The sequence below is a fragment of the Pseudopodoces humilis genome, chromosome 1, assembly GCF_049639895.1.
Source record: "Pseudopodoces humilis isolate 2021_Gansu_Grassland_sample_001 chromosome 1, ASM4963989v1, whole genome shotgun sequence".
Lineage (NCBI taxonomy): Eukaryota > Metazoa > Chordata > Aves > Passeriformes > Paridae > Pseudopodoces > Pseudopodoces humilis.
In genome coordinates, this window is record NC_142200.1 from 126705688 (window position 1) to 126849866 (window position 144179).

General features: G+C 38.6%; 4 protein-coding genes across 8 annotated transcripts; 2 read left to right on the plus strand and 2 right to left on the minus strand.

The window, feature by feature from the left end:
- The first annotated feature begins 246 nt into the window (after positions 1 to 246).
- COL28A1 (collagen type XXVIII alpha 1 chain) lies at positions 247 to 60890 on the plus strand. Its single transcript, XM_014248780.2, has 36 exons — positions 247 to 503; positions 1199 to 1351; positions 1820 to 2379; positions 3021 to 3041; positions 3679 to 3735; positions 5271 to 5324; positions 5837 to 5878; positions 6561 to 6587; positions 7656 to 7700; positions 10269 to 10313; positions 10586 to 10639; positions 18823 to 18891; positions 20369 to 20437; positions 21522 to 21590; positions 22525 to 22593; positions 23364 to 23432; positions 23958 to 24026; positions 25343 to 25411; positions 26364 to 26435; positions 28438 to 28506; positions 29081 to 29152; positions 29760 to 29828; positions 31688 to 31756; positions 35155 to 35226; positions 36692 to 36760; positions 43817 to 43885; positions 45868 to 45936; positions 50742 to 50810; positions 52725 to 52805; positions 52896 to 52931; positions 53112 to 53148; positions 53449 to 54003; positions 55245 to 55432; positions 57467 to 57683; positions 58120 to 58296; positions 58958 to 60890. Exons 2-35 carry the CDS (start codon positions 1219 to 1221, stop codon positions 58287 to 58289), a joined length of 3504 nt encoding a protein of 1167 aa, XP_014104255.2. The 5' UTR covers positions 247 to 503; positions 1199 to 1218; the 3' UTR covers positions 58290 to 58296; positions 58958 to 60890.
- Positions 60891 to 71780: 10890 nt separating this feature from the next.
- C1GALT1 (core 1 synthase, glycoprotein-N-acetylgalactosamine 3-beta-galactosyltransferase 1) lies at positions 71781 to 85713 on the minus strand. The gene is made up of 4 exons (XM_005518824.3): positions 85640 to 85713; positions 79761 to 80000; positions 77426 to 78093; positions 71781 to 76221 (listed from the first exon to the last, which is right to left on the minus strand). The coding sequence occupies exons 2-4, from the start codon at positions 79981 to 79983 to the stop codon at positions 76012 to 76014; spliced, it is 1101 nt and encodes a 366-aa protein (XP_005518881.1). The 5' UTR covers positions 79984 to 80000; positions 85640 to 85713; the 3' UTR covers positions 71781 to 76011.
- An 11804-nt stretch (positions 85714 to 97517) lies between these two features.
- On the plus strand, positions 97518 to 115197 carry ASNS (asparagine synthetase (glutamine-hydrolyzing)). The gene is made up of 12 exons (XM_005518823.3): positions 97518 to 97644; positions 99165 to 99447; positions 102669 to 102906; positions 104555 to 104740; positions 105048 to 105149; positions 107187 to 107314; positions 108078 to 108204; positions 109557 to 109663; positions 109996 to 110096; positions 111884 to 111965; positions 112229 to 112384; positions 113703 to 115197. The coding sequence occupies exons 2-12, from the start codon at positions 99199 to 99201 to the stop codon at positions 113910 to 113912; spliced, it is 1686 nt and encodes a 561-aa protein (XP_005518880.1). The 5' UTR covers positions 97518 to 97644; positions 99165 to 99198; the 3' UTR covers positions 113913 to 115197.
- Positions 115198 to 125280: 10083 nt separating this feature from the next.
- On the minus strand, positions 125281 to 131578 carry TAC1 (tachykinin precursor 1). 5 transcript variants are annotated; one of them, XM_088056358.1, is made up of 6 exons: positions 131563 to 131578; positions 130661 to 130798; positions 130455 to 130551; positions 129814 to 129837; positions 128101 to 128154; positions 125281 to 125904 (listed from the first exon to the last, which is right to left on the minus strand). In XM_088056358.1, exons 2-6 carry the CDS (start codon positions 130781 to 130783, stop codon positions 125855 to 125857), a joined length of 348 nt encoding a protein of 115 aa, XP_087912484.1. In that variant the 5' UTR covers positions 130784 to 130798; positions 131563 to 131578; the 3' UTR covers positions 125281 to 125854. The 5 variants fall into 5 exon arrangements, with proteins under 5 accessions (XP_087912484.1, XP_005518877.2, XP_087912471.1 ...); XM_005518820.3 differs by having other exon boundaries at positions 131487 to 131576; XM_088056345.1 differs by lacking the exon at positions 131563 to 131578 and adding an exon at positions 131392 to 131534.
- Between the last annotated feature and the right edge of the window lie 12601 nt (positions 131579 to 144179).

Sequence of the window (144179 nt, forward strand, 5' to 3'; positions counted from 1 at the left end):
TGTAATTGCTAATATAGTTACCACCTTTGAGTCCTGCAGTCCTGGCAGACTCTCAAACCATCAGGTCAGACTTCAGTTCTAGCCTGCAAGTGATGTTGTACTGCTCTCACGTTTCTGATCTAGCCAGTGCTGCAACATTAACACAGACAGATGTAGGTTGTATAAAAGCAGGTTTTTTAAAAGCAAAAGTGCAGTTACTTAATGTGGAAAAGCACTTGTGCTCCCAGCCTGACACTGTCCCTTTAATATAATGGCTTGGTCTCTCACTCAGCCCTGGCCAAGTGCCCAGCTATCTTAGTTTAAACTGTAGCCAACTAAACAGCAGCAATAAAAGATAAAATATCTATATGCAAGGTAGAGCCATTTACAAGTGGATAGGCTACTTATTTGTAGATTGTTTTATTTTGGTAAAAAATCCATATTTTCCAGCATGACCTACAGGACATATTTTCTACACTGAAATCTTTCTAAATCCACAGTTTGCTTTCTGGATGCCTTCAAAGGTAAGAGACTTTGTTATTTCCTCTCTGGTTTTAGAGGACTGCACTTACAGTTTCTATATATATATGTATGTATATATTTTCTGCTTGATGGACTTGAAAAGAAGATTTAGGAAGGATTTTTACATTTAACATATTTTCTTCATTATTGATGATATTTAAAATTAACTTGTAAATCACAGACTTTTTTTGTGTAAAGCAGTTTTAATTCAGTATTTAATTTAGTTCAGTATTCTCTAAAAATATGTTGAATTGCCCATTTAAACATTCTCATTTTCATTTTAACAGTATATTGTCATTATAATAGAATATTATCTTTATGAAAAATACTGCACAGATTCTGTAACATCCATGTAATATTAATATTTCATTATTAACTACTAATTTCATTAGTAAGCCACTGTTTCTTAGAAGAATAAATTATTCATACTGATGCTCCAGACTTTTTGTTAAGAAAGAAAAGGCAGTGTTACACCCATTTTCTTCTGTAATAAACAGGTTCAACTCTCCATGTGAGCTACAGTTGAAATAGTGCTGGTAACTGTGCTTCAATTACCTACACAGTGACTTTTTATAATTGTTTTCTATATATTTTTCTCTGGAACTATTCTTCCCATGAATATGCATTTAAAGTATATGTATTTGTTTATTTGCTTCTGTTAATGAGGTATTCACAGCTGGCTTTTTACTTTTAACAGGAAGGAAAGGTCTATTTGGGATGAAAGTTATTATGAGAAAAAAATGTTTTTTCTTTTGCTTTATACTTCTGGCTATGATAACAAACCAGATAGTACATGGACAAAACAGAAAAAAAGGAAAGAATATTTACTCTCCTATGCCAAAAGATGAAGGTAAAACCATTTTCTTAAAATTTCTGATTGACTGTGTTGCATGTATCCATGCATTTTAGCATAATTATGTAGTAATTGATAAATTTAATGTAAATATATAAAATATTATTTATTTTTATTATAAAGGCTAGAAAATATTTGACAACTTGGACATGGATTCCAGTTTGACCAATGATTTTCATTGACATGTATATCTCTTAAGAGAAATTATAGGAGACCTGATTTTTTGTTTGAAATTGCATGTGCATTTTCTATACAAAATTTACTAAAATACTAAAACATATCAAAACCCTAACTTGACTATTTTCATTAGAATTCCTTGGATTTTTACAGTGAAATTTATTGTTAAAATTTTTACTGAGAAGAGAGAGGAATCTTTGTGAAAACTATTTTTGCTGAGAATTATCTGAAATCTGTTGTACAGGTATTCTCATCATTCATAGATTTCACTTTCTTGTTCCCTTACAGGTGATATGTGTCTTGTTGATATAGTCTTTATCTTGGACAGTTCAGAAAGTGCCAAAAATCAGTTGTTTGATTTACAGAAGAATTTTGTTCAAAATATAACTGACAGCATTTTCCAGATGAAGCCAGTTAAGTCTCACATGTATAATGTCAAACTAGCAAGCATGCAGTTCAGCAGCACAGTTAGCATTGATCATCCCTTTACAGCCTGGAAAAATGTCCAGAATTTTAAGGAGAAAATCAGTTCTCTGGGCTTTATTGGCCATGGCACTTATTCCTATTATGCAGTTTCAAATGCCACTCAGCTGTTTAAAACTGAAAGTCGTAAGACAAGTGTGAAAGTGGCTTTTTTGATGACTGATGGTGTGGATCATCCAAACAGCCCTAATGTCCAAGGGACAGCCGCAACAGCTAGAAGTATTGGAATACATTTTATTACCATTGGCCTTTCTAAGAAAACAGTCCAAGAAGAAAAATTGCGCTCGATATCTGGTGATTCGTCCTCTAAACATGTTCTATGCCTGGATGATCAGAACCTGGTAGTTGATGTAGCATTGCAACTGGTAAGTTGTCCTGATGTTAATATTGTCGTGTGTCTATCCTTGGCAGATTTCATCTAATTTTGATTAGGTAAGCCCTGAAGACAGTGCAGGGTTTTGTGGTTTCTTCTCTGCTACAGCAGGAGTCAGGGCAGATGGAACTTCCTTTTCTCAGCCACTCTTCAAGGAGTTGTGTGTTTGGACAATAGTAGCTCAGCTGTCCTGATCACATTTCCCAGCACACAGAGTTGTCTCTCAGCATATGAAAATACTTTAGACGGTAGCTTGATCTCATGCATAATCACTGAGTCCCTCCCCTATGTATTGTTTGTAGGGCCTTTCAAAGGAAGTCTCTGATTAGGAAGTCTTTTCACAGTCCCTGTTGTTAGCACTGTGCCTTGCTTAGCTATGCTGTTAATTCTCATGTGTTGTCTGATCACGGAGTTTCACATGGAATAGCCCTCTCTTCCTACCAAGAACTCCTTTCTGTATGAGTAATTCCGCAGACTGGTTCTTGCTCATTTGAGGAAGGAATGAAGGATGAGGGTATTTACCAACTCTACCATTCTTCTTGGATTCTATAAACTAGAGAGGAAAACTTAATACTCTGTTAAATTAAATAATATCTATATGAAAATATTATTTTTATTTTCTTTTCTTTTCAGGAATCCTTGCTCCAGAAGCAGGTAGGGTTTTTGACCTTTGTGTGTGATTGCTCTTATTGACACTAGACTTCCCAAAGTCTGCTTCTTCTATAATGCAACAATATTTGAGAATTAATCAATCTTCCATCTCTTGTTAAATTTTCCGACCATGATTACTTTTATTTTAACTTTCCTGAATTTCTTCTGTCCTTTCTCTTGAGAAATCTACAGTGTTAGCTCATTAGTGAGTAGTATCAATAGTAAGACATAAAGAATTCTTCCTACAAGAGTGGAATAGGTCTAATGTAAGATATGCAAATTCATTTGTGGTCTCATTAGAAAACAATAACAATGTTAAAATGGTTCAAAATTTGTGTAAGGTTTCCCAGTACTGTGTACTATGTATATGCTATGTTAAATATTTGTAATTATTACAGTGACTACAGTCTCTACAGTAAGAGGGTTTTTTTTGTTATAAATAAATCAAGTAACACATTTTGGTTGCTTTGTATGGAAGTTTAATGTTGATTTTATGAGAAATAAATATATTGGAACATCATTTATTCCTATGATTCCATTATTACGTTATCTGTGGCTAGGCAAAACCATATTTTTTTTTCTTTAAAAATTTGAAGTAATATATTTGAAAAACATTCTCCTTTATCTATTAACCCTGTAGTGTGTGCGGAAGACCTGTGAGTGTGGAAAGGGACTAAAAGGAGACAAAGGTGATTCAGTAAGTATGCATTTATATGAGTAGGCTCAAGAATTTTACTTTTAATCAAGATCAATTCTGCAGAGTACTTTAATTGGTTACTATGTGAACTATGTACAAAACAAGACATTAGCTGTGCCCGTACTGCAAAAAGATTGATTTATTGTAGCATGTCATGTTGGCAGTGAAAGGCCACTGTTCAAAGAGCTCAGAAAAAAATCTATCCATAGTCAGATACTACCCTGAAAATATATTTCTATTATTGAGTAATAAAACACTGTGGATAAATAGATTATTCTGGAGCCCAAATAAAAAAGTTATTCTTGAATCTTGCAATGGAAAAGGAAAGGTCCATTAGACAAAGGTTTTCGCTTCCCACCAAATTCTGTTTTTGTAAGGGGTAAAGTTTCAAAAGTCTAAGGGTAATGGATATATGAGGAAAGGTCTAAAACTCTGCCTCCAACACTCTTTTCTCTTGTGACACTTCAGCACATTATTTCTTGGCTCTAGTGAGGAACAGAAAAGTGTGAGTTCGGACAGTGGGTGACCTCTCTGACCATTTTTCTGTCTTTAATAGTTCCCCCAGAGACAAGCAAGGGACATTCAGATGTTTTTGTCTTTCCCCAAAGACTCTAATAGGTCAACCATACTATTAGTAGCTTATGATACCAGGGCCCATCATTCAATCCTTGTGGATAATGTGCATCTGGATAATGTGTACCAGAACCTCTGTTTGCAATTTAAAATTTTATGTCCAAGAACTTTTAAGTTATTTTATCCAAAATTATTAGATGTAGCCTGTTATACAGATACATATACACCAAAATTTCTAGTCCCCAACATCATGATCCTCCAAAGAGTAATAAAAAATGGTGCAGTACTGTCTCCCTGAAAACTCAGCTTCTGAGCTTGCTAACATAGTTTTCTAAGGACTTTCCCAGGAGAGTAACTGTAAACATAGATATGTGTACATTCTTTCTGTTCCACGTCTTGTAATGGGCACCTCTCATGGCCAGTGCAGTGAGAAAGTGTTATCCTGACCATCCAATCCCTGGCCGTGGTAGGAAGCCTATAAATCCTGGGAGGAAAAATAAACTCTGCTCTTTCTTGCACCACACCTCAACCTGTGTTCACGTGATCTATTGATCTTCAGCGGTAACACAGTACTTTTTTCCTTAGGACTGCTGAACATTGACCCTAAACTGTTCTGTACAGTTTATTTTCTAAGCAGAGGAGATGAGACAGTGGTGATTAATTGAGAAATAGGAAGGAGGAACTGTATTTGTTTTCTGTAATGCCATCCTGAGTAGATTTTTCAGATGCTGTGTAGAAAATTTATTTATCGTTGAGTCCTGTTTAAAAAAAAATTTGTAGATACCTTATAACACCAGAGTGAGTTTAGCTAAATGAATTTCGTGTCACATGTACAATACTTGAATCAGTGGGGGTTTCTACCAAAGCTTATTCCATAATGATTTTGGACTAAAATATAGACTTAGACAAGCTGGAGAATTTTATTCTCATAATGATAATAACATTTTCCTGCTTTGTTTCAGGGCAGTGCTGGCAGCAAAGGGGAGAAAGGTGACCCAGGACCAAAAGGAAACAAGGTAATGTGAATTTAAAAGAAATAAAGCAAATTTCTATCCAGTTATTCAAACCATAGATGAATACAGCAAAGAAAAAGTATGTAAAAATAAGTTCTAAATGTTGAGGTTTGCTAGTTTATAGTTAGCTGCTTTAGAAGTGTGAGATAAAAATTTAGAACTGAACTGCTATCAAGTTAACACTGCCTATCATACTAGTTTTTCTCTGACAGCAGAGGTCTCTGAATATAGCTGAAGGCTCTTTAGGTTCCACAGAGCTTTCTAACAGTACACAGATTCCTAAATCAGAGTGCTTCACTCTAATAACTAAGATTTCAGTCATCTAATGACAATAGTTGAGTTTTCTATGTTAATGATCAGGAAATGTGTATCCTTGATTGTGGAAGGAGGGAGTGTGAATGTTAGTAAACAGGAACAAACAGTTCTGCTTGTTTAACAGCGTTATTTGTTTTAGTGCAATAAGGATAAATGAAAGGGCAATATGTATTTCAGTTGTATTCCTTTGCTTCCAATAGGGTGATGCTCAAAAAGGAGATCATGGAGAGAAAGGTGAAGAGGTATGTGAGTACTACAGTGCTAACTCATATTTTGTCTTTTCAAATTTTTTGAACTAAAAATGTTATTTTCATTTTTTGTGTGTCTACTTTACTCAATTAAAGCACTTAGACTAAACCAGGCTGTAGCACTACACTACAGCCTAGTTTGCAGAAGCTTGTATACTGAGAGAAACAGTCTAACCATGTGCTTAAATACAGAGAGGAAATGCTACTGGGAGCTTCTGGAGCTGTGTGATTTTAAATTGACTTGCATTAGACTTATCCCAAAGACAGACCTGATAAAAACACTACATAGTCCTTCGGCGGCTTCTAACAACTGATAATTCTCAGGATTCCCGTTGATTCACTGGAGAAAGATTAACACTATACCCTGTATAAGAGTAACTCAGTTTAAAAGTCCCATTTAAATGGCAGCAGGTATCTACTAGGAGGCTGCCAAACTAAGTGGCATATTTGCAGCTAAAATATGAGTAAAAAATCTACATCTAGATTTGAAGAGAATTATATGTTAAACAATTTCAGAGAGATATTTTATTGTTGTGAATCGTAAAACTTCTGAAACATAGTTTCAGAACACAGTTTTACTGGGTGAAGGATTGGGGATTTTTCTACTTCAATTAGAAGTATGTTAGGCCTTTGCTTCGTCTTTTATGACTTTTTCCTATTTTCAATTTTTGAATAGGGAGCTCCTGGCTACAAGGGAGACAAGGTAAGTTTTTTGTGGAATAAAAGTAGTCTGAAAATAAATTGTCACTTGCTGACAGTGTATGTGAAAGAATGGAAAAAAGAGCTTGTCTTGTCTATTTGTCATGAAAGCTTCTAATGCAAACCCTAGAAAAAAATTCAAAATTTGTGCAAATGCTTACAGACTGCATTGCTGGAAATAAAACAAAAACCCCACAAAATCAGAGAATGTAATCTGAATATAAAAAAAAGTGTCAATGACCAGAAATACAGTTTTTGGAAGGAAAAGAAGTGGGGTTAGAATAAGAAGGTGACTAGAAAGAAAGGAAATGTTCACTACAAAAACAATGTGAAATCATTAGCTTTTGAAGAACTTACCAAAAGGAGGCTTACTTTTAACTTACAAGGGCTACTGCTTGATCAAGAAAATTTTCAACATAGTCTCTCCAAGAAAATAAACAAACTATACATTTCAGTGACTTGCAGGATTCTAGAGATGAATTGCAAAGTGGACCATCATAGAAATGAAACAGAGACAATCCCATTTTTACTTTTCTTGGTTTTGACACTACATTGTTAATAAAAGCAGTGCCTCTATGAACCTTTGTATTCATTAGTAAAATGTTTCAATAAATTTTGTGGTAAGTTTTTATGAAAATGGGAATAGCAGACTCATATATGGTCTACTTTTCATGTGTCTATCGATATGTTAAATCATCACTGAAACACTTAATTCTTTCTTCATTCCATATGTGCCATCTCACAGTTGTTACTCAGGAAAATCTCAGGCATCACAGTAATGAACAGAGCATGGAAAGAATCTCTGGAGACAGTGTAGTGAAGCAGAAAACTGCTGCAAAACTTATTCATTATAAAATGTATTATCCTCTGATATAAGTTGGATGTTTTGCAATTATTTTCAGAAATATCTTGAGTAGAGAAATCTTATCTTCTACAGACCATATACAGTGATGCCACTTCCAGGTCCTCAGAGTCAACTAAACCTCTTGTGCTACTGCTTGCAGAGTCTTTAATGCATGTAATGTAATCAAATCATCTTGTTTAGCTGTGAACCCTTTGATTTCTTGTAAAGGGTGAAAGAGGAGAATGTGGACCTCCAGGAACAAAAGGCGAAATAGTAAGTATAATTTTTATTTGAAGTGTTTTGTGTTGATGAAGATACTAGAAAATCATGTAACATATTCATAAACAGTCTGAAAAGATTATTGTAAATTTGGAATACCTTATAATTCCCTAGTGGTAGAGATACATTCATAGTAGAAGTATGATTTGTGGAAACTGAACCCACAGTTCACCACATTATTTTTTTCCATTTTGCATGAGAAATGCAGATCCTCACCTAAAATAAAAGCTGCCCTGACCAATGCCAAGCCTTGCTTACATAGGACTGAGCATCTTATGGAGAGCACCCCATTTATTTCCTTAGAAGTTTAATTTCAATTTGGGAGTATAGTTATATATAGTTATATTACAATAAAAGCAGTTTCCTATCCGACATGAAAAACTTTCAGGTCTATGAGCCCATCTGTGCTGATATGAATTCACACTTCTATCCAGTGTGTTAACCTGGAGTGCAGAAGTGTTGCAAGTGAATACAGATTTTTACCTGCTTTATTTATATTCTGAAAGATGGAAGAATCATGTATTGCTAAGTGACATAATTATGTATCTTGAGTTCATACAGGCAAGTTTGTATGAGTCATGAAAACTGCTGATTTATAGTTAGAACTGCTAAGAACTACCAATTAAATTGCACTTATTGTTCTATTAAACCAGATATCTTCAGTTTTACCACCCATGTTATGCTTACCTTTATCAAAGACCGCCTTGAAAAGTTTTTGTTTTCCTAGAAGCTGCTATTTTATGATTAATTTCAGGCAGGAATTAATAAATATTCATTCCAGAAGTATTTATCGCAAAGAAAAAAGGGCATTATACAATAATAAAAATCTAAAGGCTGAGAATATCTTGTGGGATACTGTGGTTCAAAATGGCAGCAAATTTCAGACTTCAGTGAGTCAGAAAAGTCAAAAATACCAGTTGAAAATGAGAGAGCTGCATCTATCAGAGGAATAAAGAAAGATCATACCTTCTTTATCCAGGCATGTGAGAAATAGCATGGTGTTATATGAAATGTCTACTAAGCTAAAAGGAAGCTGTTCAGAAGCTGGCAAAGAATCAAAGCAGCCAAGAAATCTGGATATAGGAAACATGCCAGGGCTGCCAGAAATCTGCTTTCTTCATTTCTGTTGAGGACAGTGATGAAAACAACTTTGTCCTCTGCAGGGGATCAGTCAGTTCCAGAATTCCCACCTTCACATTCACAAATCCTGAAGACAGAACAAAATTATGGCTTTATTTTTAAAGAAAGCATTCTAGGCTAGATAAAATCAGACACAGAACATGTATAGCCAAATGTATGAGAAGCAAATCCATTATTCTGAGGTCAATCTTTAACTGGGGTGATGGCTACTGAAGCATGATTGGGAGTCCAATTTGAAAATGTTGCATTTATTACCACTTTCTCATCTCACTAATCAGACTGAATCCAGTAGTTTTGGTGCTGTATATCAGAGCTTTTCCAAATGCTGTTCAAGCTTGAAATTCAGACAATTCCTGTTTGGCTTTGAAATCAAAACTGACTCAAGTCATACATTTGTATGCTACCAAAAGTAGCCATCATTGCATCAGCATATCACCGTTTGTACCATCCATTGCTTACGTAGTTGGGCTGGAAATGGGCTGGAACTGAGAGGGGTTATCTCTCTCTCTGGTGGCTGATGCTTGGCCTGGGAGCCAATGCCAGGGAGCAGAGAATTGTTTATAATTTCTGACTCTGAATCCTGGCGGGGGGCAGTCAGTGGAGTGTCTGCATAGGTATCACTGATAAATTTGTCAAGGCTATTAGAAGTTCAAAATGTGACACATATCTTGAAAAATGCAGCAGTCTGCCAGTGCCTCTGCCTGTAGAGATGTTACTAATTAAAAGGGAAGTAAGAGAAATATAAAACCAGTAAATTTGCTCAAAACTATTTTTGCTTTATAAATAATTTATAAGCAAGTATTGACTCAAGTTGAAGTGAAATATGCATTATGGTAATTAAACAAAAAACACTGAAGAAGAAAGATTTTTGAATAATCTGCAGTGGTGGTGACTGGTAAGAACTCATTAAATGTAGAAAGCTAGTGGAATAAAAAAAACGTGGCATTTTAAATTTTTTAAATTTTTTGGTTGGATTTTTAATGGATTTTGTGAACTATTAGTGTGATTCTGCCAGGCTCCTGATTAGCAGTTTGAGTTAGTGAGACAAAATTACCTGAAGTTATTCTGGTATAGACACTGCAGCATTTTTATTAAGGATTCTATATATAATATGCTTCTAGAAATTACATTTAAAAACCTGTAGCAAATAAGAACTTCTTAATCAAATAGCTAAGATGTTAAGTAGACATTCACTATGCTTCTGGTATATGAAAAGCGTTTTAACCAAATATTGAAGGTGGAATGTAACAGGCAGTTACTGAATACCATATGAGCACAGTAGTACTCTGGTAAGAGAATAAAGTCTCTAGAAAATGCTTGAACAGAGATTTGAGCCATTACATGTGCATGTCAAGTGTTTGATATTTGAAAGCATATAGAAATTTCCTTTTAATCTGATAATTGAATCTAATTTTTCCTCAGGGTTTGCAGGGCTCTGTGGGCCCTACAGGACCTCGGGGACCTCAGGTAAGGGAACGAAAAGCTACCAGATAAAAAGATTATATTCTTTAAGTTTCTTCTGCATGCAACTTGTCAATTCTGTGAAAAACAGCCATGCTTTTCTGCTGTCACTGGTTTTTGCATATTAACAATATTCAATGTGTTGGGCACTTCACAGAGCATGATGCAGAAAATTCTTGTCCTTTAGAGCTTAGAATTATGCTATATTATACTGTGCCCCATTCAGGGGAAGTAAAACCCCAAAATTTATACATGTCTTTGCTTTGACTTTTTTGTAGGGTATCAGGGGAGATCCAGGTCAGCAAGGCCCAAAAGGCATTCAAGGAAACAAGGTAAGATGTAGTTGTATATGTGTAGTTAAATATGTTATTTATATAGGGAGAGAGCATGCAGAAACTCTGTAGAACCTTTATCCTTTACCATCCTTTTTTGTCAGTAGGTTTTTTATTAGTGGTGTTATTTGCACAGCAATAAAGTCCCCACCTGGGTCGTGCACTACTGTGTGATGAAGGCTTGATATTGTTATCACATGCACCCACTTTCTTATCTGGTCTCCAAGAATATTTTTAGGGCTACGATGGGATTCAACCAAGGACCTCCCTAGAGCCACAGCACTTATGTCAGAATTTCAATCACGTGAATATGTGTCTTGACTTTTGCCATCACTTGGGAAGCTTTTTTTCGAGAATATTTTTGCCTACAATGCCTGTGTTTAAAGATTTTAAGTATTTCTAGGTGAAGGTTAAAACATTCAGTCTGAGTAGTTATAATAATTTTTAATTGCCTGTGTACTGTAAAAACTCAGGACAACTTTGAAATTGGCTGGGGTATGAGATTTTATGACAATTAATGCCTTAGTGTTATCTAAAAGAGACAATTTAGAGTTAATGTCTACACCTTGTCAAGCAAAATCAGTTGGATAAAATGTCCAGTTCATTTAGGAAGTAGTCTGGTTTGCAAAACTTTGGGAAATTTCTTTATGTGAATAAGGCTATCTTGCCCATTGGAGAGTTATTAACATCAGTATTCGGTACAGAAAGATCTTTCATTTATCAGTTTGATACAAAGACTTTCTACGACAGGATCATTGATAGTGTGGCTAACAATCTAAGTCATACAAGACAAATTCATACAAAGCTGCTTTGTAAAAGATGTACCATAAAAACACTTGTGTTTTGTTTCTTAGGCAACAATTTAATTAGAAAATTCACAGAAATAAATCTAGATATGGGGAATGTTTATTATAAAATTTTGGAATATTGCCATCCATCATGGTTTTCCTCTTCCTGACAAATGGTTTTTCATAGTCTCATTTCTTATTCTTCTCAACAAAATGCTTGATCGGGAAATCTGCTGCAGAGTACTTGAGAAATGGAAAAAGAAATAGGATGATGAGTTTGAAAGAAGCTATTCATACATGTGGTGGAAAAATCATGTCTCTTTAACTTCAGCACAGCAAATGACAGTAATTTTTTTATGTCATTTCACACTGATGAGCCCAAGACAGTAGAACCAGATACTTCTATTATATTTGTTGAATCTTGTATGCTCTCCTGTCAGTCTTTTCACATATTTTCATGGCTGTAAAATACATACATCTTTCTCTAGAATCCATCTACATGAATACGATATTTATGGTCTGTTGTTAGGCTTCAGCAGCAGATTTTCAGGAAGAATAAGAAACTTCCTTCTTTTATCAACTTTCAGCTCCCCAGCCTGCTGTTTGAAGTCTATAGTAAAGATATTTCCATGCTCAAACATCTATAATAATAAAAATGCTGCCAGAAAAGTTTAACTAATACACTTAGATAATTATACTTAAAGAGTATAGAAGAAACATATGTATATCTAAGGGTTATCTCTTGTCCATACCTAAGATAAATCTAACCTTTGGCATTTTGGAGCTTATTTGAGATGAGTGAAAAATTTTTTAATGATCAGTACTGATAGTCAGTGGTTGTTCTCAGATTAATAAACAGCCATTCAGCTAGTAAAGGTCAAGGCCTTTTAACAGTCTTCAATATCTTTTGTCCTCACAGAAGGATTATTAAATTGCTCTTTTAAAATTAGTTTTCATGACACATAATACAGTATCTCTGAAAAGTGGCAGTTATTTTGTAATAGCCTTGGATAAAATAAATAAGTCTATTCTTAGTGCAATTCCTTGGCCTTTCCATTCTAATACTTTCTGCTTTTTGAATTGAACTGGTGACTTCACCTTGGTGGCATTGGTACTGGTGTGACATAACACAGAACACAGCTGCTGAACTTTTATTCTTTGTTACTGGGCCATGTTGAGGTTTCAAAGAGTACATTCAGTTCCTCAAAATACAAACTCCAGATCAAGCTCAGCCTACAGATAGTTTGGGTCTCAGTTTTGGAGTGTACAGTCCATTTACATATCTGGTTGGATCAGTGCATCCCACACCTCTGTAATGCAGGTTATGGGTACAGATGCATCATCTCACTTTGCAGTGCCAGGTGGCAGATGCAGGTGGGGACAGCGTCATCTGGGTGCTGTCTGGGTGCCACTGGCTCTGGAAGCCACCAGCAGGAGAGGCTTGGTGACTTTGAATCTTCAACTAATTCAATTTGATTTGTCTAAAGCAAGGTAGCATGGAGTCCAGAAATATTATCCAAGAAATTGCTTAAAGGAACTTTTCATTCTTTACTTCTATTATTCATATGCATTTTCTTAATCTCAAGATGCTGGCAAATCTCTCAATGTGAAGTCTCACAGACTGCACAATACTTTTATTTTCTTCTAATGATACTGATTTATTGTGTTGCCAGTAGTGAGTTGAAGCTCTCTAAGTCCCACTGCCTATGGGACTGTGAGCAGCTTTCCGCTTACAAAAGTTCAGCCAAAATGTTTCCATGTAGACATGAAAGTTTAGGAGCTGAATCACATCCTTAACTTCTTAGTCTTTCTAATGCACTTCATAATCAGTCCTTATCTTTAATAACCTCTTTAATATACAAGAGAATTTCATCACTCTACTTCCACCCTCTTTTCAAGCCATGTGTGAATATATTGAATGACCTGTATCCTGCCCAAAAGGCAGGTCAGTGTGGCATTAACCAAACCATCTATCATAATGCAGATTTTTAAGATTTTTTTCACTTATTTGCAATTCTGCAAAGTTCTAACATCTCAAAAGAAGTTAAATAATCTTATTACCATATATATAAACCTTCTCCATAAAGAGGCCAAGGCATTTAAAATTAGACATTTGAGCTCCATTTTTATTTTAAAAACCATAAAAGGATGATGATGATGATGGTGATGATGATGATGATGATTATTATTATTATTACTGATTTACCTGACTAAATATATTTCCATTTAACCAAATACTAAACTGTTCACAGTTAACATGTTAACAGTAAACTTACAATCATTACATACAACACAGTATTTAATGACTTTAAGAGAAAAACTTTAGAGGGTTATAGGGCACTTCACTCAGAGTTAGGTGTTGGGAACTGTCAATTTTCACTGTGTATCTCCTGTCTTCTGAACCAGACAACTTAGTCCTGTTTCCAGAGTAAATCCTGAGCAAAGAACAAAGATTCTTCTGCTTGTTTCCTGGTTTACTGACTTTCTATTGTCCACTGACAAGTTTCATACAAAGATGTTAAATTTATCAAAGAAAAGTGTTTTTAAAGCCAAATTCTATGCTGTTTTGTCTGTTTCACTTACTTAAAATACCAAAAGAAATACTATTCCCACCTATACTTTTTATTTTCTTACACATTTGCTTCACATTAAGGCAACCTTCACCCTTGTTAGCCATCACATATTATCTATATTGTAACATATAATAAAAACTTGAATCAAAGTGTACCTCATTCAGCTATAAAACTTAAAGAATTTAAATTGTAGAACAAAAATGTATAACCCTGGGTCTAGGGTAGAGACACTCAACTCTTGTCATACTGCAGCTTATAGGATCAAGGAACTCAGATTTTGTATTCCTTGTACTCACTAAGAATTCAAGGGTGTCCCATGATATGATTTTGCTGAATGATTCAACAATTTCCAAAACAGAGAAGACACTACCTCACTTAGTAAAATACTAAAAGTACAAGAAACAGAAAGGTGGCAAAGAGAAAAGACATGCCACACTTGGTTCTGCTCTGTAAATGTAATATAGTCTGTAATAAGCAGTAATGACCATAAACATTATCCAGAGAGAATCTCGTCTATTGTCTGACTTCCCCAGTAACCTGGTTTCTGTCATTTTCGTACTTAGGTTCTACATATCTCTTTACTCAGCTGGTTATTACAATTAAAAAGCATCTGAACTGGTTTCTTCATGTCTTTTGCTGGACTTACCAACACACTGTGTTGTGTTCTCATTAGAAGACAGCTTTGCCCTTCAATAGCTACAACCTCGGAAAAAAACAACATTTTAACACAAAACAACTTAATTCATCTTGGTTTCCTTCCTGTTTCCAGGAACGCAACAGAATCACCATGATTTTTGTGTAAAACAGATATCTAGTAATGAATATAACATTTTTTCAAAGCTAAATTGGGGTCCTCTAGTATTCTTAGTGTTGGATAAAAAAATTATTTTTATAATTGTTTAAAGACATGCATATGTCTATTGATTTACTCAGACTAGTTGTCATTATTTTGTCTGTTTTAATTTATTTTCAGGTGCTTAACTAATATTTATTTTTGAAAGCCCAAACCAGCAACAGTGCATTCAATGCTATAGCACCAGTAAGGTTCCATAAGAGTATATTCAAGGTAATTTTTGAAAATGAGTTTTTTAGTGAGGACAATAATAGTGACTATTCACAAATTTCAGTGAATAATTTATAAACTGAATTATATGGTTACAGGATATAAAACTGGGGCATGAAATCTGGGTATGACCTGTGTTCCGCTCATAAAAACGTGATGAGCAGGAAGTACATATAGATATAGTTTCAGAATTGACATTAGTTTTATTTAAACTCTTGAACCAGCTGCTAGATATAAAGTGCATGTTTCTAGAAATCACAATATATTCATGGAAAGGCTGAGAATGACATTCTTAAACTCTACTGCTGTAATAAGGAGATTCTCTGGAAAATTTGATTTGTGTAGTAAGATTTTCAATTAAAGGCTAAAGCTTTATGAACAGACATATATTCAAACTTCTAAGGAAAAGGTTAAGTTTGAATGTGGATATTCAAAGCAGTTATTCCCATAAAATCATCCTGGGACAATTCTGTAAAAAATCCATCATTACATATTTTCCTGAATACATTTCCCAGAACAAACTGCTAAGGGATCTGCTTCTTCTCTGATGACTTATGAATTCTTTCCTCACTTATGTGGCAAGCTACTTTCCCAGGAGACTGAAAAAATCCAATTTTCCTATGAACAAGTTTAGTTCTTAGATATTTCAACTAACTTAGAAATACAAAATATCAATATCTGTTAAAATATCTAAATCTATTTGCATTGTTGTTGCCAATGTTTAGTTTAAAGATAAAATCATTAAATTTGAATTTATTTTTTTTTTAACAGTAGCTTAATCATGATCACATTGTAGACTGAAATACAGAGTGTTTCTGTTCCTTACAGTATATATGGGCTTTCTGAAAAGGAAAATTTTTATATTGGCACTAACTGGAACTCATCCTAGCATAATGAACAATAGTTTGGGGGGGAGGGAGGCAGATAGTGAGGTTTTTGGATTCCAGGCTTAAAATGGTACAATTTCAATTTGTAAAAACATTCAGCTCAGATCAAGTGTACTTTTCCTCCCTCTTGCTCCAGATGATATTACATGCCACCTGAAGGAAAATCCCAATAAGGAAAGAAAAAAGAAAGTGAACAAAGAGTTAAATGAAAAAAAATTATTACCAAAAAGCTTCTTGGAAAAGCAGACTTTTCTCTACATGTAGACATAATGTGATATTATTGCCAGAACTTCATGGTTTTTATAAATTCCACATTACCTGTAACACCAAGACTACAAAACATAAAACCCAGATTTCTTAATAGCCATTTGAAGTTTGAAACATTCAGTCTTTAAAACAGACTGAATCGTTTAAGTTTACAAGTTTTGCGTGTTGTCTGATACAAGGTTGAGTTTCTTTCTCTATTAGTATTCAGACATCCTCTTCTATCCATGAAAAAGTGTTTCACAGTACAACATTTTCATAATATCCTATATGACTTTCATTACAGGGGTTTCTTATACTCCCTACTCTAGCACCTACCAGTCCCATACCTACAGCAACAGCTCTTGCAAGGCACATGACACCAATTATTGGAAGGAAAACTGTGTAATGTTTTTATCATGGTTAAAAAACAGAGCTTTTGGAAAAATAATAACTTCAGCAGGACTCCCATCTGTGTTCATGGCATGGCCCTATCATGTGGGTGAACTTGCAAAGAAATTAATAATTTGTGATAGGAAGCATCCCTCAGAGTTACTGTTCTTGGGAAATTCTGTCAGGGACTGTCACCATAGACAGGAAACACAGTGTCCATTTGGGTGACAGGAAAAAAAAAGTAGCGCACTTTCTAAGCACAATAAAGGGTGTTGGCTTATTGTTTCTGCTGAAAGATGAGTCTGTATTTATCAAATTCCATTTTTCAGCATGCAACAAGTTCCTACACTATTTCAGAGGTTTAGTATTATCAGCTGATAAAATGAGTGGCATTTGCTGTGCTCAGGGCATAGTGTTGCTGTGTACAGCTGAAATGGTTTTTTACCTGATAGATTTTTTTTTTATGTATTTTGAACTTCACGTATTTTTGGATTCATTCTGTGGAGCATGCTCATACGTGCTGGCACAACAGAAATCCCAGTCTGCCTTCTCCATGAAAGGAACAAGGATTGTGAATTGGAGCAGACAATACTAAGCATACTGCCTTGCCTTACAACAGCCTGTGCCTGTTCCCTTCTCTCTCTGCCACCCCTTGCACTGGGTATATCCATCCCTGTCCATCCCAGACTGTCTCCAGGCCCTGAAGCTGCACGGGGCTGAACCTGCTAATGTGGCTTGTCAAGTGGAAAGGTACTGAAGCAAGAGTTGGTGCTGAGGTAAGGGAGCCTATGGGCTGAAAGGCAAAACTTCATGGGCACCAGGCTGCAAGAAGGGTAGAAGATGGGTTGTTTGAGTAATTGTTGTTGTTGTTTGATCAATTTCAAACAAACACATCAGGAAAAACCCAGGTATAAGGAAAACTGGTAAATTTTCAATTGGCTTTATATCAGTAAAAATGGCATTATGATAATCTGTATATGGATGAACTGAATTGTGCCTCTGGTCCAAAGGTTTCATGAAAATATTGTTAATTTCTGTCTTCCTTCTGCCTAGGAAGACAGTCAACCTTTTAGCTATGTTCTGTGTTTCTGCAATAGTTATCTATGTTGCTAATACCCTGTCGGGATCCTATGTGGAGATATTGTATTCCCTGACTGATAGCAGTTTTGTCTGATTTGTTTCTGCCTTCTAAGATATAACTTCTCCTGGTGCTGTATTAATTTATTAGATTATGAAGATGTGCCAGCAAATCTTGCATTTTGAATAAGTTTTAAACTTCATGGCTATTTCTAGATTATTATACTATTCTGTGGTGGAACGAATTTAAGTCTGGGCATCAATTTCCATGTTATTCTAGATTTAAAGCTGAATTAGTAGCATTGTAAGTGCATAGTTATCAGAAATTAAGCTTCAAGGATAGTCTGTTTATTTACCTCTGCTGTATCTTTCAATTTCTGCATCTTAGCTTCATTCTTTGGCTGATTAAAAACTGATTGATTTTGTGAGGAAATGTAATTTTTTATACTTCTATTGACCTCTCAAGTGCAAAATTCTTATTGAAAGGTTGCAGAACTCAGTATATAAAATTTCTACGTAAATAAAAGTTTCAATCCCCTAAAAATTAACACCTCCCCACAAAATAAACACATTTTTATAAAAAAAATAATTAGTAACTGTGTGGCTGTGTTGGCTTTATTGGAAACACTGTACAGAAGAGAGGATGAGAGTAAGGACCTGCAAAGATAGCAGTAGGAACAACAGTCATGCTATGTGTGCATTTGTTGTTATGGCAAGAACCTTGAGTGCAATGTTGGAAGCTTCTGGAAGCACTGCTTCATTTCCAAATACCCTTTCTATTTCCAACACATCTTTCTGTCAAGCAAAGTCTGTGGAAGCACCAAAATATTAGATGAAGTCAAGACCAAAAATAGGAAAAAAAAAATTTTTTTTTTATTTTTCATGACGCATATGAAAGAGTGCCTTTATAAAATTATTAGATCTTGTATGGCCAGGATATTGGCTTTGCTTCTAATCTAAACATATATAAATGTATATAAATAAACATATTTATTCAAGACAATTTGTTGTGTTTATTTGTTGTGTTTATTTGTTGTGTTTATTTTTACTTTAAAAATGTATTTCTCTAGCCCTAAATGAGGCTTTGGAAAGACACTCTGTCAGAATTTTATTAAACTTCTTTTCACATTAATAGTTTCTTTTTATTTTTTCTCTTTAGGGAGAACAAGGCCCCCCAGGTCCCTATGGTCCTGCAGGACCCCCTGGCATTGGAGAGCCAGGACCCAAGGTAACTCTCAGAATTATGTTTGTTAAAGTGATAGCTGTGGGCAGTCATTTTTTTAAATTAAATTTCTCATCTACAGTTTTATCAAAGTCAACTCTTAGCACCTAAATGTAAAACTGATTGACAGTTTTTTGTATTAACATAGGATGGAGATAAAAGACCTGCTTTTCCAGCAACTCTTGCATTTTTTTTATGATCCTATTGACAGAAGTCAGAAATAATGCCATTTAAATGGGGGTTACTTGTATGAGATAATTTTCAAGCACTAGCAACTGATTTCACTAATGAGTAAACCACATTTCATGGTATAGAAATACATCTCAGTCACTGTGATATATGGTAAAGTGAGAGATTTGCCTTGTCATTCACTAAGGAACAGACATTCTTAAAGATTGTAAGATTCTCTCATGAAACATTTAATTCCTCCATCTCATTTTATTGCAAAAGACTAGAAGGTGGAATCTAGTCTTGGAAAAGTCATGTATGCCTATGCTGGCCAGCCAGATCTCCTTTCATTAAACTACAAAAGCATCTGCATAGGAAACATGAATTCTTAGTTTGACTAAGAAAACATGAGTCTCCAAAACAAGAGTTTTGTCAAAGAACTGCATCTCAGAGTCAGACAAGAAAGGTAAATTGGGTAGAATTAGACCTCACTATAATTCTGGTGCCAAGTCTCTGGTGTAGCTTTATGCCATCTTTTCCCTGTGTTTTGGAGCCAAATGCCACTGTCTAATACACTTACACTTTTTTGCTTTTAGTGTTCTAATTTGTACATTCACTGAATTCCCACATATTTCCTGTGCAGTGGGGCAGACCCCAGAACACAGAGAGGGTTCATGAGCTCAGAAACCAGTATTTTGACATGTAAAAGGGACAACACTTGGTCCTTCCAGGAGGGAAGATAGTTTATGGGGAAGAAATGTCACCTCCTGTCTCTTTACCACTCTGTAGAAAGATAAAAATCCTCTGTGCCCTTACCCTTGAAGCACACAGTCTTCAGTAAACTGGACAAATCGTGAAGATTATGACATCTTGTAAGTGGAAGATGCAGAAACTCTACAGCTCCTGGAGTTCCCACGTAATCCCATATTCCACTGAAGCAGGCTTCAATTTGAGTATCCAGATAGACTAGGTGTGAGCATCCCTCACACCTGAGCATTCCTGCTTAGGTACTGCAGCCAAATTTAGTCTGAGTTAGCTCCCTCATCCCTGTCATCTCTTAGGCTTTGCAATTTTAAGCAGTTATCCCTATGTATTGACTGCTGGAATGCAATCTAGTGTTTCAAGTATTAATTGAAAGGTCTTTCAAATGCTTCTAAAACGTCATGTATAGGGTTTTTTTTCCTTTAGGAGAGGTTACTCATTAGATTTCAAGCCTTTGCGGTGACACCATTAAATAATCTATATGTAAATGTTTTGCTCTTCAAAAGTACCAAGCTGAATTAGGACTGAACTTTCTAATTTTCTTTTTCACAAGGGTGCTGAAGGTCGAGAAGGTAAAATTGGATTGCCAGGACCGCCTGGAATTGGTGAGCCAGGATTACCTGTAAGTCAGTGATATATGCGTTGGGAATTGAAATGCAACAAAATAAGTCTTAGTGAGTAAGGCTTAGTGATTGTCAGTAGCTTTTTTGGCTACTGATTCCATAACCACCTTGTACCCACTCTGGAGCAGCACAAGCTATTCCAGCCCAATACATCAGTAGTTGCATGTGGTTTGTCCAAGCAGGAGAATAAAACCACATACAAGTCAGTTTTGGGGGGAAAAAAACCCCAAAGTTGGCGATAATCTTTAAAAATTGTCTACAATTAAATTTTAAGAAGATGAAAATAAGAGATGAAACATTCCTCAACTCCTATATGTAATTTGGATCACATCAAGAACAAGGATCTATATTGCATAAATTGCATGCTTTTAGTTATATCTTTATTTTCTGAATTACAGAACTTTGGCAAGCTCCTGATTTAATGCTTATTGGTTACTTTTTCTTCCTGAAATGTAAATGTATGGTTCTCTTGTGTACAGAAAGCCAAAATATAGATAGGTGTTAAATTAATTCTAATAGTATTTTTAAAAATTACTTTGTGGTTGTGAAAGATTATTTTTCTCACAGAAATATGTAGAAACTTTTTGTTTAATCAAGGTCATCCTTAAAAAGTGCTTACTAGCTTTAAATAATGAAAGTTAGCTGAATTTTGCAGGACAGAAAGTGTTAGAAAAATACTTATTTGTGTACTTGCTTAAATCAAAATTAACATTCTCTAGTGTTGCATATTTAACCTGTCATTATATATTAAAAATATATTCAAATTGATTATTTTTATGATGAAAATAATGAAATTATATGAGATTACAGGGAATAAATTTCACTGTAATACTAATGCTCTGAGTCTTTAGACATTAATTATGTAACTCACATCAATTCAGCATTGGCTTATTCTATTCTAAATGACCCAACTAATGGTTGCTACAGCTCATTTTAATTGCCTGGGCTCAGTCAGATATTGTGGAAGCATTTTCACTTACCAGTGTCATAAATGTTGCAAAATCCTGTACTTGAAAATCAGACAAATTTGCTATAAGAAATTGAATTTCTGGTATCGTTTGAATATTTTTTTTTTTCTTTCAGGGACCACCTGGCCCTGCTGGGTCACCAGGCGAGAGAGGTCCACAAGGAGAGGGCATTCAAGGCCAAAAGGTAGTTTTATGGAAATTACTTTCTTTAACATTGTGGACCAAATTTGCAGTAGTGTCTAAGTTATTTAAGGCCACTGATAATTCCATTGGTATAAAATGCTGGATGATGGATCTTGGTTTTCTGAATCACTAGACTCTCTGAATATCCCACTGATTTCAGAAACTCTATCCAGGTAATTATAGAAAAAAAAATGTACAATCCCTCTATCAGTAGTAAGTTAATGATTCTCCTATGTGTTTAATAAAGATAACTTCTTTTGATAGCATTAGTGAGATAAATTGTCTTCCAAAAAACTACTAAGCTATTTATGTTCTGTATTGGAAGAAAATATTCAGCAACTGTTTTCATTTTGCCTTACCATTTTGGGAAACTGAAAGATGGGTTGTATGAGTCTCTGTGGACAATTATCTCATTTAGGCCACTTGCTAGGTTAATATATGTCAACTTTCCTTTTTTTAAAAATAAGTACAAACAACCAAAGATTAATGAATAAATTATAACTGGGTTTCCCATCAAAATATATCCCTCTGTTTTAGTGGCTTCAAGATTCTCTAGAGCCTTGAACTACTAAGCAAAAATTTTTTTTCCTTTTATGGAAAAGGCATCAGTCATGTCCTTGCAATCATTTCTGAACTGATCTTTCTGACAAGTGAACATATTGTTATGCTTTCAAAATGTATCTTCCTTACTCCTAGTATTTAATTTTCTCCTTTTGAAGTCCTATATTCAAAACCACAATGAATGTGATGGATGTTATGTATGAGTTCTAACCAATTTCTTTTCTTTTCTCTAATATTGGTAATTCCATTGGTTACTTTTCTAGTTTGTTTGTAAAAGAATATTTTTCCCTCATTATCATGATGACCAGTTTGTCTAAGATGGTGTTCTTCGTAAGTTCCTAAATATAAGTTTCAAAACTGTCGTCTATTTCTAGGGTGAAAAAGGCTCTGAAGGTGTACGCGGTCCTCCTGGACCAAAAGGTGAACAAGTCAAAGGTGACAAGGTGAGGCACAGAGTATATTTATAATTGTATCTATAATCAATTATATTTATAGTTAAATAAAGATTAATTTTTTGCACTATATCACAACTCTACCAAGGTATATTTTACCTGGATCTGAGGAGCTATGTTACATTGTTCCATGCAGCTCCATGGGCTGCATCCATCAGTACAAGTAGGTGAGCCTGTTAATGTTAACTTAGAGCACTAGGGACTTTATTATATGCAGCTGGGAGTATGATGGGAAGAAATTTACTTTTTTTTTCTCCTAAAATAATTTCAGAAATATTCTACTTAAAATACTTTAATTTTTAAATACCTATTAAAACTTAAAAATCCCTAAGTCATCTAATCTAATGGACCTGGAATGGGCAAAGAAACACTGATATTTTTAGTTTTTAATATACTCTGCAGCTGCTGTGTTTACACTTGTGAGGTTTTCTTCTGAGTGTTGCGCAAGAAACTGTCTACATTTCTGTACAAGAATCTCAGTATGTAAAGATGAGCTATGGATCCTTCTAAATAATAAAATTACAGGTGTGATCATCAATGTTATAAACAATATGGAGTTTTTAGGGCAGAAGGGGTATTGTTTTTATTAGATCAGTTGTCACAGGCAGACTTCCAGGTATTCCAAACACATTTACTTCACTAGAAGCAGCAGACTTCAAGATAATACAGCTTGAGGACTGCCACTCTGTGTTTAGTTCAAATATGTTAATCAGATAGCATGAACTGTTGCAATTCAGTTCTTGGGAATACTTGTTCTATAGGGTGAACAAGGCCAAGTAGGACCACAGGGCCCACCAGGACCACCAGGAATAGGCAATCCAGGAAGCCGGGTAAGTCTGCATTTTGGACATGTAATGAGCATTTGCATAGAGTTTTCATTTTATATTTTATCAGAGCTGCAATTTTGATGTAAAGGCATTAAAAATCTCATAGTAATTTTTCATTTTTAGAAGTATTAAACTAGTTTTTAAGCAAAGCTTGTAAATACAACTGATTTTGACTGATTTGGATGGTCTTAGAATCAAGCAAATGTAAATTTGGTGTAATCTGCATAATAATTTGCATATGAGGTAAATCAGATAGCGTTGGTTTGATGGTGATATATTATACATAAGAATTTTACAAGGCTAAGTACCTACCAATTCTGAATGTCAAGCCCTTTGAAACTTGAGCATACCCTTTAGCTATTGGATAAAGAAAAACTGAAACATTCCAAAAGATCTGGATTCTGTTAATTTTGGAAAGAAGATTTCTTATGAAGATGAGATAAAATTGTTGTTAACTGAAAGATGGATGTGTGATTTTCATATGTGGAAGAGTATAATGCACTAAAACTCATTTATTTTGCTTTACAGGGTATACAGGGTCCACAAGGAATCCCTGGGGCAAAAGGCTCTCAAGGTTCTGGTCGGCCAGGACCAAAGGTAATGGTTGATTTTTAAAAGCAACACTGTCATGAAAGAATAAGTGTCTTTGCCAGGCTTTTTAAAAGTGTACTTGATGAGATGAAAATATAACTTCATTTGAGATAACAATTCCTTTTGAATCTTAGAGGGGAAGCCATCCATGTTATAAAGATCTTCCCCAAATGGAACAAAATGGCTTCTGCCTGCTTAGGATCAGTACTTAAACTTTGTGAATATGAATTTCTGGTTCTAAAAGACCACATATTTTTAAGCAGAGGGTCTTTCAGACATCTTTGTGTCCAATGATTTTGGTGCCACTTATATGCTGTGTTCAAGTAAATCTTTTTACCAAACAGTTTAAATTTAGCTCAGTGGTGGTTTTGAGACTTCAGGCTAATCCCACCATACCTTCAGCCTGGCCTTCAGCCTTCCATGGTCATTGTGAGAAAGAACCAAAACCAAAGATAGAAAGACTAAGACAGGTAAGAGAGCTGAGGTTTGCTTAGCTGACCCTGCACTGCAGAAGGAGAAAAAGTAGGAAGAGAACACAAAAGTGAGGAAAACAATTGCTGCTATCAAAGCCCAGGCCTCTAGTGGTACAGTGTCAGGTGATCACTGTCAGACAAGGAAAGGGGAATTGCTGAAATATAATGAGAGCAAGTGGAATGAACTGTAAATCAGAAGTGTGCTTAGTAATCACCTTGATTTGTGAAAGGAAGATATTAGTCACTGTAGCAAAAGGAGGAAGAGAACCAGTCATTTTCTTCTGGGTATAGCTTTGGCATGTAAACAGCAGTTATAGCAGAAATATTTAATATTAATGTAGAGAAAAATAGACAACTGTGAAACATGTTATGTGATAGGCCAATTCACTTAAGATGATGAAGCAAAATTGCAAAATGGAGTTCCTCTTTTTCTAAAAAAGTATCTCTTTTACTGTTTTGGAACTACAGGAAGAAAGGCTAAAACTTTCTCTTAAGCAGGACTTGTGATTTTTCTTTCTTTGGACTTACTTTTTATTCAGTGACCAAAGAGTTTTTGATATAGTCCTGTACACTAAAAAAATAAAATGCATTAAAGCATAAGAAAGAAAGTTGGAGTGATTCACTTCAACTTTCTGCCCACTGCAGGGTTAAATAAAATAGATGCAGACCTACAGGTTACAGGGGGTTTTAAAGAACAGAATTTTCCAGTGAAAACTTGACCACTTAGGTTCATAGAATTGTAGAATATCATCATATCTGCCTCTGTGTTTGCAGCTAATTAAACAGTGCAAGTAGTGAATAAAGCTAAATTGTGTCTCTCTTTTAAACTAAAGACTTCTTTGTTGCTAGGGTGAACCAGGTGAACCTGGACAAAAAGGAGAAGCAGGACTTCCAGGAATTAACTCATCAGGACTTAAAGTGAGCCTGCTTTTATTTTTAACTGTTCTTTACATGGTCTTTTAATTCTTCCACTAATTACTGATAAACCAAATAGAAGATTTTTTGGTATAAATTAACTGTGGTCAAAATAGGAAGGAATTTCAGTGAGGGTCATAAAAGCGTTGCCACTACCATGACTGGAACAAAAGTTTTCCCCTAATGTTTTCTAAACTAGTTACATCTTTCCAAGGCCTGTTAGAAAGGTTGCCAACTCTGTTCCCCTTGTTTTTCTGATCCAAGAAAAAAAGCCACTCTTTGTGACAACGGTGGTCATACTGCCGGTGTGTTGGAAGAGACATTAAACACTTACAGCTTTGTCTTCAGATGCCATTTTGAAGACTGTAAACCATATATTTAATGACTTAAGTAGGGCTTCAAAAATCAGGTAAAGTGGCAAGACATCTTGTTTTTAATGACTTGATCTTGGATCATGAAAGAAATGCTTGGCAGGACTGCTTCCTGTGAATTCTTTCAAGTCTTTCTGGTAAATATGAAAAGTAATGACTTGGTTGGTTTATACAAATGATAAGGGGTTTGTGTCCAGTCAGTAACACCATTTGGATGTTTTTGGCTGACCATCCTTTAAGTCCCAGATGTTTGACGTAGCAAGTAAATTACATTAATACAATATTGTTCTTGTGCAGAGAATAACAAAGAGCATTCAGTCATAGTTTTATTCACTGAATAAACATAAATTTATTTTATACAAGTCCAAGATTTAAGAAGTAGGTGGGGAACTTGGAGAGAAATTTTAAATACTTATGGGTATTAAAAATTAGTGTCTCTATAGAATATTTAACTTACTGGAAATAAAAACCTTTATTGGAGGAAAAATATTGTTTAATTAATATTTTCACAAACTGTTGGATCCATTTTACAGAACAAACAATTTATTGAAATATGCAGATGTAACAATTTTTTCTTCTTTAAGGGAGATAGAGGTCTACCAGGACCCCCAGGAGAAAAGGGGGTGATAGGAGAGAAGGGGTTGACAGGGAAAAAGGTAAGGAAATATATTTCACCACATGTGAAAAGGTGTGCAAAAATGGTGATTAAGGAAGAACAGGTTATTTGCAGGTTTGCAGTGGTAAGGAGTTCATCCTTGAGGAAAGCACATGCCAATACTTTTTCCAGGGATATGGGACTGGATGAGGTGTGTCAAACAAACACTTCTAACAGTGGTTACCATCTGAATGAGCAACTGAGCTACAGGCAAGCAACCCTGCCTTTTGTGGGCAATTGACTACTGTTAAATTTCACAAACTTGGAGAGCAGGTAGCTCATGTCTTGAGCCTGTTCCTCATGGACTGTTTAAGTTTTAAGCCTGTTTTGCCCTTCTCCTAATCCATATCTCACAGCAAGAAGTAAGTAAGTACCCTGGTGATTTTAGCCAGCACTAAAACCCACCACACCTATTCAGATCTTTCCTGACACCAAGTGATTCTCCATCAGTGTGACTTAGGGCATCTCACAGGGTGGTGAGCTGTGGCTGAAACCTATCAGCCATGGTACAGGTACCTGCACAAACAGCTAGACCCAGGCCTGTTTGTTTTCAAGGGAAACTTTGAGGATCTAGGAGAAACTCCACCACATTTGGAAAAAGAAACATAAATTCAAAATGGTGGATGTTAATTTAGAGGGATGCAAAGCAGAGTGCCTAAAATAGTAAATTTAGAGCAAATTAAATTAAAGCTTTTAATTGTACTCTTTCCAAAATGAATGAGCTGCTGAGTAAGCAAAAGTCAGTGCTTTGTGTGATTTTTAACTGCTGCTGAGAATCCAGCTGCCTCCAGACCGCTGTAAAGCACTTATATGAAAGTAGCAGCTGGCTGACATGTAAAACTGATAAACTAAACATAATTTGGAGTAAGCAAATCAGCATTTTTGACTATGGGCTTTAAATCAGAAAATATTTGAATAGCTGTAATAAATATCTATTAAGAATTCAACTTCACATTTTTGTCACCTAAAAGTGCAAATGCCAGTTGGACAAACTCCAGCCTGAAGCAGTAAGCCTTCCACTGTGAGAAAATATGTAGCATTTCTGTTGCTACTTAATTATATTTTTAAAATTTGTATTATCCACTGCTCAAAAAGATTCCGAGGTATCAGAAGTGCATCAGAATTTAGAGTAAAAGTTGGGTTAGTGTTACAGATGGTCATGCTGGGTTTTTGTTTTTTTCTCTTGCATATTGTCTTTACTCTGATAATTAATTCTGTGCTGTCACCTTCCCTGTTGTAACCCACTGAAAGTAAAAATAGTAGTACTGGGCAGCTACCCTGGGTATTCAGGGCAGTGCAAAGAGCAGCTGGATGCCTACGGTGAGTAGCGTGGTGATATTACAGCAGTTATTTGCAGGTGTGACAATGTCTCACCAAAGAGGGATCCCAACTGATGCCTATCAACAACAGGCTCTGTAATATCACTTTCATCAACAGCTGAAATCAGAAATGGATTTTAACCTCATTTTAATCTACCTTTCACTCTCTAGATTACTTGCAGATATCTTGATATACTAATCTTGCTTGTATTCTGCATAAATATTTTGTAGGTAATGCTCCTTAATAGAATGTTTTGTGTGGGTTATTTGTGAGTTATTTAATGTAATGTTTCTGGCAAATATTTTCAGCCTGGAGTGCCCATTGGCTACAGAATTGTCTAAAATTGCTTCTCAGAATTGGTCCATCAAGACATTTTCTGATAACTTTGCAAGCATTTCTCTTCCTCTTATAAGTATAGGCATGGAATCCTTCCCACAAAAGATTGATGCAGTTGCAAATGACATTATTAGAAATGTCTGTGAAAATAAGGAATATGAATGTAGGAGATTGCAAGGGCTTTAAGAGACAGAATACTTTATTTTTTGTTGGAAAAAAAAAATTAACCAGTATTTACTGATATTTTTGGGTAAAATATCTATTCAAGCAATTCAAGCATTGTTTTTCATAAGTCTATCAGTAAAATTAATGACATGAAAAGTAATTAACCATTTAATCTCTGTTAGGGGGAAAAGGGAGATCAAGGTCCAAGAGGCCCAGAAGGACCCCCTGGCAAAGGAGATGTAGGTCAAAAGGTATGACTTGACATGCACGCTGGGGAAATACTGCAGACTTTTATAAGGGTTTGGATTCTGGCTTACTTTTTCATTCATTATACCGCAAGTATCAGCTCTATTTTAGCTGATTATTTAAAAGGATTTAAGAGAGAGAACAATGTATTCTGTAGCCTGAACAAGTGCAGCAAAATCAGACTCTAAACACAGAGCCTAAAGTTAATAGGGTAGTAGAGATTTCCTAAAATATCAGTACAGAATTTTCATTGAAGTTCAGAGATGACAGATTAGCTCACTATGTTGACAGAGATAGAGAGAAGCTAAGAGAAATTAGGAGAATAGTTAGATATCTTAATATTAAATTAAAAGCCTGGAAAGATGTATTAGTAGACAGACAACTTTTATCTCCCATTTTGTATAATTTAGGACATTTGGGGCACATTCTAGAAATTAGCAGGATTTCATTTGGAGTAGAATATCTAAACATCTCTCTAATTATGGGCTAATAAATATTGTTGTGGTTTTGGCTACTTGTGTAGCTGGGGCTGTAGATGAATCTTTGCTGTGATTGAAAAAAAAAGTTTGTTTTCTTCAGGGTGACCCTGGAGAAAAAGGATCCAAAGGAGTGATTGGTCTTACAGGACCAAAAGGCCCAGCTGGACCAAAAGTAAGCTTGCTCTTCCATGGTAACCCTTCTCTTTGTATTTTATTAAAATACCTATGGAGTTTATTGGAGTTTTCTCAAGCATCTGATGCTTAGAGACTTAGCAGAAAAAAGGGAAAGCAGAAGTATTTCCATCATTTCTCCTAAATGACACAGAAGTCTCAAGGAGAAAAAGAATAGTTAAAGATATAATTACATATGTTATAGTTATACATGGGCACTGATAAGCTAAACTAAAGTTGTCCAAGTGATTCTATCCAAGAGTATTTTGCAAATTTTTTCTTTGAATCATCAATATTGTGTTATAATATTTTTTAACTGTTGCTCTGAATGAATTAGAAGGAAATTGGAATAATGTAAGTGTTCTTGTTATTCCATTGGATTGTAAGCCAGACACAAAATATTAACTAAAGCTAAAAAAGTCAAATATACAGTTCAGCCAATAGTTATTTAAAACATGAAACTTAGACCAGCTTTCATAAGAACTCTGTTTTGATTTATGTATTTTTCACAGTATTGCTTGTTTTGCAGGTAGATCTCTATTGTAGGTACTTTTAGTTCAGAAAGTCAAACTATCTGTTTAAGTCTGCATTATACCATTTTGTAACAGGGTGATCCTGGAGAGAGAGGACTCCCTGGTGCAGCTGGATCATCTGTTTTGGGACCTCCTGGACCAAAGGTGACAATCTGATACATATTTCCTAGAGACCAGAGATTGGAAATTTCTAGTGTATACATTTCTGTCAAAATTAAAAGGATCTGATTCAAAGAACTTCAAATTCTTTGTTGTAGGAACAAAAATACTGAATTTCAGAAATAAGGACTAAAAAGTATTAAAAATTAACAGTGTTGGAGGCCAGGCCCTTTAATGGCATAATGAACTTGGTACATAGTTATTTCTTCCTGAAGCCATTTGTTAAAAAAATCCAAGAAACAACTTATTGGATTTCTGGTTTGGTTTTGTCCCTCCTGTGAAATTAATCAGTTTGAAGTTGTTTTTTTCCCAAAACTGCTGGCCTTTTTCGCTATGATTTTATTCTGTTCAGAACAGTTCAAACAACTTTCATAGCAGATGGGCCATTATCCAAAATCCAATGAAGCCTGTTGGAGTCTTTTGAAATTCTTTACTAAATTTTAGAGCAGGGCTTATGTGGGCAGTAGCTGATGAAAATAAACCCAAATATTTGGGGTAATTATAAAATGCAAGTTGATTTTTAGAAAATACATAAAACTTTGTCTCTTCAGCTGCATCATAACTTCTTTGTTTAAAAAACTATCTACTGTGTTTTGGACAATTGATCAATAAAGTAACAGGGTACACAGGTCTTTTTTCTTCATCAGCTGTGGAAAGTATAATGATAACTACAAATTTTGCTCCTAAAACATCCTGGCGTCTGCAGCTAAGAAGGCAGACATGATCCATTTCTAATGCAGAGAATGTTTCTGGAAGCTTGGAGTTATGTCTGGGAGTCTGAGGTCATTTTGGGACATCTCTAAGGATCTGAGATGGTGATGAGTGATTGCTAGAGGTCTTAACCCCCCGGGTAGCCATGGTTGTGTCCATTGAGAGTTTATTTATTTTAAGCTACACCCACGTTTGGGGACGGGAGTTTTGTTTCCCTTAACAATCATTATGCTGTTACTAATATGGGGACAGAAACATTAGAAAGCTGTTTTTTCTAATATTTCTTTGTCATGGTTACAGCTGATCAGTGGTTTTGATAGAGCATTCCCTAATTGCATTTAATTGCATTCCCTATTATATTTAATTGCATTCCCTAGAGCGTTTAAGTGTATTTCCCTGAAATACTTCATGTCCTTCTCACTGAGAAATTGCAAATGTTTCATTGCAAGTTTAGATTTTTTTGTAAGTTCATTCATGTAAAGTGAAACATCTCTTGCCAAAGTTTAAACACTAGAAGGAGCCAAATTTTGCTCCATGAAGGGTTAATATAAAGAAGATGAATTCTAAGCCTGATTGATTGTTTCTCAGGAATGCCACTGACAGAGCTGTTACCAAAGAGTTGTGTTGTGTAATATTTGTGGAAAACTCAAGTTTCTGCCTGAGACTTCAGATCATGGAACTTGCACTTTTGAAGTGCTGTGCCATTGCATCCATAGGCTTTCTAAACATACTCTGTCTCACTACTTGCCTTTGAAGTTCCTTGTTGTTCTCTATGTGCTCTGACAGAAACAAGGTTATGCAGCCTGCTTGTGGGGCAAAAGCAGGCGGGAGCCACAGGTGCGTCTGGCCTCTCAAAGTGAATGATGACATTCAGCCTTCATCTGAAAACTTAAGCCATCAAGTTATTTGTCAAGGTAGAACAAAGGTTTTTACACTGCTGGGGAGAAGCAGAAGTGTAAGAGAGGTCAGAATCAAGGTAGTAAAATCTTCCTCTAGAAACAGTGATTTCATGTTACCTAGCTCAAAAATTGTCACTGTAAGAAAGAACTGAATACTTGGTCTTTTCTGTAAAACTTTCAAAATTAAAACAGAATATAGTTAATATAATTCTGAATTTGTTTCTCTTTGGATAGGGGGATCCAGGAGACAAGGGACCACCAGGAGATGATGGACTTCCTGGAAATTCAATAATGGGACCAACGGTAAGAATTTTTAGACAAAAGCTAGAAAGTAACTAAGCATGAGACATATGCAAAACTCCTGTGAAAATGTAGACGCCACTTGAACCTTTTAAGTAAAGGAATTCACCAATTCTTCAACTTTTTCATCATTCCAGGTTATGTCTATTTTTAAAATAAACTTACTGTCTTTACAAAGAAGAAACACAAAATTGTATAAATAACATATATATATAAATTGTATAAATATATGTATAAATAATATGTATAAATTGTATAAATAGTCCAGTATACCTCACCCTGCAAACTTCCCATAGGAAGTCTTCGTTAGCAAGGCAGTTCTTCAAATTCACTTCTTCCCCTCTGACACACTTTGTATCATATTGAATGTCTGTCACTTGTGATTTGGGTTGCAGCTTTATTTAAGACTTCTGCCACTTCTGATAAGGGAGTATTTCAGGGAAAGGTACCATTCTTATTATCTCCTTTCCAGGATGAAATTGGGAACCTTCTTCAGAAACATCTTTTTTTTTCTTTTCATTCCAATTAACCATGTCTGCACATAAAATATTCCACTCAATTCTATCATTTCACTTTGTGGAAATATAAACAGTAGTCCCAAATTCAGAAACCAATTAGTTTATGTCTACCTAACACAATGTAGCTCAAAATATAACCACTTAATTCAATAGCTTTTGCATGATAACATTTTAAGAATACCAGTAATGGCATTCACTCCTGGCTTGACAGTTCTATCAGTACCCCTACTATAGGATGCTGAATAGCACATTGAACTATTCAGTAACTTGTATTTCTGATTTTAGAAAACTCTAAATTTCTTTTGTCTATAATCTAGAAATTACTTTATTACTCTTGTAAAAATAAGTGATGAACGTGACTTAATTGTCCAGTAAGGTCCTTAATCAATTAGGTTTTGATTATGACAGCTGTTTTATTTTCTTTATAATGATCATGGATGCAAGATGTATTTTTATATAAATTTTGATGTTGTTGTTTTGAAAGCATGTAGAAACAACTGTCTTTATATTACTGCTTTGGAAAACTACTTTAGAACCTGTCCTGGAAAGTCTGGAAAAGCAGATTAATTCATTTAGCAGACTATCTGTAGCATCAGGGGCATTTTCTTTCTTACCAGTGCACTGACTTACAGTCAGTCACTGTGATTATCTCTTCCAGACACCACAAAACTGTGGGAAGCAGTAATCACAGAATTACATCCACACCATCTCTTGTGTGACTGTTTAAAAAGCCCCAACAAAATAATCTGGACTAGAGAACTGTTTCTGATATAAGATTTGGCTGTAGATTCGGCCAAAGTAGATTTATAGCATTTATAGTTATGCTACTAATAGCAAATACAGACCCTTGACAAAATCCCAATTCTCACAGAAGACAAGTGCTAACATGTATTTGGTATTGACAGCGGCCTGCTAGGATTAAATGAAAACATCTGTTTGGCTGTTTTTTACTGTAGTGAGATTAGAAGTAAAAACAGATATGAACCCGTGATTCATGTTTTCCTTTCTTGTTAAGTAAAAATGTTACCAAACATTTCTAAAGCATTTTTCATTTTATCCACAATTTAAGAATTATGGATATTAAGAGTCACGAAGAGGTGAAATTTACTTCCCATTATAAAGCTATTTATGATCTAGAAGCATGCTGGTTGTTTAAATTTTTACAGAGGTGAATCAGAATTCCATCATTTGAAAATCAGGAGATGTGAAGAGACATCTTTGAGAGCTGTGACAGTTTGAATCTGGTGGTCAGGGTCTGTTTAAAGCCTCTCAGTGAAACTGTCCCATTGGATTCAAGAATGGATGTGATTCATACAGGAAGGACCTACTATTTAAAATGTACTTAGACATGAGGCCTGCTTGCATTGCTATCCACATTTCAGCTAAAGTAATTTCAGGGCTTCATCTTTACCAGAACATTGAGTCTACCTCGTAATTCTTCATTTACCTACCTGCTAGCCTAAACCTATGATGTATATCTTTAGGACAAAGCATCTCTTCCATTTTTCTGATAGGAATAAATTAGTTAATAAGAATAGATTATTTGTGTCTATGGTAGAGACATTCATGGGACAGGAAATTTTTGGCCTAAAATTTGTTTTTGTTGTATACCCAGCTGGAGTACAAGATGATTTGTTTTCCAGACATGGACATTGTATTCAGACAGACCAGCTGCTGAGGTCTGAGCTGCTAACTGGACTCTCTTCTTGGTTTCTTGAAGTATATTACTGTAGAAATTTGCAGGCACAATGCACAATGAAACAGTAGTTTTCTGTCCCATGTAGTTTCATTTTCCTTGTTATTTCCTTTTACTGGAGTAGACAGGGAAATATTTGTATATTTGTATGTAATTATTCTTGAGGATATGTTATACCTATGCACATTAACAACACTCAAGGACTTGTTCACAGCACTCTACAATGCTCTTTAGTAGAGCAAAACATTTCTTGGTTCTGTGGGACGAAGTGAAGGGTGTGGAGTTCTGTCTGTAGAGCCACAATATCCATACCATTGGGAGGGAGGTGGATGTGTGACCTGCATGCATCAGTGAGGATTTCCCATTGCAGGTGCTGTCATGTGAGCATCTACAGTACAGACCAAAAGCGTACCCTGAGAGAAAATGCATTTAGGAAGCAAAGAAATATATTTTCTTTCTGGATTCTGTGAACAGTCTATTGCAAGCTCAGTTACTTTTCTCATAAAATGTCAGGAAAACTCTCCCTGGAGTGAGGAAAGGGGAAAAGTTTGCTATTTGCATCTTGTCTGGCCATAAAAGGAAGCATTGAGGTTTTGCAGTTGCACAAACCTTTAGTGGGAGTCAGTGGAAGGGTGAACAGGAGTGATTATCTCTTGGTAAGAGAGCATTTTAGACGGATCATTTTCTTATAACTGTTTCATTTCTTTCTTTTCCTACTTTCCCTTGTAGAATGAAGTTTTGCTTTACTGTATGAGAGAACCAATGTGGTTACCTGGAAGCACAAAATGTGCCACATATAATTTAATATCATGTTTCAGTATTCTGAACTTAGTTATCATTGCTCAAACTAACCTCCAAACTGATACAGTTTGTTTTTCAAAATAAATTTAACTTTGTATGGGCTGAATATAAAGTCAATGCTCTGAAGATTTCTCTCTGTAACTACAAATCCAGAAATTAACAATTTCCTAATAAGAATTCTTATTCTTCTAAAATCTTAATTTGATTGAAACCACAATAAAAAAAAACACAGAAATTCCTGAACTTTGTGAATGAATTTCAAGAGTAACTGCTATTCTATATTTCAAAAAAGATTTTAAATAGCTTCCTTACATATTTGTTAATATTCTTTACACTGTGATAGTCCAGGTTGTGGAATAATTTCTGTCTTCCTATTTTGTGTTTAGGGAGACCGAGGAGTACCTGGACCACCTGGACCCCATGGAGAAAAAGGTGACAAAGGTGACAAAGGTGAAGCTGTAAGTACAATTTAAATTCTGTACTTTGTGTTCAACAAAAAACAAAACAAAATGAAACAAAAATTACTATGCAATAACTCGATATTTAGTTGCTTAGATTTAGTTGCTTAACTAAGTGCAATTAATCATTCTTTAGCTAATTTAAATGCTTCATGGATATTTTGAAGCCCTTTCCTAGACACAGCACCAGTTTACAAGCAATTGGAACTGGATATAAAGGGTTCTTGTTTCATTGTCATGAAAAGGATACCATCTAATTCCAAAAAAACCTTTATGGCTGCTCATGTTTAAATAAAATCACTGCTTTAAATTATTTTTTCTCCCTCCCTTTTCTTTACTCTTCTCTGATCAAGATTTCTAATACAATCTGCTAGACCAAATTTTGCAGCTTCAGTTCCTTGGATTTTCAGCTGTTTTTCATACTGGGAAGTTAAATCCTCTCATTTGAAGATTTTTCACTTCTTGCTTTTCTGATGGCTGGCTTCAGAGGGAATTAATACCTGAATGTTCCATCTGGCACATTCCACCACAAGGACATATCATCCTAAACTTCAGTCATCCAAAACCACACAGGCATGTTTGACCAGCCTCTCTCTTTTCCACTAGAAAGTGGAAATACTGTTACCATCCTTCAACCACCACATGTCAAACTTCCACTAGCACTATTTTCTTTATGTGTCTAATCCAGCTTTATTTCAAACTACAACCCTGCAAGCACTCCCAAATGCACTGAGGTGGGACCTGAGTGCTTCTAAATTTCTACTCAGCTCCAATTTCCTATCATTCAAACTGATGCTGAGGAGATCCTTTGGGATGAGAATTGTTACATAAGGCATTCACTCAGAATTCCCGGTGTAATGCCATGTACCTGACACATTTCATGCTGTGTAATGTGCAAAGGTTCTGCTGTGCTGTCTCATGGCAACATCTTTCCCATGCCCCGTGAGCTGGAAAGACCAACTTAATAAAGCACTGTCAGACATGGACAAGATTTATGTGTCTAAGTAGGTAGCAGGATGGGACAAAGCCTTCTGCCCTAGGAATGCTGCAAGGGAGCCTGGGAATGCTTCCAACAGTATGAAAGGCAGCTGAAGGGGAGGATGAATTGAGCAGGGAGGTCAGGAGAACAGGCTACCAAACACAAATACACAGAAGTATGTTAAGGTTACCTAACCCCTAAATTTAGGTGGGTTAGCTCTGGAATTGCAGCTGTCTAATGCTTGCAGCACATAAATCATGGAGCAATGTCTGCTTTCTCACTGTTTTCTCTGAACTGAGAACAATGTTCTTAAGTCAAGAGCTGTATTTTTTTTCCACCAATCTGAGTCTTTTTAGGTGACCACCTGAGACTGAGCATGGCTGTTGCTCAGTACACATCAGAAATGTGAAGAATTTATCTTCTTTGTTGAGGAGCAAAAGTACCTTTGGACAACTACTGACATGCTTTATTCCTCTGCTGTACCAGGGACCTCCAGGACCAGCAGGCCCTGAAGGACCAGCAGGACCAAAAGGCGTGGGAGATGCTGGACCAAAGGTATTTGTCCAATAGTAAAACAATCCACCTGACTTGTAAACAAGGTAGACATCTTCCAAAAAATGTGTTGGATAAGAATGACAAATATATGACAAGATGTTGCATTTCTCATCTCCTACTTTTCATTTCTGTTAGAAGAAAAGCTTGTGATAGACTTTTCTGATGTGACAGAAACTAGTTCTCGCTTTATCCTCAGACTGGATGGAATCTGCAGGTTTTCCATATATCCAAAGCCCAGGATGTTTCTAGATGCTGGTGGAAGTCAGGATCCAACACAAGCACAGTATTGCCTAGTAATTATGCCCTTCCTTTCTCTGGCAGAGAATCTCTCTGTGAGGGAGGAGGCCAAAAAATGAGTTAAGGGTTACATGGAGCTACTGAGATATCTTTTAAGTTGGTTTCTTAATAGAAGAGTATAAACTTTTATCTAAAATTAGATAAATTTTGTGAGTTTTGCCTCTATACAAATTAGTATTTGTTTAGAGCCAAAACTCACAAAAAATCCCAAGCAAACAAAAAAACTGATAAAGGGATTAGAAGTACAACACTGAAACACTTCCATGGTTTTTCATAAGAAACAGAATAGCTGAAGTCTTATAAAATTATAAGCAGTATGTAACTCACCTAAAAAGTCACATAGTAATTGTAATGTTATAAAATAATAATTGTTATGTTATAAAAAGTCAGAAAAAGAGACTTAAGACTGGAAACATACAACAAATTGCTTTAATATATCCCAGAGTGGTTTTATTGATGATTTCTTCATTGCATACGTGAAATAAGAAAAAAGGCAGCCTGTTGCAGGAGGAAGCAAAATAAATATTGCCCAAACAAGTTTTTTCCCAAACAGAAATTTCAACTTCGGTTCTCTGAACAGGAGAATTCAAGTTTAAAATAAACTGCAATAACCTTTCAAAAACATCCACAATAAAGGAAAAATTGAAGGACATACATTCTTAGAATGACTTGACTTTAGAATTACCACAGTAATCTGTATATTTCAAAACAGAAATATCAGACTTGATACAATGTGCTCTTACAATACATGATTTTTGATACTACAGAAGAACATTTCATTAAAATCCTAGAATCTTGTATGAAATTATCAAGTCAGATATTGAGAAAGATTTAACTTACGACTGCAGGATGTCTAGGAGTATTGTTGTGTCTGAATTGTTCCTTGCTTCCTAAATGAATAATTCTGGAAAGTAGTGTTTCCTAAAGAAAAGGAATTGGAAAGTCACATTGTCAAAAATATGATCTCCAACTATGATGTCATGGTTGAAGAATTAAGAAGTCCAAAAATATACATCACAACTTCAATGGGAATAGAGGGGAGTAATATCAATAAATTTTACTTAAATCCAAAATGGAAAGAAATACTTGTTTTTTAAGGGAAAGGAAACCACTAGAATAATTGCAGTGAAATTTCTCAGAACTGGAAGTTTTACAATCAGTGTTTGTGGCTGTGTTTCTGAAAAGTACCACAAATATACAACTATGCAGAAATGTTCTTAGGAAAATCATGGTGCCTGTTTAGTATCAGAGATTGAAAAGTGGGTCACGAGTCCATTCTGTTCTTACAGCCATGAATTAATGTAATTGCTGGGACAAGCAACTCTTCAGCTGTATAATTATCAGAAAAGTTCCAACCCAGATCAAGTATGATGGAAGCAAAATATGGAATCATTAGATGTATTGGGGATGAAGGGGTAAAAGGTGTAAATTAAAAGTAATTATGCCCAGTTTTTGCAGTGAACATGGCATCTAGTCTTTTTATCAGTAATTCTTAAGTCACTGTAAGTCTTGTGACAAAATAGGGTGTATATTTAATTACATCATAAGTTAGCTGTTATACGGCCTTAAGCTGAGACAGGGAGATTCAGATTAGATATTAGAAAAAAAATTTTCACTGGTAGGGTGGTCAAGCATTGGAATAGTTTTTCCAGGGAGGTGGTGGAGTCACCATTCCTAGAGGTGTTTAAGAGGTGTCTGGATCTGGCACTGCATGATGTTGTTCAATGGTTTAGGGGTTACTGTGGTACTGCCAGGTTGACATTCAGACTTGATGAACTTAGAGTTCTCTTCCAACCCTGGTGATTCTATGATTCTGTAGTACTTAGAGTTTCCACTTTTGGCTCTATGTTAATCATTGCCAGCTCTGAAGAGAGTTGTTCATATTCCTTTATAAAGACATCAAATCCTTGTTTGTTGGTCCCATCTCCATGAAGAGCATAAAAAATATCACAGTTCATCAAGATGTGTGGGGTGAATTATATTCATGGTGCTAATAAAAGGGGTTTATTGGTAGCATCTTTTTGTGAGGGGATCTGTGTTGTGGATAGTGGATATTATCAATTGATAATAAATATTATCAATAAATAATAAATAATAATCAATTGATAATAAATTCAGCAAAAAGGCCTGTTACTGTGACAGATTTGACTAAGCAAAGATGAAATAGCTGAGACCAGGATGTGAGGTTCTAATTATTTCATTATATTTAATATAATAGTACATGGAATGTCTAGTAATAGATTCTCTTATCCTTATCTTAGGCAAAACCAAACTGATAAATAGTTCTCACTATTCTCATGTTTCCTGACAATTCCAGGTCAGATCAGGGTTGCTATGTAAATTAAAAAGTATCTTATTTCCATCAAGTCATCTCCGTTGTCACAAAAATTGTCAGAATTAGGTGGTTTGAATCTAAGGTCCAAGTTGTTTTAAAACACAGCCCTGCAGAGTAGCTGCCTTTGCAAGTAACACAACACAATTAGGGCAAATCATGCTTACACCAAATTTTGTATGAAAAGTTTTCATGGATCTACATGTTTCATTTGTGTTACAGTGTGATACTGCCCACCAAACCTGCCTGCTCAGAGTAATGCTTATCTAACACTCTGTCAGATAATAAAAAATTCAAGAGTTAAAAACGTCTGGTAAAAAATTTAATTTGTATTTCTTACCTTAAAATAGGTAGGCATCTTTTTGATGATGTCCCTAGATTGGTGTGTTAGCCATGTTCAGTGAAATTTGTTTGATTTGTTTGATCTGTTGTTCTATAGAGAGTGAGCAGCTGTAGTTTTCACAGTGTGTGCGTGGTGCACCAAAGCAAGCATTATCTAACAAGATATAACATGTCTGATTTGCTTCTTTTTATCCACACCAGACATAGTAAAGAATGCACTGGAAAGAAAGAAACTAAAGATATAAACATCTCTTCTCATTCCCTGATTTTTTCGCTTCTGTTTGCCCATATTACATTCTGAGTTTTTAATCTTTGCATAATGTTTTGGTAGCAAAGGTGCCACAAGGAAAAAGAATTAATTTTAATTGCAATAATTCCCCCAGAAATTAGTTCACAAAATAGAAAATATTCTGGTATTTTCAAAATAAATGTAAATGCGTTGGCTACCTGTTATGACTCCCACCAAAAAAAAAATTAAAAGAAAAAAGCAAGAACAGCAACAATCTCTGCATATAAAAAAAGAACATTTATTTGATAAAAGAGGCTCATAAATTTACACACTAGTTAATTTGAAATTCCTTTGAGGATCATTATATAGGAATGTTCCACTCATCTGAATCAAAGCTCTGTTCTCTCTGCTTTCAGAAATGGCTCACATATGTGCACACTGCTAGACAGGAATTTTATGTATCATAGGTCAAATTCACATGAAAACAAAATTGGAACATGTGGGATGCATTCAGTCCTGGCAGAGCCCTATTTTCTGTAGCATTAAAACAGAAGCACATAATGTCAGAATATAATAAAAATTTGATTTAAAAGCACTGTTGCCAACTAGGGGGTGAGTTACAGACATTTGAGAGCAAGAGCCCAGCACTAGAAATAAAGCAAGTAACTGGATAGCAGAAAGATTATTAAAATCCTTAGCATAGTCCCTAGTGCATGAACATTTGGGCTGTATCCAGTTGCAGTATAAACAACTTTTGCAGCTTGGGGCTTGCCTATTTGAACTAAAATGTGGAAAGTAGAGATGCAATACCTTTTTTTAATAACATGTTGTTCTTATATATACTGTTATATCCATTAACTCTCACTAAAGAGAGTATTGCAGTGTCTGCTGTATGTTTCAGTATCAAATACACATACTTCACGGTAAATGAAGTATATATATTGGAAAATCCAAGATTTATGTTTCAGTTGACCATTAGGGCATTTAATGTTTTTTTTTATTGAAAAAAAGGTACAGAATAGACATTGGAATCCCACACTTTACCGTGTCTTGACTCAGCTCTTTATTTCTTGCTTCAGTGGTGTTTTTCTAGTTCACTGTTTTGCTGATGGTGTGAAGCTCGTCTATAAGCACAGTACAGGAAATAAATTAGACTTCATCAAAGAACAGTATTAATCGTTTTTGAAATGAATTCCCTGAAGGACAGTTTAGTATGACACCTCAGGAAAAAGAACTGCTCCACTTCACAACTCATAAAGCAAAATAAAAGTCTTTTTCTTTAAACCAAGAAATGCAGAAACTGTGAGGATTACTATAAAGCTCTACAAAAGAGCTTTTCAATGAGACATCTGGTATTAACTAAGCATGTGAGGCTAAAATTCAATCCTTCACCTGCAACGACCCTGTGGAAGACTGTGTTACCCATGGGAGGAAGAGGCAGATGACTTCAAGTCACCCTTAGGCTGTTTTTGGTCAGGACTGGTCTAAGAGCAGGTTGTAGGTGTACTGGGTACTGGGCCATAAGGAATCATTTATATTTGGTAACCTCCCATTTAGTTTCCATCACATCAGCTCACAGGTTGTTTTGCAGCATTCCAGGATCTCCTAAAAAAGTACCTTTTAATGTAATATCTGTATCTCTTATCTCTAGCATTTGTGGCAGATTTCAGAGGGAAGCTTGGACAGGGAAATCTTTGGCTGCTCTGCACAGCTTCTCTTCATGAAGAGTTATCCTACAAACAGCTTAAGATTGTGATTTGTGGGGACATTGATAATTAATAAATATTCCTTTGATAACAGAAGGTACTAGATAGGAAGATGGATACATTGCCAATGTCTTGGCTCTTTGCATTGGCAAGGAAGGTCTGATACAAAAGCTTTAGGGCATCTGAGGGAAAAATTTCCTCCCAACTGAACATGGCACTTAGTTTTATCCAATCACCCTGGCACAGCAATTTAAAGCTAAGAGCATCCATATACCATGCCTATGTCCTGACTCAAACTGGCCAATCTCCAGTGCTTTGTATGAAAAAGGAAATTATATTCAAAAGCTAAATGTTACATCAGGAAGGAAAGCATTATGAACTTAAATTAAGCCTTACCCTTTGTAATCAGAGTTTCCACCTCTCCAAATCCCTCAAACTTGAGCATAGTTTGGGCCCTAGGATGTTTGCATAATTAGCACATATGTTGGGACTTAACATGAGAGTATCATAGCCATAGATTTAAAAATACAGAATGGAGTGATGTCTTTCTAGAGACTGAACCTTTGGGAATTTCTTTCTTGGACTGAACCTAAAAGCAGTCACTGTAATGACTGCACACATTCTTCTCAGAATGTAAAGAAGATCAGTAGAAAATTCTGTTTGATTTTTGTTTTCAATCTGTTTGATATGTCATTTCATTTCATCTACCACAACTCAAATGACATCTGTGATTTGTGATTTATAGTTGCACCTCTCTCCTAGATCGAATGCTCCCTCTGCAGGCACAGCCTTTTCCAAGTGCAAAAATAAGAACAGTTAAGAGTTTTTATACTGATTTCTATTACTTTTGTCAAGAAATACAATTTCTTCTGCTCTGCTTTTTAATATATTGGATGATCAACAGCTTCTCAGTGTATTTCTTTACTTGCACTTGTCTGCATAGGAATAGGTTTAGGAATATCCAGCTAAACACAATTCAAAATATTCAGCATCTCTAACTTATTAGTTATAGACTTCTTTTTTCTTTTCAAGGAATAGATGGTACTTTTCTAGTAATCATGTACTGAATGTGTGCCTATTCTCTCATTTGTACAATCACATTCTGAGGAAAATAAAACTGCCATGTCTGTCCCTGGGCATTCTTCCTATCACTAATGTTCCCTGACATTAGTTTTTTTACAAAGGGTAAGGCTTAGACTAAGTTCATAATGTTCCCAATCTCCTTTGCTTGGTTTGTCTGCAACACAAGGGGCAGTACCAGGTGCTGTTACACTCATTTTCTCCTGGCCAGACAGCTGCTGCCTTTTCTCTGCCTGGTAGTTAAGGGATGAGTCCCCTCTGGGTTTTCTTTGTTCTTCAGTAAAAGTAAAAATTGAATGTCTCTCCATTACCCAACCTACAACTACCACCAAAACTGTTGAAAATTAATATGGTCAAGGCCTGTACATTTCTGATCAAGTTGGCTGAAATCAACTAATGAATTCAAAATATACTGGAAAGGAAAAAGGGAACCAACACAGACAAGCAGAAGCACAGGCAGAATACATCACTTAAGCCTAATTTCCTTCTGAAATCAAGGTAAATGTTGAGGATTTTTTTATAAAATGGGTGCTGTTCTTTTTATTCATCTATATTGATGCTACTAAAATTAATTTAGTTTTCATAAATGCCTAAATTTGACAGTTCTGGAAATTAAATGTCTCTACTGTTAGAACAAAGCACTGTGTCAGTAAAGAGGATCATGGTCACAGTTCCGCTAGTAAGCTCCCTGTCCATCCTGGTGTGTGCCTGCAAAATGTGATGGAAAATGCTGGTGTTTCCAAAGGGGTTTGCCTTTTTTGGTTTTTTTGGGTTTTTTTTCAGCTGATAAGCCTGCGAAGTGGAGTTCTAACTCTGTTGGGAAATAGGGAAATAACGTTCTTCACCTAGAGATTAAATTATGTGGGAGCCTGTATTTTGAGCTGTTCGGGTTTTTTTGGTTTTTTTGTTTGGTTTTTTTAATACCTATCTGTAAAGCAGGTGTTTATTTATGTAGCATTTGTTTGGCTTGTTTCTTAAACTCAGCCATTTGACTGCTTTGTACATGGATGGAATATGTAACATTTTAACATTTACTGGGTGTTGACTGACATTTCTGTGACTATTTTCAGGGAGACCAAGGAATTAGAGGCCATCCTGGGCCACCAGGGCCTCCAGGATGGGGAAGCATGGGTCCCAAGGTTGGTATGGTGTGATGTTGAAGGTTTTTGTGCTCTTTTGTGATGCTGGCAGCCAGACCCTGATCTCTCAGACTCCAAACGATCTTCATCGGTTGTTGATTTACCTTGGTGCAGCTTCAGGAGAAATCAAGCATGTAAACATGATCACTAACCATACACTTCTACCAACTGGATTAGGAATAGTTCTAATGGGATGCAAATTGCGTTTGCAGCTAAGCTTTATGAGATTACAACTGGAGATTGAGCAGAGCTATCAAGCTGGTAAATTACTTAAATGATGCATTTCTTCTGCTTGTATCTATCCTGTTTCCAAGATATTATTTCATGCTGGAAAATATGTTAAATATGAGTTTTATGTTTGCAATTTTTGCTCAATCAAATTAAATCCAATTGATTTTGTTATTAAAACCATTAGGAAAGAAATATGAAAACAAAAAGTTAATTCTATAAGCAACCAGCATGCAACATCTGGGCAATTTTTCCTCCCTCCACTAAAGTGATTTGTAGTTAAAAAGAGACATACTGATAAGAAAAGAAATCCAGTACTTTCCCGGATTTCTTTATTACAGGTTGATCCATCATTTCTTTTTACAAAGCCAGTGAGAAGAAACATTGTGTATATTTCTCCACTTTCTGTTAGTTTATAGATACAGCTTTGTAACTTTTTGCATAATAGCAGAGAGGAACAGAACTTGCCAGTGCCATTTTGTATAAAGTAATATCTGAACGAAGAAACATTGCTATTACCAACTCCAAATACACAGTAAGCGACAGGGCATGAATACTTTTTCAGGATGTGTCTGATTTTAACTTGCTTCCTGAAAGCTGCAACAATTTCAGTACCTTGGTAAATCGTGGGGACAAATGATTTGAAAAGAGTAAGTCTGGATGACGATGTAGTCCCTCTTCTATGAGGAAAGGCTGAGAGAGTTGGGATTGTTCAGCCTGGCAAAGAGAAGGCTTTGTGGTTGAGATGACCCACCCTTTATGTATATACATATATAAACAGTATTTTTCACAAGAGATTTTATGGAAACGTGACAATTTTTTTTCTGCAGAGATGATAATGATGACTTTTCAAACCTCACTAGTATCTAGAAGTTAAATATTTAGAATTATAAATTTGTATTTCATGATGACCAAGTTTTCTTGTACTTCTGCCTAAATATTCAACATATACTTCTAGGTAATATACATACCACTGAATGATTTCCACTTACTGTACTGGAGCACAGTGATTATTTATTATAAGAGATTAAACAAAAGTCCAACCTGAGCTTGACAGAAACTTTTATGAAGCTCAATCAAATTTTGAAAACTTTTTCAATTAGAAACAGATTTTAAAAAAGGAATATCAGCTGTTTAGTTTTGATGTAATCAAGAGGATATACTTCTCTTTGTCACTTTGAAATGTTAGATTAACCTGCCTGCAAACACAGGGGCTCTGCCTGACTTTGATTGTACTGATACAAATCAGCATGTGCTGCTTTGGCTTTTCTCTCATCCCTTCCCACTTAGGATTTTCTGAATGACTGGTGCTCCTAGAGGCTGTGGCACCACGGGGGCTTGGCATATGCCCATAGTACCCAAAAACTAGCTAAAAGGCCTGGCAGATTTACTTACATTAGGTTTTATTGCGCTGGTCCTTTGTGCCTCTGCCGTTGTGCCTCCCTTTTGTAATTGCACAAAGCTGTTCTGTAGACATGGTTTCTGTCATCTTCTGTGTGGGGAAAAATGAGGGAAATACCACTCTGTGTCATGAGTAAATTTTATTCTTTCATTATTTTCAGATTAATTCTTCCTTTACTTTCCTGAGAATTTGCCAAGGATAATTACTAAGACCCACAGTGAGAAACCATGAACCAAGGAACAATTAGAACTAGAGTCTTTGACATGGTTTTATTTTTTTACTTGCAGTGACTTTGGGATTATTTCCAGAGTGTTTACCTCCTAATCCTTTTTTGCCTTACTGACTGTTATAGGGTATTATGGGACGTAAAGGCTTGCCTGGTCCACCTGGCCCCCCTGGTATCAGCATACAAGGAGACAAGGTAATCCGGGTTAATGTGATATCTGTTCAATTTCTTCTGAAACTGTTTCTTAAAGAAATTAATTGTATTATTTCCGTCTTTGCCACTAGATCAGTGAACTCCTGCAAATATTAATTTTACACTTAATATTCACAAGATAGCAATATTTACTTTATTTGCTGTGTTTTCAGTATTGTTTGCACCCAATTGCTCTCCCATTGTTCTTGCCATTAAAGATTTATTTAATCTGGAGAAAAAAGGCTTTTCTCTGCCACATCTTATTGATTTACTTAGATCTGTAGCTTCCTCTGTGTTGCACTTGTAAAAGGCAGTAACAGAGATCTACTTTGGCAAAATAAGTTAAACCAGAATCTAGGAATATAAATGAAATTAGGCAGTCTCCCACATAATTGGGTTTTTACTCACCCAGTTCCAGCCACAACTTCTCCCCTTAAAAGGAGAAACACAAACATGACAACATATTCTGAGCACTCAGTTGTTAAATTGCCTTGTCCTATATGCATGGAAAAATTTGTTAAAACTGGAGGCTCCAGTGGAGAACAACCCAAGTTTCTCTTGTTTTCCTTAAATCAGTTTGCTTAAAAGTGAGCATATGATTGAATATTTCCGTTAATCAAGAGTATTGTGCTCAGGTCTCCAACTCTAAGTGGTCAACCACCAGTGATTCAGTAAAAGGGGCAATATTCTACTTTGGTTAGAAAAGGTGCCTCTCCATACTGTGATTTTGGGTGTAGATAGTAAAACCATGAGGGAATTCAGTGGCAAATAGGTCTTCATTGGAAAACAGTGACAGTCTGCAACCAGTAATCAAATTTAAGAAAATGTATGTTGTTTGCAAAAAGATTCAGAGGAGAATCTTTCTTTGGTCCATTGTGGAATTACTTCATACAAGCTTTACCAGAAAAGCAGATTCCTTCAGAATTTATTTTGTTCAGGACTTTGATTACATCTTCAATGTCTTCCATTTTTATATTTGTGTTCCATTGTTTCTGGTTTTATTCCACAGAAGGCTCTTCCTTTTTTCTCTGAGGTGTTTTACAGCATAAAAACATACTTTATTATGTTCTTTGTTTTTTCCTTATTGTATAACTCCCTTTTATAGGTTCTGACTTATCCTGTTTCCAAACTTTCTTAGACAGAGATCTCTACATGGTTGAGTCATGACTCTTTAGACCTTTGTTTCTGATCTGTTTTCAATTTGGCACTGTATTAATTGTTATCAGTAATCACAAAGCTAATACATATTTTAATGTGAGGACATGAAAAACTCCTTATTTTCTTTCCTCTTTTTCCTTTGTTTGCTGAATCTCCATAGGCTCTTTGTTCTATTCTTGTGAAAACCGGAAAATTTTTTGCCATCTCTCTATCACTTTATGGTATAGGTAAACTCCTTCCTGTCTGCCTTTAATAAGAATTTCTGCTGACTCTCCAGAATCTAATATTTGGGATATATCTCTGTTAATTCTATGGTATTTGATGTTAATTATAAAAGCACTATTTTCATTCTGGACAAAAATGTTTCAGTAATCAAATGCATCTGATGATACATTAAAAAATATACAGTTTCACAATATTTTTCTGTTCCTGTGAGAAGATAAGGGTTACCCAAAATATGCTCAGTGTGCACATATACACCCCTCTCTCTCTGTCTCTCTCTTTATACATATTTAGATACACACAGATGTATATCTGGATGTTATGTTTACACTGCTATGAGTAAATATCTAAAGCATGTTTTACTAGTGTAGAGAACTCAGTTTCAATATGGAAGATTTCCAGTGGAAGAACACACTGACACACTGTCAAACAAAGGCATGTTTCTAGTGCAAGGATGTTGGAAAGTAATGTGTCCTTGTTATGAAATGTCTTTGGGTTTGAGAACAAAACTGTAGTGATATGGTTGATCAAACTCAGCTGCTGCTGTTTCTGTAGCATTCCGTGAACTGTGCAGGTACGATTGGTCTTGTCATTTCTATTTTCTTCCCTTAACAATTGCCTTGTAAAATTATGATTATATTTATATAATTCTTGGGAACAGCTTATTTCTGAGCAACTTTTGAAACTGTCTTGCTCTGGCAGTGCCAGTTTCTTCCACACATAAATGCTTGTTGATCTTCTTCTTGTCCTTGTATCTCTTCACACATCAAACTTCATTCTTTTTGGCCACTTTTTATCAGATTAAAGATACTCTGCTCCTGCATTTGAGCTTTCAATATCACTCCAAATATTTTTTTTTATATGTAGAGAGAGATCTTGGTCTGTATATGGTAAGAACAGAATGCCAAAAATGAGTTGGTTTTCTAGTTACTGTATGTTGATAGCTATATTCACAGATCTTCTTTCTTTGTGCTTGGTTCCTTTTCAAAACCACAGTCTAGACATTCTCAGATCTGCACTCAGTTCATTTTGGTAGTACTGGTAGTCAAGTTTGAATTTAGTTATGTACATGGATTGAACTGTCAAAGCCATAAATATTTTTAGATTAGTACAGCACATTTCTTGGGTTTTGCTAAATGTACTGTTATGGAATCTGTGACAAACCTTTCTAATGTTGATTGATATTTGTTGCACAAGTAGAGGAAGCAGGATTTGGTTCTGCAGTTGATGTTTTAAAGGATGAAACTCACATGTGTGCTTGTGAGAAGTGTCAGCTATATGGGTATGAATTTACTTAGAACAGTAGGCCTCATTCAGTTTTCATTGTCTGAACACCATCCTAACAATGTCAAATGGGCAATAACAAATGGCTGCAATAAATCTACACTTTTGTTGTGTCTGACATTCATTACTAGAGAAGAACCACTGGAATACACAACATATCCTGAGTTTGGTCCATATGCATGTGCTCTGCAGTCCTGCAGAGGTGTTAACCAGGAAGCTGTGAGATGACCTGAGAGGGAAGGAGAGTCTGTCCCAGATCTGAACAGTAAGCCTTGAAACAAACCGCCACACCATTTCATTGTGTTTAGAGGCCATTTGCTTTAACACCTAAACAAGGTCCCCAAGAAGCACAATCCCGCTAAAAAGTAACTTAAAGGAAATTAGATAAAATAGTCACTGTGAGTTCCTGTGACAGTGCAAAATAAATTGCTTTGTTCATCCCATCGCCTTGGGAGTATTTCCTGTTTACAGGAAATCCCCCTAGTGCATCAGCTATGTAATGTGATACAGCCACCGTTCTCCAGTCTCCAGTGTCTACATAATTGTATGTGAATTGCTGCTGCTGTAAGAAACTGGGGAGAGAGGAAGTTCTGCTTACAGAGGCAAGAGGCTACTGGATAGCAGGTCAGGGTAGTCCTGGTGGCAAGCAGAGCATTTAATTCCCCCAGTTGGGGCTAGTGGACCAAGAGGTACTCACAGGGCAAGGCTGTGAAAGCAGTGCTCCAGTGGAGATGTGGATGGTGGAGTGCCTTGGATACTTTTCCCCAGCATGGGAAGACATGGTGGCAAAACCACAATGCACCCATGTGCAAGCAGAAGCTTCAGCAGGCTCAGACAGATATGGAATTTGGACAGGGAAAACCATCCATGGACATGACTTGTACACTGTGAGAAGCTGCATCTCATTACCTAACTCCTGGTGAATTCCCAGCTCCTGGGAGGCAGGAACCCTCGGTACAAGGAAGAGAAGGTTGGCTTAGGTGTGCAGTATGCAGCTGTTTCTTTACCTGCAGAAATCCATAAGACCCTATCCAGCTCAGCAGGAGTAGTCAGTGATCAGTCCTGCTGCAATGGTGTACCTTAGGTGATGGCTGGATAAACTTGGAAACACTTTTGTATTTCCTGGTCTATTATGAGCAATATGACCCTTTTAAGCCCATTTGTGAGCACCAATATAAGCATTAAAATAAGATGCTTTAGAGGGACAGGGAGAGCTCTTCACTGAAAAATAGAACTGACTAACCCTGTACTTGCACCTCATAGTCAGGTTTGATACATGTGGTAACTGCTTCTGATCTCACTGACATTCTCTGGAGCTGGTTTTGGTATCTGCATCAGGAACTGCTGTTATGTGAATTATGTATGTAATGTGAATTTTGGTGAAGCATTTATGTACCAGGAAATAAAATCACTTCTATCTGTGTTTAAAATGCATACAGCAGTTGATCTATAAAAAATATTTGTGTTACCCTATTAAATAATGCAAGAAAGTTTCTGGAAGCCAGAAGCTATGAAGAATTTTCTGTGTGTATATAACAGCCATGTTTTATAACATTGTGTGCCCACACTGCTAGCATGAGCATGCTTTTTAAGTCTAACTACATACAGAAGGGCATGTGTAGCAATCCTTATAAAAAGTTTTGAGCTTTTTAACTGGACTGATAGTGTCTTTTGAAGTAATAGCAGAAAGATGTTCTGCTTTCCACACTGTGAAGAGTAGAGATGTATTCTTAATTACTTAAGATCAGAAAAAAAAGTCTGCCCTGCAGAGGTCATGAATGTGGTTTTTTTAGAGAAACTTTGGCTTGGATCTCATTTTATTGCTTGTAGACAGGATGAATAACTCTGAGCCTCTGAGAGATTATTTTTGTCTTTCATCTCTTTCAGTGGAATGACAATTTTTTATTTTATTAATCAGGCATAAACTCTTCATAATATACTTTATAAGGTTCTCATGTATGTTCAGAATCATAGCCAATTGCTTGTTTTTATTGCCTTAGACCACTTTTTTCTTGAAAATTGTGTGCTTCATCCCATAGTATAATATCTGGCTTTTTCTATGATGCAGAGTGTTCAAAAGTGAACGAGACAGCATAGATTTTACATTAATTTTCAGTTAAACTTAAATGTCATATTCTGTTCAGGGAGAAAAAGGAAATAAAGGTTTTCCTGGACCAAAAGGATCAGTAGGAACTGGCCTTCCTGGACGAAAGGTAAATCCTAGGTTTGCAGTAAGGAAAAAAAAGAGAGTTTTCTTCCTTTATTGGTTATTTGGTGTGACAGGTCTTTGAAGAGAAACAGAAGACAAAGACATTACCTTATATAACTAGCAAGGTAAGTACCTACTACTCACTGTCAGCTTTGAAGTCTATGAAAATCCTAATGGTCACTAAGGATCAGATTACAAAGTAGGATGCAGAATGAGGTCATACCCATTAGCTGAAGAATAATTCTAAGTTATTAAAACTATCTATTCAGTTATTTTTTATATTCTTCAGGTATTACAAAATATCCTTTTACTTGCCAGGCTTCAACAAAAAAAGGGAATTTCTTTATGATTAATGTCATTTAAGGGCTTTGACTTGTTTTTTAATATGATGATTGAAGCCCAAGCTTGAATCTTTCCTTACTGAATAACTTCTTGTTAGAATTTCCTACACTTAACTATTTACATCTAACAGCTTGGGAGTTTTTATGTGAATATAAAACTCTTTCACAGAGACTCAAATTTCTGCCTCCTAGTTCTATTTTCACTCACATTCCAAATGCCACATACTATAATAATAACTAGCTATATTTTCACTGATCTTCATATTCAGCTTGTATGTTGACTAATCTTTGTAATCCAATGTAAATCTCTCCAAATACTCACTTTTTTGGTTGCTATTACTATAGCAGACTTGTCATACATGAAAAGGAATTGTTTAGTTCAGAAGGAATTTCCTATATGTACCATAAAGATCAGGTTTTAGTGTATCTAAGTGTAAGAAAGTAGCACCACCACCACAGTCAGCAAATCATATTTGCTTTCCTATTATTATTAATGCTGACATTAACTTAGATGATGTTAGATTCAATTCATGGACGAGTAATGGAAAGTAATATCCTTTGCTGGATATTATGATTTTGTGAAATAGAATAAGAACTGTTTTCCAAGACCTTAGTTTAAACTGGTTTCCTTAATGTTGTGAAGGAGCTATTTACAATTATCAGATTTACAACAGTTTGAATAAGATCAGAATCAGACTGATAATGTCAAAAGGGTTCTTTAAAACCGGTAGCAATCACCACAGTGAAGGCTATCACACAGGAGTTACCTGTTTGATTCCGTTGGCTGGGTAATAATGAGGAATAATATCAAAATGAACAGTAATCTAGATAAATTCATAAACTTCAAAATTTCAAGTGAAATGTAAGCTGGTAAGTAATTTCCAGAGAGAAGTAAAAAAAAAAACTGTCCTGCACAATCTTCATCTTGAAAAAATGTCTAATTTAGCACCTGAATCTTATTTACAATGTTTTATTCCGTTATGTGAAAACTCTCTCAGAATGTTGAACCCTCTCACTCTTTGGAAGTCAAAAAGCCTAGTCAGTTGAGGGAAAAAGTGCAAAATTTCTTCTAAATGTGAAACATTGTATTTTCCAATGGGTTTAACAGTCCAAGCATGCCTCTTCATTTGTCTTTAGAAAGCTCACAGGTTTTCATTTGGCTTTTATGCAGAGCTGCTGTGAGTTTCAGCACAGTGGTTGACCTGAAGCAGTTATATCTCTCCTTGAGTCTAAATTAACATAGATCCAGTTTACAAACATTGTTTTAGAATTTAAGAAAATCAAAGGACAGAAAATATTATATATTCTTGACTTTTGCATACAGATGTCTTTACTCCCTCTATGGAACTAAGGTAATTTTTCATTAAAAAATCTTAAAGACACTTTTACTGTACGTTTTGCTTTCTCTGAGAGCCTGCATTCTGATATTCTCCTTATAATTCATACAAGATAAACCATTAATAAAAAAATCAAGAGCCAGAAAATTTATCTTTAAAGCTCAATGAGCCTTACTTTCAGCTCTGACAATTAACAAAACTGGAGCTATGATTGTATTTAATACAGTTGTTTTAAATTAGGGAGACTATGGTGATAAAGGTGATCCAGGGAGCAAAGGTGCCAAAGGAGAAATTGGAGACCCAGGACCTCCAGGGCCAAGGGTAAAACATGTTTTAATGTTACTTAAATTTACACAATAGAAACTAGAAAAATTTGGCTATTGTTAATTTTCTCGCTCTACGTGTTTTCAGGGAATTGGGGGAATAAAAGGTGAACCTGGTCTTTCGGTAAGTAGGTAAATAAATTATTTGTAGCAATAGTAGTTCATCTGGGGAATATATTTAAAGGTTATGTGATCTTACACAAGGCTGTTTATGAGATACTTCATTGCCTATATTTTTGTAATTAAATAAATATTTCAACATTCTTAACACTAGATCACACAACAAATTAATACTCTTTTTCAGAGGGAAGATGTTATCAGACTTATCAATGAAATATGTGGTAAGCATTCCAGTATGGAAAAAAAGTAGTTGTGACAAAACACAGTGTATTTATATTGACTGAGTGGATTTTTCCTCCGCGTGTTTTTGTGTCAGGATACCACTGCTATGGAAACAATGCTCACTAGGTTACCAGAGCTATATCTAAACTAATTTGGTCCAGCTCTGTTTCTGTGATCAATACCAGTAACTAGAAATCAATTAATTAACTGAGTTTTAACTGTGTTAATCTGATGTATGAGTTCAACTCATTTTTTGAAGGTGGTTTCTCGTAAGATGTCTGAAATGGTTATTCTTCTAGGCTGTGGTATCAAATGTAGAGTGACACCACTGGAACTAGTATTCGTCATTGACAGCTCAGAAAGCGTTGGACCAGATAACTTCAATATTATCAAAACCTTTATGAAAACATTCATTGACAAAGTTTCGGCCAACCACGCTACAACCCGCATTGGAATTATCAACTTCAGCCACAGGGTGGACCTGGTGTCTTCTCTGAAGCAGTACACAAGCAAAGAGTATCTGAAATCAGCTGTTGACAAGATGCCCTACTTAGGAGAGGGCACATACACAGCTTCTGCTATCCAAGAGGCCATTCACCTATTCCAGGCCGCTCGCCTGGCAGTAAGGAAGGTGGCTGTTGTAATAACAGATGGACAGGCTGACAGTCGTGATAAAGTACAACTGGATACTGTAGTAAGAGAGGCTCATGCTACAAATATTGAGATATTTGTCATTGGGATTGTACAAAGGACTGATCCTCACTACGATGATTTCCTAAAAGAAATGCAGCTCATTGCAACAGACCCTGATGAAGAACACGTTTATGAGATAGACGACTTCATAACGCTTTCAGGTAAAAGAAACTATTTCAGTAAGACGAAACTGGAAATGACCATGTAAGGGAGTTTGGTCTCTCCCATGGCCAGGCAAGGCAGCCTGCTGAGTGGCAGCTTTTATTTCTCTTTTGGAGAAAGCTCGCTCTTGTTTTGCATCACCTTTGGCCAAATGAAACTTGTGCCAAATTTTTACCTCTTGCAGAAACAATAAACCAGTGAATATCAGTTTTCTAAGCCTGGGTCTTCTTTGGGATGCTTCTCTTTTGTGAGAGATTGCATCAGCCTTCCTTCACAGTCCTTTGTGCTTGGCCATAGTTTCATCCTAGAGAGATGCAGATTTCCTTCTGCTTTGACATAACATCTTGAGCCCTTTCTCTTTCTTTTGAGTCTTGTCAGTCTTGGAATCCCTCCACTCTCTCTAACAAGCACTTTCTCTTTTTTTGTTTTTTTTGGGGGGGGATTTCTTTGGGTTTTTTGTTCGTTTGTTTGTTTTCTGAAAGCCATAAAGGAAACCTATGCTTTCAGCCTGATTCCAGTGAAAAAATGGTGGAGCCACAAATGAGGGAATGGGATATGATAGACATGGTATATTTCAATGTATGTGGCTTGAAAAAAATCTGTGGCTATAGGTGAAATCAGGAGAAAATCCAGAGGAAATCTATAATGACCCATAAAGAAAAAGGTACATTGATCTAGACTAACTGTAGACCAGCCTGTACTTTTCCTGAGCATAAACTTTTTCTGCTATGCTGAGATTATGAATGAAGTTAACTCTGGACTGAAGGCATTAAGACGAATCCAGGCTAAAGTCTCATCCATGCTGGGATTAAATTTAAGGCTTAGACTCCAGCATTCAACATAAAAATATTCCCAGTCCCTGTTTTTTTTTGTTTTTACAAATAAGTAGAAAACTGTTTCCCAGTTTTTCTTTCTTACATGTAAACACTTCCTTGCCTTCACCCTCATTTTTTTGACTGTTTTTTTTCTTCTCTGCTATGTTTTCTACTTCCTAGAGGGACTTGGTATTTTTATCTGTTTCTTCTTAAAAGAATAACATGGCACTAAAATAAAATAATTCAAACACTGTGTCACTTTATTACTTTTCATTTGCGTTTTGACATAACTACAGAAGATGGTCTTTTACAAGTCACTGTGATGAAAGGTTTAGGGTTGATACTGCACTAAAAGCTTGTTCTGAATTATTGTGACTTCTTTTCATTACCCTTTTAAATCAACATTATTTAATTAATCTTTTCAGCTCTTGAAAATAAACTGATCACAAAAATCTGTGAGAACGAGTCTGCAGTGTACACCAGAAAATACAATATTTTATCTCCATCTCCCAGTCTGGAAACTGAAATTTCCAGGAAAGATGCTAACAGCCAGTTACCTAAAATGACCACTTCAGAGATTGACACGCTTCCTACAGAAGGAATTAGTTACCCAGTGAGTAAAGAAGTAACAGTTGTCAAATGTTTTTTAATTATGTGTCTTTATTTGAATTCAAATATTTTACCATCTTTATTTCACCATTCACCTTTTCATATGCAAATAACATGCCATTTGACTAGACCAAAGTGTTTGAAAAAAATTTTTAGTGAACTTATTGCAGAGAAAAAACGTTTATAAAAGAAATGGGCAAATACTCTCTCTCAGTTGCGATAAACGTTAACAGTCCTCATGTTTTTTGTAGGTCCTGTTCATCTTAGAAGTGAGTTAAAACTCCTACATTTCTATTGTGGCAGGTGCACAATGGATAAAACATTTATTTATGTGCAAGCTGATGATTAATACAATGCTCCTTGTCGTGGTCATGCACATTCCAGGTTGTTCCCAGACATATTTCCAAGTTATTAACCCTTTGGTGTTGTTTCACTTTCCACATTGGGCTGTACTTATTTGTTACTCTTTGTCCTCCAGCTTTAAATTTCTCCTGACCTGCACTGAGGTTCTGTACTCCAAAGCTGTGCTGCTGCACAGACAGACAGGACAGGGAGGGCTTTATTGCAATAGATAATATTTTCGGCAGGTGTGTATCACCTCAGCTCCTTTATTAGGTCTCTAGTATTTTTCAGCCCCTGTCAGAGCATTGGATTAGGATATTTGTCAACTCTTTAGAACATTTTTATTGCTTTGCCCAAAATAGTCCATGATAAAAACTTGGAGCTTTACAAAATGAGCTTTGCTTGCCCTTATAGCCAGATGGATAAACTGGTTGAAATATATGGTGCACCAACCTCTGTAGCTGCATGGAATGGATATAGCAGACCATGATACTGGTATTCAAATATTAATTTAATACAGATTAGAGATAATTAAATATTACCGACTTACTGTAGAGGAGCCAATGGATTATCCACTATTAATCCTTGTAGTATTGTTTATATAATATCATTCATAATTAAATAGTTCACTTTCAAAATCTAGCTTAATTTACAAGAATAAGAGCTCCTTTGGTAGGTGTGAAAGATTTAGGTTTTAGGCTTATAATACATCTAGATAGATCTGTGAGACAATGAGGGTCAGTTTTGACATTCTATATTACTAAGAAAACTAAATGTAAACCTAGATAGATGCTGATTTTATAACACATGATAAGAATCAGAAAGGATTCTTAGGTAGGTTCTTAAATACATCTGATAGGACTAGATGCTCACACACTTGGTTCTGGGTGCCTGTTATGGTTTAATCTTCAAACTGTTGAACTACTGTCATAAATAAACACAGTCTTTTTGTAGAACTAGAAAAGAAATGCAAAATTCAAAGGACTAGATGAATTGTCTGCATATTTACATTTCACCAAGACTGAGTTCCAATCACTCCAAAGAGTTTTCTTAAACTGACTTTGTCAGTGGTGGCCTGTAAATGGGAAGATATTGAATAGAATCAAATTGCTTTCTGTTCTCAGTAGGTAATCAATGTCTGATTAAGGCAGTTATTTGTACTATACTGTACTATGGACCTTGTGAATCTTCTTGAATACGCTAAAACATTAAGCAAATCTTAATACAATAGTTGCAATTTGAAGAACAGGGTTGACTGCTTAACACTTCTATCAAGGTAAATTCTAAAATTCTAATGATTAGCAACTGGCTGTTAGCCAGAAATAGGGCAGATTGAAGATGTCAGATCATGCCCAATGAGTGTACAGGATGTTAAGCAGCAGTGATGTACCCAAAAATTCCTCCCATTTTTTATTTGTATTGCAGACTAAGTAGTGACTGGAATTTAGCTTAAACTGAATGAATTCAGCTTAGTGGCTACATCCAAGGCATTACTTTGCCTCTTCATTATGCTGTCATTGTCAGAAAATTATGACTCCATACTGAGTAATCACAGTAACCAACCTGCTGTTAATAGTATTTTTTCACACATTGCATAGCAGAAGTTTCCTGCATAATTCTATCCCTTTTTTTTTTTTCTTTTTTGTCATAGCATCAATACCCAGGCATAATTTTAAGATTTTCACTTTTTTTGCAGCACAGTCCACCACAGTCTGGATACACTGAGCCTCTGCCATCTTCTCAGGACCACACTGTGACCCCCTCTGCTCACAGAGAATCTCTACTTCCCTCAGTTGATAACATATCTGAAATCAGACCCCTAAGTCCAGCTGTCAATCCTGTCTTCAGTGGAACTTCTACTGAAGATCACCAGCCAGCTCTGTGGCAAACACAGGTAGCAACAACCCAAAAAAGTGAGTAATAAATACTGGTCATAGATACTGGGTAGCAAGTCTGTACCAAAAAAAAAAAAAAAAAATTATGAGCAAACCCCACTCCCTCTTCCAATATAATTTAGATTTTCTTACTATTTGTATTTCTGGGTGCCCTGTCTACAGACATCACACAGAGACAGATTTTCAGACTCGGATGATACCCTTGTGTACCAGCTGCATGCTTAGGTATTTAAATAGCAGCTTGATTCTTGCATCAGGATTTAGGCAGTCTTGTTTCCAACTGATGCTGTATTTTTCAGGCCTGTTCAGTTAAGTCATTAATGGAAGTGGAATTTGGCCAAGTACTGCAAGAAAGAAAAGAAAAAAGGGATGCTTTTCTTAGTAAAGGAGGCATTTCTAAGATAACATAACTTATTCCCAGAATCCAAGCTAACTTTTACTGATACACTTTCAGATCCAAGATGCTTGGAACCCATGAAACCAGGGGATTGCTGGGACTACGTGGTGAAATGGTATTATGACAAGAATGGCAATTCATGTGGCCAGTTCTGGTATGGAGGTTGTAATGGTACCAACAATAGATTTGAAACAGAAAAAGAATGTCAAGAAACCTGTGTTGATTGATGAATAAGTAAGTTGTCTCCTTCAGGTCCTCCCTCAATTGCCTCTTTTCCTGCTTATGTTTTATTTTACATTAATCAAAACTCAATTTTCCTTTTCAACTCACAGCCTATGCGCTCAATATCACAAGGTCCTTCTGTAATTTCTTGCAATTTCTGCAATTTCAGTCATTCCTTTTCTTTACTACTTTATTACTAGTGCTTAACTACTTTACAGGAGCACAATATTGTCACCAACTCCAACTTTGCTACTTCCCTATTTACTCCCTTCTCTAGGTCCCTTATTGAGTAGGACAGGCCATGGCATCTTCACTGACATCTCTCCACCAATTCTTTATCCCATTTCTTTTGTTTTATTTTTTTCACAACTTACAAGACTGTCCCTCTCAAATCAGAATAACTTTTATTAGGGGAGGGACCTTACATTTTGGAAATCCAGTCAGACTATACTGGCTATCTTAGATCCATATGCTTAGTGAGCAAGGCATGGCCTTCAGAGAGGTTTCTTATCAAGAAGTGTATAACTGCCTTTACAAAAGCCATATAACTCATCCCAAATGACTTGCATTAAGTGCTCTATTTCAACTTTCACTACAGGAAAATTTAACGGAACTGCAGATCATGTTTTTCAAAACTTTTCAGGAAAAGTAAACAATTTCTTATTTATTCTAGAAATGACTTCTGTTGGGAACTTTTGAAGCTGGAAGTTCATGTGTACTGAGGAAGAACTGACTGAGAAGAATCCAAAATGATGTGTTAGCTTGAAATTATTACTGCTGTGCTTTATTGCTTTCCCCACTACTGTCTGCACATTAACCAGATTCCTGTACAATGTATGTTAACTGCAACACCATTGCAATAACTTGAAGTCACACATACACACGCACACACACAAACACAGGGAGATGCCTTTTCCCTGCAAATTTACACTAAACTGATACTATTTCACATGGGAATAATGAGGTTCTATTTTTAGGATTAAAATGTCAGAAGTGCTTACACTTAGTTTTTAATTACAAAGGTCTCTTAGTCTCATGGAAGAATAAAATATGCTCTAGTTTTAAACAATAGTAAGTGGTTCCTGAAATTAGCACTCTTAATACAACTTTTAGAGACCTAAATAAAGATTTCCATTGATTAGAGTTCTTCTTTGGAATGTAAGTAACACAGGTATAGGTAATTAGAGAAGGGTTTTGTCCATTATTAAAGCAAACTTGGATTAACATCAACATAATAGTTTCAATTATAAAGGTTGGACCTTCATTTAGAATTACTTTAAAAACAGGGTTTTTCATGTCCTTTAGGGCGGTCAGTACATTTCAATTTCTCAGGGCCTCTGGGTTAAAAAGAAAAAAAAAATATTTCACTCTAATACTTTAATGTATGCTACTAAACTAAAAAAGGGAAAAGCACTGAAAGATATTAATGTTTACTTATATCCTTTCTACTTATAGCCATAACCCTATATGAGCACATTGTTAAAACTGAAAATGATTAAAATTGGAAGTAATACCTGATAAAGAGTCAAGCATCGTTATTTCTTTGTGAACAGAAGAATAGAATCTACACAGGCAATATCAACAACTCTTGATATGTTCAAACAATTTCTTGCATAATTTGAAAATAAATGACAGGATGTACTTTGCAAAATTAACTCTTTTGCAGCAAATAAGATGCAAAACCTAATTCTGTGGAAATCTGTGCTTGGAGTAGAGTTTAAAGTTTTTAATTTTTTTCCCAAAAATATGGCCTTTTTAAATAAGTTTCGTGTTAGAAATGAAAAAAACTGAGAGCAGCCCCAGAAAACATCCTATTCTTATACTCAGAACTAAAATTATGATAATATGATCATAATAACATGGTGAACACTCAAAAAACCTCCAAGGACAAAATTAATTTCTGTGTGACATGGAACAGTAAAACTGAAAGATATTGCCTTGTACTATGCATACTACAAAAATCCCTGTAATCCTACCAGGAACATTTTACATTTAGCTGGACCTGGAAACTCACAGCAGCAAAGCCCACTGGAATTGCAAGAGAGAGTAAGAATCTGCAAGATCTTTCAAATCTGTTCTAATCTTGTGTGCTTGGGCAGTTGCTTCAAGGATGGGATTAACTGTTTGTTCAGCTCCAGATCTCCAGACAAAGATATACATCTGTCTAAGAAATACTGGGGATAATGATTTTGGGGATAAATATGAAGATGTAGGTTATGGGCTTGCAATATCTTCTCTAATGCTTAGTGAAAACCTTTCTGGTAAAGCTGACAAGTTTTAGTAATTACAAATAGTGACATCATTTGTTACTTAACAAGATTATAAAACAAGCAGTTACTTTTTAATATGCGTACAAGGACTCGTTTTAATGCCATTAAATCAATGCTATACAAAAGACCACTGCTTTATTTTCCACTTTCATCTAGAGTTGACTAAATCTTTTGCAACAAAGAGGGAAAAGTGGAGGCTATAAGGTTGTTTTAAGAGTTGTATGCTGTTCAAATCAGAATATCCTGAAATGAGCATCCTTTTTTGTTCAGGTCTTTCTGAAGAAAAGAAAGACTCCAAACTCTGAATGCACAAACACTGAATGAACAAAACAGACTACAAACTCTGAATGTATGCTCTGCTATTTAATAAACCATAAAAAAGCACATAAGTCCCTCCTGAAAAGACTCTTCAAATCTGTATCAGCAGTGACTGGCAGCACTGGCTCCCATGTCTCCTCACCAACTCTGCCTTCCCAAGGGTGTCATGGGGCAACAAACCAGGAGAGGGCCCTGCTTGCCAAACATCCACTCTTTTATTCCCTACTGGTGTAAAATCATACATCATTGCTGAGAGCATTACAGTTTTCACTGGCAAACAAACCCTTTATTTTTGTCAAGGGCAAATATTAAAGGCAAGAATAGTTTAATCCTTAAATCACTAAATCTTCTGCTAGACCAGGCCAAATGCTGTAAACCATAAAAGCAAAGAGTAATGAATAACAGACTTTTCTATAGAACTGATCATCATAAGATAAATTCTTTTTCTGATATCCTTGATTCTAAGAGTTCAGATAGACTCAGAAAATTAACAGTAAAATAGTATTCCATTAGCTCAGCATATGAGCATGCACTCACAGACCAGCAGCAGCTTTTCACTTTGAGAAGCTCTACCAGTCTCTTGTTCACAACTATCAAACAGAATTCATCTTTTGCCTTAACCCAGTTCACTCACTGTCTGTCCCTAGGACTCATTCAGACATTGATAACACTGCATCTGCATTGCCTATCCTGCTGTCTGCACACTTCTGTTGCTTTTACATCTTCAAATTTCCTCTCTGTTACCCTAAATTGATGGAAGATATGCAACATTTCCTGCACTTCAGTTTTGAACATCCTTGGAAAACTGATTAACTGATTAATGTTTCCTCATTTGGAAGTTGCCATCAAATGCATTCCTTGAAGGGAAAAATGGAAAAAAAAATAAAAATAAAGAAGAAGAAAAAGATTAATTAAAAATTATGCTATTGATAGCATGGCTGAGGCCAATATCCACATTTGTAAAGAAACATTTTATGGACAGTATAGGTTTAGTGCCACAATCCCACACATCCTGGGTTGCTTCCTGAGCTCTTTTGATACCATCTGTACATAAAGAACACCCTTCCCAAAGCTTGCAAGGGCATCACAGCACAGTTACGAGCATGTTCTCACAGGTAACCTGATGATTCTTTTTTATTAACAGAACAAATAACTCCTCCTCCTCCACCCCTCAGTGAAAGGGCCAAAGCATTCATGGGCAGGTGTGTGGCCTGGGACACCCCAGCTCTACCAGCAAGCAGAGCAATTTTTTTGATGACGAATGAACTGTAGGTTCAGCACTGAGGTCTTAGACATTACTGTTATTCCTCCTGCAGCTTCTTACCTTTCATTCTTTAAAATCATTTTTGTCTCCCTAGGCTGACCTTTTACCTTCCCAGTTGTAGAACTCTTCCAGGTGCTGCTGAAGCCAATCTGCAGCAGATCAAAGTTTTGAAATTCCACAGGCAAACGTAAGCAGACATCTCAGCTACCATGCTTGGTAGATAGACAAAGAAATATGAATTATAAATTATATTTGGTTGCTAGATTTTTTTGCTTGAGACTGCCTTAAATATAAGGGTCTTTACTCCCAGGACTATTATTATATATTTTATGAGACAAAATCAGTCCTAAGCTTCAGGGATAAGTGAAACTCAAATTTTGAGCCAAATGCTACTGAAGTGTGACTTTTTTTCCTAACCAGGAATATGTGAAAAATCAGCCAAGTGGGTAAGGGTCTAAAACGTAATCCATAAAGGTTTTCTATTTTGGTATTCTAGTGTATGTAAGGCCTGTTTTAGAGCAATTTGTAAGACAAAAGAAGGAGAGCCCATTGTCCCACAATCCCTGCTTTTAGCAGCTGTAACCTCCCTACACATGGACAGGGAGGGAGAAGGGAAATTTTTTGCATTTTATTGGTTTGGCAAAAGGAATCACCAACATCTGGCATGGCTAACCCTGAAACACAAAGAAACCATTTCTTATTTTAAAAGGAGTGGTCAATAAGTGCTTTGACATTAATAAATCTGGCAAGTACAAGCTCACCATGTGAGTAAAACCCCCAAAGAGTTTTGGATTAGCTTTAAAATAACTCAGCTAATCCCAAATGCTGCTGGAATTGTTTTGACTGGTGCTCCTGTCTCAGCAGCTTAAAGCTTTCAGGACACTTAAAAAAACATGCCAGAGCAGTAAATAAATGATCAACAAATCAAAAAGACCCCCAGGATGTGCCTTCAGTAGCAGGGGTTGGGAAGAGGGGCAGCAGGGGAGAGAGGTGCTCAGCACTGGAGAGCATGAATTCAGAGAAGGATTTCAGGGACTTTGTGGCCTGGTTGCTGCCTGCTGCCCCTGGTGTGCCTGGGGCTAGTGAGCACACAAACATGGGTGTGGGGATTGAAGCTGGGGACAGATTTTTCCATGGAAAGCAAATAGCTAGTAATTCTTCTGAATTACTTTCATGACATAATTGTCAATTTAAGCTACTTCTTACTTCATTCAGGGCAACTCCCTAGTGCATCATGTTTTCTCAAAGGATAGAAACTATCAGTTTTAACTACATTGTAAATTAATAGGTAAGATTTATTTCTGCTGACCAGAGAGGCAGTATTTTCAAATTAATTAACACATGATGAGATTCACATATAAAATCTGGGTTTGAAGATTAATAGTTTCATTTCAAGGTCCCGCAGAGAACTATGACTGGATGTTTTTAGTCTGCATACCACGTAACTGAACAGATCGTAAGTGACTTGAGGCAAAGGCTGCCAAAATACACAGTATTTGTAATAACTGGAAAGTATACTGATGAGGGCAGTGCTGGAGGCAGCATCATGTTCTGCCTGAAGGGAACAATCATGTTTCCAAGTAGAAACCTTCTGTTCTTTTTCCCTATATAATCATACAGTCAATCAAAAGTCCATATAATCATTCATTTCCATATAGTCAATCAAAAGTCACTGTACTTGCTGGACATTATAGAGGATACAAGTCAATGTGTCTGAGTGAAAACTATCCTTTGAGCAGAGTTGTTTAGAATTTAGCAGCCACATGTCAGGCTTTTTTTGAGAATTTTTTGACACTCTCAGTGATGTGGCTGATCTGTTTACAGTTCATAAGCTGGTTGAAGCTCTTTCCTTCTTAAGAGGAGAAAATCATCCAACATAGGTCCCACCGAATAAGTTATAGGTTATCATGGAGTAAGGCTGTTGTACTGGTCCTCAAGTCAAGCATAACAGAACATGTTATGTCACCAAGAAGATATCCCAGCATCTTAAATGATTCAGTTGCAGTACAGGGCCCTAAGGACCACAGTGTTATCCTGCAGTGCCACCAGGAGGAAAACAACAAAATGCCTCTGTAAAACAAACAGCAAGACATCAACAGATTTTTAGAAGGAATATTGAAGTAACAACTTCCAAAACTCAGCTCAGCAGCAGAAGCTGCTTAAATTGCCTCTTAATTCATCTCACAATTTAAATTTTCTACCAGCCACTGTAGCTGCTCCTTGGTCTCTTTGGCAAATTTGTAAGTTGTCTTACAACCGTCTTAATCTGAACATTGGATGTTCCACAAACGAGATTCTGAGCATTGCAGGGTCAAGGTATTTGCACCAAGCAGGAACACAGCTGTAAAAAGAGCTTGTATGCGCTGTACCATAGTATGAAAGCCTATGCAACATACCCCATAATCACATTGTGCATCCCCTTGCAGAGCCCCATTTCATCTATAACCATTGCAATATTGCTGAATCTAGCAAATCAAGAAAAAAAAATAAAATCTAACAATCAATCAACAAATAAAAAGTGAAAGGCTCCAGAGCTCATGAGCTGGTGTCCAAGGCAGAGCAGGAGGTATGAGACAGGAGTAAAGATCTCCATGTCTGCATTTGGATTGTGCCTCGATACACCCCGGGACACAGGCTGAACCTTCCCCTCCAGTCAGCTCAAACTAGCCATGGCCCAGCACACCCAGTCTCTGCAAAGCTTTCTGACATTAGAGCCCTGAGAACAAGGCTTCATTCAGAACATCATTTCACTCAACTCCTCTTTTTTTTTCCTTTTTAATTGGTATATTTTGCACAGGAAAATATCATTACTTTTATTTATCTTAGACTTTCTTCTGTAGCATCCTGTTCTGTAATGGGAGCCCACTCCAGCACTACCTATTTATCACACAGCTATAATGGGAGAAGGCAGCATTAATATCAGATCTAGAAGTTATTTGTGATATAAAATATATATATTTTATAATATAATAAATGTCATGTATATTTATAATAATAAATATATATATATTATATAAAATTAATTCAAACAGTTGCATCAGGCCATTTTCACCCTCAGGTGTGTGTTGAATTTTCACACTTGTGACATGCTAGTAGCATTCCTTGGTCTTCAACTTCTTCATGAGATGCAAAGAAGGGGTAGACACTGATCTTCTCTGTGGTGGCCAGTGACAGGACCCAAGTGGGAGTGGCCTGAAGTTGTGTCAGAGGGGATTTAGGTTGGATATTAGGAAAAGGTGCTTCACCCAGAGGGTTGTTGGGCAGTGGAACAGGCTCCCCAGGGAAGTGTCACAGCACCAAGCCTGACAGAGTTCAAGAAGTGTTTGAACAACACTCTCAGGCTCGTGGTGTGACTCTTGGGGATGGTCCTGCATGGGATCAGGAGTTGGACTTTGATCATTATGGATCCCTGCCAACTCAGGATATTCTATGAATCCATGATCTCCACCTCCTCTCAGGCAGTCCACTTGCCAGCTGGTTACCACAGGGTAGTAGGCATTTGTTTAGACATTTCCTCCTGTGGGTCTCAACATACAATTTTTGGTTATTGGCTGTTTCTTTAACTGTACTTTCTTTAAGCAGGTTGCTTCCTGCTCTAATACTGAGCAGATGTATTTGTGAAACAGCAGTGAAATCCTAAATATCAGCATAATGCTGAACTGAACATCACAGGAAAGTATTTCCTGCCTTGTTGCATTTGCTCTCTGTTCTTTATGCAAGTGCTTTTTAAGAATTACAAGTAATTTGTAAGCACTGGGCTTAAGTTATGCACAGGTGCTACATGCAGCACAGGCTCTACTTCATTACTTCCAAGTAAGAAACAACATTTTGGATCCTGTTCTCAACATTGCCTATAATCATTAATTTTAACAGCAGCTGCCTCCTGGCTGTCAGAGGATTAGGAGCTTTTGTAACAGAAAAAGGAACTGTGCCAATATGAGGGTTAACCAAGGAAATGGAAGCTCATCATTCAGCAGGAAGTAGGTATGGTGCTTGTACAGGGACAGAGAAGGAGACCTTTAGACCCATAAACCCCAGTGTGCATTAACCAGGACACAACACTGGAAGGAGGGCAAACTCATCCTGTATTAGTCATGCAATCTAACAGAAGAATTCCTTTTCCACATGATGGAAATGGCACAGATACAGAAGATATTTTAGCCACCCTTCTATAATATGGGACTATAAAGAGATGCTTTGTGTAGTGCTACTCAGAATGATCAGCAGAACTTTCACAATACCACTGTTCCTCTGGAAGGAAAGGGAGAACATGAAGACTCATAAAGGGCGAGATGGCCACAATCCAGCACTGCTGATGGTCAGGCAGGGGCTCTGTGGCTGCAGAAGGAAGCTGAATGCAAAGCAGCAGCAGGGACTAGCAAGACAAGAAGACACGGAGGAGCTGAAGGTAAAACATGGAGGTGTAAAACAAGTGCAAAGCTGACAAGACATCTTTAGGATTGTAGGATAATTCAGGTAGGAAAATACCACAGAAATCAGAAATTTTCAGTCCTTTCAGGACTGCCTCTTAAAGGAGAGTCAACTATGAGGTCAGGTTGCATTACTTAAGCTTCTATACTCCTGCATACAGGCAAATATCCTAGGGAAGTGAGTGTCATCCTCAAACCCGACCCTCTTGCATGGTCCAAAGCTCCTGAGGGCAGTTGTGTATCAAATACAGAATGTGCTGACTAGCAGCAGGAGGTAAGAAGCACTGCAGCTGTACAGGAAACCCACTGTGAAGGTGTTTCCTTGATCATGTGCTCCTGCTGAACATTTTAGAGTTCAGCCGTCCAGGCACATTACAAAAGTGTAAAATTAAAAAGGGATTGTCCTCTCTTCAGTCGCTTTAGAGTCTCTCCACTACTGACTGATTATTAGCATGGGACATGCACATTCCTCATACCAGCATTTTCTCACCTTATACTCATTTTAGAAACAATATTCCTACCTCCACAATTACATATTTAAAAGTCAAGGTGGTCCATCTGAACATGTGTAATTAACCTTTGTTTAACTGCAAAAGCCATAGGAAACCTGCTAATGGTTTTGGTTCATCTAAAAGCTGCAATAGCTTTCTCAGTCTTTCGTGGGCCCAGACATCTAGCCACAAATATATGTGGCTAATAGGACACAGCAAATTTTTTCCAACCATGCTTTCATGTTGTTTTTTTTTATACTGTTAAACATTTGTAATAGCTTCCTCATTTTGCCCTGATGTAAGGAATAAAATTCCTAGATGCTACATGGAAGAGAAACTCATGCTCCCTCCACTTCTTTGAGGCTCACGAGGACTGAGTTCAGGGTGGAGAGTTCCAGGTCACCACCAGTACCTATGGATCTTTAGAAAGCTTTTGCTTTTATAATAATGCATAACATTTACAAAATGAAACAAACAAGCAAAAAATAATTCAGCAACACTGAAAGTGTTTGCTGCAAAGACCAGATCAAATGAGAGAGCCACCACATCTGTAAGGCTCTGGTTCTCAGCTGGTATTGCTGACACTCCTTGAATCAAGGAGTGCTGGCCAGCACATGGACTGGCACAACTGGGAATTTTGTGCAATTACAATATGTTTATATGAAATAATCAAGGCTCTGTAAATCTTAGTCTATTGGAGAAAATACTAGTAGTTGTACAATTACTAATGAGACTCAAATGCTACTTTTGTATAGATTTAATGTAAGAAGATAGAGCTGATGCATGAGACCGCTCCCATTTGGAACAGTATGAATTTGTGAATATTCAGCTCTCCATTTGATAAGACAACTTCTATGTTTGATAAGAAAATTTCTGCACTTAGACATCATGAAGTTTACCCCAAAAGAAGACATGTCCAGTGCCTTTTGGGAAATATTTCCTTGAATGAGTCTGAACAAGATATATGAAATGCAGCTTTGGAAGCTGGCAAAGATAAAGTGCATAGAGCCCAAGCTGGCTGACAGGGAAATAGTTTAAAAGCAGAATGCTGTTGATTAGACTGACAAACGATGTTTTAATCTGGGTAAATAGACACCGCCTATTCTGTGCAAAAAAACCCTGAGTAACATTGAACAGGAATAGGAACAAAGGCTTCATTGTCCCCAGGAAAGAATTTCCAGCTTCTGAACAGCAGTTTGTTTTTCTAAATTATGTTTGAAAATTTGTTTTAGACATGATTGCTCTACCTGTCCTTGAAACACTAACCATATTTCAGCTATGATTTCAACAGAGCCTACAATGGAATATGTGAAACCTGCTGTTTTCAATGGTAAATGGTCAAATGCTGGTGAAGCACTCTCCTGTGCAGGGAAAAAATTCAGATCCTCAGGTGTGATTTTAATTTTATTTAGGATTAATCCCTGCAGAGTGCTCATCTGGATTACAAATCTAGGAAGGATATAAACTTCAGTTTACAGCCACATCCTCCACTTGAGAAACAGTCAGAGAACAGACATTTAACAGTACTCCCACATTTAGAGTAACTAGATTGAATAAAACATTCATTTAAAGATTAATTAGAGACATATTTATTTGTTTTGATTTCTGCCAAGTATTTGCTTGGCCTTAAGTTAACATTTATGTTAAATCTCATGCTCTCCATCTCCAGGGGCAGAAGCAGGAAGCCAGCACTTAATAGCCCAACATTTGAGTGATTCCCAGTTAAGAATTCATGTGGGACAGTGAAAGAAAAAACCCAACAAAAATCATAGCCCAAGGTTTTAAAGGTGCAGGGTACTAATGCACATTAATTCCTAAGTCTTTTTTATCAGTTGACTTATCAGTTGACAGAGGAGTAAGTGTTAAAACTTTGACTCCCTGAGACCATGCAGGATCCAGCTCTGTCGGGAACACTGAGAGCACAGGGTGGAACTGGGAAGTAGCAGCACCAGAAGGCTGATATGGTTCTTTAGGTGATTAAAGCTATTAACAAAGCTCCTTTCCTTGCAGTCACTTAGAATTTTATCCTAGGAAGGGAGAGGAATGAGAAGGTACCAAGGACTTGCTGGAAGCCACATTAGAAATTCAAAGAAGCAAACCAGCCTTTTTGACTTCAAGATGCCAAACTGGTGGGTTCACAGACACAACAGTTTGGTGTTATACAACTGAAGAACAGTACTGTGAATTTACATACCTACTCAAGTAAAGCAGAGTTTAAATTAAAAAAGTAAGATGCTCACATCAACTTTTAACATAACAAACCCTCCCATGAAACTCCCATCCCTATTCAGATACAAATATGAAAATCTATTGCCATGTAGTCATCTTTCCAAAAGACTGTTCACCTCTGTGCAAAAGTAAAAATAAAATAGTGACTTCAGCAATGCTCAGAAGACAGCTGATGTTCCTCTTCAGACAACATTGCTACAAATAACTCCCTCTTCCCAAGGAAAAGATATTTCATGCTTCTTTAGCACAACTGGCTGCTGGAGTCTCCAGCCAGTTCACCTGTCCATCCTACCAAACTGGGAAGTATTTTAAGCACTAAATGATAAAATCTGGTTCTAACTCTTGTTTTGGAAGTGATTTGCTTTAGGCTGACTTTAAAACCTGTTGCAAGTCAGTAAGTTTACTCTGTCTGTGGGATCATGCATGGCCTTCAGCTCCAGCTGGTATCATGTACTCCTCAAACAGCACTTTGCAGATCAGGTGGTGCACCAATGACAGAAAAAGGAAATTAAAAAGAAGGGAATGTTTAAAAGACAAATCACACCTCCAAAGAAGGGAGCATCTTAGCTATGGCAAAAGAATTGACACTTTCTTATACCCACAGATGTGTAACACAGAACTGGATGACACTTTGGTCAGTACAGTGCAGACTCCAGAACTTGAGGCTGCAGCCTCCCTAAATAAAAGAAAGCTTACAGAAGATCATTTTTTGGGGAAGGAAGGAAAAAAGGGATTGTACGTGTCTTGTAGTATTGCAACAAAGGAGAAACAAGAGAACAGGGGGCTGAAGAAGTCTGAAAAGAAGACTTCAGTGTGTAGGGCACAGCTCAAAACCACATCAAGTCCAAATTCCATTGTTAACAGAAACACACACAGAATTAGCCTACCTGCAATGTTCTTTTTACTCACCAGTGACAAGAACATTTTTAGTTTATTTTTATTGGAATTTTAAGAAGTCTTGAAGGGCTATATATTAGAAAGCTGAAAAAAAATTAAGACCTCAGGCTACGTTTCTGAATTAAATAACCACTTTCCCTTCAAAAATGCCAAATATCACCCTAAAGTAGAAGTGAGATCCCACGACCCATCTGTTTTCCCAAGTCTGTGTTAAATTTCTTTACACGTTGTAACAATGAAAATATTCACTGTGGAGCTCTGATTTTCTCACTTACTCTTCATATTGTCAGAAAAAGCTCCTCACCACCAAATTTCAGGAAACCATGGAAGGGCTTCATTAAGGTGAAACTGTCAGAAAGGAAGAAAGGCTGCTAAACATTCAGGAGCAAGAGCTGGAATGAGCAGGCTTATCTTCCCTGCAGCTTAGAACAAACTTAGCAGTTCCTGGTTGTAAAATGTTTACTTACTTTTTAGTTGGCACTTGGCACAGGGAAGAGCTCTAGGAAAATTCCCTTAAGTCAGTGAAGCTTTCTGTGAGCTGGCTATGAGAGCTTACCGTCATTTATGGATATTTCACAGCTGTGCCTACAACTTCTGGTAATCAAATGGGTGAGTCTGTTATATATTAATATAAAAAAAGAAACCCAAGAAGCAAGCAAAGCAAACCCACACTTATAAAACAGTTTTTCTCCAGAGTAGCAGCTGTAGCTTTTGTTTTGCTCCAGCACTTGCATTGCCCTGCAATGTGCTGGATGTAGTCTGATCCTGACAATTTGAAGGTTACAGCAGCACCACCATATAAAAGCATAACCTTTGCCTGAAACTTGAGAGGAGCTTTTATGGTCTGTTCAATTGGCTCTTGTTCCCTTAAATATCGCAGCTTTTGAGCTCAGTTAAACTGGTTGTCACTGTTTCCTGCACTTTGAAATGAAATAGTTAATTAATCCAGGTTAATAGTATTAGCAGGCTCTATTACAGTACTTAAGGTAATGACAAACAGCTGTACTGTGCTTGTGCCAACACCTTGTCCAACAACCAGAGTTCCAGATGTAAAGGCACCTCCCAGCTGCCTAAGTGCCAGCACTTTTACTGCTGAACACCATTCTGCACAAACATTTGGGTTAGAAAGCACAACTTTTAAATCTTAACAGATCTTTTTTTTTTTTTTTCAGAAATAAAGAGGTTCACTGAAAGAATAAATCCTTTTTTTAAAAAAAAAAAAAAAGGTTAATTTTGGACAGTTTTGCTTTATTTCTGAAGTATCAGTTGTAGTAATTTCACTCAGGAATCTGCAATAATATGGAGACACTGAAGAATCAGGACAACGCAGAAACAGCTGCCTGCTTATGTGAATCTGGTACTAGCACTTACCCATTTTACACTTTAAAAATCTACTATCTTTGTTTGCTGGGTAGCTTGCTATTTTGTTAATAGCATAAATATAGAATCATAGAATCATAACGAGTGAGAAAAGCTTTTTGAATTTCCTGTACCCACCCTAGAGAAAAAGCAACAACATTTTTATTAGACTAAACTGTGCTGCTATGCAACACCACTAGCATGCAGGAGGGGTAAATGAAGACAGCCATGAACTGTGTATGAGATAACTTATTTTATTTTTTCAATTCTCAACTTAATTTTGATGCTAAAAATTGGTCAAAGGCACTTCAAAGAAGGTATTTAAGAAACAAATCCTTATGGTGACTATTCCAGACAAATCACCAACTTTTATCTGCCATTAGGAACACAACTACCTATAATTGCAAAGTGAAACATTCACAGGTTTTAAGTGGAGCATACTGTCCAGCAGCAATATTCAATCTTTTAGACTACTAATAACATTTGTGGAGTATTTTAAATACAATATGGTAAAACAAAGCAAATTACACTTTTGGAGTTCCACAGAAGAAGATTTCTTGACAGAAAAAGGACAAAACTGCCTTTCTCAGTGGTCCTGTATTGAGGGGTCTATTTTTAATCTGTGCGTGCACTATCAGCATCAGTAGCAAGTACAGCAGAGAAATAATCCACACTTTTCTGTCATACAAAGACAAAACACAGTGCTCAGATAACAAAGCATTTATAAGACATCTATCAGCTACTCACTGAAATTTATACTTCTGCAAGCACAACAGAACAAATGGCAACAGCTGAAGAAAAAGTGATTTTTAATATACACCCCCACCAAAGCAAAACAAAGAAAGTGACCTTAAAGGCAAAAGTACTGTGAAAAGAGCTTCCATAAAATGAGAGATGGTATAAACATCACCAGTGTGTAACCTTTTAAAGAACACAGACTGCAAAAATTATTTGGGAGTGAAAGAAGATTAAAATTGGTGTTTTTCTGCAAACAAAGATTAATACTCTCCTCTGCAAACAAACACTAATACTCTTCCTCTGATTAAACCCAGTGATCAGGAAGTAACTTCTTGCCATTCTCAATCTTTCTGAAGAGAAACCATTTACAAGATTAAAATGTTACTCTGTCACACTCGGGGACATTCCCACATCCACTGCCTAGTAATTTCAAGGAAAATGTTTAGATGGGTAATTTAAATCACTATGGTACCAATGAAAGCTTTTAAGTTTTATAAAATTAAGAAACCTCTTTTAGAAACCAAACCACAGAGCAATAATCTGCACAGCCTAAGTAAGCCCATGTTGCTGTGCTTCAGAAAATCTCTCTATCTGACATACAGTCTCCTTGGGCTGCAGAAATTCACAAACTCAATAAATACTTTCTCAAAGCACAAAGACATGAGAGTGAAATAGCAGAGTAATAATATTAGTGTAATATTGTACGTGAAAATTATACTAACTGTTCACATTCCAACCTTGTTCACTGAGGCTTCTGAAGGCAGTGAGATAGAAACCAATTATTCCAGAGCCATTGGCTCATGGTTATGGCAATACAATTCAACAGAGAAGAACAGGTCTCAGTTATAATCACAGAATGTAAAACCTGACACTTTCCTAGCTTGTCGGGAAAGAAAAAAAAATTCTTTGCAGTACTGTTAAAAAGGCAAAAGAAATAGATTCAGAGGCCTATGCACAAGGACACTTTAAAATAAAGAACGGACATTTGAAGAAAAGGCTACTTATTTCTCTGGATAAGTCACCCATTTATCACAAGGTAGTGTGTCCTTAGCCTTATTCCCTTCAGAAAGGGAACTTGCTCCCTTGGTTTTCCAGTCTCTCTGAGGTCCTGCACATTTTGTGGAAAGGGATATTCCTGCCCTGCTGTGCTAAATCCAGAAGCCTCAGGTGGGCAGCAGATAAGAACTAGAACTGCTGCTGAGAAAAGGCTTCACCTTGGGCTCAGCAGTGGCTGGTTTACCTTGTTACCCCAGCAAACAACCTGTGTGGAGCTCAAACATCCTGCTTCCTCCTGGCCACCTGAGACTTATGCTGGATGAAACAGGAAAGCCAGAGACAGGAGAGTCAGGACAGTAAGGAACATGGAGAGGAAATGATTTTGTTTCACAAGACAGCACAGGGCAAACATATAACACAAATCTGCAGAAAACATGCAGGATTAGTTCTGCCTGTTGGGGTAGAAAATCTTTAAATCCCCATGGATGAACTGAAGAAGAAAGCAGAAATAAAGGAACTGTACAGTAGTTCAACAGATCTTCTACATGGGCTGAATTTACAAAGAGATTAGGTTGGGATCTCGATTTCATTTTATAACTTCTTTAAGTATTCCCGAATATTTTAACTGCTTGTTTGAACAATGCTATTTGAGTTCTCAATTCCATATGGATTTCACAATATGATTGGTTTGTGCTTCATGTGGCATAAACATTTAGCTCACAGAAGGAAGAACCTTCCAGCATGTTAACATACACTGTCATCTGGACAAGTATCCCTCTGACTACAGCAAACTGGAGACCTTTTTCTTTCTTAAACCTATGCAGTTATAATGTTCTACTTAAGTCAATTAACATAAAATAAAGCTCGTGTCCCTATCAGTACTTCAGAAGCAGTGCTGCTCATAAAGACTAACAGATTTAACCCTGCAGGAACTATTTAAGCAATACTTGGTAGACGAACTTGGCCTACATTCAGGCAGAGAAGATGTATGCAGCATTTCAACACCATGAGCTGTTTCAGTAATTACCATCAGGCTGCAGAGCATGGTCAGAAAGAAAGTCATGGCTTTACTGTTGGACAACAGAAAGAACTCCAATCTGTACTAGAATTATCTTTGGAAAAAAAAAAAATCCAGTATTTTATGGTAGCATCATCTTCCAGGAACATCCTGAAGGACCAGCAGTAGTAAATAAGGCTGTCTGCTACCACTATGTGCCCTTTTCAAAACAGTGACTGGAGGTAATTAGGTTATATCCAAATTCATCAATATGATGAAGGTGAAAAATAACAAAAAGATGAAGAAACTTTTGTTCAAGTGTGGAATAAAAACACACTACATGTCACGCTTAATCCCATTCCCCATACTGCTGTTCATTCAATTTGAAAAGGAGAAAACCAGAAAGCTTTATATTAACTCTATAAAACATACATTTGGCCTCTGAAAAAAAGTCAGTAATTAAAATACCTATTTTGTCCCACACTAAGAAAGTGTTTCCAGTTAAAAGGCAGAGATACTGACGAAGTAGTGGAGAAAGTTAATGCACTTTGAAAGATTTCTGCATTCAGGCTTGTTTACCAGAATAACTATGTATTTCAGGTTCAAAAACAGTGAAAAAAGGATCATGTAACACTTTGTACTGAAAAAGGTAACAAGAAGCAGATACAGAAAACTTTTTTTAAAGTGGAAGAAAAAAGTGTTCAGAAAAGTTAAATTAAGTACTTCAACCAAATAAACTGGCTTTGGTGCAGTTTTTTGTATCTGAAAATTTTAACCTTTACTGAAAATTAAAATGGAAACAAACTAATTATAATAGTGGCTGAAATCAAGTTGTTATAATGCAACTTCACTAAGATACTATTCTTCCTGGTTTATGTGGCAGGTGGGATGGAAGACAGACTTCTCTTTTCAGAAGCATCTACCTTATGCTGAGAATGCTAAGACAAATTTTTATATCCATTCAACCAATAGGATAAGTCAATAAAAGGGAAAGAAAAAAAAAAAAAAAAGAAGCCACAGGAAAATATGTAAGCAGCTTGCATCTCCTCAGCAATTTAAACAACAGTAGCTGTTTCTGGGTTTCTCTCCAGAAGAGTATTCCTCCCCAGAAGACTTCATATTGTTTTGTACAACATAATTTAAAACTTTATAAGTAATTCATAGCAGTAAATTCTGTTTCTGAAACAATTCAGATTAATCTTGTGGGTGAAATTCTGCCACTCTGCTGATAAGGCAAAGCAGATTGGAGACTCTAATTCCCCATCTCTGCCTAACTTTTAGGACAAGGTATACAAAGTAACTGCAAGATGTTGAGAATACTTCAGAAAGCCATGGTGAAGTGTTCGACTGCGCAGCATCCAATTTCTAATATTAGAACTGGCTTAATGGTAAGGAAATAGAGAACAGAAAAAGGAAAAGAAATACGGTACAATCATCTGTGAACCTGTCCACTATAGTTTCTATACAAATTCTTCCAGATATTATTGTACCAGAGCAACCTCCAATTTCACAGCTTTAGGGCCCCAAATCTTCGTGAGCAGGGCTGCAAGGTCACACTATCCCAAGCAGTCAGAGCCAGCACCAGACTGTGTTGTACACAGGGTGACAAGAAGTGCTGCCAACTTGATTTTTTAAACAAGAATCGCCAGGAGTAATTTCAGTCCACAAGCTTCATGCACAAGTTTGAGGAGACTCTTACTCATTGTACTGGCTTCTTTTTGGTTTTTTCAAAGTCAAGTTAGCTCTCAGAAATTTTTTGCTTTAACTTTTGATTATCCTCCAGTGCTTCATTTTTGCTCTGCTCTTCTGGATTCTTTGACAAATCAGGATTGTACCTATACAAATACCCATATGGACGAAGATGATATATCAAATATTCCAAATGATACATAGTCACAGAGTCAACATAGTGGAATGAAACCGCTAAATCGGAGCAGCATCCAGGACCCTGAAACATAAAACAAAGCAAAACAATCAGCAAGAATTGCAAAGGATGCCTGGATAAAGATCCGGGGAGAATTCAAAGAAATACTTCATTTAATGGTAAGAAATTTACTACCATCAGTCATACATATACTTCAAAAGTTAATGTTAGGCAAGCAAAATGTACCAGACATATCTGCCAAGGCATCTTTCCAAAATAAAGCTGACAAAGTCTTTTGCTTCTGTGATCAAGCCAGTGAAAAAACTAGCTACCCTCATTAACGTCAGAGGTTTTCTGCTTTTCCATACTTAATTTTTGATGCTGGTGTTTAAACAGCACCAAGAAGCAGCAAGCAGGCCTAAATGAGTTACATTTATATGTGAAACAATACACACCTCTTACTTATGTCAGCATCCAGAGAGAATGTAAAAGCAAATTGTGTGTGTACCTGCACCTGTGTGTGTTGACATATACAGTTTAGCAATATTGTCAGTATCTAACTTCCTACTGACAGAAAGCTGTAACATGTAATTGCAAAATTTTGTTTTAAATATCTTGATTTTATCGACATTAATAAGAGCTATAGCATTGTTGTTAACACATTTGTCACAACTTATATTTTATAGCTCAAATTCAGCTTTGAGAACACTTTTCTGGAGCACAGTTTTGGGGTTTCTTTTTTCAGCAGCTTTGATTGCAGAGTTGCTAATATTTTGAATCCAACTGGAATTAAGATTAAATATTTAGAGACACCCAAGAGAACAATTGTTATGTAACTGTTCTTTCAATACTTACTAAGTTTGATCAATACAGCTTGATTTTGATACCAGATAAAGTAGTCTCTATCCAAGCACAGGTATGACAGGACAGGATCACATAGGCAATTTTCATTATGAACTGGTTACAGATGGAACTGTCCATAGCTCAGCCACCCATGCACTGCAGCCTTAGCTAAAGCTGCTGCCTCCTGACACACTAAATACAATATTATACAGCTGGTTTAAGCTACAGAAATTCTTTAGCTGCTGAATACAAGTATAAAAACAGATTGCTGCTTTACAATGAAAAAAATCTACTGATGAACCACTCTTTTTTTCCAGCTTTAATATGCAAAAATTCCAAGTCCTGTTCTTGAATTCCTCCACCTAATGCTAATTCACACATCACACACTCGCACACATCATAAGATGCACTTGACACAATGGATACCAGGTTCCTCAGGACTTACCTCTACAGCAGGATAGTAATTGTAATTCCAGTACCAGAATGTTTTTGGTAGGTATCCTCTGATTAAATGATGTTCTGGAACAAACGGGTGAAAGGTTTCTCTACCACTCGTATCCCTAGAATCTCCTGCTTCCACATTGATGATCTCCATGCATTTTCCTAGTGCCAGATCTTCAATAGAGGAACTGTGAGTGCATTTGTTCATTTTAAATGCAGCAACAAATCTCTTCAGAGCTTCTTTGCTCAGAACATACCCTGCTCCTCCACTCATGTAGCCCTGCTTCACATAAGGCTTAAACCTTCTTCCAAAGTATATGGGTTGTTCAGGACTGTATTTTGAAAGAAGCCATCTCAAATTGTCCAATATAACATATGTATCATCGTCTGCTTTCATAAACCAATCAGCATCATCAAAATAATGGTCATATACATATTGAAAAGCTTTAATAGTCTTCCAGTACAGCTGGTCCCTGCCTTCTTTGGTTTCTAGACCCACAGCTGGGAAGTCTTTATTTTCCTCAGAGCTCATAAAAAGTACTTTATTACAGCGTTGGGCCCAAGTGGCCTTCACATGCTTGGCTTTCTTTTCTAGATTTTGAGGTCCAGTCATGACCCAACACAGTATTTTCACCTTGTGATACAGTCCTTCTGCAATATTTTTATCTTCATCTAAAAAAACAGGAAATATGTAAAACCATATTAGACATGATTGCCAAATGAACTAACAGCACCCTCCCCCCTCCTCAGACATTCTGTTTCTAGATCAGAAAAGACATGCAGACAGAAAGAGGCTTTTGCTTCCAAATGTACCAGCTAATGAACTCCATGCTGAATTCTGGAAGGAAAGAAACAAGGCTCTCAAAGATTAAAATTCTTAAAGCTATTTCAATCTCACAAGATAAAGGACAGTGTAAATCATATCAAAATGGGTGTCTGTTCAGGGAAGTGTGGCTTTAGCAAACCTTGATTTGTACATAAAGACTACTCAGAGGTAACCTCTTTATAGTCTTGGAAGACTAAAGAAAATTTAAAACCAGAATATTTCTGCCATTCACAACGAATACAACTTAATCATTACAACACAGAAAGGCCAAAAAGCTAATAAGCTATTTTATATATATATTCATGTTAACTAATAAAGTCAAATGAATATTTCTAAAACAGCAAAATATGTTTTAAGAATAAAGCCAATGATAAACCAGAAAGAATTTAAGACATTAAGTAATTTAGGATACTGTGAAACTACTATTATTGTTGATAGCATGTTTTTATTTGTAGCAATCCAGCTGAACAAACACAGTTATCTGAGGTGTGAAACAATGTTTTTTGAGCTGCCAAAGCATTCATGCTCTCAAAGAAACACTTTAACTTGATACATACAGAAAGATTTTAACTCATGTAAAAGAGTTTAATGCCCATTTCATGGACAGTGAAATCTGCGTAACTAGTACTAAAATATTCCTGCTTATACTTTACGCAACTATACATCACATTTCTCTGTTTTAAATGTTCTACAATTACATGTAAAACACTCACACACTCATCTTACAAAGTCTGGAGTTTAAATATGCCTAAATAGCAAATTACCTACTAACATCTTCAGCAAATGTATTGCAGTGCAATTTTTCTCACCTAAGCTGTCCATACTCAAACACTCTCTGCATTTGGGATTTAGAATTACTTCATTAATGAAATATATCAAGCGTAAAAGTATTCCTGAAGTATCTGAAGGGTCTACCTTCTCTGGAAAAATAAAAATAATCAGAGAGCAAGAGAATTTCTCTGGCTTTGACTGCAAACAACAACCTGTGCCTGGATTGCTGCATAATCAGCTTGGGAAGTCATGCCCACAGTGACTTCCTTTGACCCCCTGCTCCAATTCTGTGTTTTACTAATCATACCAAAAAGAGATTTTAAAAAAAAATTATTTTAGCTTTATCTTAGAGGCTAGATAAGATTAGAAGTGGTCCAAAATCAGCTTCTTAAGGCTAAAAAGAAATCCAGACACATCTACAATGCTAGCAAAGATATATGCTTAGCAAAACTGACATTTGGTGTCAGTAGTTCATTTGAGAAGTTCCTGCTCCAAACAAGTCTGGATACAGAAGCTGGTCAAACAGTTGGACTCCAAGGAAAGAAAATTACTACTGTAATAAAAATATAAACAAAGCCACCATTCAGTAGACCTCAGGAGAAAAAGTTGCTTAGATGTAATCTGAACGTGGGGAAACTGAATGAAAATGATTCATATAAATTCTTGGTATTGACAAAGCAACCTTTTTAGCAATGCATGAAAAGGGAGGACATTTGCTAATCAGCCAGGTGTAACAAAATACCTTTATGCTGTCCAGCATCTGCATTAAAATTCATTTGTCCTTGCAGCTGATTGTTGTCAGTATCTGCTGAGTGTTGACCATGTGGATCATTGTGAAGAACATGAGGCTGGATCTTAACCTTTTCTTCTAGTATAATGCTAAACAGAAGATAGCAGACGAAAAATCCTATTGCTGAGCCAAAAGTGAAGGTTAGAAGGTTCATCAAAGACTTAGAAGAGGCCATCTCCTGAAGGTGAGACACTGTCAACCAAATTAAAAATACATTAGACTTAACATAAAAATCAAATCCAAAACTATAGGAAGAAATCAGGACTAAATCTCTGAATGTAGAGAACTCAGATCTAGCTCAGTTTCAGCTCTCTTGGGCTTGCACAGGAATTTAAGTACAAGAGCAATGCAAATATCAGTATAAAATTGTACATACATTGATTGTGGCTGTACATAAAAATAACCTATTAATTATATTTATACAACATTTAAACAAGAATGTATACACTGAAATGCAGTAGCTTTATAAAACTGTAATATACATACACTTTTTTATTCTCTTCAGCCTACAAAACTGCACTTTAAAATGTAATAGCTAAGTCTTTCATGAATCTAAAAGATGATGATCAATAGCAATCTACAGGTCAAGATACAGCATGGTCACAAGATGTTCTTAAAATTCCAGCCAAATATATATTACAGGAATTCTTAACATATGTCAATCACAAACAGATTTCAAAGAGTTATAAAAGCATATCTACTCCCAAAGTAGGGCAGTTGTCCTTGCACTTTAAAGAATTACTGAGAATTGACTTTCAGAAGAAAGAGTAAGACAAAATCTGAATTTTCATACAGGAACACTCATTTTTTCAAGGGAAGAGAAGAAGAAAGTACATCATCCTTGAAGCCTCTTCTACACTTCAAAAACTTTGTATTCCAGTAATAAAAACACCCCCTCATATCAGTCACACCCTTGCTCCTCAAAAACTAAAGGACTTGGCTGACCATTTTTATTAAATCATATCAGCAGCTATGCCTGCATAAGGTAGTTTTGTGCATCAAAAACAAGTGTGAATTTTAATATATTTAACACTTGAAAACCAATTTCAAGTTGTTGAGGGTTTTTCATTTTGGAAAGAGTTGAGCTATTTTCTAGTAACTCATGACTAAACTACAAAAATATTGACTATTAAATACACACTGAATTCAAGCCAGAGGCTTACAAACAAGTCAATGATGTTCCCTCCATTAGGATCATTATTAATGACAGCGGGCAGAAACCAATTTAGTTCATGAGGAAAAAAAAGGAAAATAATGGACTGCACAGAGCATCGATGAAAACCATCGATCAGAGAAGAGCTGCAGCCACCAAAACAAATCAATTAGCCTGCCCCCCCTCCTCTCACTGCCTGGGCTGGGTATTGGAAACAGGCTGTCCCCAAGCAAGCTGTATGAATCACCGTGCAGCAACACACACTCCAAATTCCAGCTTTCTGTCTGTTCTGCTCTCCTGAAGGGAAAGCAAAGGATGGAATGCCTGTGTGCATGTTGTTAGGTTGCCACTTCCAGAAATCTACCAGATCTACCGTATACATGCAGATCAAGACCATTTAAGAGTGCCGCAGCTCTCACACATGCTAATGCTTTTCTTCCCACGCTGCTAGAAAAAGGAATAAAAATCGAAAACACAACTTGAAGGACAAAATAAAAATCAAGAAATGTACAGGGTATGTAAAACTTAAATGATTGTAACTGTGATTGATAAGGAGCTGTAGTTCTTTAATATAAACAATTTTTTAATTGCACATTGTCTTCCCTCAATTCAGTACTACATCTTGGTGGAGACAAATGATTACCTTTAGACATCACATCACAAAGTAAAAAGCTGACTGTATAATCATTTGTGACACAGGCCTTGAAAAATTTGGTTTCCAGCTTTTTTTCTATTGTCTTTTACACCACTGAATTGAGAAGAAAACATGAGTATTTTGACCCGGTGCCAAAAAAAAAATAGGGCAAAACTCCCAAAACCTTTAACAAAAGCCCATGCATACAAGCAGCCTATGACAATGCAAAGGATCTACTGTACTAAGATTATTTTTATTTATTTTTTATTTATTTATACTGTACTAAGATTATCAACACAAAGTCCCCTCAGAATTTGCAATACACATAAGGAGATGGCCAAAATAAAACAATGCCTTCTTTTGGTATATTCAAAATGGGGAAATATAAAAACCCATGCATGCCCACAGTATAGCTACACTACCTTCTAGAATAAAAGGTCTCCACTGTTCTACTTTTCAATATTAGGTGTCTCTCTGCCATACAATTTCTGTTATCTGCTCCAACAGCTGTTAAAATTACTCTTGCTTGGCAAGAAAAAAAATTAAAATAACTTGAAAATAATTGCTGCTCATTTAACTATGAAATTATGTACAACTGAGTTATACAGGAAAAACTTAAATGTGCTGGAAATGCTGAAAAATTAAAAAAAGTGCATTCATCACATTGGAAATCAGAAGCTGATTAGGCAGTACTTCACACATAAAAAGGATTTCTCAGGGCAGGTAGTAGCTGTACGTCCTATTTGGTACAAAATGCCTCTAGTTACAGATTTCAATCTAAAATAATCTGTTTATCATTCTATCAATTTTATACCAACAGAACGGGTCACTATAAACATGTGTGGGTGTATATCCACATGTTTGTAAACTCCAACAATAACAGGATAGAAATTTTCATTTTTTATATCTTCGTATTTCACATAAATTGAGTCTTTTAACTTGACAGCAAAAATAACTGAACACTACAGCATTACACTAGAAGAACTAGAAAATGCCTAAAAGGAAGGTCAGTTGTCAGATGATAAACATCCCCACTCCTTGCTGATATTCTTTTCCACGCATGGATTTATTCAGGGGGAAGACATGCAAAACATTTAAGGCCAGGTCATATGAGCCTTTGAGCAACCTGATCTAATGAAAGTTGTCCCTGCTCATGGCAGGGGGTTGGACTTTACAAGGGGTTGGATGATCTTTAAAGGTCCCTTCCAACTCAAATTTTTTGATGAGTCCATAACACTCAGAGAAGGAAAAGGTAAGCACAAAACCAACCAGGTCACTGAAACATCCCTGTTTTTATTCACATCTCTATTTTTACTTCTTGAGTTAAAGAACCCACTACTCAAAAAAACACCTACAATAGAAGGCTAGGTTTGAATTTAATTTACACTCCACTGCTTTACCATGGAAGCTTAAACTAGTATAGATACTTAGATATTCATGTAGGTAGCCCTATTCACATCAATCAAACCAACAAATGTTTTAAAATTCTATCACAACGCAAAAGTCCTTGAAGATTTGGTTTCAAATTTAAGTTTTATGAGTCAACAATTTCTACATCTTCAAGCTTACAGAAAAAATAATTTTCCTGTGTTAGGGGCTGCTGAACCTGGCAGCCCACTGACGTCAAGGCTGCTGCAACTCCATGTGCCCAGATCCAGCCAGGCTGTAAATGCAAAGATGCATATACACATGGCTGACCACACAGATCAGCACAGATAAAAACAAGTGTTCGTGCAGACACAAACATGGCCTAGCCTAGCCTTATGCTGCTCCTCCCCATAGCTGCCCAGGACAATGGTCTGCTACTAGGGAATATACACATACACACAACGTGGATCCCTCTGTAACTGGTCTCAGACCTTCAACCTATTCAGGAACCAGCCCTGAATCCTCAGACTCCCCAGAGCCCTGTTCCATTGTCAAACTGATGACCCTCTGATCTCACTAGTACCTGTCCCACACTTACAGCTGCCTCAAAGCCTGGCTCCCAAGCCTCTTAATCCTACTCACAGGCTAGCCCTGTGTGACACTCATGAGCAACCACACACTGGCATCCTTGCCAAGACCGTACTCACGCACTGCACCCTCCCCAGTTACAGGCACTGCAGACACACAAGCATCTGTGGCTCACAGTCCCCACTCCAGCTGTTGGGCATTTAGGCTCTCACTCACTCCAGTCCCTCCAGCTGCTGGCACACCAGACACAGGTCCTTACAAATCACTGTGGATTTCCAGTTGCTGGCACTTAGAGCTCAGTATGCACACGAGAATAGGGCACAGAGTCCTCTTGCCCAGCAAAACAGTTAGAAAGGCACCTTAATGAGAAAACAGAACAGGCAATCTGGCCCAGGACACAGACAGACTGACCAGCCACTTGTTTCTAACTGACCAGGCCCTTTATCTCATCCTTTTATTTTCCCATACTTCTTATTCCTCAAACCACCTTCCTTTAGTCCCTCCCAGGAGCACCCCATAATTTTGTATAGCCACAAGATGCTTTTCTCTTGCATCCCATATGACCCAAATTTTCTGCCCCTTCAATCTTGTGAGCTGTCCCAGACAGCCCTTCTGGGGACTCCTCTTGCTGCATGTCACACCTGGGCAATGGGGCTGGTGGCTCTCCAATGACAGAACCAGGGGCTGACTCCTCTGATGGGGCTGTGCCTCTGTGCACCCTGCTGGTGAGCCTTTGAACATGTTAATCTAAATTACTGCTCTCACCCTGCTTCCACAAGCCAGTCACTTCCACAAGCCAATGGAAATTTAGGGGAAAACCATGCAATATGAATATATGTCAAGAGTTTGGCCCCGCCGCCAAAAGAAAACAAGCTAACCACTTTTAAAATGAATACCTTCTCACAAACTCGGACGAACTTGGACCATGTACAGAAACACATTAAACAAAATACCAAACAAACAGAAATACCTCAACTCCAAAACAATGTAACAACGTAAAACCCAATAAAACCCAAACCTGCAACCATCAAATCTGGGATTTTTAAATTTACAGAATGTAGAACATAACTCTAATTTTAAACATGTTTCTCCCACTATCATTCCATAATCACTTTAAGATTCGATTGAGTTAAACCCACATACAGAGCAGATTCTTTCTTGTATCCCTTACTTAAGAATCAAGGGGGAAGCTCTGAGGCCCTATGATGAAACAGTGTAAATGTCCTTTGAGAGCTGCATAATTAGCAATGGCATTGATCTCTACTCCCATGTCCCATGTTAAGCAACACATCAGAATAACTCGACCAAAATATGGAAAAAACATAGCTGTGCAAACAGGCCTTCTGCTCCTTAAGTCATATTTATTGCTAGTTTAATGCAGCTATATGCACAAATTGTACATTTACTGATGTCTGCAGCTAGGATTTCTGTGAGCTTCTGCAGTTTCCTATCGACTAAGCGCAGATCGTATCTTTCCACTTTAAATATCTAATGCTGTAAGCATTTCTTTCAAAATAATTCCCGCTTGTTCTACCAGAAAATACAAACCATCAAAGCAAGGCACTTCGGTACAGGAGGCCAACAACCGCACTGAAACGAGACGTGTAACAATCCACAGTACCGGTGAGCTGGAAGGAAGGTTTGGCTCCTCCTTCCTCATTCCAAAAGCTGACACGGTCCTTCGGCAACAAGTGCCTGCGCCCGTAGCTTCCCAGACCTCTCCCAACCCAGCCCTTGCTACGGACGTCCGCCCAGGAAGTCCCCGCTGCGGGGGCGGGAGCAGCGATTCCCGGCTCCCCGGGCACCTTGCTCCCTCCGCTGGGCTCCGAGGGACTCGCGCTTTTCCAAGGAGACCCCTGCTCTGGCGCCTCTCCTTCCCAGCCGTGCAGCCGGGTACCTGCTGTCCCTGCAGCCGCGGGCGCCCTTCTCGCCGCCGGCGTGACACGCGGCGCCCCGGCCGCCTCCTCCCGCCCCGGCCCCGCGGAGAGGAGGCACCCTCGGCGCCTTCTTCCGCGTCGCCCCCGCGGGCGGGACGCTGCCCCCCCAGGCCCAGCGCTCCCGCCACCCCCGGCCCGGTGTCCCCCTCACCTCTCGGGCCGGCGGGGCCCCGGTGCGCGCTCAGCCGCGCGGCAGCGCGCGGGCACCCGCTGGCCGCGCGCAGGGCAGGCCCCGGCCCCCGCCAGCCCGCGCCGCCGCCGGCCCCATCGCGCGCCCCCCGCCCGCCGCGCTGCGCACCACCCCGGGGCGGGCGCGGGAGAGGCAACGCCCCGCCCCCCCGGCCGCTCATTGGCCGGCGAGCGGGCCGGGGGCGGGGCTCTCCGAGCACGCGCGGGTTTAACCCCGTTCCCGCCGCGGCGGCGGCTCCGCCGCGTGGTAGCGCGCGCGTTCGCTCCCGGCGCGGGAGAAGCGCGGCGCGGGCACGGAGTCCGCCCCTTCCTCCCCATCCGCTGGGAGCGCGGCCACGCCGCCGGGCCAGGCCGCGAAGTAGCGGTCGCGCCTCCCGGCGTGAGGCTGTGGGTGAGAGCGGGCGCCCCAGGCCGAAGCCGCAGTGCCGGGGGGGTGGCCGGCCTGGCTGCCGCGCGCGGTGGCTCGGCCCGGACCTGGAGGGGTGCGGGGAGAAAATGTCCCGGGGGAAGGGGAGGGCGCGGGAGCGCAAAGCGGCCGCTCCCCGAAGTCCCTGCAGTCGGTGAGCGGCGCGGCGCTCCGGCGGTGCCTCCCCGGGCACGGCCAGCGTGGAAATGCCCCGGGCAGCGCTCTCCACCCGCCCTTCCACCGCGTTACCTCGCTCTCGCCTGCCTGGTCCTGCCTGGAAGCGGCAGTGCCGGGCGCTCAGGCTGGGCTGCGGAGCTCCGCTGCGCTCCGGCCCCTCATTTCCCTCACTTCAGCCGGTCTGGAGCCGCTGCTCTTCCAAAATACCATTAGGCAACTGCAAGGGATGTTGCTAGGATACCGAGCCCTCTGCAATCGCTTCTTATCTGCCTGTGCTAACGCTGCCTACCTTTCCAACAGATCTTGACGTTTATCTGCCGGTGATTTCCTTAGGAAAAAAACATATTAAATAAGAGGAATTGTAGATTTGGAAGGTATTTTTCATTATAGTGTAAATATATAGTAACATTTCCATTATCGTGTAACTGAAAAATAGCATTTTGCAAGCACTGGATAGGTAATGGAGCTCTGCAGTTAACAGAGAATTTGTGTTGCGATTTGTTTTGGGTTTGCGTGTGTGTGTGTTGTTTTTTTAAGTACTGGGTGCAGGTACGTGCAGAGAACAACTGGTCCGTGCTGAGGGCCACTAGTGTTTCTGTAAATAGAGGTCACGGCACACACTGTTCTTGATTTTCCCTCTCTCTCCTTCTCCATCTTTCCTCCAGCCTGTCCATGGGTTCAGTTCAAACCATAGGTTTCCCTCATCATAGCTGTAGATCTGTGTATTTTCCTTCTGTCTCCCCTTACTCCAAAACAAATAGAACCTCAGGGGTGTGCCCTTCCATGTCTATTTTTCATGTCTATTTTTTTCATTTTCATGTCTATTTTTACTTCTTTTTCTCTGCATGACGGGTTACACAGAACCATTTAGTTTGGAAAAGACCTCCAATACTACCTTGTCAACTAAGTGCTACATCCAGTCATTTCTTGAACACCTCCAGGGATACTGGCTCCATACCTCCCTGGGCAGTCCATTCCAATGTTTAACAACCTTTTCCACGAAGTTTTTCCTGATGCACATCCCCATGTGCAGCTTGAGGCCACTTCATCTAGTCCTGTCACTCGTTTGCCTGGGAGAAGAACACGACCCTCCCCTGCCTTCAGCTTCCTTTCAGGCAGCTGTACAGAGTCATAAGGTCTCCCCTGAGCCTTTTTTTCTCCAGGCTAAACACCCCCAGCTCTCTCTGCTGCTCCTCATATGACTTACTCTCCAGTCTTCATCAGCTCCTTTGCTCTTTTCTGGAATGCTCCGGCACCTCAATGTCTTTCCTGAAGTGAGGGACCCACAGCTGGACCCAGCACTTGAAGTGTGGCCTTGAGTCATTCAGGAGATGCTGAATGTACCAGTTTAGGAAGCTCCAATATCTCACATTGCTCCAGGTCATTATTTTTCATTCCTGCCCCATCCAACTCTGCTACTCTACCCTTTTAAATAAAAATTACAATAGTAATTTTTAGTATATAGTATTTAGTATCTTCTTGAACTAGTTTCATTAGAAGAAAGGGAAGGCTTCTTATAGGGCAGATGTTTGATTGGTATTAAGAAAATCTACAATAAACAATAACAAAGACAATGCAAATTGCAAAGGCTGCAAAACAAACAACAAAGAGTATCTATTTTCTTGTTTCCCTTTTTTTCACCCCCACCAAATCTGGATAGAATTACTGCCCATCCCATGTCCAATGCATGCTTTAAATTTCCAAAACAGATTAAGTTTTCAAACTGTTTTACATTACAGATAATGCACCATGTCTGAATTGAATACAAGACTTCCATTTTGCCTGATGAATGTTAAAGCCTGGTCTTGCATCTCAGGAGTTCTTCTGTCAAGGACTGTGGCCCATGTATATTACACGCCCATAAATTTATGGGTGAAGTGCTACACTTTTTTCATACTGACATGTTCATTGAGCTGTTTCACTCTGTTAGGCTAGTTTGAAAAGGAAATTTCAGAGAGAAGGTATAATGTGCTGTAACTTAACAAAAGCCACATCTTGCCTATTAATATTAGTACAAAAAGTTTGCTGTAACAAATGTGAATGGTTTGGTCATGTTGTAATGGTGTTTAATATTTTATGGAGATATTTACATACCACACATACAAGCAGGTCTTTTTGGTTTAATTTTTTTTTTCCACTCTGGGGGAAGAGATGAGCAGTCTCTCTTACAGCTCTCCAGCAGCAATCTCTCACAGGTCAGGGTAAGGAAACAGGCCCCTCCAAGGGACTGCCTTCCATGTGTAATGGTAGCAAACACTTCCACAGCTTCTGTGCAGCACTGCTTTGCTCAACACACTGCTTCTGGATAGATGGTCGAGGGAAAAGCCATTCTCTTGTTATCAGGCAGAAGGGGGAGCAGTCTGGTGCTCTGTCTCGCTTCCACTATGTGCAGATCTACTTGACCACAGTCTCTTTCTATATAAATGTGACACTACCATGGGAAGTTCTCCTCAGGTGCTAAGAGAGTCCAGCAGTGTTGGGGGACACATTCATATCACAGCAATATGGCAAGGAGATTCACACCACTTACCTTCTGGCACATGTGTCTGGGAGCAAATGAAAGAGAAATTAAATTCCTAGTATTTTAATTTAAAAAGGAATCAATCACTTTGATCTTCATATCGGTAAATACAAAGAATGAGATCTTCCCTGACCTAGGAGGGCCAGCCATATTCAACATAAAGACTGTTTCAAGCAGGGCAAAAACAGAGTGGCAGGCCCTTAATCCCCTGCTCATTGCTAGGGAGGTCTCTGTGAGATAACTCTCTGGGCGTTTCAATGCTTACACCCTCTGGAGAGCACTCTGTGGTACTGACCTTCCATAAAAGCCCACTCAGAGACCAGCTACTGCTCTCAACTCCCCCCATTTCCATGCACAGGAGTCTGGAAACACAGGTTTCTAGATAGGAAAGCTCACCCAAAGTAAAGGCAGAAGGCAAAATGCAACAGCTGCTGTGAGGCTCTGCAATTTGGCAAGTCACTGACTACAGACATACCATTTAGATATGTAATTGGTATCTAATAAATATCTGTGGTGATACTGATTGCCCTCTGTAGATAGCTTTCTACAGGCTAATTGCTGTTAAGGAATGGTGTTTTCTTAACATTTTGTTTAATTTTAAATGATCTTATATTGAGTTCATTTATGCCATTGCTCTTACAGGTCATTAGCAAGACCATGAAAATATATATTATATAAGTAATTTCCATTTATTTTGACTGAAAACTACTTTTGTATTTTCATTTCACTCCTATTTGATCAAACAGCAGATTAAATTGAATGCCTTACTTGTTTAATATTATTTTAAAAAGATCTCACTATCTTGACTATTCAGATTTAGAAAGGCCATTATTCTCTAAAAAAATCCCATTATACATTCTGTGCCCATTTATGAACCCACAAATTGTAGTTGCAGGCTTACTGGACCAGATCAAGTTTGAGAATTACACATACCAACCCTAATTCCTAGAACAGAACAAAGGCCTTTAGAAAAGTGAATGGAGTCTCAATTTACCACCACACCTTTGCCGACTTCACTTGGGGCAGGACGCACTAATTTGGTGCTGGGGTGTTCTGGAACAGTCAGAACCATATATGGAGCTGTAAAAATAAATTATTTACTGTGGCAAGATTACTGGGTGAGATAAAGTGTATTTTAATATAATAAAGAAGAGTGTATCACCCCACCTTCCTTTTACCAGTAAGAACACCAGCTGGCTGAAAGTCTGACATCCTGTTATGATATGGAACTTTATTCACTGTGTTTCTTGCACAAACAATAGTGGAACAGACAGCAGTGAAATAATACACATTACTGATCACTGAAGTTAGAAGTACTGTCTTCATTTAAACAACTGTACAATCTTTACGCTGCCGTTCCTGCTAACCAGATCTCCTGGCAAGAAATATTTGACTTAAAGCCAATGTGAACTTCCAGATTAGTATTCAGCATAGAGTAGTATTCACTAGGTGCCAAAAACTCAGGCTGTACATTTCAAGCGGCAGAATAAGGAATTAATCACTGGATCTCGATAAAAAGGTGAAACTCAAAAGAACAATTCTAAAAAGTTTGAAGCAAAGGGAATTCTTTCATTATTAAAAAAAAAAAAAAAAAAAAAAATCTTTGTATTTTCATTGCTTATACCAGACAAAATATAGTGGGCTCTCTTTCTGGAGACTCTGCAAGAAAAGCACTTGTCACAATGTTTCTATCCTGCTTACAGATCCAAGCCCACTTCAATACTCTGTGGGCTACAGCTGTGTTTCCATAGGTGAAACAGTGCCAGGGACCATTCTTTGACAGAGATATTTCACAATTTTTCAGTTCAAAGTAAATTAAAAGCTGTGTTGTTGCCCATCAGAATGAGATTTTCACATAATGAAACTGAGAAAATTACACTCATCTTCAGTGCTGTGGAACATGATAGGCAGGCATAAAGAAGCACTGACTGGTCAGGGAGTCTGCTGGGATTCTCCTGGATGGACCCAAACCTCTGCCATGTCCATATTACTCTTTAGAAATAACTCTTGGTAAGTGTTACTTTATTACCTTTCCCAGAGATTTTCTCAAGGGGATGCTGCCTGGCAGAGACATAAGTCACACCAATGAGTGTGTTAATATTTAGCCTCCCATACTTTATTTTCTGGCTCTGAATTTTTATTTGTAGAAATAGGCTCATAAACCTTTAAGCACTTAAGAAAAATGTGTGTCTCCCTTTATTATTGTCACTGATATATTTCTGTATAGATAAGTGTGTTTCCATTTATTTTACACATGCACATAACTTAAAAGTTAGCCAGGACAAGTGCAGATATTTTATCTTTCAAATCCTACAATAGAAATAAAATAATACATTCTCTGATAATAAAAACTCTAATAGAGTTTAAAAGAGATAAATTTCAGAACAGATTGAGGAGTAGCCAGCTCTTGCAGGTAGATCCTTTCATTCACCCATCTGGTACCTGGCAAAAGCAAAGAGATTCTGAGGGCTGCTGTCAACTAAAACAAGATTCAAAGCAATGCTGTTATAAAGGATAATTCTTATATAATTGTATTTCTACGAGAATTGACAGATGATTTTGGTTGGCTCAGGTTTCTTTTCTTTGGGAAAAAAAAGCTTAATAAAAATGTTGGCATTAATACTAGAAAACATTCTTATCTGGCATCCACAATAAGAGCTGAGATATTGTTCAATAAGAATTATAATGCAGAACTAACTTTTCTTTGCAGTCATTCATTATTTAATTATTTTAATCCTTTTGAATGGATACTGCATTTGAGTTCCTTTAGAATTGGTTTTCTTTGGTTTTGAATCAGAAAGACTTCTCTTTATATGTAAAAAGACAAAGCTACTTTTATAATGTCTTGTTAGTTCCTAGGTAGGGAAGAAATGGGAGGATTTTGCTGTTTACATGATAGCGGCAACAGCAACGGAAGTTTACAGAATTCAGAATCAATTCCTAGTAAAAAGTGAGAGCAAGTATCTATAATAACTATATAACCTTTGAAGAGTTCAGTGCTGGTGATTTAATACAATTAATAAGACACTGTGAAGTGAACTCTATTTTAGTGTGTGCGTCTGTGAGAAAATGGGGGGAAATTGCTTTCAGTATTAAATTTTTTTCTTTTACAGAAATAATTTTCTTAGTGTGTGCGGTAATGCAGCTGTTTATTTTCACACTGCAAAGGTTACATTAGCCAGTCTAATTATTTCACTGCAGACCTCTGTGTATTTGTTCTACACCTCTATTTCTGGTAACAGTACTAGCAGGGCGATGGCTGCTCATTTTGAGGTAATAGCTCTACCTAGTGATGAGAAAGAGCTCCTACAGTCATAGATTTTAGAATAGTTCCTCAATCTTTTACAAGCCAAAGACCATCTAACTTGCTTAAAAAAAAATTCTCGTGCAGTGTCCAATAACTGATATCATTCTTCCTATTTTGTTCTTAACTGTACTTAGGAGAACATAATTGTGCCTTTTTAGCACATTTTACTGAGCCCTTTATTTTTGTCTTCCAGAAACAAATCACATTAAATACACTTTAAATGGCTAAAGTAGCACAATGGAGGGTATCAAAATAACTTTTTATTAAAATTATGCCCATTGACTCCAGCTGAAAAAATATACATCAGTATATTATTTTATATTTTAAAACTCAATTATATATGTTCAAGTATGAATTCAGATGTTACAGTTTTATAACAGCTAACCCTCTCTCTTACAGCTGAATTTAGTGGTATTCTAGGTGAAAAGAAATCTTGTTTGTATTAAACAAAACATCTATTGAACAGGGCAAAATTTCACAATGGGCAAATTACAATGAAAAAGTGAACTGAAGATTGTAATTTGCAGTTAATCCTGCTGTATTGACTACAAGAGTTAGTTTAAATGCTAATTCAGCTGACACCTAATCTTTACTACTATATGAACCAGAATTTAAATTAGTTCTACCATTATGGTTCTAAGAATTCTAGAGAATGATGAATGATGCTGGTTTATGTTGCAGAGTCAATATCAGACAGCTATTTTTTCTTTCTTATTCATATATATATATATATATATATATATATGTATATATGTATGTATGTATGTATGTATGTATAAAGTGCTTTGGCTTTGAGGTTTGTTCCTGTCTCCCCCTGACCAAGAAGAGAATAAATTACACTGGATTCCTTCTCATTAGCCAAGACCACTATTGAGTTAAAGTCAGCAATGTTTCATTCCTCTGTGGTCCTGGCCTGGACAATAGAGCCTTTGGTGTGCCATATGCCATGCCTGCCATGTGCACTCCATGGCCAACAGCTCTTTCAACAACCCTTTCTTGTCTGTGCTAAGAAACACGGGGGCTGATGGAAGGGCTGGGATGTTGAAAAAAGGATGCAGCAGTGGTGAAAAATGCTCAGTCTTTTGTGCAGGCAAATAACAAATCACCTTACTTTGTGTTCTCCCTTGCTGCTGCACTAGGCATGCCTTCCTAGTACTTTACCGAAGTCCTGAATGCCTGGGCTCTGGAGAAAATTTTCTTTCAACACTCAGCAGTGCTGTGACCTCTAAGTCCGAGGTCAGAGCAAGTCTTATTTGTTTTGAAGCTTAACATAATTAAGCAGTAAGAAAAGAAAAAGGATTAAATAAGAGACACTATAGCAATAGGAACTCCCAGTGGGAGAGAAGGCTACTTTTTATACTATGAGAAGAAAGATCTTGTGTGGAGGAGAGAAAGTAGACTGTATGTCCTTTAATTGTCTTTGAAAGGAAAAGAACAAGGAAAAAAAGGAAAAATAAATAAATTCAAAATTATATGAACAAAGAGCTCTGTTAGGTCGATAAGTTATTTAAAAGCTGCAAGCTTGCTGGCATGTGATATAGTCCCTCTGGGTAAAAGCCAGACTAAATAATACAAATGGGAGCCTACCTTACTTCAAGCTATGAGTCTTCAAACAGCTTTTGAATTTGATAGTTTCTCTTTCTCTCTTCAGGAATTGAAGTATGGTTCTGACGGAGATTTTGAGTGCAAGCATTCAGATTTAAGAGCACAGAGTGTTACTATCTCTTGGGGAAGGAAAACCAATATAGGCAAAGGCCTTTGCTCTCTGCATGTGCATATCCTTGACATACAAACGCACATGTCAGATGTGTTAGCAGAACACCTGTCATTACAACTATTGCCAGGTGAATGTAAGTAAATCCAATAAGCCTCTATATTAAAAAGACAGCCAGGTATGAGATACACTGTTTATGCCAACTCTTGTGACTGGGGATGAGGAACTGATTTCCACTTTTCCCTGAGCCCTGCCCACCACTGATCTCTCTCAGTGTTATGGGCTGCTAATGCCACCATGGTATAGGGATCTTTCTGTGTAGCTCCATTAGGAGGAACAGCCTTCTGCTTTCAAGCTAAGTCCCTGTCCTAGAAAACATTTGGTCACTGAATGCTGAATAAAGGATTGTTTGAGGTATCTGTAAACTTGGAATTGCCTATTCCCACACCTCCATTACTACACAAGTAAGGAGAGAGAAAAGACAAGTCTTGCTATTACAGTTCAGGATGTGTTCAAGGCCAGATCAAGAGCAGTTGGTCCAAGTAGTTGGTCACAGCTAAAAATGGATACCGGTTGCAAAGGGAGTTCTGAAAGTGTAGACAAGATGCATCCTTCTCCTTCCCACAGACAAAATCTTTAATTTTTCAAAACCAGAAATTTTCAGAATGTTTCAGCATTATCTTTATTATCCTTCAAATTGTTGGTGATGAAGCATTTTAAACAGTCCATGACTAAGCAGGTGGCCTGGTGGGGTGCAGAATGCCTCTTCTCTAGTAATTTCTGTGCAAAGGGCTGGTGTTAGGCTGTGCTGAGACACACAAATAGAATTTCTGGTGTTTTACAGTTCTGCCCATTTTAATGACCTAGTCAGTGAATCCACTTGTGGCAACTTTTGCCATCAGCAAAGTGTGTTGAATTCCTGCCTGAGAAACTCCAGAGAATGTGCATTGGATGCTGGCAGAAAAGGGAAAGTCTTTCTCTAATACTGGAGTCTTGCCATTGTTTTCCACTTCAGATCTTGTTTTCTTGCATAGCTCCAGTGAGAGCAAAGGATGGGTCTAGAGAGCTGGGAGAGCCACTATTACAAAACAAGCTGGAATGTGCTCTCTCATGCAAAAAGCCCTCTTACGAGGGCTATCTTCAGGAGACTATGCCCTGCAAAACCCTCTGTACCACAGGCTGTTGATTTGTTAGTCATTGCTGTGAAAGCAAAAGACCTTCACCATCTGCCTTTGTTAATCACAGCCTCCACTTCTCCACCTCAGTTCTCTCTCCTGTCCAAACACATTTCATTAATCTCACAGAACTCAGATATTTCCAGTTTTCCAAGCATGCTGGTGGCACCCCATTCAACAGATGCACCAAAGGTACTCATCTTTAATGGGACAAAATGAGGAACACAGACTTCATTTATGAGCAGTGCTCAACTGAGAGCTGAGCTGACAGTGCCCAGTTCAGCACGAGTCATGAGGCTGCAGTCGTTCATTCTACATTGTATTCACTTACCTGTTAGCTTTGGTTAACTGTTAACTTTGACCCTTTATTTACTCATTTATCTCTTACCTCCAGAGAAACCTCTTAGCCTTTCATCTCAGCTGATTAGCAACAAAACTAATGCAAGCACTTCCTAATTAATTAATCAGGAACTTTCTTACATGGTTTTCCAGACATTATTAAATGGTTTTATTCTGTGGCCAAGCAGTAATTCTCAGGTACGTGTCACAAAGCAGAAAGTCTCCTAGCTACTAATGGCACCCAATATTTACACGCAAACCTGTTCTTTCATCCCAGTTAGAGGGAATGTAAATTTCTTCCAACAAAAATATGAGGAAAAATCAACTTTAGAGGATTCGTGTGGAGAAGACAATGCTTTGGAGAAACTATTACACATGATGTCTGCAGGAATGAGAAAACTGAGAGGGAAGATATGACTTGAGAAGAACACAGGTGAGAGACTGAGGTGTAATTGCATCTAGTGCTGTCTGCAGATATGCTGAAAGAAAAGACTGGCTATTGAAGAATGAGACTAAATATAAGCAGGCTATAATGGGGTACTTGACAATAGTAAAGGCCAGGGACATATCAGTTTTTTCTTGCATTTTCGTAACTACCAAACACTAACATTGCCAATATTATAAAACAGATTGTGTGTAGTATTTCTGCCAATAGTCCCATATATAACACCGTCAACTTCATTAACACTGGGCATTAAACATGCAAGATGCAGTTAAACACAGCAGTTATCCCCAGCTTTTAAAAGTGATAGTAAAGGGTAGGATAAATTACCCAGTGCACCCCCTAAGGAAGACTTGCACCTTAATGAAGACTTGGGAGGTTTTGCTGTACCCTGGCTGTGCCTATCCAGCCTTACCAAGCCTCTTTCTGCAAGTTGGTTCTCAGTCTCCCTGCTTCAGTTTCTCCACTAAAAGATTTTGATTCTACCAAATAGTTTGTGATATCATAAAGAACTGTATGAGATCTAGTTATGAAACAGGAATTCATTAGTTAGGAACCATCAATTAAAGTGCCCAGAAACAATTTGAGCCTAAGCAGACCCATCAAAAAATCTCTTCTGCATGGAGAAAAGTAAGGATGTAAAGAAAAAAAGCTTCTGAGAAACCCCAAAAACAACATAAGCTAGTACAAGGCTTGTCTACTATTTCTTGTAGCTTTCCAAAATGCAGTGTGACATTGAGATCTCTGGAAAAAACCTCAAGAGATAAGGTGTTCCCCACCACAACCATTTCTCTTCTGTGAGCAGTGACTCCATGTGCTATGGCACACACACCCAGCCCTTCCAGGCAGTGCACAGCTCTGGGAACTGCACACACGACATAGGCAGGCTGCCTGCGTTCAGGTGAAGCTGTGCTGAACAGAAACATCCTGCATATATTCCTGATCAGCACTGGAGTCTACTTTTCATGCACAAGATGTTTCAACACATTTTTCTTTCTGAAGCCTAAAAATATCCTTTTAATGGCTTCTTAAAGATCCTTTTAAAATTCCATACACAGACCACACTTACTGCTGACAAACTGCATGACCTGAAGAACTTTATGCACAGCACTGCAGTTTTACAGTAATGCCACTAAAGCTGGCTATGAAAGCACACTGCATGTAAATTACTAATTGTCCTCTTGAAGTATTCGTGGAGAATTAGGGTTTATATTTAGGACTTCACATCCTAATATTCAGAGCTGAATTTCATTTACTTTAGCATTCTCGAAGACAAATAGGTAAAACTGTCCAACGAAGTTCAGGTAAGCTCCAAAATCCTGTTTTACCCTTCGTGTCTGGGACTGAGAACTCAGTTTTGCACAGAAAAATCACACATCCTCGGCCAACGCTTCCCAAGGTGTGAGCTTCGCATGCACTCGCCTCTCCCAAACCAAATAAAGCAGCTTTAGGGCAATGCCTAAGCTCTTTTCCCTGGACACCACACAAGGCAGGGCTCGGAGCACACCCGCAGGGACACGATTTCTGACAGCTACAAATCGCCCGCCTGAGCCCACGACACCCCGAGCGCCCAGCGGTGCCTGCCGGCGCTCGCTTTTCCTCTCAGCGGCCCGGGGGAGGTGCCGGAGCCGGCGCTGCTCGGCCTGCGAGCGCCTGCCCTGCGCCGGGCCCGCCCGGCCGGCTGCAGCCGCAGACACGGCTGCGGGCCCCGGCCCTAGCTCGCTCGCCCCGCCGGTGGGCAGGCCGGGGCAGGGCAGGCGCATGATGAAACTTCGCGGTGTGTTTCACCAGCAGCTGGCGGCAGGGCGGGGCCGCAGCCGGCGGGAGCCGCCCCCTCATCCCCCGGCGCGGACGGCGGCTCTCCGTGCGCCGGCGGCCAGCAGCGGGTGAGGCAGCGGGGCGGGGGCGGCCCGGGGCAGCGGGGCTGCGCCGGGCAGGGCCGGCCGGGGGAGCTGCCGCGGTGCTCGGCCTCCTGCCGCCGGTTGGCGGGGGAGCGGCGGGCCCGGCATGTGCGGCGGCCGCCGGAGGAAGGGGCGGCCGCGTGGAAGGGCCCGAGGGGAGCGGGTGTGTGCGGAGAGAGCTTTCCCCGGGGACCGCGGGTTACCGGGAGGACGCTCCAGATGGTGGCAAAGCCCAGCTGCATGTGCTGAGGCTGAGGTCCGCAGCGCCATCGCATGTCCAGATGGGACAGATGTTGGAGGGGGAGCAGGGTTGTTGCAGCGCCGTGCTCCCCTCGGCACGCCTTTTACATCCCCAGTGTCCCCGTAGCTGTAGGCTTTGTGGCTCCGAACCTTAACCCTGATGGCCGCGTTGGGCTGATGTCTCCACTTGATCTGGAGGTCCCCAGCTTCAGCGAGAGCAGAAGCATTGCTCCCTCCGCACCTTGGCCATCTGGGCCTGCCACGCTGCTGCTGAGGAACTCCATCCAATGCTCCTTGGGTTCGAAGCGGTTCCCCCTTGTCCTGTCCTTGCTAAAGAGACTCCCTCTTTGTCATAAACCCCTTTTGAATGTAAAGGTCAAATTGAAAAGATGTTTACTGTTTCTGCTCAGATGATGTTACTTCAACATATTGCACTCTGTGACCAGTAATGATTTGTTCTATTTGTCGTCTATAGAAAAAAAAAAAGAAATTATCATAGACAGCCTTGCTGTATCTAAAGGTAAAACTTAATTTCTTGCTGGCTAAAATTTGCTAATCATACTTTGAGCAAGCCAGGTTTTACTTAATGTTAGTAAAGTCTGCTATAATTTTTACCAGGCCTCTTGGCAGCTGAGTGATTAATAGCTTATGTCTGTTATCTGTGTTCTTTAGGTGTGTGGTGGGTTGAGCTTGGCTGGATGTCAGGTGCTCGCCAAGGCACTCTATCGCTCCCCTCTTCAGCAGGATGGAGTGAGGGGCAAGAAAATATGATGAAAAATTAAAAAACCTTATGGGTTGAGATAAAGGCAGTGTACTTTTAAGGAAAGGTTAAGATCATGCACAAGCAAAAGGAAAAAACAAAAATTTTATTCTCTTATTTCCGTCAGCTAGCAATGTCCACCACCTCCTGGGAAGCAGGACTTCAGCACATGTAGTAGTTGCTTTGTCTTTATCCTCATTTCTCTTATATTTTTTATCTGGGCAGATATCAGATATGGAATATACCTTTGGATAGTTTAGGTCGGCTGTCCTGGCTACATAGCCTTCCTCATTTCTTGCCTGCTCCCAGCCTTCTGGTAGGGGGGAAAGGTTGGGTTGCATTGGTGCTGTGTGAGCACTGGTCAGCAGTAGCCAAAACACTGCTGTGATACCAGCACAAAACACAGCACTACGAGGGCTACTGAAGGGAAGATGAACTCCCCCTCAGGCAGACCCAACATAAAGTGTCAGCTCTTGCTCACAGTGTTCATGTCTCTGTTGAACAGGTTCTCCACAGGCAGGTAGAGCAAGAGCCTCACAATGTGTGGTATCTGGGCCCTGTTTGGGAGCGATGAATGCCTTTCTGTGCAGTGTCTAAGTGCCATGAAGATAGCACACAGAGGTCCTGATGCATTTCGTTTTGAGAACGTCAATGGTTTCACCAACTGTTGTTTTGGTTTCCACCGCCTGGCAGTTGTTGATCAGTTATATGGTATGCAGCCTATCCGGGTGAAGAAATTCCCATACCTGTGGCTGTGTTACAATGGAGAAATCTACAATTTCAAACAGGTAAGTGTTGTATACACGATGATTTTTAAAAAATATTTTTTTTTTTTTTTTGCTATTTCAAGGCTAGTGGATATTCAGGGCATCTTTAAAATGTGTTGGACTGGAATGTTGGAAAAAAATGTGAAAGTTAACAAAGAACTAGTATTTAAAAGGAACTAAATTATTTCAATGAACTGTGAATCTGGTAGCTTAATTTGCAACATACTTAATCTTTAATACCGAAAAAATCACTTTTTTAATTGATGAGAAGGGCAATAAATATTTTCACCTTCAGGTTTGTTCAGTTGACAGTTAAGACACATTCTTCATTATCTCATGGGGAGAGGAATTCCAAGCCTTTTTCTCCCCTTCTTCTCTCTTTGTAATACAAATGCTTTTAGACTGTCTTGCTCTTCAATGGTTTTGGGTCATTATTGTCCCCAGCTGTTGGGTATTGCATTTTTATTATTGCATCTCAATCTAGATGGGATGTGTCACTTAAGATATAGTGATGCATAGTATGCATGCTTACATAGAAGCATGCATACTGTGCATCACTATAAGCATGCATCTTACATAAAAGCAATACGCCTTAGGGAGGTGTTTTCAGTATGCCATAGAAGTCCTTAGGTGTCTGCAGCAGAAGTCAGGTTTTTTTGTGGGGTTTTTGAGAGCCACATAAGTCTCTTAGGCACAAAACAAGTAGCAACTCTTATTTAGTTTCTAAGCTTCCTAAATGTCCCTGATGGATGTGATACTGCTGCTAAATACCGTCAGTGCTCGCCAGTTCCTGTGGTGAGATGTCCATGCTGACTGTTAGTGGCGAGATGATTCAGATCATCCAAATTTAATGTCTAAAGCAGCTTAAAACTGTGTCTGGTTCTGATTCTTTCTGAATGAATGTGTAAAATATGTTACATACTTGGTGTGGTAGAATCAGAAACCTATGAATAATCTGAGATATTATAACATTTCTAATATCACATTTTTTTAAGTCCAGTCAGGCTGCTTGCTGCCAGTCACATCAGTAACATCAGTAATGTTACTGGGAATTTGACTGAATAGGCAGGAGATTTAATTTTTTTTTTTCCCAGTCTTCAAGTATCTTTCTGTTTGAAGAGTGAGACTGTGTCCTGCAGTACATATGAAATGTATTGTACCAACAGTCTGTATTACTTGCAGTGTTTTGCACTGTGGTTTTTCTGCTGTTGAAAGCAGTAGGAATTACTCTCAGTCATGCTACGCACAGTCCTGAGGGGACCTTAATTGTGCAACACTTGCATTACCATCTACAGGAATTTGTTTGGTTGTTGCCACTACATTATGTACCCCCTTTCTTTATAATGAGTTTTTTTGTTCAAGCTTGTGGCTGAAACCTACCTAAGAAAGGATCGTTGGCAAAACAGGTCCTCAGGGCAGTGACTTACTTACTTTAACATTGACTCAATTTGATCTAAGGCTGCCCCGTAAGTAACAATTAAAACCAAAGAACTTAAAATGTTAAAGCATTGGTTTAGTGGCTTTTTTTGGTGTGTCAGAGTTTTAGTGAAACCCCTACCTTTCCCTGTATGTATCAAAAGGACTTTTAAGAGTAGCACCAGAAGAACATGAAGAATATTTGGTCTGACTTAAGTCTGACAGCTAATTTCTTCCTCCCCCATTTTATATGCACAGGCAGAGTGAAAGGGCTAGTTTGAAGAAAGGAGGAAGATAAAGCAGAAGGAAATTCTTTGCATAAAAAAAGCTGAGGAATTACAGTGACTGTATAAATAAACCAAAGATTATTTCCAAAGAACTTTACTCTGCAGAGATGTTGCACATGTCTATGTGTTTTGAGTTGTCTGGTGTTTTTTTTACACAGTGGCTGGCTAATGCTTCTGAAGACCAGGGTCATGGATTTGCAGTTTGACATCCTCAGACAGAAGTGTATCCCTGAAAACTTGCCTTAACATAAATTGCTTAAGATTGCATTGTCAGTCTCATTGCCAAAGAGATGATCCTGGGTAAAATTTTTGTAGTGGGTTGCCCTTGCCCCTGGCTGGATGCCAGGCACCCACCAAAGCTTCCCTCCAACAAGTGGATAGGGGAGAGAAAGTACAACTAAAGTTTTATGAGCTAAGGACTGGGGGAGATCACTCACCAAATATTGTCATGGGTAAAACACTTGGAGAAATTAAATTAAATTGAATTTATTACCAAAAAATCAGAGTGGGGTGATGAGAAGTAAAATAGGCCTTGAAAAAAGAAACCTTCCCTCTACCATTTCCTCCTACCTGAGCTCTATCTTCTCCCCAGCAGGGAAACAGGAAATGGGGGTTATGGTCAGTTTATCACATGTTCCTGTCACTGTTGAAGGAGATTTCTTCCTCTGCTCCAGTGTGGGATCCCTCCCATGGGAGGCAGTCCTCCACAAACTACTCAAGCATGAGTCTGTCCCACAGCAACAGTTCTTCACAGACTGCTCCAGAGTGGGTCACTCATCCACAGGGTGCTTTCCTTCAGGCACAGGCTGCTCCAGGTTGGGTCCCACACAGGGTGACAAGTCCTGCCAGGAGACCTGCTCCAGCATGGGTTCCTCTGCACAGGTCTGCAGGTCCCTGCCAGGAGCCTGTTCCAGCATGGGTCTCTCACAGGGTTCACAGCCTCCTCTCAGGCATCCACCTGCTCCAGTGTGAGTTCCTCCATGGGCTGTGGGTGGATCTCTGCATCCCCATGATCCTTCAGAGGCTGTGGGACATAGCTGCTTCACCATGGACTACACCATGGGCTGCAGGGCAATCCAGCTCGGGCACCTGGAGCTGCTGTCCTTCCTTCTCCACAGACCCTGGTGTCTGCAGGCCTGCTCCTCTCCACATATTCTTGCCCCACTCTTCTCTGTCTGCATTTACATCTGCACAATAACTTGTCTTAAATACGTTACCACAGAAGCATTACTGTCGTTCCTGATTGACTTGGCCTTGGCCAGTGATGGGTCTATCCTGGAGCCACCTGACTTTGTCAGATGTGGGGAAATCTTCTGGCAGCTTCTCACAGAGGCCACCCTTGTAATCCATTCACTACTAAAGCCTGGCCACACAAGCCCATTACAGCTTTGAACACAAAAGTATTGTTTCCTTCTTTGGCAGAAATATTTATATAACTTTTAAACTGTAATTTTATACTAGATTGTTCTTATGAAACAATTACTAAGCAGCCAATGTTTGCAAATGCTTATTTATGTTTTTCTTTATATTTTTTCTTAGTTGCAGAAGCAGTTTGGATTTGACTATCAAACATTAGTGGATGGTGAGGTTATCCTTCATTTGTACAATAGAGGAGGAATAGAACAAACAGCATCCATGCTAGATGGTGTATTTGCTTTCATCCTTCTGGACACTGCAAACAGAAAAGTATTTCTGGCAAGAGATACCTATGGAGTCAGACCACTGTTTAAGGTGCTGACTGATGATGGATTTTTGGGTGTCTGTTCCGAGGCAAAAGGTAAAGCCACCTGTGTTTAGTGCCTAAATAATCTTAGGTATTTCTGTTGGATACAAGTTTCTTTGTTGGGCTTTTCTTCTTAGTGTGAAGAGAAAATGAACTGTTAAGTTCAGTAATATATGAGCTGTATTTAGTAATATAAGAACTACTTATACTTATTACTTATACTTAATATTATATATTAATTACTATATTTAGTAATATAAGAACTACTTATAAAAGAAAAGAACTTTTACTTATAAAAGAAAAGAAAAGAACTACTTAAAAAAGTACCATTTAAGAAAAAAAACATTAAAATAAAAGCATCCAAGATGTTTGACTGTCCTTAATATCTCTAAAATAACTTGCTTATTTAACTAGAATTTTTTCTGTCCTGGAGTCATAGCAGTATTGAACTCAAGATGTTTTATGTTAGGCCAAAGTTAAATATAGTCTATTGACTTATAATTTATTGTAGCATAAGTCTATTCTATTAGACTTTGGTCTTGGTGTTATGTAGTGAACTAGGTAATTATACCACAGGAACTGATAATCTGTAAAAGGCAGGAGATTTGAAATGCTACTGAAATTTACTGCAGCATAGGGTAATTTCCCAGAATCACATATTTTATTTGATGATGATTTTTTTCTTTGAGCTGACACTGCTCTCTCTTTTAAAGTAATCATCTCTAGTCTTGGCACTATCATAAACAAATCCAAACAGTGTCAAAAGGGTGTTTATTGCCTAAAATGCACTTTGGCTAAAATTGATTTTCATTATTATTTCTCTCCCATTTATTGTGTATCTATTTTATTATCAGACTCCAGTGTAGGTTGACTCTTCTAGTAGTACTATATAGTAATACTAATGGCTAGTAATACTAACTAGTAATACTAAGAGCTGCACCATTTCTGTTGCTTGTGAAGGAAGAAGGGAATTGAATGTTTTGGAGACTGTGTCCTATAACAATCAGTGAATTACCAGTGTCTCTCTAACAGCAAGTCAGTGTCCCTTTTGAGGATGTCCTCAAGGGGAATCCAGGTGACCAGCAGGTGCAAAACATCCTCTTTCACATGGGGAATGGAAATGAGGTTTGGCTTCAAGTGTTACACCTGGCATTCAATAGCAGTGGAGTAGATCAGTCTGGAACTGATGAGGTTTGAAATCACTAAATATATGTCAATTAAGCAATCACTATCTGATGTCATTGTCACTACCTGTCACTATTACATGTTGTTTTATTGCAAACCCCTTATTAGCTTGACTACACTTAATTTTAAACACAGAATTAATTAATAATTGTCATTCAAATTCTCCTAAGCATATTCTACTTTGACCTGGTCTTAATAGAGTCAGTTAGAAAAGCACTCTTCCTAGTGCTCATATGGATAAACTGCTACTTGCCAATTAGTAGAACTTGCTGGTTTGCTTTCTCTGTTATCTGCCTCAGCTTGAGATGGCTCAGATCTATGAGTACATCCTTGCCAGAAGCAGAATCATGCTCTGGCCAGGACTGATGCTGACTGAAAAGAATAATTTTTAATATCAGATTTAGGATCCGGAGAAAATATTTGTATATAGTTTTAGTAGAGAGGCTGTTGAGGTATAACTTAACCATTTTAAGTCAAAAACTCTGACTTTTTTTTTGTTTTCCCATTTTATATGTAGGACTCATCAACTTAAAGCATTCAACATCCTTATGTTCTAAAGTGGAACCATTTCTTCCGGGTCATTATGAAGTGTTGGACTTAAAGCCCTCTGGCAAGGTTGCATCAGTGGAATTAGTAAAATTTCATAGCTGTAAAGATGAACCACTCCATGTTGCATGTGATACAGTGGAAGCTCTGCCTTCAGGTAGTACAACAAAGATTTTGCTACTTTGATTTAAAAATGAAAAATTCATAATCTTTGAATGCAAAATTTGCATTGATTGGTTTAAAAAAGTACCATTTAAGAAAAAAAGCAACCTGTAAGAATCTTTAAAATGTAGGGATTTTAGAATCGTTTTTGTAGGTGGCCATGTACAAAGAATGGACTTGAGTGTCTTTGTTATCAAAGGAGATTCAGACAAATATCTTTGTTTCCTAATTAACATCATCCAGAGTCTAAGTAACACTTTTTGGACATTTTTTACCCTTCTCTTTTCCTTTTTTCTGAGCAGGTTTTGACCTTGAAACTGTGAAAAGCAACATCCGTCTTCTCTTTGAGAATGCTGTTAGAAAACGTTTGATGGCTCACAGAAGGATTGGTTGTCTTCTGTCTGGTAAGCAGCACAGTGATTCTTCACCTTCTCTCTTTTGCCCATCCTCTACTAGTTAAAGGAAAGTATCTTGGCTGTTCTGCTGCAATGTACCTGGAGTGATCTGAATCTTCATTTGCTTTTTAGAACAGGCAACAGAGAACTTCTTAGTTTGGAATAAAGTTTTCCAGTTTACAAGTATCTTGAAAGTCTTATGGTTTTAAATGTTACTCTGGGCTGGGATTTTGGCTTTTTGAGACACTGAGTATTTTTAAATAAGACAAATAAATATAGTATTCCTATTGAAAATCATTCAATGTATTCTTAAATACATGAAATTTATGCTTAGGTTGGTCTAAAAAGAAAATGTAATTATTACATTCACTTTGCTCAGATTGAACCTAGAAGAAAGCCTTGTTTCAGAAGCAGGAGAATTCTTACTTGCTACCTTTGCTTTAGTCTCCATCCTAAACTTCCTTAATTTACCGTATTACAGGAGACCACCTGGACCAAAATTATTTGCTACACTCTTTTGCAGATAAGGTAACAGCTTGTGGTACAGCAAGTTGTTCACACACTTAGCTGACCACTGTTGTGATCTGATGGTTCAGTGTAACAGAGGTACTTTACAGAGCTAAGACTCTGAAATCATGGGTTTGGCACCTTATTTCTTGTGTTTGTGTGGCTCTTGGTACTTGGGGTTAGAGTTCTGGAATGCTTTTCATCCATTCACTGAGCAACAGTAATTACGCTTATTTGTCATGAACCCTATTAAATGTGCATCTGAATGAGAGAGAACTGACCAGGAGATACTGCTGGACCATTTCTTTACTATGCAATCATAAAAAGTAGGAAGAAGGTAAATTAAATGGGAAGATACATAGAGTTGGAAGATCTCAGTTTCAGTAAAAAAATCAATAAAAAAAAACCCCCAAACTTCAAACATCAAATTAGAAGGCAATCAGCAGCTCCTCAGATGCACATGTAGGAAGTAGCAAAACTGAATGCCTGTGCTGGTATAAATAATACCAGAGTATCTCACTGCTTCACAATTTTGAGTATATTTGGAACATCACAGAGAATTGCTTTTGTTTCTAATCACAGAGGGAATTCTTCAATGTCACAGTGGAAACCTGGGGTTTTATTTTCCTGATTTTGCATCCCGAGCACTCTGTTTTCTGTGCTCTCCTTTTCTCAGAATTTGCATGTAATTTCAATGGGAAATATTTTTTTTACAAGATAGCATGTCCATAAAGGGGATCAGGGTGGGAACTGATGCTAATGCACTTCACTGAAAAAACAGATGGAGACTATAGGAAACAAAGAGAAGAGGGTTTTGCCTCATGCTTGTCAGAACTGCAGGCAGACGTGGGCAAACAGGCACTGTGTTTTGCTCAGTACTTTGTAGGAGAGCAGCAAGTAGAACTAGCCAAGTATTAGCAGAACTATCTTGTGATAATAAGAAGGCGGATCCTTAGAGTACATTTAGGCAGCTTGTGCATCTCTTGGTTCTATTTTCTGCTCTCTGTTCAAGTCCTTTCACTCTCCTCTAGAAAGAAGAGTAGGAAAAAAAAAGAACAACTGAAGAAAAGTCGAGCCCTTACACTAAGCATTCTGGTTTTTTTACTTAATTATGTTCTTTTAGTTACAGCAAACAAAAAGAAAACCCATAGTCCTATCAGTTGACTGTCAAATGTGTAGGTAAAAGGAATATAGGAAGTGGCTTTAAAATGGAGAATAAATCCCATTTTAGCAGAGTTGAGAAGGGGCATATTCTCTACTGGTGCAATGTGTTCAGTATACTTTCTGTTTATCTTAAATAAGGAGTTCCACTGATGCTTCTGACACCAAAAATACTAAAAACTGTTACTGAAGATGTTCCACTAAAGTTGCCTGATTCTTTTATTAAGCAGGGGTAAATGTGCATGTGTATGAGAAGTAACTTGTATTCACACAGCTTAAAAATGAAGCCCACTCACAGGATTCCAGTCTCTAGATTCCTTAAAGGGGGAAGCAAAATGTCATTCAAACACCTAATCAGGTAATTTGTTTTGTTGGCAGGGGGCTTAGATTCCAGCTTGGTTGCAGCTGTTCTTCTGAAACTGATGAAGGAAATCAACATCAATTATCCTTTACAAACCTTTGCAATTGGAATGGAGAACAGTCCTGACTTACTTGCTGCCAGAAAGGTATCTTAAACATTGCTTTCAGTTTAGTCTGAGCTACTGAATGCTAAACAGTGTATATTAATGATGCTAACTTCAAGGTATGGCATCAATAGTGGCACTGAAAATTCATTTATTGCTATGATGTAAATCAGTTTGTAGTAAATCATTTAGTACAACACTTGCTGCTTAATCTTACCAAAGAGGCAACTGGAACCTTGCCTGTTTTCTCTTGCATTTGGGAGACTTTCATGACAGTCCCTTTACACCGTTGTCCAAAGGATAGTACTTTGGACTTGTCTGTTCTGCCTCTGGGTTTTAGGGTAGGTCACCATGTTATGGTTCCAATACTTAGGCATTTGTCTATATGTAAAGTATTATAAGTTAATTATCAATTTGCTGAATTAACAATTTTGTACAAACTGTTTGGCATCTGGGGTACTATGCAGGCTTTCATGACTTCTATGCTGCTTTTTCTCTTAAGGGCAGGTATCTGGAATATTTAGAGCCTCTACAGATTCTGTTAATGTTTTAGGCAAGCAGCTGGATGATCTGTGGCAATCATGATTGAACACTGTAATTAAGGAGACTGTGTTCTCTCTGGTGAACATACCATTGCAAGTCAAAGGTCTGCTAAGTAATGTCTTTTCTTGGCCTAATGTCATAATTTTCATTGTAGTGGAAGACAGATGGTGCTTTCACTGAATGTGCTTGCTTTAAACACAATGTATGTTTATAAAATGTTTTAGTTGAAAAGTGATGCATTATTTTGACCTTTTGCAAACAGGTGGCAGCCCATATAGGCAGCGAACATCATGAAGTAATACTTAATACAGAAGAGGGAATTCAGGCAATAGAGGAGGTTATCTTCTCATTGGAAACCTACGACATAACAACAATAAGAGCTTCTATTGGTAAGATATTTTTAATGGCTGTCTTTGGTTTATATCACCCAAATAAAATTTTATGCAAACTTACATGATCATCTCCTAGATCCCTTTGCTGGCACAGAATCTGGGGATTTGGACTCCAAAGTTCTTCTGCCTAGACTTATCTGTGATACCACACAGATGAGGCAAAAGCAGTTATTTACAAGTCCCTGACTACACAAAGCAACTGTCAAGAACTGTTCTTGAAGCTTTGAGATGAAAAGCGATAGTTACATGAAGAAGAAATGTTTGATCTGCAGGTCTGTTCTTCTGCTCTAGTAACTGTGAACCTTGGAGGAAAGGGGAAATTCACAGGTTTTCTGAGGTGCTGAATATTATGTCAGCAAATCACAGTTACCCTTTCCTTGCATAATTTTGATACTAATGTGAAGTATTTATTATTGTCCTCTAGTAAATTACGTTTAGTAACAGGTTCTTTTAATCTACACTTGATTCTGGGAAGTGGAGGGAGTCATCAGCAGCTTGTAACAAAGCTCTGCCAGCCTGATAAGAGGGGAAAACCCCTAATCCAATGGGACCTTTTGTGTCATGCAAGCTACAGCATTTTACCCAATTAATCTTGTGATGTTGTAAAAGAGTTATGAAGCCAAATAAGCAACTCAGTTTTTGAAACTGATCACTCTGGGTGGAATTTCCTCCATGAAGATGAGATTTAGCAATATGAATTAATGAATGCGTTTCTTTAAAAATTATAGCATTTTACTAAAACTTTTTTCTGTCATTTTTTCTTTGTGATTTGCTGCTTAGTATAATAACGGAGTAGATATTTTTCATTGGATTTGTAATGCTTTTGTTATAAAAGCATCCCATTCAGAAAGATGCATTCAGTGGAAGGCATAGTTCTGTTTTATAAATAGCTCTTTACAAAAAAAAATTGAACAAAGGGCTTCATCCAGTCCAACTCAGAGTGGTGGAAAGTTAAACAGCAGCTTTTGCTTTTCCCCAAGGCTAGAAGGTTTCTTCAGCACTGTGCTGGAATTAATGTTGCACTTAATTTCAAATTGAGTCAGAACAACTCCTCTCTGTGTTCCTAGGGCAATCCTCCAGTGTTCCCAGGATCACAAGTAGACACATCTTTCTGATATTTTGAGGGCCAAATGTAAATGCGCAGTTTCGATGTATTTGCAGGACCAACTTAGTGTGGCTGTTGGTGTCTTTGAGTAACAATGGCATGGTCAATGCTACTTTGTCAGTTTTTTGCTACAGAAGGAAGTAGTGTAGGAGACAAATTTCTGAAATGCTAAATTTTAAACTACTAGCTTTGTATAGCATCACGTATGTAGATGTACTTTAATAACTTTATACTTTTTTTTAAGGTATGTATCTTGTCTCCAAATATATCCGGAAGAAAACAGACAGTGTGGTCATTTTTTCAGGAGAGGGATCAGATGAGCTGACACAAGGATATATATATTTCCATAAGGTAAATATATTCACTATACAGAATGCCCTTGAGCTGCTTTCAACAGAGCATCTATGATATTTTAAGGTGTGATATTTGGGAGTTATCATAACTGTATATTTGTTGAGTTTTTCTTCTGGGGTGGCATAAAATCCAAGGGATTTAATCACCTAAAAAATAGCTTTCTTCTTCAGCAATTCCTTATTATTATTATTGTTATTTCTTGTATGTAGTTTTTTCCTGGTGTTAAGATTTGTTGGTGATGACTACAATTCAAATGCAGGACAGCCAGCAATGGTTCCCTCAGTACAGCCATGTTCCACCTGTGTGCTCCATGCTACGTTTTTTTTCAGGCCCCATCTCCAGAGGAAGCTGCAGAAGAGAGTGAGAGGCTTCTGAAGGAGCTCTACCTGTTTGATGTACTTCGTGCAGACAGAACTACTGCAGCACATGGGTAAAATATATTCTCTTGGATGCTGAGCACTCATAATTTAAAAGCAAAAGAAGATTAGGTAGGAAAAGACTTTTGAGGATTTGTATACCAACATGAAGTTGTAGCCTTAAGGAATTTGAGCAACAGTAAAGCACAGTGCCAAATTTAATCTGATCTGTGACTATAGGACCCACTGTATTGCCAGCAGAAATATTTTTTTGTCTAGGACTGTACTGATCTTTACAGAAGCAGTGAATTAGAAATAAAAATATTCAGAGGTAAGGAGAGAAGGCAAAGTTGTATTTGACTTTGGGGTCTTTGGAGGTTTAGACAAGGAGAAATCTTGAATCTGATGACCATCAGAACTAAAACAACATACTGAAAAAAGTATGTGCATTAGGTAGCTGACTGTAACAAAGAGATACTAGGATACAATTGTGTAACTGATGCCTTAAAGAATCTCCAAATTGAGGACTGTAGACAATAGTATTGTTTTACTAAACAGAAGCATTTTATATAAAAGAAATGCATTAATTAAACCAAGAATAACATTGGAAAGCTATCTATAGGTAAGAAAAAATGGTGCCTTTGGCAAAGCAAACTTAATCTGTTGGGAAGTTTTTGTTGTATATTGAGCCTGCCACAAAATGACTTGCCCAGCTTTTTACAATTTTCTTAAGTTTCTCTTTACTAGTGCAGGAGACCTGCCATTTGCCTCATAATTTGTTTTCGTGCTGAAAATTTTCACCACACTTTCAAGGCTGTTTAATATCACATGCTGGCTGCTTTTGTTTTTCTTTGGACTGCTGCACAGCACTGTTAGGAAGAAGGAACCCTTGTATTGATAAATTAGAACAGAATTTAATGAGTCCAGATTTATGGAGAAAATGGAGAAGAATGAAGAGTAGAGAGGAAACTACTATTATCAATTAGGAACAAGAGTAACTGTAAGGAAAGACATGCAATGCATATCTTGTTGGTGTATGGAAAAACTGAGCCCTCAGTATTTGATTACTCAATACTTAGTATTGGGTTCAATTGTTGTTTTGTTTTTTTCATATGGTGGGTATTACCTGAAATAGCTGAAGCTTTTTATCAGAGTAGAAACAAAAGAGACAATGAAATTAGTTGGATGCAGCATAACATCTTTTACTTGTGAAGCTGGACAGCATAATGTCTCTTGAGCAGACACAACTAAGAGGGGTTCTTTCTGCTGAAGATGCAGTTACTGTCATTTTATTCGTTGCCTTCTATGTCCTTAGAAGCTGTGGTATAAAAAAGCAGGAAGGCTTTGTATGTATATATATATATACCACTGGTATAGGAGAGAACTTGTGTTACCGCTGTAGTGCGCTTTTTTGTTGTTTCTTGAAAACACAAACAAATGTGGATTTCAGAAATGACAGCAGAAGTCCTTGCTTGGTTCTATGATACGTTTACAAATGGTGATGCAAATCCTAGTGAGTGACTTAGTAGTTTTCTGAGAAGAGGATTTTTTAAAATGTGCTTTTGCATACATGTTGCAATGGTTGTTGCAAATCCTAAAATTCAGGGCACTATAAACTGCCCAGCATATGGCATTATAAAACATTGTAGTCTTTTAATCTGTGTAGACTATACACCTACCTTTACAAATTGGTGAATTAAATTTAGGTAGCTGTAAATATGCAAGTGAAACTTCTTCCAAGTAAAAGCAGAAAACCTGGTGTTTATGTGAAAGACAGGAAAAGCTTAGCTGCTGTGGAATTTGTAAGTAGATGACTTGTTGGATTAATTCTGTATCTTTTCTGTTTACTCCTCCTGCTTAGCCTTGAACTGAGAGTCCCATTTTTGGATCATCGGTTTACTTCTTATTATTTATCTCTGCCAGCAGAACTGCGAATCCCAAAGGTACATAAAACTGGGGTTGGATCCAAGCGTAAATTAAAAATTCACTGAGATGTGTTCTAAGCATGACCAGATTGCTGAATTTGATGGTTAAGTCCTCCACTCAAAGTCAAGCATGCTCTTAAATATTTTACTGAATTGTTGGGCTAATGGGAACACTTTTCTGACCAAAACTTCTGAAAGGAAACTATTTCATAAGTGTTAAATCCTTTTCTTTGCAGTGCAGTTCCTGAGACTCATGACATTGTTTTTTGTTCTGCAAACAGAATGGAATTGAGAAATACCTTTTAAGATTGTCCTTTGAAGATTCCAATTTACTTCCCAAAGAAATTCTCTGGAGACCCAAAGAAGCTTTCAGTGATGGTATAGCATCAGTAAAGAAATCCTGGTTTTCCATTCTTCAGGACTATATTGATCAACAGGTAGCATACCACTTTATCCTTTCTCACTTAGGTGTATTAGATATTGTTGCCAGTGGGAGGCAGCTCACATGCTTAGTTGAGAGAATAAATCTGGATATAACAATTAACTTGAGCTTCCCTATGGAGGAGTAAGCTAAAGCTTAATCAATGTTCTTCCAGATATCTGAGTTGGTTACAGGCATTTGTGATCCTAGTTACAAAGAAATGCTAGGCCCTGCCAGAAATGACTGTATAAGGAAATGAACATCATTTAAGTGTCTGGATTGCAAATTAGATTGTGTATCAACAAACACAATTTCTGGGTTACAGGCAAAGCAGCTGCTTCAGCTGAAGGCACTTGCATGAACTTACTCTGCAGCTGAGTAACAACATAATGATTTTATAATGTACTTTCTTGTTTGCGTCATTCGTTTTTCAAAGCCATCCCTAGCTAAGCCTTTTTGCTTTTTAAAGCCTCTGCTTGAATTGTTAACCAGTGAAGACCTACAATATTTTGACCCTGTACAAAGGATAATCCTCTCTGGAGTGCAGACGTAATTTAATAATGGAGAGGAAGGAGTAACACCCTATTTACACCAGAGCTCTGTTACATGGAAATACTTGTAGTCAAGCCTGTGGATGGGAGCTTGTCTGTCCTACCACCAACTCTTTCTTCCCTGTTTTCTTTCTCTGTTTCCTCAGGCAAGAAGGTAGTTGGGTCAGACAACAGTATTCTGCTGCTTATTCTGTGCCTGTACTGCTGTAGGAGCAGCAAATCTATTTCACAGACATGAAATGTTAAACAGCATAATGGCAGCAGAAGCTGCTCATTGAAATTGCCTCAACTGGTGCAACTATTTAACCTTCCTTTCTCAGCCAACTTAGCAACTGCAGGTGTCTTTGCCTCTGCATGCCAGGTCTTCAGTTGCTAAGAGCATGATTATTGGTGTTGATTATAACAGCCAGCTCTTCCCCAAGCTACAAAATCGACCTAGGAAGCCACTTACATGGCAAAACAACTGCTTTAAGTTTTTGCACTTGTTTCACAACAAAGGAAGGTTAAGAAAGAAGTCTGTGATCTTACTAACAAAGGTGGTTGTGACCCAGAGAAATGGGCTTCACATGTCATGCAGAGAAATACCAACAGCACTGGAAATACGTTTGCATATTCATAAAGATCAAGTGAGCCTGTGACAAAGGTTTGACCTGTCAAACCTGTGCCTCTAGAATAGACTTTTTTTTTTCAAGACTGTGGCTGTTTAGTGGCTGGTGAATCCTTGTATGTCTTAAAAAGTTGAAGATATTTGCAGCTTAATTTGAGTTTTGCTTATGTCTGTAGGTTGATGACCTTTTATTGGAGAAGGCAGCGGAGAAATATCCTTTCAATCCTCCTAAAACAAAAGAAAGTTATTACTACCGCCAGATCTTTGAAAAGCACTACTCAGGGCGGAGCAGCTGGCTGCCCCACTACTGGATGCCAAGATGGGTTAAAGCTACTGATCCTTCTGCACGCACATTGAAACATTACAAGTCGGCTACCCAAGAATAGACTGTTCAAATAATCCCCAAACAAAAGTGCTGCAAACATTTTGTGTGCACTCTGCTTTAAGAAAACCAAACAAATTATGCAAACCTAAAGCTTAAATTGTCTTTAAGATGTACTTTGACAATGCAATTGGAATTGAGAGCTTTCTGTTGTTAGTGTACTATTAAAAACTTATACTGTTTTAGCTGCTGTACCAAAACTTTGTAATTCATGGGAAAATGCTTTCTTTACAAGGGACTACTTTATTTGACAGCTCTGTTCTTTATGTAACCTTGATTGTATTAATTTTCTTTGAAGTAATTTCATATGTTTTCTGTGAGCTCTGTTTTAAGGACTTGAATCAGGCTGAGGGATGCAAACTGCTGCTAACACTCTCAGCAAAGGGGAATTGGACTTTAGCTATCTGGTGATTTGTGTTCCTGGCTGAGGGACTTGGATAATATATATATTATTATATTCTGAATGTCCTTCTACACACTCCTGAAAACCTTGGTCTAGTTTTCAAAAAGTATTTAGATATTCATAGCTATGCAGAGATGCTTTCTAGAATTTATTGAGATGGTGCTGGGGGTTAATTAAATGAATAGCAGTCTTATTTGTTACTGTGAAGCCACCAGTTGGCTGTTCTGTAAATGTACCATCAGTCAAAAGATATTATGACTGTTATCAAAGAGCAGAATGGATAAGAGAAGCCAAGTTATGTCTTTGTTTCTAACTCAAGGACTTCAGTTTTTTTAAAATGTATTTATTATTCTTGAAAAAATAGAGTGTTATTGGGTCAACTGGGTGATTGGGTCAACAGTCTGATGGAAATTGCATGAGTGAGTATTTTAAGAAATTTTTCATTTATTGTGAGAGTTTTCCCACCTGTATGATGAAAAGGTTGACTGTATTGCTGCTGAGCTGTATGTGGCCACCTGTGTGGGTGAACCAAACCTGTTAACCATAGGTTGTAGATGGACAAAGCATCACTGACAACAGTGGGACCAGATGCCTTGCTTGGAAAAATGGGTGGAAAATGCTTCAGAAATCACAATCTAATACTCTACTGAAAAAATACCTGAATTTTAGTTGATAAAAAGTTATGTCATGGGGGTTATTTTTGTGAAGGTAACTGAAGTATAAGGGTAGTCAAGAAATACATTTGTTTGCTGCAGATTGACTTGATTAGCATCATGCTTTTTATGAAAATAAGTCTTCTTTATTGTCCCTCTTGACTAGGAAACCAAAGCCATTTTTTATTGAAAAGATTAAATATAAATTGTTCTGATTTAAAACCTTCACAAAATGATTAGCTGTCTGTTTGTTGCTCCACCCTAAATCCTGCATTTGGGTCTGTATCCAGAAACTTTCCTGAAACCTTTTGGTGGTACCACAGCACTTGTGAGCTGTCTGTAATATGTTCCTGTAGCCTTCTTTACTTAAGGGCCATGTGCTTGTCTTTTTGGATTTCTTTGAAACAATTAAGAATATTTTGAGTTGGGAGAGGAGTCTAGAGTATGTGGTTAAGTACTGATGTGTACAGGTAAGATTTACTACTCACTGTAAACTTCCAGGTCGCTTATAAGAAAACAGTATTTGCCTGAAGTGAAAATAGGCTAAACATATTTTGGGATCATTGCTAAAATGCACTTTCTGCTGCAGCATTGCAGCATTCAAGGAAATCCAGCTAATTTTTAAAAAATTCCTAGTACATTGGAGATTTATATATCAGGGCAATAGTCTAGACTGACGATTTAGTTCTTTTAGCTTTTTACTAATGTGCACAGGAAGAACACAGTGCTTGCTGCGTTGTAAAAGGTCTTGTGAGTGTAAAACCTGTTCATTCCTTTTCCATGTATGGAATTCTACAGCCTTTTTGGTTTCTTTGATGCTGTATTGATTTTTTTTTTCCTTTTAAAATAAAAATTGAGGCAGAAAAAGACAAAACAAAAAAAAAATTAAGACAAAAGCATACAGCTACTCTGGATCATTTGCTAGCTGCAGCCCTGTTTGTAGTTTGTCACAGGAGGGAACAGGATGCAGAGCCAGAGTGCAATGCTGTCTTGCTAGTTTTACACTAGCTTTTTTCCTGCTGTGGTGGCCTCTTTTTCTCACTGTTTCTTTTGGATAAAATTATTCTGGATGGTTCTGACAGCTTGAGTGTATTGGTTTGAGTATTATTTCTGGTGAGTTGAAGAGATTGTGGGGAGTTGAAGTTGGTGGTCCACATGGAGAAGGCAGAGACAAGTATTTGCTTGGCTTGCAGGACTGATGAGGGCTGAGGGAGAGAACCTGTAGGGTTCTTGCAAAGAACTAAAATGGCTAAAAAATGTAGGGTTTTTTAAAATTGGTTTGGTGTGGGTTTGTTTGGTTTTGTTTTAATGTGAATCAAGTTAGTAAATTTTGTTTTCACAGCAATCTTTCCTCCTTTTGAGGAATGAGAAACTTAACATTTGCAAAGAGAGCACTGCAGGGTATGAGACCTACCAGGTGCTTAAGGTTGCCCAGTGCCACCCATGCCCTTCATCTTTTTAATAAAGTGTGTATGTGCTGTTTTAGCCTCCTGTTGGTTGCTTGGGTGGAGCCACCCTGACTGTGGCTCTCTAGAGAAGTTCCCAGTACAAACCAGCATGTAAGATCCAGAGAGCACTTGGCAGGACTTCAGGAGCCCTTAGTCCATTGGTCAGTTTTTTATGTAGGATGGTTTGAAATGATGTAAAATTTTTGAAAGTGTTTAAAATCACAGTAAAGTGTAAAAACAGCATATTTTAGAATCTTTGGAGGGGTGGACTTATTTTTTTCTCATAGAGACCTAATTTTTTCATTCCCATTGGCAGAAGTTGTGGAAGGAGGATTTGATAGAAGATAAGCCTGTGTTTGAGCTGGCTATTGAACATTGTCTCAAAGGAGAGAGCAGCTGAATTGTGGGGGAGGCTGCTTATTTCTGTAACAAGTTACACTGTGTGTTCCTCAGTGCCCTTCCATGGAACAGCAAAAACACATGCATCACCTGCACCATGCCTGTGTCAGCTCCTCATTTGGAACTTCGGATCCTATTGCTTTTTATTTATGTATTTACATAGACATTGTGGTTGATGGAAAGGCTGCAGTCATGAAAATCTCAGCCTGTCTCTGGATGCAGGTAATGCACAGAAATGTAATTGTATTTTTATTTTAATTTAATAATTTCAAATTATTTTCATATAAGAGGGTAATTTAATTTTTTTATTTACCACGTTTGTTCCCAGAAGAGGGACAAAGAAGAATGAAGCAGAGAGGTGGTCTTTGCTGCTGTGCTACTCTGCAAGTTGGTGGGAGTAGTAGCTAGGGGAGGTGGTACATTAACAGCTGTTTTCTAAGACCTGTTGGTGGTACTTTACCCACCCCTCTCTGGAGTGCCACTCTCCATCTTTTTGTTGCCTGGAAACTCTTTCAACAAGAGAAAACTAGCTGGGCAAGCGGTTTTTTCCAGCACTATGCTCAGGTTTGGATCTTTCAATCATCCAATGTGGTACAACAAAAGATGTTGACTGCTCCGTAGTCCACCCGACTTTGTGTTTCTCCCATGCAAGCGAGTCGGGGCTGACTCCTCCCCTTGTTCTGTGTCCCGGGAAGCCAACGGGCAGCCACGTTTTCCCCAGCATGACACAAAGAGTGTCAAAATTTGAATTCGGATCGGGAAGTTGCTTCCGGGATTATTTCCTAATTCTTTTAAAAAAATTTATTTTTCCAGCCGGTAGATGGCAGCCGCTAGTTAGCGCGTCCGTGCAAACGAGCTCCTCATCCCTAGGGAAGATGCTCTCCATCCTGCTCTCCTTCCTGCTCTCTTTCTGCTTTTAATATCTTTCTTCACAAACGACTGTCACTGGGATTTGTGCGTGAGCCTCGTGGAATTTAATAAGTACTTGATTAGAATAAGAATAAAGCCAGGCATAAAATAAAATGCTTTCAAATTGATCTTGCTCCAAAGATGTTGTGCAGAGCTTTTCATGCTGGTGCTGCAGGTAAAGCAGCAGCTAAGAGTTGAATTGTATTAGTATTGAAGGCATTCAATATTCAATTTAGAGATAATTCAAAACAAGTTATATTAAAAATCAGTAATGTGAGATGCAATACGTATAAAATGTCAGTTCTGGGGAAGATGGCAGGCAATTCCAGACTAGGGAATAAGCAATGTTAATTTTACCTCTGAAGTTGTTAAGGTTTTTTGTTTTTCCTTTTTCCTTCACGATTACTGTAGGGATCACAGGATTTCATATAGTCATGCAAAGAGAACATTTAGCTAGAAACACAGAAAAAATTGTGTTTGAAGGGACCTTAGAGATCATCAAGTTCCAACCTCCCTGCCATTGGCAGGGATACCTTTCAGTAGACCAGATTGCTCAAAGTCCCATCCAACCTGGCCTTGAACACTTCCAGGAATGGGACATCCACAACTTCTCTGGACAGCCTGTTCCAGTGTCTCACCATCCTCACAGTAAAGAATTTCTTACTTGTATCTAATATAAATCTACTGTATTTCAGTTTAAAGCCATTCCCTTGTTCTATCACTAAATATCATGAAAAACATCCCTCTCCAGCTTTTTTGTAGGCTGCCCTTGGGTACTGGAAGGTGCTGTAAGCTCTTCTCTTTTCTAGGCTGAACAGCCCCAACACTCTCTGTCTTCATGGAGCGGTGCTCCCGCCCTCTGATCATCTTCATGGCATCCTCTAGGCTTGCTCCAACTGCCCCACATCCTTCCTATGCTGAGGGCCCCAGAGCTGGATGCAGCAGTCCAGGCAGGGTTTCACCAGAGAGGCAGAATCCCCTCCATGTTCTGCTGGCCACACTGCTTTTGGTGCAGCCCAGGAAAGCATCAACTTTCTGGGCTCTGAGCACGCACTGCCTGCTCATGCTTGTCCACCAGTGCCCCACGTCCTTTCCCTCGGGACTGCTCTCAATCCATCCATCCTCCACCCAGCCTGTGTTCACATTTGGGATTGCTCTGACCCAGGTGTGAGGCCTTGCCCTTGCCTGGTTGAACTTCATGAGCCCACCTCTCAAGGGTAAGTTTTCCAGGTGCACGTCAGAAAGGCTTAGGTACTTGTTTTTTCAAAAGTATTATTTTAAAAGTACAAATGCATTGTGTACACCTGAGCATCTAAACTTTAGCCCTGTCAGGAAAAAACATCCCCCAGTGACCACTGGTGGTGTAATGGCAATGTGTAAACACACACAGCCTTTTTTCTGCTCCAGACGTGTTCTGAGAGAGGTCTTCTGACTTTTTTTTTTTTTTTTGTGGTACTGGGTGCTTAATTGATGAATTTTAACCAAGAAGAACATAGGGTAATTGAGTCCAAAATAGTGCTTTAGAAAATTATAATACTAGGTACTTAAAATTATTTGAACTGACCTCAATTCCTAAACCATAATAATCTTGCAGAGACAAAGATGAGAGTCAGATTATTCTGGCTGCAAAAGCTGCCTCCATTTTTGTGCTACTATCAAGGATAGGAGTAATTGTCTATATTAATAAACTGTATTACTTAACATCTCTCACCACTGCTCTTGAAGACTGCCTTTAACACCTGGGGCAAAATGTATATTAATACAAATTACTTTTGATTAAAACCATTATTATTTTAGCACAAAAAGGAAGGGGGTGGTAGAAAGGAACATTCTCTTTTAAATATTTAAATACTCATTATGCCAAGGTGATACAAATTACTGGCTGACTGACAACTTGCTAATAATAGCTTAAAAATGCAAATAGAGCTATTATCCCAATTGACACTAATTGGAACTCCTTTGGCAGCCTGGGGAGGGCAGGACAGGAAGGTTTGATTGTTTCCTCAAGCTGGAATTGGGCTGGTAAGGAAGTGTGGGGAAGATGTGCTGTGGATAAACAGGTTTCCATCTGTAGACATCAGAATTCATCATGCTGCATTTCAAGAAACTGCTCAGAAGTGCTGCCTTGTGCCTGTGTAACAAATTTGGTGAGGTTTGTGGTGCACTGACACCCACACAGTGCAGGGTTTGCCAGGGCTGAGTTAGCACTGTGGGAATCCAAGCTGTAAATGCTGAAGTCACCCAAACCAGCTATGATGTCTTCTGGGTATTGTGGAAATTCACTGTTATAAAATTCACTGAACTATAATTTTTTTTTTTTTAAATGCAGTCTTAGAATAACTACACCTTATGTATGTATTCTTTCATTAATTATTGTGTATCTTCTCCAAGCAAGGTTTGCTTCCAGAGCATGTTGCTTGAATTTTAATGCTTTGGTACACAGAAACACAGTGTGGCTATTGTGGTCTGAGTGTTATAACAGTGAAAATGAAAGCATTTCTATGTGCCATATATCTGTGATTAAGGGTGTTCTATTCCTCAGCTAGATGTTTTCAATGCTAACTATTTCATGAAAATAAAATGCTGAAGATGTGTTAACATGTATTGGTGCTGAGGCACTCCAGCTCTGACTGAGAATATAAGGCATGAATTTATGCAGTTCTCTACGTAGTTAACACAGTTCCACTCTCATGCCTTCAGGTGGTGTCTCCATTGTTACATTTGTTTGATTTGATGATCTTAAGGGTCTTTTTCAATGTAGAATCTTCTGTGATATGTTGGTGCAGGTGTATCCTTTAACTCTTTAACAGCTATGCTGCTGAAATAAAACATAGGAAATGGTTTAGATAGGAAAAAAACCTGAAAAGGCACTTCCCCCCCCCGCCAGAATATTTTCTTAGCATTTAACATTATTCTTTATAATTTGTGAAGTTTCTTTGCACTTCGGTAGCACACTGCAGAAGTGGTTGATTATGTACATGGTGTGCATTGCATTTCAAGCTCAGCCACTGTTCTTACTTCTGGACATCTCACCTTGCTGGGCTTCCTCTCTCCAGGCTTCTGGGAGAGCGTGAAGCACCATGACAGATGAAGTGTTTTGTTGTCTAACTGTCTGTTTACATTTAATTTCTTCCATATGCAGTAAGTGGTAACATTGTTTAATTTGGAGATGCAGGTAAAAAACAAGAGGTGATGCTTTTTGCACATGCTCTGTATTCCTCTCTTTAAAAAGGAGTTTCTGAGCTGGTTTATTCTGACAGAAATCAGATGTCTATCAGGAATGGCACAGAGATAATTTTTTATGAATATCATAATGAATTTCACACAGTCTGTCCCCCTGACAAATGTTTCAGTCTCTATGAAAAATATTAAAAGAATAATGCACAGATAGTCTTTTTTTCTTCCCTGAAGGATGGAGGTTCAATGATATTTGTTCACTTTTTCGTTTGTTTTGTTTGTTTGTAACACCAAAAACAAAAATTAAAAAAATCACTACTCTTTCAGTAACAAGTATTTTCTATAAAGGAAAGTGAGCTCTTCCACAGACAACATGAGGACATGTGGCCGTATTCTGACACAGTACAACTCCAGGGAAGGAGCCACTCCGTGCTCTTGTCGTGTCACTCTGAGATGATTGTCAATGCAGTGTGTAACATTATGGCTGAGGGAATTGCTTGGGCTCATCAAAAGAGAATTTGGTCATTACCAAAGTTTGCACTGGGACTTGCTTGGTCTCTCTTACGATAAAGCAGCCAGCCATAATTTAGGAGACATAGTTTAAGGGACAAAGTTTGCATTTGAATAATGGCTGTTGGTAGATCTGAAGGAGCTGTTATTGGTGTACTCTGTATAAACTGCATTTTAAAGACTCATTTTAATAATTTTCAAAAAAACTCTTGATGTTTTTCTGCTCTAGCTCAAGATGGCTAGGGTCTGGGTTCCTGCAAGATCCCTATGCCCAGACATTTCCAGATCCTTCCTTTTCTTTTGGTTAGGACCATGCTGAAAAATACCAGTCTCCTGGCATGAGCAGAGCAAAGACTTGTTTGTGGCACCAGAATTGGGCAAGTGCTGCAGAGCCTGAGCTCCCCAGGTGCAGTGAGGTATGGGGGGGGGGGCAGACCCCCCTCCCAGCTCCCCATTCCATGGGCAAGGTTTGTGAGCAATGGCTCTGGCTTTGGCTTGCCAGGTTAAGTTTGGCTGCATCTCCACCATGGACAGCATCCATGCAACAGCAGAGAGACGGAGATGATGGATAGAGCTGCTGGCCCTCTGTGTCACTCTTGGGCAAGACAGGCCCTGTGAGAGAGAGCTTGAGTTCAACATCCCTGTCTGGGTGAAGGGGAGTGTCTGTGTGTAAGGGGGACAGTGCCTACCAGAAGAGCAGCCACATGTCACAATGCAGATGATTGATGTATTTCTGGGGGAAAAAATGAGCAAAAAGGGCGCTAAATGTGTTGGAAGTGGGCTGTGATGTCAAACTGCCTATAGCATCCCCAGTGGGGACAATTATCAGCATTGGGTTTACTCTCTGTGCTGATTTCCTAGAAAGACTTTTATTGCTTTATTTAAAGCTTGCTTGCATTTTGCTGGCAGATGCCTTTGCTGCAGTGTTATTGATTAGCTTATGCAACATGATGGATGTCAGACTGCTGCCACCAAAAAGAGCTCAGTCTGTGTCACAGTTGTGGCTGGCTGTGGTGGAAACAGCGAGGGATTTAGTGAAAGCCTCTCCAAAGCCTGCAGTGGAGCTGGAGAGTGGGCACTGCCCTGCAACCCAAGGCACAAATGACCTGGGGCTGCAAGCAATGCTGTCCAACACATAAAAGTGTTTAAAAGCTGATGGAGCCCTAAAAGGGAGATTAAAGACCACAGAAATTCTTTAAAACTCCCTTTGAGGTACTCAGTAGTCTATAGACCATATTGCTTAAGACTAAAGGCAGATAAAAGACATAATTCCTCTTTGTGTCTCCAGGATCCCAGAATGCCTGTGAGGCCAAGTATTGTCATGGGAAGATGTTGGGAGTGAATTTGTGGCAGGAACAGGCAGCTGGACTGGGTGCCTGCAGATGTGTGCGATTCATGCACCTCCACATCTGCCCAGGACCTGCTGGGCAGGCACAGCCCTGGTGTGGCATGGCTTGGCTGAGCCATTCCTGCCAGCTCTGGAATGTGAAGAGGGTTCTCTTTTCCTGCCAATGCTGAAATGGGATGAAGGGTTTTTAATGTATTGTTGGTAGAGTCAGTTGGAACATTTCAGGCTATGCCATTTGGTGTGTTTGCTTTATTTCTAGATTGGAATATATGTCTATAAAAACATATAAATCAATGCCAATTTGAAATTTACTGTTCAAAGCCCAAATTAGTACAAATCTGAGATTATTTTGCCACCAGAAATTGAAACTAGTTGTTTCAAATGCCAGATTGAAACCACTCAACAAACTGACATGTAAAAGAAGAGTATTTTGGTGGCAGAGGCTCAGCCTTTCCTTCCAGAGTGAATTGCAGAAATGCCACTGACATACTGGAGGGAAGGAATGCCACCCAGAAGGACTTACAGGTGTGAGCAGTGAACCTAAGTGAATTTTATGAGGTTCAGCAAGGCCAAGTGAAAGGTCTCGCACCTGGGTCAGGGCAATCCCAAGAATAAATACAGGCTGGGCAGGGAATGGATTGAGAGCAACCCTGATGAAAAGGACTTGGGGTTCTTTGCAGATGAGCAGCTCAACATGACCTAGCTCACAGCCCAGAAAGACAAGCACATCCTGGGCTGCACCAAAAGCAGAGCAGATTGCAGGGAGAGAGGATGATCTTGTCCTTCTACTCTGCTTTGATGAGACCCCACCTGGAGTGCTGCATCCAGTTCCAGGCTCCCCAGCACAGGAAGAACATGGATTTGTTGGAGCAGCTACAGAGGATGGGGAAGAAGATGATCAGATATCTAAATTGAAAGAGGGTAGTCTTAGATTGGTTTTAAGGAAGGAATTCTTTATAAAGAGGGTAGTGAGACTCAGCAACATGTTGCCCAGAGAAATTGTGGATACCCCATTCCTGGAAGTGTTCGGTGTCAGTTTGGTCAGAGCTTTGAGCAAACTGGTCTAGTGAAAGACCAGTCCATGGCAGGGGGTTGGACTAGATGATGTCTAAAGTTGCCTTCCAGCCCAAACCATTCTATGTTTCTCTAGAAAGTTCAGTCCTGTCCGTTTAATGGATACTGTTATTTAGTACCTGTGCTGTCTTTCAAACACTTAAAACCCATGTGCACTTGTGGGCTTTGCAGTGGTTTCTTCTGCAGGGAGGCTTTTGAGATGTGCAGGCTGCCAGGAGTGGGGCTCTTTCATTCCTCTCTGTGTGTCACAATTCCGTACACATGGACTGTGAGCTCTGTGAGCACCAGGGTCCTCCAGGCAAGGATAACAGCATTTTAAAGTTTTTCTTTTTTTCTACCCTTCACCAAGCATTATTCAACATGATTTCCACAGTCCTTTTGCTGCACTGCTAGCCCAGCAGTCAGCTTCTCCTCACTGAGCTCAGTGGGAGCTCATACAGAAGTTTATTGGTCTGAAAATTAGCCCTGGAAAGACAAGGAGCTGCCAGAGTGCCAGTAAAACCACAGTGTCTCACATCAGTGTGGTCCCTACCACATGTCACCTCACTTTTCCCACCACGTAGACCTTGCTAGATCTGGCTTCTACCCAGCTGAAAGTGGGATCTGTTTTAAGTATGGGCAGGCTTAGGTGCTGCTTCTAACCTGGCAGGAGTGAGGTCCAGCACCCACCTGCTCCTCAGAGGGGAAGTTGATGATTTGTTGATGAAGTTACCTGATGATGCCTCAGGTAACCTTAAAAATGGAGGTGTACAAGTTCATTTCCAGAATGGAAAACAACAAGAAGTGAATTCCTATGTATTACTTATTTTTAAATTTAGTTTGAATGCACTGACTGCTTTTATTGGTGATTCATCTGCAGTGAAAGTGTGCATCATAGCATCAGAGAAGTATAGCTCATAGCAGGGGGAAACAAGATAGAATTCCAGCTGCCTTGGCATCTGGTGAGATGGATGTAGCATTTCAGGACGATCCTGGATACATAGCAATCAGATATTTTAATTAAAAAGATAATTACAGTCACATTTTTTTTCTTTTATATTGCATGGATTCATGCTCACAGGTGCTTTTATTGTGAAACTGAGGGATAGAATTTATTAAGAGCTTGGCTTTCAAATAATAAACCTACAATATTGGATTAATTCCACAGCAAATTACTCCCTTTGGAGCTGGGCGATACATCATGCTCTTTCCATTCAGTCAACATGCTTCATGACTCCCATCAGGCTTGGAAGGGATGGCACCTTGTGTGACCTGGAGCAATCCCAGGAACTCCTATCTCCAGTAGAAAATCCCTCAAGCATTCACCAAACACACATGAGGAGGCTCACAGCCTCCCTGCAAAAAAGAAAATAATTTGATATTTCTTTCCAGTCTCAGACCACTGTTGCTTGGATCCAAATCTCATTCCAGACCAACATGGGAAATAACTCCATCACTATCACCAAAGGAGGTATGTTGCAAAAGCCCCAGAGTAGTTTTTATTTAAAATGTTACTATCATAAAATTCCAGACTATGAAATGAAGACCTTGGATTCCCATTCAAACATTACCCATCCCCCCTTTCAAAATATATTGATACATACAGAACATAAAACATGCTGCAATGATACAAATATATTTTTTGATACAGAAATTACAGTACATTATAAACCATGAAAACAAATTTGAGGCACTAGACGGAACATCATTTCTGTTCTGCACTAGCTGTGAAGCTGATAGACTTGATTTCAATGAACCAAAGCATACTTGCTTGTTTAGTAAACATAACTTTACAGGTCATATCAAACAATGTGCTTTGTTGTGAGACATCACTAGGTTGCTGGTCCTTTCAGAACCACAGCACACCCACACAACATGTGTCACTGCCACAATATGAAAAATAATATTTTTATTGAATGTACAACTCAAAAAACCAAACCCCTTCAGTTATTAAATAAATAATTATTTCATACAGTGGTTAGTTTATATTACACTGCATTGGCCATTAGAACAAATGAAGTTTAATAAATAACGCACGGGGATGTCTCATTTGCGCCTCTGTTCGTAATTCTGTGCTATGCTCCGTTCGGAGGACCCTGCAAAAGATGAAGCAGACTGAAGCACAAGGTACAGCCTTGCATAAACACCAGCAAGCACGAGAAGTGTCAGACCTGCAGCCAGCTGGCACCACCAGACACCAGAGGTGTGTTTGGAACAGAGACCAGGGCTCCTGGCCCGTCCCTGAGCTGCTTTGATTTGGTTTTACCTCCCTGACTACACTGTCCTCCAGAAGGCTGAAGGTCTGAGAAGCATTTTCTACCTCCAGTCCACTGAGCTGCTTGGAGCACCATTAAGTCAGAGCCCTTTTACCTCCCAGTAATTAATCTAACTGATGGGATCTAAGCATTCAGGTCAATTTGTGGTAGAGGGTTTCTGCACAGACATATCCACCTTCATTCCTGTGCAGTCAGCTCTTTGAAACTCCCTGTCCACAAGCCCTGCACACAGGGATAATTTCACTGTATGCTGAGGAGCCAAGCTCCTCAGCTGTACTCAGACTACCATGCTGACAAGCTGCAGGCTATAATAAGTCTTAAATAACATATTTTATGTTTAGTAGGGTTATATTTGTCCTTCTTGTTCTTTTAAAATGAGAGTGAAATCCAAAGAGCCCTTCTTGAGCAAGGCTGTCCCCTAAGCAGGGACTGAGACACCAGCATCCCCTTACCCTGCTTTGGCACCCAAGGCTGTAACTCAGCAACATGCTCACATCCAGAGGGACAGCATCAACTCCTGCCCATTTCCAGGGAGCTCAGGGGCTTTTGCAGAAGAAAACCACAGCATGGGGTAAAGGTCCTGCCCAGTGAGATATCTTCCAAAAGGGAGAAGTGAGGGTAGTCCTAACACTTACTGTTCTGGATCTTGCTTTAATTACACAGTCCTTTGGACCTATCTTCTCTAGTGGAGCAGAAAAAAACTTCTTAGCATTTTCCCCTCAAGGAATCAGGCAGAAAAGCTGTGAATTCTAGTTTTAACTGTCAGACAGGTGTTACATAGCCCAACAGAGTAAAACATCATTATTCCCTTTTGTTAGAAATACCACATAACAGTATCCTAACTATACCAGCAATTTTGAAATTAGAGCAATAAAATCTTTGCATTTTTTAAAAACATTGTCTGTATTTTACATTCTCATATTAATGTAAATGTAATCCCAGTGGAAACCAAACCAAATTTATTACTTACAAGCTATTTACTTTTGTGATAGCAGATATATTTACAGGTATTATGCATTTAATAGCTATTGCCACCGCAGAAAATGGTACAAAATTATTCATGATATGTAGCAATTTGCAAAATAATGCAGAGAGCAATATTACTAGTCTTGAAGGGGGTTTAATTGAAAATAAAAGTTACTGACAACCATAATTGCAGAATATAGTTCACAGCATGTATCCACATAATATAAAGGTGTCAGCTAGTAATTTAACTTTTATCATCCATTTAACAAAACAGTGAGAACTATTTCAGAGACATGAAATACATATTAGGTTTTATATTTTTTTAATTCTTATCCTGGGGAATCGTCTGATACTTTATGGCTCACAGTGAGGGATTTCCTCAGTATGGCCCTATAGCATGGGGAAGGGAGGTGGAGCTGTGGGGAGTCTCTAGTTTCCCACAGGGGTTCTGCACATGAGGGGAGAGGAGAATTCTGCCCTATGGATGCTATAGGAAAATAAATTCACAGTATTCATTCAGAGTTTAAAATGCTTTAGGTGAAGTCAAAAGCTGAAAGAGACTCTGGATGTTTAACAGCCTGATCTGCGGAATGAAGTGATGTTAATGGCAAAGTTCTGTTCTTTCACCTTCTACTCCAAGTATTAGGAATAAAGATCTCCAGAGAAGATGTCCCTTTACTTGTTGAGGTCTGGGTTTAGACCTTGTGTTTTCAGCCTCCGAATTTTTCTTGATATGTCAGTAAAATTTAGTGTTTTTTCTTTTATTAGCACTTTGGGGACTAGCAGAACATGCAAGGACAGGGCAGCAATGAAGGTGCTCTGGGGAATTCTACCTGAGCTTGCCTACAGCTCAGACCAGCCTGGTCACTTCAAACATTGAAGTGAACTCAGAAAAATCTTGGGTAACAAAGAAAATCCTGATTCTTTTTCAGAGAACCCTGGATATACACTACGTAAAAACTGCTTCTTCCATCCGCTGGGAGAGGACAAACAGGCAACGGAATGAAGAGGCTGTATATCAGCAAGTATCGGATTTAGTCAGATACATACCAGAATTTAAAGATCTTTTGCCCATAAGTCCAACAAAGGAGTCTGTTTTATGCCCTGAAAAAATATATTTAGGGGTGTTTTAATACATTTTTACTAGGCAGGCTTTTAAAATAACAGATTCTTGTAAGGAAAGAAGACAGGGTCCGAAACTGTTTATTTTACAGACCAGTTGTTCACATCATTCTCAGACAACAGAGAACAAACAGCAGTCTGACTAATCAGACTAAACAGGATAGACCAAGGCACAGGCCAGTTAGTGGACATCTTCTCATTAGCTTAGAACTTTGGCTTTAGGTTTTTGGGTTTCTTTTATGTATAATGGAAAAACAATGGTCACTAACACTAATAAATATTATTTCTCTCCCAGTACAATTCCTACTGATCTGAGCAAATGCACAAGGAGGCAGTGTCTTGGTATAGCCTGCATCTGTGTGATGCATCTCTTCTACCTGTTGTTTTATTTCTGTAATGTGGAAGAAAATTCCCTCTCACAGGTCAGGTGGAGCCCTTACTGGAGAGGAAGCCAATGGGACTCTGTGTCTGGACATGTCTGAGCTAGACAGTCTGGCTCTATTTTTGGAATATTTGTAAGTTATTACCTTCCTGTCCCATTAGTAATCCCCAAGACACTGGAACTGTAAAGGATAAATTACTCCAAGTTTAGGCCTACAGTACATATCAGGTTATAGTAGTAGCTGCAGTTTCAGATAAGGAATGAAAATTAACTGTTCTTCTTTATCTAAACTGGCTTTTGAGACAAACATAGAAGCCTGTCTTTGGAAAGAATTTTGCTTGGTGAATTCATACACAAAGCAAGATACTCAGACCTCACATGTATTAATTCAAATACATGTTGAAATACATTGAAGCAGCTTCAGAAAAGTATAGTTTTTTACTTTAGTCACCAGGTAATTTGGCATGAGCTTTGTATCAGACTCTGTTTTTGATCTCCCAATACATAATCCTAGAGAAAGCATCTTGTGGATAATAGAACACTGGGACAGTTGCTGACCTCTGTGGACAGAGGAGGTTTCACAGAATAGATCATTTTTTACTTAATAAAAGTCTTCCAGTTTCTCTTTAGACATCATGAGATAATTTCAGAAAATAAAACTACCACTGTGCAGAGCAAGTTAACACCCCAGTGCTGACATCTCCTGCTTGATGTTAGACAGAATCAGAGCAAGGCACACTTGTTAATGGGGCAAGATATGGCTCTTCATATGGCAGCTCATCCTCAGTCAGCCCCTGCTGGGAGGGGGAGTCTGGTTCTCAGACAATGCTGGGAGCACAGATACCTCGCATGTGAGGACATGGGCGCTCCTATGAAAGCATTCTTGGGGACTGGGGAATTCGTTATTCTAATTGTCCAGATTTTGCCATCTTAATTGCTCCTCTCAGAGTCTGGCAGTAAGCCTGCCTTGCCAATGAGAAAGGCTTACAAAATCCCCCCCTTGGGAAATAAGGGAGAGCTGCAACATCCGCACATTTATATGGATTGAAATCTCAAAGCTTGCAGCAGCTCAGATGAGATATGCTCACAGTGGCACTGAAGGGGAGGTTTCAATTCTTCAACAGATCATTTCTCCACCAGTAGTACTGCCAGTCCCTAGCTGAAACCAGTCACCTTCTAAATAATCCTGTCAAATACACTGCTCTCTATTTGAATATCTTCTAATGATTACTTAAAATATTTGTATTTTTTTAACTTACTTTTGTGAGAGATCTGGCCATATCCTGATTGGAAGAGGAAAGGAAAAAGAAGAAAGACAAAAAGAATTGTTAAAAAAGGATTGGCATATACATATGATGCTACTGCAATGCTTTGAAAAATCAAATACAAAAAATAACCTACGCATATTCCACCTGAAGAAATTAGGGTGATGGTTTACAACTGCATTTCTCTTTGAAGAGACTTAAAACTTGTTTCAGCTTAATCCACACAATTTAGATTAGTTTAGCTCAAATTTCCTAGATCAATTCTTGGTTCAGTTAATATGTAGAAAACGTGACAATAACTGTACACTCAACCAATTTTCACACTTTGGTGATCCAGTGGCATGCATGCTGACCTAATTATCATGCTATCCCTTACTGGGAGTTATGTGCTGAAACAGGTGCACACTTAAGACTTTAAAGCCCTCTCTTTTCCAATCAGTCAGTTTATCTCATATAAAACTTAAAAGAAACAACCCAACAAAAAAGCCTAAACCCAAAGTACCCTCACGGCAGCCTATGAAGCGGATGTCACGCATTAATCCCGAGCGATATCCGTGTAAGGTTTGGGCAGGCACAGGGAGAAGAGGCTTGCGGGGAAGAGGCGTGAGCAGCTGCCAGCCCCCCGCCCCGCTCACCGGCATCCCGCTTGCCCATGAGGCCGAAGAACTGCTGGGGCCGGGGTCTCCGGGCCATCCTCTGCAGGAAATGCTCCAGGGGCAGCGGCAGCTCCTCCTGCGGGGCGACAGCGGGCAGAGCTCAGTGCGGACCCCCCATTCCGTCCCAGTGCCAGGCACGGAGCTCCCGGCTCCGACCCCCTCGCTCCCCCGGCCGCTGGGCTCACCTTCGCCTGGTCACTGTCGGACCAGTCAGACCAGTAGCTGAGGTCGTCGGTGGCTCCCATCTCCTCGCCCAGAGCCTGCGACGAGGCCAGGAGGAGCACGGCGAAAGCCAGCGGGAGCCTCATCGCCGCCTCGGGGTCCTGCGGGGGCAGAGGTTGGAGCCCCGCACACGCTGGCACAGAGCCCCCGGGCACAGCTGGGGACACACTCCCTCACACGTACAGCCCCTCCCGCACCGAGTTACACCGGCACCCCCGGCCCGGGCGCTGCAGAGCCCCCGGACAGACACACAGCCCTCACCCATTACAGCGGCACACAGCCCGGGGTGCTGCCCCGCACAGACACAGCCAGCGGTGCCCCCTCACTCACTCACACAGGGGAAGACAAACACACCCTCACACGTCTATGCACACCTAGGATTCACACCTTCCCAAATATACACACGCAGCCAGATGCGTCCCCCTCACACACGCATCCAGGTACACATCCATCCACTGATAAACTCATACAAAGAGCTCCGCACCTTAAATGCTCACACCCACGTAGGGCCGCAGCTGTCCACACACACACACACAACAGAGACACGTGTGTCCAGAAGTGCACACTCACCCCCTTGCACATCTAGACACGTAAGGACAGGCACAAAAACACACTGGCACATCCCGAGGCGCTCACGAACAGACACACGAGCACGTACAGGCACCCCCGCAGAGAGGCACACACACATACAGACCGGGACAGAGAAGTGCACTCGGCCAGCGCCTCAGAGCCCCAGGACAAGCGGAGCCCTCGCACACGGGCACGGCCGGGCTCCCGCAGCGCACGCACCGTCTGCAGCGGGGAGGGCGGGCGCTGCTCTCCGAGCGCATTGGCCGGCCGCGGGAGCGCTCCCCACTTTATATACCTGGAGACGGGGAGGGCCGAGGCAGCCTCATTTGCCTAAATGCAATTACCCCCGGTTTTATGGTCCCAGCCCCGTGCCAGCCCCCGCCCCGGCGAGCAGCCCCCGCCTCCCGCTCCGGCGGCGCCTCTCGGCTCTGCTCGGGGCCGTGCGGTGCGGTGCGGTGCGGTGCGGTGCGGTGCAGTGCAGTGCGGTGCAGTGCAGTGCGGGGCGGCTCTGCCCCCGCCGCAGCTCCGCGCCCTCGGGGCCGCCCCTCACGGTCCGCGGCGGACGCGGGTGCGGACGAGGAGTGAGGATGGATGCGGGATGCGGGTGCGGATGTAAGGGTGCAGATGCTGCTTTTCGCCTCTGCCACCCCGCCCAGCTCCCCCGGGGCAGGGAGAGCTGCTCTCCGCTGCGAGCGGCACCGCAGAGAGGGAGAGCAGCGGGCAAGGCCCGGGGGCCGGAGGGAAGCAGGAACGGAGCCCGGGCGGCCCGGCAGAGAGGCAGCCTCCCGAGCCCGGGCCGGTTCCTTCCCCGGGTCTGTCTCCCCCGTGCCGCTGCTCAGGTAGCCCCAGCCCACCGGCACTAAAAGTGAGGGATGCAGGAAGCGGAGGAGGGCCTGGCCGGGTGGGTGCCGCGGGGCTGGCTGCTGTAAAAGGAGAACGCCTGTACTAGAAAGAGTACTGGGCCAGTCTCTCCAGCAGCACATCCCTACCGGCATCCTTCCCCTACGACAGCTTTGCGCTGCTGCTGGCATTCAGCTCAGGTGATTGTTTAGGTTATTATCTCTTTCATGGTTACCCTATCTTATTTCTCCAAGGTCAATTGCATGAGGCTTCTCAGTTAATCTTGGTGGTCCCTCAGTTCCCACTCTGTAAGTCTAAAACAGGCAGTCTGGACAGAGTTTAGTGGGAATTAACAATGTTTCTTTTGATAAAGAACGGGGTGCTTGGGGGCTCCTTAGTGCCACCACTCTGCTTGCTCCAGGATGCTACCATTTAGGCTGCAGTGGTAAACCTCCTCTCTAAGGACTGTTCATTGGCATATAGTTGTGGATCCAAAAGAGACTCAGAAACTTCTCAAAATAAAAGCGTGATTAATGTCAGGCCTCCCCTGTTAACGAGAGAAATGCTCCTCATTTCTCTCATTTCATTGGGAGAACCCAAGACACTCCCCAGAACACAATCAGGCATGAGGCTCTTCCAGGTTCTGAGGATGTCTATGCTTTGTCTATAAGATTGCACTTAGATAAGGAAGACTGTGCTCCAGTGAGCTGAGGGTCAATCTGGTCAACGTGGGCTACTTCAGTGTGGTTGAGAAAGAGTGATTTGGAGAAGGGACCTCATGCAGCCCAATCACCTGCAGTGGGCACCTCTGTTGACACCTCGAGTGTGGGTGGTGAGAATGCTCCTCATTCTGACTGTCAACAAGCTGGCAGAAACTACAATGTTTATTAACTCCAGAAACCAAACTATCAGATTTTCAAGCTGCAGCTTTGCAGCATTCCCTTTGATGTGTGAACTTGGAAGTGTCTTGGAAAAAAAAATTGTGTTCTTGTGGTTTTGTTTATTATTTTGTTTCTGTTTACTATAGTGATAACAGAGCACTGGTCAGATATATCAAACCAGGCTTGCCAATTCTGCAAATTCTCAAAGCTCGTATCTCTCAGAAATCATGAGAACTCCCAGCCTCCTATGAAGTCAATTTCTATTGCTTGTGAGTCCATGGAAAGTACAAATTTTAACTGAAATATCCTATCTGTTCTAATTCTTTAATTCGACATTTTACCAAAATGGATGTAATCATTACTTGACTTATGAAATTACAGGGATTTTATTTTTTGAGAGAGCAAGAGAAGAAAAATTAAAAAGGGGTCCTTTCCAGTCTTCAGAGACTTTAATGAATTAAAGTACTTTATCTCAGACTTACCTAATAGTTTGGGTGGAAGTGAAAAATTGATTAATAGATCAAGCTCACTCTTCCTCAATTTTAAAATAAATTGACTGGTTTAATCTTTCTTTGACCTGCAATAGCCAGACATTGCACTATGAACATTTCAGAAAGTGAGCACACTTCATGGCTAATGAGCAAAGCTGATTCCTAGGAAGATTTTCTGAGTTCATTTTTTTCATGTGAAAAGGACATGTGAAGGTTCAAACAAGGAAACAAGCTGAAGCTCCTGGTTTTGTGCTGCCCAGTCCTTATCCTAGGAATGTACTAGAGCATGGTAAAGTGCCCTTTGTGCACAAACAAAACTCCCCATTTCACGTATTTATTCACAAAGTTCTCATAGCTATAAAGCTGCCTGTTCCTCAGACATGATATTAGCGGTTTTATAGCTATGAATAACCTTGTGAATAAATATGTGAGCTGAAAGGCAGGTACAGGGTGTCTGGTGAATATTCCTTCTCTACCCATGCTCAGGGCACAGACCCCATCCCTCTGTTACAGTTAGACCATGTGGTTTCTAACAACCATGACTGTTAGATTTTGGTCATGAGTGAAAAGATCATTAGATCCAAATGACCCAAATAAGGGTTGACATTTCCTGTGAAAGTGGCAGAGAAAGCTGTGTTCAGAGTCCTTACCCAGACATTTCCTTAGTAAGGATTAGGAACTGGACTAAAGGCACTTGTTGTGGCTTGAATCTCAACACTAATGGAAAACTATTTGGGAAGCAATTGCCTGTGAAACACACCTCAGAGAATTGTGTTTTCAGTAGGCTTAATGTGATACCTCTTGTGTGATGATCCTTGTTAAATGTTTATTTGAATTTTATGATGATGCTTTGGTTTCCAGTAAAAAGTCTGACCATTAAATGGTGTTACATTGGCTGCCACACTGTTACCTAGTGATTCTTATACCAATAACAAACAGCTAATGTGTGATGGCAAATTACAAATAGCAAAAAAATGGCAAAAAAAATAGCAAATTACATGTGCCCAGGTAAGACTTTGTGCAGAATACAGACTTCAATTTTTTGAGTATGCACAATTTCAGAGCACTTCACATGAAATGAATGCATCTATCATTGCTCTCTAGTGGTCTTGTGCTATACAATTTCATACTTTATATTTAAACCTAGAGCCTAATTCACGTGTACATTGATATCTCTTTTAGTAACTTTACCAGGGTAAATATATTATTGTCATTATTCAGATAACAGGGACAGCCCCAGAAAAGTTATTTTATGTAACTTCAAAAATTAGGGATGAGATGCAGTCTGCCTGAGCACAGTGATCCTCTGTGTACATATACCAGACCTCAGCTCTGATTTCAGTATTTACAAGAAGGCTGGAAATGTTCTTATCCAAAGATACAACTTTATAAACAGTGGAAAGAGAGACCGTGATTGATGACCTCCTAAATTTTTCATAGGTGTGTGTCTCCAGGGTAAATAGAATGATTTCGATCGCAGATGAGGACTCTTTGTAACACAGTGATTTATTTTGCCACTGTAAGATTATTCATTGGCAACGCATCCAAGTGGAATTGGAAAAATTAGCAGAACTCAGCATAGCATCCTATTTTCTAATTAAGTGTGGACAGACTATTGAATTAATCTTTCACCTTTCTTGTATTTCAAATCTTACGTTACAAATTTTTTATGTTCGATTTTGCCTTTAATGAAGGTTTATATTTTCAGAACATATGCTCGTATATATAAATGCATATGAGGCATATGTGGTAATTACCATATATGCATCTCTTTCTCTCTCTCTCTCTCTTCCCCCCTCTCCATCTATAAAGAATTAGTTCTTATTCTTCTGTCTGTGAAATAAAACATTCTAGGTTCCATTATGTTGTGCTCACAGGCAGGCAAGTAGGGGAGCAGTGAGATTTGCATGCCATGGGAATGCCCTTTCCTGGGCAGGCACAGGCAGAAGCAAGGCTGATCTCACAGTTACTGAATCATCTGCTGCGAGATGAAAATGCAATGTTGGTCTTTAATTCTCACTTTGAAAAGCTAACAGGTTTCCCCACTCTTCTTGTCCTTGTCATCTTTTACACTCCCATCACTGCTCTCCATCTCACCCATCCACTAGTATCATCACATCTTACCTAGAGTGAGCTTCCTTTATCCTGATCTGAGACTCACTTTTGTCCACACTACATTTGACATGGAGCTGGGACGTGGGACCAAATGGAAATAAGTATCAGGGTGTTAAAATGCTGAATGTAAACCTACAACATGAATTGCAGAGAAGGTTGTCCCTTCAACCTACTATTGCTAGAGTCAATCATCTGCAAGGGAAGTAATTGTTTCAAACCAAAACCTCTGAGTCTGAGGCTCACTCTGTAAGGTTTTTTGCTTCAGTTGTCCAAGCTTATTTGTAAACTACCTCACAAGTAGTGAGCTGTGAGGATAAGGGAGGATTTAGACTTACTTCATCAACAGGTGAAAGCAAAACCCTGGCTTATAATCTGGGCTCAGCACACCTTCTGTAAAACTCCTCTGTAGGAAGGACAATCTTTTCTCATAGGCTGACCTCAGCCTCAGTAAATTTTGCAGACGGATCATCAAAGCCAGGTCCCTGGCCTGTTTTCAACACCCAAGTATCTTCTATCTGCTCCTGCTGCCAGAACCTGTCCTCATTGCACTGACCTCTGGCTGGCTCCTGCTGTGGCCAGCGGTGTGGGAGGACAATGGCCAGGTTGGAGTGATAGCCCAGGAAGCGAGCCCCAGTCTCATGCCATGGGAATACACAACAGTGCTGCATGGTTGTCTGGGAAAGCCATGGACACATCACTGTCCCATCCACTCTTTTGATCCCTGTGCAACAACAGCCCTCAGTGGCTGGGCACAGGCCTGGGTAGCCTTGCCTCTCACCCCAACTTCCAGACCTTCTCCTGCAGGGATGATGAGGCATGTTTTACACCAGCTCCTTCTGCCAATTCCCCACAGCATCTCAGTGCTCATTGCAAGGGCAAAAAAGGAATAGCTGCTCATGGCTGCTATGATTTCTGATTAATTGAAACACTTTCTTAACTTGAGATCAAACACTGATGAATCATCCTCTTTTCTATGCTGTTTTAGAAACTGGATAATTTATATGACTATACCTTCATTGAATATTAATAGTTTTCTCAGTAACTCAGTACATTTGAAAAACAGATTCAGAAATCAGCAGGATAAAAGGGCACAGTTTTGGCAGAATTTAAATTAATTCTAATATTACTACAACTACCAGGTTTTTAGTAGGTATGTAAAACAACTTTTACAAGCACATAATACTAACTTCAATATTTGCACTTGTTGCATCTCAGTGTATCTCTCTTTTTCCTCACATATCTTCAACAGAAGTTTACAATATCTCCAGAAGTCTTTGAAGTCCTCAAAAATCTCACTTATGAATTTTCTACTTCGTGTTTAGTTCACAGTTTTTAGGAGACGTCATTCTAATTCCTTAATATGTATATGAAGCCCTGTGTAACAACTTGTAAAAGCACATTGGCATTTTTGGAAACAAACACCCAGAAATTTTGTGTTGGATGTAATATTATGTATGATGAGATAAAAGTAAAGAAAAGAAAAAGAAATTGTTTGAGCACAAAGTCAGTGGGAGACGTAAGGAGTTCAGATAAAAAAAAAAAGGGGTAGAGAAAAGGAGAAAATAGCAAGACAAATTTGCTACTTTGATAATCACTTGAAGTAAAATATCTTTCTATGGCCTGGCTGTCTTTTCTTCCAATATTGAATTTTGTGATATATTTTTAAAAACTGTCAAGTTCTAAACTGATGTCTGTGACAACTTTATTTTAAAGTAGGTTACTTCCTGACAAATCCTTCAGCTGGAAAGATAACAAAAAATGTGAAATGAATTTATAGGGATTATTTGTTACACAGAAGTTTAAGAGAACTAGCTGCCTAGCCAAAGAAGGGCTATTCATACTGGAATTCAAATGTGTCCTGAGGAGGAAGGTGACAGAATTGCTGGTGGATGCTACAGAAACTCAAGACTTTTTCATCAGATCACATGTGAGGATATTTTACCTGCTTGTTGCTGTCATCCTTTCCTACTCACCCCACGCTGACTTCTGAGCAATTTTAAAACCTTGTCACGTCTGACGCAAATGCTTTAACAAGGGCTGCGCCCCACCATTGTCAGCAGGTAAGAGGGAGGGACAGCTCCTCACAGCAAGTCTTGGGGGACCACCTCCATGCCCAAGGAAATTAAAGAAGCTTTCTCTCACCCCACAGCCCCCACTGCTTGATGCAAAGCCCTTGACATGGTGGGATTCATGCTTAGATAATTTGCATCTGTTTCTTCTAATATTCCTTTTGATGTGCATGATGAAAGACTTGAGGGCTCTTTGTGAAGAGCTAGAGGACAGAGCATGAGCATCACAAAACCTTGGGTTAATCTAAGGAAAGAGGATTGATTCCCTGTTGAGTGTTTGGGCCCTGCCTGCTGTGCCCTGTGGTGCCGTGAAAGTCAGAGCTCTGTGAGAGTCCTCTTCCTTGTCCCCCTTTTCATTCATTCATTCACATCTCACCCACCATTATGATTTTGCTCCCTCTTGTTCTTCCTCTTGTTAGTGGAGACCAGTGAATGATGTGTTAACCAAGAAGCACCCATGCCTTTGGGAGAGTCCTCATTTCTATTGGGCCTGCAGTCATCTGAAGTGAGATACTGGTCTGCCTGAGACACTTGCTGATTGCTGTCTGGTTAACAATTCAGGCAGTCTTAAGAAAATTCTTGGTAAGTCTGAGGTATAAAATAAGTAGTCAAATTAGGAGGGTGAGAAAATCCTACAAGAAAACATCACTGGGTCATTACTTGGCTAGGAAATAAACTTTCTTTCCCTTCAAGGAATGATGCAGCAGACTGTGTCATTCCCAAGTATAAAGTCTGCTTCTGCATACTACCCAGCCCTGCTCAAAAAAGGGCTGAATTCCTGCACTCTGCTGAATCCCTTGTCTTTCTGCTCACTTGCAGCAGTAAGTTATGGTTCTCATCTAGGTTCATACCAGTCTCCATTTAAGGCAAAACTGTCATATTTTAATTAATTGAGAGATGCATGAGGATTTATCTCAGAGTGGCCATGAAGACCCATGCCCTCCTGCCATGCCATTGCCCTCACAGATGCATTGTACTGTGTGTACACAAATAGTTTTGGTAGTTTGCATTGATTATAAGAGTGTGCCCTGAACAGTTTCCTAGACAGTTGATTTACCCAGGACATCCAGAATAATGAATTCAGACAGAAGTGATGAGCAAATTTGCAGCTGTGCTGGCTCCCACGTAACATGCCAACTTGCAAGTTCACTTGGTGTTCTGTATCCACAGCTGAACACAGAGCTGGTGGCACTGGCTGGGCTGTGCACAGCAACACTGCCTGTCTGTGGCCATGAATGTGAAGGAGGAGTGGCTATTTAGTAAAATTCACTTCAGCTGGCACAGTGTTTGTCCAAATAGTAAAAGGGTATCACATACCTTACATGTGTTCCAAAATGGGGAAGCCATCCTGTATTTTCATATGCAATTAATAATAATAATAATAACTATGATGATGATGATGATGATTATTATTGATTTAGACACATAAGAACATAAGGACTACAGTGTTTGAGTTTTAACTGCTTACTGGAGAACTTCAAGGGATGAAATTCTGGTTCCTACTTCTCCTGACCAATACCAGGAACAAGCAGATGCTTGAAAACAGAGTGCAGACATCCAATGCACAGTCAGACCACCTGGGGGTTAGTCAGTAGAAAGTGTGGAACACTCCTATCCTGCCCATCTTCAAGTTAATCTTCTCATCAGCTGCTTGTTCTTCCTTGAAAGTAAAGATCTAAACCACTCCTCCAAAGAGCTCAAGGGAATTGCTGTGGTCTTTTAAAACAACAGGAAAGATGCTGCTCATTTTAACCAATTTGGGAAGTGGATTACATATGGATCTACCATAACTGGTGTACACTGACTGCACAGTACATTAAAGGCAATGCATATTGCTCAGTGATTTAGTCTTAGCTTTGGAAAAGAAGGATGAAGGCACCAGCATTGACTTTCACATAAAGCTCTGGTTAGTGAAAATAGACTGAAAGGTAATACTGTGCTTAGCAGAGCTGATGGATACACTGGTACTTCCATTGCAGCAGGGAAAATACTTCATTGATAATATTAGAATGATACAAGGTTTATGCCAGATTAAAGATATCTACTCTAAGGCAGCATATTGAATAAACATACTTCAAGTGAAAGCTGGAGTGGTGGATGTTTTCCTCCCCATCTTAGAATGCAGATAGCTTGTGCTTACAAAATGCTCACATATCTCTGCAGTAGCTTATCCCAAGTTTTGTGCAGCAAATAATGAGAAACATGTTAAATATGTTTGGACACATCAAAGTTAAAATATTACTCAAAGATCTGAGGTCTATTACCTCAGGACAAATTATATATTCTGTTTTTCATATGTTCTCAAGTATTTCATTAAATATTAGTGGTTTTCTACACTTTTTATACTTTTCCCTTGATATTTTCCTTAAGAAAAATGGAAGATGACAGCATTTGCTTCCTGAATCAAACCGTATTTTTATACTAACTTTTGAAAGTAAAGGTTTGTGTCTGGCAAATTGTTTTGATTACAATTCTTTTATTAGCTACAATTCTTTTATTAACATACAGCCAAAGTCTACACACATGGTCAAGTGTACAATAAGGAAAACAAACAACAGATAACAAAAAGTCTTTTCTCTTAAAAACATCAAACACATCTGCCAAGGGCTAGACTAATTTCACCATCATTATTACTTCTACATTAAAGCCACTTTATCTCTTTTGTACCTTTTTAGACCATATTTTTAGACCATTATTTAAGTATGACTTTCCACAGAAGTAAAGCAGAGATTAGGAGAGAAGCAGTCAAAAAACAACAGAAAAAAGAAGCTCCTTATAAGTTAAGCTATTTTTGTTTTGGATAAACAGGAAGATGATGCATGAACAGCGAACCTGAAGAGAGCTCAAGAAAGATAGCACTGAGCAAAGAAAGATAAACTTCCTGAGCAAAGGGAGAGGTGGTGGGCAGTGAGTGTTTTTGAACTTTAGGTTCATGACCTAGGCCACAAAATCTGCCACCAGAGATCAGGGCTGCTGTGGTATGTGTACTCAGGGGAAAAGAACTATTGCTTGTCCAGGGCTTCTAGTACAATCAAGAGAGGGAAATGGTTATGGGGACTATTTCTGCTCACAAGGGGAAAACAGATTATTTGAGTCATTTATCACTGACTATTATATAATAATTTCACTTAAGCTGTAGGGGGTCTGAATAGAACCTAATGTATCAGTAGGGTAATATAAAAATAACAGAAACATGATTTTTTTGTCCTTCTTTTCCAAAAAGGAGCTATTATGTTTATAATTGCACAGAGCAAAAGTACTCTTCTGGTTTCTTCAAGATTCATGATACAAATTTTCTGCTCTGTTCTCATGCTTTTCTGACTGGATATGTTTCACAGCTGAGCATTTAGAACCATTTTTGCTTAAGAAACACTCCAGAGTGGGATTTGTCCTATGACAGTAGGGATCAGCTGCCTTTCCACTGGAGCCCTGGGTTTGTGTCTTGAGTCACTTTGTGATGCACACTGTGATGTGCCACAGGACTGCCAGCAGTTACCCACAACAGGCACCTAATTTTATCCTCTGTGACTCCTCTCCCACAGCCTGGTGATGAGCACTGAATTTTGCTGTCAGACAGAGTTGGTATATGGCTGTTATGCTCCTGAACACAGGAACATGTCTGCATCCCAAACCTAGCAATACAGACATTGCCTATGTGATGGTATTTTACCACAACTAAACATTACATGGATACATTTATACAGATTTACTCCCATCCCAAAGGTCCTCCAAGCATCCTAGAGATCTTAATCAAGATCGTGTCACCTATGGAAAGGTTTTATTTAAATAAAGTACATAAAAATTTAGGAAAATAAGGAAAATTCATTAAATCATAAGCAGCTTGCCACGTTAGGTGAGCTGCACGGTTTACTATGCTGTGGTAGGACATTATAAAATGATACAATAGAAGAACTAAATATGTTCAGGGATTTTTTCACTCAAACAGTCTGTCCTGGTGAAGAAAGTTAACTTATCCTCAAAGCCGCATTTGCTCTTCCTAAGACATGTTGCAGTTTCTTCAGTGATGAGCTGTGCACAGTGTCTGAGCTGTCAATGCCATCCAAGTGTCTCAACTGACTGCAATCACGGTTCAACATTTTAGAGCAAAGAGGGGGAAACATCACTCTAAAATAAATTTTTCAAGATGTATCACAGTCAAGATCAGGAGTTGCTCAATGAGAAATTATGCCATGAGAAGAGAAATGGACAAGAAACACAACAAGAAAAACGGACAACTTCCATACTGGTCCAAAACACCTGGGCTGCTTAAGGATGTGAAGGTTATGGGAACTCATTGCAAGTGTGTTGAGAGCATCTGCATAATAAAGGTGATGCACAAAGGCATTAAGCAAGTACTTTTGGATTTATGCCACTAAATCATATTTGAATTGAAATGGGGATGTAGAGTGGTGCTATTCTGTTGTGATCATCTACAATATGCCAAATGCACTCATACGTAGCATAAAGTTGCTTTACAAAGGGTGGATCCAGTTTAATTTAAAGAGAATTTAAATTTGCAGTGTGGGAGGCCTTTTCTCACTCTTCCTCCACCTCTTCCACTACCAAACAATCTCCTCTGATTAAATTACTCCCTCCATTTTATCTGTAGAATTTCATTCTCTTTGCCAGTTTTGCACCGGCATTTATATTTCAAAGTAAAATAATATGCAGGACAATTAATTTATTAACTAAGTCATTCTAAAATTAATTCAGGATTTCTCAGCTTTTGAATCACTAAAACAATAGAAAAAAAGAGAGAAGATAAATGCTTTCTTATTAAACTGGTTAAAAGACTTTTCATATGTAAAATTAAAATGCTTTTATGTTAACAGGTCTGTTATCTTGTCAATGAATAAAGGATTTATTGGCCTAATATCCCTTTTTGCTCATAAAAGAATAGATCATATGAGAAACGTGATTCGGAATGAGTAATAATTTATTAGTTCATTGCAAGCTTTAGCTCAGCTTCTTAGGAAACCAGGCTTGTATCATCATGAGGTCTGTGTGTTTCTGCATCAGTCCTTCAGCCCACTATGAACATTTCTCAACGTGATAGTCACAATGCTAAACAAATATGCTTAAAGTAATGACTCCTGAAAGATTTTCCTCAAATTTTGGGAAGACAGAGTGCCTGTCTTAACAGCATGGCTAAAATTACTGCTCTCCATTGGACAGAAGGCCACAGGATGTGGCTATGGGAAATTAAAATATGGTAGAGCCTAAAGAAACCAAATGCATGTATTTGCCAGCTCACTAAACAGTTTTTATACCTGAAGAGTTCCATATTCTGTCTTTAGACAACAGACTCATCCTTATTATTACAAATAATAAAAATATATGAGTAATTTCCATCTGGTTGGAAGCCATTGAGTTCATAATGACACTTTGGGAGACTCCAAGTGGGTGACAGGCAGAGAATCTGGGAATTTTTCAGGCTGTAAGAGCTAAGCTAAGGGAAGATGATAATATCTTTCCATAGAGAAATGAATATGGACTAGTTTTTTACTACTGTTGCCAGTACAACAAGCAGGAGGCACTACAGGGCAGCCAGCAGGAGGAAGATTCACAAGGAGTAATATATCACAGGGGCAACTTGCAAACATCTCTTCCTGGGATGCTTCAAAAATATTTCTTGGGTTCATTAACAACCAGCCATGCTTCACAATCAAAAGGGATAAAAAAATGTATTGAGAGCTCCAGGATATGCTTGAGACTGAAGTTTAGGGGGACAGGAAATGTTCAGAAGTTGTCTCTATTTTTGTCTCTTTGCTATCTGCTCCTGTGTTTTGGGAATTGGGATTTATATTACACGAAATGCTTTCCATTACTGTTATTTAGATTTGTTTGCATTAATTATAGAAGTATCTATTTCTTACTGCTTTGCAAAGACAAACTGCTTTTGACTGATTTATTCACACTCATGGTTTTATGTAAGACATCTGAATATCACTCCAGAGACACTCCCTTACAAGTTGGAGGTGGGACATCCATTTTTGCTCCATCAGCTTCTTCTAACTGCTCAGACTCTTCCCCTGTCTTTCTGAGTGACACATTGTCCACTGTGCTCTTTTGGAGAGATAAGCAGGGTGTGCCACTTCTGCTAAAGGATACCTGTGGTGCAAACCCCTTTGAGGGAGCCTTGTAACTCTTGTAACACCTGTCACCAGGAGAAAAGGGAATAATGGGAGGCTGAAAATATAGCTAATTTGAGCAGTTGCACAGTTTTCACCACATACTGCTTGTTCCCATGTTCCTCAGACTGGTCTCAGATGCAGGGAGGGAACTGATGTGTGGCTTGGAGGATGCACCAGGCTCTGAGGTTCCATAGTGACTTCTTATAGAGCTTTGGCACCTTTCCCTGGTGGGTAGGTACTGGCTTCCCTTCCCTTCCCTTCCCTTCCCTTCCCTTCCCTTCCCTTCCCTTCCCTTCCCTTCCCCTCCCCTCCCTTCCCTTCCCCTCCCCGCCCCTCCCTTCCCCTTCCCCCCCCTCCCTTCCCTTCCCTTCCCTTCCCTTCC

Bases quoted from the DNA above. Each gene is read 5' to 3' on its own strand.
- COL28A1 (XM_014248780.2), top strand. From the start codon at position 1,219: ATGAAAGTTATTATGAGAAAAAAATGTTTTTTCTTTTGCTTTATACTT. The intron at 10,314-10,585 runs GTAAGGGAACGA...ACTTTTTTGTAG, and splicing joins CAGGACCTCGGGGACCTCAG to GGTATCAGGGGAGATCCAGG. The intron at 22,594-23,363 runs GTGAGGCACAGA...CTTGTTCTATAG, and splicing joins AACAAGTCAAAGGTGACAAG to GGTGAACAAGGCCAAGTAGG.
- C1GALT1 (XM_005518824.3), bottom strand. From the start codon at position 79,983: ATGGCCTCTTCTAAGTCTTTGATGAACCTTCTAACCTTCACTTTTGGC. The intron at 78,094-79,760 runs GTATTTTGTTAC...CTGTTTTTTTAG, and splicing joins AGATGCTGGACAGCATAAAG to ATGAAGATAAAAATATTGCA. The intron at 76,222-77,425 runs GTAAGTCCTGAG...TTTATGTTTCAG, and splicing joins ATTACTATCCTGCTGTAGAG to GGTCCTGGATGCTGCTCCGA.
- ASNS (XM_005518823.3), top strand. From the start codon at position 99,199: ATGTGTGGTATCTGGGCCCTGTTTGGGAGCGATGAATGCCTTTCTGTG. The intron at 105,150-107,186 runs GTAAGCAGCACA...TTTTGTTGGCAG, and splicing joins GATTGGTTGTCTTCTGTCTG to GGGGCTTAGATTCCAGCTTG. The intron at 108,205-109,556 runs GTAAGATATTTT...CTTTTTTTTAAG, and splicing joins AACAATAAGAGCTTCTATTG to GTATGTATCTTGTCTCCAAA.
- TAC1 (XM_088056358.1), bottom strand. From the start codon at position 130,783: ATGAGGCTCCCGCTGGCTTTCGCCGTGCTCCTCCTGGCCTCGTCGCAG. The intron at 128,155-129,813 runs GTAAGTTAAAAA...ATATTTTTTCAG, and splicing joins TGGCCAGATCTCTCACAAAA to GGCATAAAACAGACTCCTTT. The intron at 125,905-128,100 runs GTATGTATCTGA...CATCTTTTGCAG, and splicing joins CAAAAGATCTTTAAATTCTG to GGTCCTCCGAACGGAGCATA.